At 37.1% G+C, this 144,179-nt stretch overlaps 4 protein-coding genes across 8 annotated transcripts in view; 2 read left to right on the forward strand and 2 right to left on the reverse strand.

Moving 5' to 3' along the window:
• Nucleotides 1–7,101: 7,101 nt before the first annotated feature.
• On the reverse strand, nucleotides 7,102–115,305 carry adgrv1 (adhesion G protein-coupled receptor V1). The gene is given in 90 exon segments (XM_046841787.1): nucleotides 7,102–7,552; nucleotides 10,240–10,414; nucleotides 12,514–12,702; nucleotides 17,145–17,266; nucleotides 26,437–26,594; nucleotides 31,550–31,728; nucleotides 34,123–34,239; nucleotides 53,577–53,677; nucleotides 53,839–53,999; nucleotides 54,326–54,465; nucleotides 55,432–55,681; nucleotides 56,869–57,053; nucleotides 58,985–59,392; nucleotides 60,085–60,327; nucleotides 60,686–60,857; nucleotides 60,958–61,075; nucleotides 61,545–62,392; nucleotides 62,543–62,678; nucleotides 62,862–63,033; nucleotides 63,417–63,560; nucleotides 64,647–65,123; nucleotides 65,455–65,604; nucleotides 66,259–66,498; nucleotides 67,535–67,754; nucleotides 67,926–68,124; nucleotides 68,795–68,943; nucleotides 69,144–69,379; nucleotides 69,838–70,023; nucleotides 70,535–70,673; nucleotides 70,812–70,935; nucleotides 71,139–71,259; nucleotides 71,354–71,518; nucleotides 71,618–71,797; nucleotides 72,199–72,381; nucleotides 72,502–72,678; nucleotides 74,119–74,321; nucleotides 74,626–74,881; nucleotides 75,130–75,276; nucleotides 76,768–76,972; nucleotides 77,246–77,468; nucleotides 77,589–77,711; nucleotides 78,183–78,447; nucleotides 78,982–79,062; nucleotides 79,202–79,348; nucleotides 79,576–79,733; nucleotides 79,896–80,023; nucleotides 80,141–80,316; nucleotides 80,839–81,104; nucleotides 81,191–81,332; nucleotides 81,438–81,576; nucleotides 81,692–81,770; nucleotides 82,147–82,234; nucleotides 83,362–83,525; nucleotides 84,507–84,686; nucleotides 84,845–84,944; nucleotides 85,048–85,178; nucleotides 86,411–86,620; nucleotides 87,103–87,210; nucleotides 87,213–87,910; nucleotides 87,994–88,175; nucleotides 88,258–88,502; nucleotides 88,592–88,807; nucleotides 89,219–89,434; nucleotides 89,524–90,133; nucleotides 90,245–90,384; nucleotides 91,299–91,382; nucleotides 91,698–91,827; nucleotides 91,943–92,136; nucleotides 92,212–92,392; nucleotides 93,036–93,212; nucleotides 94,163–94,536; nucleotides 95,333–96,073; nucleotides 96,397–96,614; nucleotides 96,773–96,899; nucleotides 97,559–97,819; nucleotides 97,927–98,050; nucleotides 98,394–98,557; nucleotides 98,647–98,827; nucleotides 98,989–99,174; nucleotides 99,276–99,402; nucleotides 100,549–100,772; nucleotides 102,879–103,055; nucleotides 103,637–103,966; nucleotides 105,259–105,529; nucleotides 105,684–106,249; nucleotides 106,463–106,576; nucleotides 107,245–107,349; nucleotides 108,946–109,041; nucleotides 113,450–113,599; nucleotides 115,118–115,305. Coding segments are annotated over 90 exon segments (18,597 nt in total). The 5' UTR covers nucleotides 115,304–115,305; the 3' UTR covers nucleotides 7,102–7,433.
• Nucleotides 115,306–135,465: 20,160 nt separating this feature from the next.
• lysmd3 (LysM, putative peptidoglycan-binding, domain containing 3) lies at nucleotides 135,466–139,325 on the forward strand. Of its 4 annotated transcripts, XM_046841620.1 has the most exons (4): nucleotides 135,486–135,600; nucleotides 136,691–136,721; nucleotides 137,033–137,303; nucleotides 137,703–139,325. In XM_046841620.1, exons 3-4 carry the CDS (start codon nucleotides 137,040–137,042, stop codon nucleotides 138,366–138,368), a joined length of 930 nt encoding a protein of 309 aa, XP_046697576.1. In that variant the 5' UTR covers nucleotides 135,486–135,600; nucleotides 136,691–136,721; nucleotides 137,033–137,039; the 3' UTR covers nucleotides 138,369–139,325. The 4 variants fall into 4 exon arrangements, with proteins under 4 accessions (XP_046697575.1, XP_046697577.1, XP_046697576.1 ...); XM_046841619.1 differs by lacking the exon at nucleotides 136,691–136,721 and having other exon boundaries at nucleotides 135,466–135,600; XM_046841621.1 differs by lacking the exon at nucleotides 136,691–136,721 and having other exon boundaries at nucleotides 135,484–135,962.
• On the reverse strand, nucleotides 139,326–143,658 carry polr3g (polymerase (RNA) III (DNA directed) polypeptide G). 2 transcript variants are annotated; one of them, XM_046841626.1, is made up of 8 exons: nucleotides 143,535–143,658; nucleotides 143,156–143,275; nucleotides 141,378–141,507; nucleotides 141,065–141,133; nucleotides 140,931–140,990; nucleotides 140,798–140,859; nucleotides 140,424–140,531; nucleotides 139,326–139,518 (listed from the first exon to the last, which is right to left on the reverse strand). In XM_046841626.1, the coding sequence occupies exons 2-8, from the start codon at nucleotides 143,264–143,266 to the stop codon at nucleotides 139,432–139,434; spliced, it is 627 nt and encodes a 208-aa protein (XP_046697582.1). In that variant the 5' UTR covers nucleotides 143,267–143,275; nucleotides 143,535–143,658; the 3' UTR covers nucleotides 139,326–139,431. The 2 variants fall into 2 exon arrangements, with proteins under 2 accessions (XP_046697582.1, XP_046697581.1); XM_046841625.1 differs by lacking the exon at nucleotides 143,535–143,658 and having other exon boundaries at nucleotides 143,156–143,406.
• The window catches only part of mblac2 (metallo-beta-lactamase domain containing 2), a 7,087-nt gene continuing 6,541 nt past the window's right edge, over nucleotides 143,634–144,179 (forward strand). Inside the window, exon 1 of the mRNA XM_046841623.1 lies at nucleotides 143,634–144,083. Within this exon, the coding sequence (XP_046697579.1) occupies nucleotides 143,642–144,083 (442 nt within the window). The 5' untranslated portion in view covers nucleotides 143,634–143,641. The remainder of the gene's footprint in view (nucleotides 144,084–144,179) is intronic.

Consider the following 144,179-nt stretch of genomic DNA (forward strand, 5'->3'; position numbering starts at 1 on the left):
TCTGATCAAATCATATCTATTATTAAATGAAATATGAACACATTATATACATAGGAATTATCATAGTTAATATCACAAATATGCTTTAATTTAAATACTGGCTTAAATATTGTGCAATTGTAAAAATATCTTAAATAGATATTGCATAGTCTAGATGTCCGGATTTCTTTGTTACATTGACATATGCTAGAAATAAAAAAAGAAAAAAGATTTTTAGAGTGAAAACATTTATATTTTGGAAAAAAAACCTTTGTTGCAAATTTTTTTTAAAGTATCAAGGAAACTTTATAGAAAAATAAGAACCTCAGTCCAGGTCCTGTCCTTCTGAGTGGGACAGATGAACTACATGTGAAAGTTTTATTTCAAGACTTGGTATTTCAGTATCTACATGTTCCAGCATTTTTTGAAAGGGATGCCCTATTCCTTGTGCTTGGTGACAAAAAATTAATTGACAACCATTGCATATCTTACTTGAACATGGAAAAAAAAAAACATGAAGATGTACTCTAAATGTAATGTGAGCACTATCTGTATATTACAGAAAAGTACAGAAACAGTCAGTCAGTGACGTATTATCTGTGCTCTTGTGTCTTTTTTGTTGTTGTTTAATACATCCACAGTGGTGGTATGATCTACAGGGACAGTGCAACAGGTGCTGTCAGGTTTGTGGCCTGACCTAGTTGGTATGCAGTGTAAATAGACAGACGAGGTGTTCTTGGGACAAGGTTTCATGGGAGATTCTCTTTTAATAACTGTGTCAACTATTTTCTTTTAATGACATGCAACACTTTTAAAAGCATACTGCTTTAACAACAATATAAACTAATGATATAATAAGTACACTGTGTCATTCATAGTTTGTTTCCTATCTTTTTTTTTTTTTAAGCTTTTAAATGAGAATTTTGACCAGAATTTTGACTGAGCTGTTCAATGAAATTCAATGTAGTTTTATTTGTATAATGGTTTTAACACGGAACATTGTCAGAGTTTATTTTTGATATACAATTTTTATTCAAATTTACTCATAATGAGCGAACCAGAGGCAACAGTGACAAGAAAAAACTCCCCGAGGTGACAAGAACTAGAATTGTGAGTACTTAATGATAAGCAATACCTTATCATGTTCAAGAGAAGCTCTTGGGCTTTCTATCAGGAAAAGATATACATATTGTTCAATCTTTTGTTTGTTGCAGACAGTAGCTGTCTGGGGTAAACAGGAGCGCTCTGTTTCTCAGCTGCATAGTTTTGGTCAATGTTCTATGGTAAAAGCATCCAACTGGAGTCCTCTCAGAGATGCTTCTGTTATTCAATCGGTCTAGATTTACATTTGAGACTAAAGACTTTGTCATAGTTGTTCTTAATACATACATATTAAGAGCTTCTTTTCTCAGACAGCTACTTCCTCTCACCTTTTAATTTCTAGTTCAGCAGACTTGACTCTTATATAGAAACACAACACACTCTATTAAACTCTTGAGGCTCACATGAAGTTGGACTAATACTTCATGGGTATTAACTGTTTTCCCTGGTGAGCATGTGAGCAACACATGAGTCACACAAGTGCTGCAAAGCTGGAAAACACTAAATAGAACTGGTTTAGACTGGCTGGCTGTTTCAGAGGGAGAGGAGAAGGTTGAAGATAGAGAGTGCATACATACAGACATTGCGTGTGTAATGGAGAGATAGAGGCCACTCTGTTTCCACTGCACATGGCCTGCTGGCTTGGTGCCATGCTGTTGGGAATGTCTTATCACAGCCAATGCGTGTCTTCTGCCATGTCTGCATTGCTACCTCACACAGTGCTACATAAAGGCAAATGCACTGAGATTAGAAGAGCATGGCTTTTTTTTTCTGGGCACCTTCAATCAACAAATGATATAATGCAGCATCCCTTAGATTATTGTACGCTTGAAGGTTTCAGATCTCAAGGACGTGTGTGTCTACCAACTGGTTATTCATACCAAAGTGTATATATATATATATATATATATATATATATATATATATATATATATATATATATATATATATATATATATATACTGTATATATAAAACTATACTTGTAGATGCATAAAATGGTTGAAATCACACCCCCTGGCTTGTTTTTTTTTTTCTAGATGCAACTGTTCCCTGTTTTTTAACCAACATTTAATAATCTCATGTGGTCCATGACTAATACATTGTGCTAGTTTATGTGAACAGTGATAAGAATATAGAAGATTTGCAGATATATAACCCTTCCTTAACTTGAGACAGTGCTGAACTACTGTGTCCAGACCTTTTTTCAATTCCACCAAATATTTAGTTGTATTGTAGTTTAAATTAATTCTTAATTTTTTTGCATACATTTTGCTTTAGTAGCCGTACCACATTAAAAAGTTGTAGGCAGTAAAACAGAGGATGTTATGTGCATGCATGTGTGTCTAACCAGTATGCTGTCCCAGCTGTAGTAGCAGCAGCAGCCGCCTTGGCTCAAAATTCTTCACAGAGCTGTTTGCTTGCTGCCTGCTGATGTGTGCATTAGCATCTGGAACTGCTCTGGGCTTGTGAGTATGTGTAGCTTTAGAGGTCATGAACCTCTGACCATAATGCAGTCTGTTTGGTCAGCTTCGTGCCGCAGCTGAGAATCAGGGTGCATCAAGAAGAGGAAGCAAGAGGGACACACAATTACTCTATAGACAGGGACAGTAGCAACAAGAGAATATCAGTCTTGTCCAGTATCCAGCAGGCACATGACACAGAGCATGAACAGTCATCCAGCATTCAGTCTAGACACTTGTTTTGAGTGCTTTTATTTGTCCAACTGTGTTTGATGCAGCAGGTGTGTTTTCCTTTAACATTGTAACAGGGTTTGTAGCACATACAACACACCTAATAATCCAATATTTTCCCAGCCCTTGAGCCAGCCTTCTCAAAAACTCCACAGCAGGCATTGCAAAAGAGATACATATATTTGGTGTTTATTTAGCCTTTGTCTGGGAAACAAGGTCACCATAGCTTATAGTTTGCCTTTCTTTTTAATACATTTACTTCTGGTTATTTTTAAACTATCTGCATTAAAGGTAAAAACCTTGATGGCAACTCCTCCTCCTCCACTGAAAATATTCATAATGAAAGTAACGGGGCTGCATGATTCCTGCCCAAATGGGCCTATAAAGGCATAAAGGCAACCATGACAGTTGGTCAAAAAAAAAAGTTTAGTATTTTAACAAATTTCAACAATGTGCATCAATTGTTTTTCCTCACATGTACCAAAGAGATAAAATTCTCTCTTAACTGAGATTAGACAGGCTTTTACTGTTTTTAAAACTGCTCTTAAAACTTTTCAGGATAGCTTTTAGGTGATGATGTTTATTTTGTGATGTATTCTGTGATGTTTATTTACTTATTTCCTTTTACTTATTATTTTGAATATTAATTGTATTATTATTACTTCTTTCTTTCAGCTTCTCCCGTTAGGGGTCGCCACAGCGGATCCTCCGCATGTTTGATTTGGCATGTTTTTACGCTGGATGCCCTTCCTAACGCAACCCTCCCCATTTATCCGGGCTTGGGACCGGCATTTAAAGTGGCTGGGGTTGGTTCCATGACCGGGGATCGAACCCGGGCCGCAGCGTTGAGAGCGCAGCATCCTAACCACCAGGGACGCAATTGTATTATTATTACTATTATTTATAATTATTATTTTTTAAATCTCTATTTTTATCTTTCAGTATTTTCTTCTATGCTTGGTAAGCATTTTGAAATGTCACTTTTAAAGGCGCTATATATAATAAAGGCTATTATTTATTTATTTATTTATTTATTTTAATTTGTATTTTTATTCAGGTGTAATTTTGCTCATCTCATGATTCATTTATTAGCACGTCTATTTAGATTTATTTTTAGAGGCAATACCTTAAAAGACACTTTACAGCCACATGATCACATAGTACTTACACTGATCACATGTGAATATTATGTGATTTTTCCATAAAACTTTTCGAATTTAATTGCAGTTCAAACACTGCACTATTCTACAAGGCGTGAAATACAGACGATGTCTAAAAGACAGATCATGGTCATTATACCCTCACTGGCTGGTTGTAATGTGAATAAAATTGTGGTATAACTCAGAAATGATGGTAGACATGAACACCATGTTTTAAAAATACAAGTATAACACCATGCAGATGTCTTACATTATGGTGGTGTAGCTGAATGATAAAGAATGATAAACTGCAATGTTCAATGACAGGACAGACATCAAAAACTTGAGGATTAATGAAGTCCTACAGGACAAGTTATATAACACAGTTGTTGAATGTTGAACTAACAGGTTCAACAAGATCATCAAGAGCTAAACTCAGGTCAGGTCATTTCTTTGAATAATCAAAGGGTGGATACCAAAATAGAGAGGTTTGACTAGCACACGCCTCCAATTTAACATTGTTATTTAACTTGGGCTGGACCCAGATGTATGGCATAAGCAGGTTTCAAAAACAAATAGATTACACCATGACTATGGGTAACTGCCTGAATAAATACATGGTGCAAAAAAGAGACAGAGACAGAGACAGACAGAGACAGACAGGGACAGAGAGTAAGAGAGATGGCCAAACCAAATTCATTAATTTTATACTCAGGGCTCTCTGTATGTATGACAAAGCAAAAGGTAAGGGTCCAGTGAATGTCAAACGTTTAGAAGCACCTAGGCTTTTATCGTATATAAGACACATACATGTTCCTTTTGTTTATATGCAACAAACTAGGTAAAAGGTCAAAACATACAAGAATTGGACAGTGACTGACTGGAACAAGGTTCTGTGGACAGATGAGTCCAAATGTGAAAATTTTGGCTCCAATAAAATAACTTGTGTAAAGTGAAGAACAAGATAAAACACACACACACACACACACACACACACACACACACACACACACACACACACACACACACACATGCACACACACACACATATACAGTATATATATATATATATATATATATATATATATATATATATATATATATATATATATATATTTCAAATTGTCTTAGTTATATAGCAAATAACAGTCCAAATTAATGCCATTCTTTTGAATAAATTGAAAATACTTTATACCTTTTTATATATTTAAACTTTTACATATTTGAACCTATTTTAAACCTTATATAAACATTTTTAGTTTTGAAGAAAGTATGTATGACAGGTACAAATTTTATATGGCAAATATTCATATTTTATTCACTTTAACTTCAAACATTAAATTCAATAAATAATGATGCAAACTTTATGGAAATGTCTCTATATGGACAATACAAAATGCTATTTTATAACACAAGGTTTCCAGTGATATACTCTGAAGGCGATATAGGAGCACTTACAACTTTTTGCCTGTGTAGCTTCTCTTAGTGCTTGCAGTGATTACTCTTGCTGATCATCCTTTAGCATCACATGGTAGCTGACACATATTTTCCTTACTAAAATGAGAAAATGCTGCATCAGTTTCCTTTTTTGCTTTAAATAGTAATTTGGGAATTTGTTAGCCCAAGATGTGCAACCAAAAGTGTTTTTTTTTTTTTTTAAAGAAATTCAGAGGCTATTTTGCATCATTGTTTCCACCACAGCTAAGAATGGCTGCACAGCATGAAAGCAGCACAAAAGGCACATTTTGAGAATGAATAAGATATGCAGTAGATCTGCACCGTGATGAAAACACATTGCCTGTATATTAAATCCTGCATCAGTATTAATCATTCGCTAGTTTAGTTCTTAGTGATATTCAGGGGTTCTTGGCTTTATTCTGGCTTGGGGAAGGGGTGTGTGCTTAATGTGTTATTGTTAGTGTGTGTGTGAGACAGAGAGAGAGAGAGAGAGAGAGAGAGAGAGAGAGAGAATATTGTTTTTCATCCACTTGTGGGCTGCCAAAAAGCAAACACAGACACCTGATCCTTCACTGAATCATGGCCAAGAAGTTGCTCTGGCCTCTAAACATGAGGAGGGCTTACATTTAGAAGTTGTTGACTCTGAAATCTAAAGTCAATTTAAGGTCAGAGGCTTTTCTCCAGTCAAAAACACACACAGTCTGTTGCTTTAAATGTATATATATATATATATATATATATATATATATATATATATATATATATATATATATATATATATAAGAATGTTTGTAATGGCTATATAAGGTATTTAATGTTAAAAAAGTTTGTAGTGATCAATGTCTTGTAATGTCAGCCTGCTTACACATGTATTAAACAGTATGTATTTGTCAAATATTCCACCTCACATTTCTCCTGAACAGAGCCACTGTATATTTAGAGGGCGGCAGCTTTGTGATTAAGACATTGGACTTTGTATCTGAAGGTCATGAGTTTAAATCCCAGCACCAAGCTACCATTCCTGGGTCCCTGAGCAAGGCCCTTAACCCCATAGCTGTTCAGTTGTATGAATAAGATGTATGAATATCTCTGGAAAAGGGCTCTGCCAAAATCCATAAATGTCAAATGTAAATTTATTAGTAAACACAGAATATTTGTTACCAGGCATAAACAGTTTGTTAAGACATGCCATGGCAGTAGTTTTTGTTGATTAGTGCTAGAATCAACTTGTGTGTGCTTCAGTTGTTTGCCCATAGATAATGCATTTAATGGGTTTTCTCCACTAGCTGAACCAGTTTGCCAACCTTAAGATAGTAGCCCATATGACAATGTATAATCTATTCATCAGCTTTGTCAGGGACATTTCAGGGCAACAGTGCAAGCCATACAGGTACATGCAACATGGTGCAATGCACAGGATAAAGAAAAGCATAAACAGCAGTAGTCTGTTTCACATGCTAAGCTTTTTTGTGAGGATGAAAAAAAAAACTAATGTAATTGCGTCAGATGCAAAGAGTAAAATGAATCTCTTTCATGATGTTTTCATAGAAAACCTGAATAAGCATGCAATTGCGTGCATGCAAAGCAATACCTGGCATTCCTGCTGACAAACTGTTTTGAGAAGTTTTGTGCTGGGTGTTTTTGGAAATCAAACACGACAATCTTACAGAAAAAAATACAACAAATTTAAATTATAGCTCAAAGCAACAACAAACAGATGACACCATCAACTTGAGTAAAACTCCAATGGTTTTTTTTATTATCTGTTACACAAAACAAGCAGCTGAACTCTGAGGCTCGTTTGCCCCATGTGCTCCCCGACCTACAATACATGATATGTACATGATATCTGTTATAAACTTCACAATATTACTGTAGTGACAATTCACATATACATATAATATATTTATAAAAAAAAGATCAGAAGTATTGACAAAATTCCAGGTATAAAAAACAGCTCAAAATCTACGAGAAATTAAAACTGGTCAATTTAGTGCAAAGGTGGTAACAGTACATAAATACTGCTGGCTGGTTTATATGGATTTAGTATAAAAGCAGCAAGGTTACAGGTGTGTGTCTGCGATGGGAATGCGCCGGAGCTCAACGATCTGGGAGTTGGCCACGCTCGCGCCATCGTGACTGCCATGGATCGACTCGCTGTCACTCAAGTTAAGACCGGAACCTGTGAGGATTGTCATATGAATACTGTTAATCATACAAAAATTCATATTACATTTATGCCATTTGACAGACCCCCTTATCCATAGCGACTTACATCCAAACAACACTCATTAGCAATTTTAACGGCAGCTACATACAGTTAAGCTGTCCATTATTGGCAAAAAGCAATACTACTACACATATAATTATTGTAAATCATTATGTATATGTGCATTTATATGTACATGTATATGTCGGTGCTTTGTTTATTCTGGTTCCTTTGTTTAAAAAAAAAAACAATTTTTAGGCAATAAGTAATAATAGTAAGTAACCTTTCTTACATGTTCTCATCCCAACATCCCTTGCTGATTATTATTATTATTATTATTATTATTATTATTACTTTTACTGTTACCGTTTCTGTTGCTACCATTGTCACTGCGGTAGTTGCTATTATCTAATATTCCAACAGCTTGTCCCATTACCATTTTTTCTTAGAAACAAAATGAATTAGCTATTTAAAATACAATATTATTATTATTTGTTTAATTTTTTCACTTTTATTCCTGCATAGTTTTAATCAATAACTTTGTAATGATAAGATAATAAATCGTACTAAATGGATGGAGTTTATATGTGCAACCGCATTTATGGTAACCAGGATCAGCAGTCGCAATAGTAAGACTTAAAATTCAGTAAATTAAAATGCAAACTGAGACAAAATAGGCACGTATCATTTGAGAAACACTGAGAATAACATCAAATCCTATTTAGGTTAGAAAGATTTATGATCCGATTTTTGCCAGCTATTTTCGCAAATACGCTGTACCTTAGAAGGTACAAAAAAATGACCATTGCAGGTATAAATTATTAACATATATGATTACATTATTAAATGACATGTATGTAGGCAAGTTAATGCATGTTGAATATCTCTATTGAAAGTAGCACAAATGTCAGTTACATTGATCATTAATTACATTATAATGCATGTTAATTAGTTTCATAAAGATGTTGAATTGTACATGTATCTTAAACTTGGCATGAATCACACACAAAATGTATTGTAACAAATCACATTCTTGGGGTAAATTATAGCTGCTTTTCTCAGGGTCAGACATCCTCAAGGTCAATTTCCACACTGTGAGAACATGGTCTTTGTTATAGATCATAGAAATGTTTGAGCAGGACAGTCTTCTTTTTTTTTTTATAAAATCAGGAAACAAACACGATGAGGTGTGAGGTCATCGAAAATAATCAACGCAAGAATGGTGTGAGCCGGCCTCACACAAAGTGGTTTATACCAAAGCATATCTCCAACATTAACAATATTTTCTTTATTGAAGAACAACAAATAGATACTTGTTAACAATTTCCAGTGTCATTAAATATCGTGGAATGTCTGCAATGATTTGTGTTACAAAGAAATCGCAAATTCCTTTGTTGCAAAATGTTTGAGAATGTTACAACGCAAAGACTGTCATATTGAACAGGTTAAAGGGAAAACTCAGAGGGATACATTTATGAACCTTGCATTTATTTTCTTAGTTTTTATTTCAAAAAGCTGCCTTGTGACCATGTCTATTGTTAAAATTTATATAAAAATAATGTTTAATTTAATACACTGTTGATATAGTGATACAGATGAATAGAGTTTAAATAAAAGTCTATTATCCTAAATGTCAGTAGCTACTTATCCTGAACCTATCTGTTTTAATATTTCCTTGCCTTTGCCGGTAATTCATTGAAACCACTGACATGTCTACTGGAGCAGAGTGTATATAATACTGATCCTAGAATGGTCTAAAATCTTCAAAGAAGACTGAGCTTTCAACACCAGTTAAATGAGCTTATTAGTTAAGCTTGTCTCCGCATGGTGGTTCATGCAGAGTCTGAATTAGACTTTAGCATGCAACGTTATTTGAATATTCATCTGAAAGATGTGCGATTTTAGTAGCTTTATGATATATGACCTGTGTATCTAAAATGATTAAATACAAGTCTAAACACGGCCCTGCTTTCAACACATATCTATTTCGCAGACTTGGAGAATGAATCAAAATAGGCTTGCTGGATTAAGCACTGAAAAGCCTATTTTCCTCCAGGTCTCTCAAACAAATGTCTTCCTGATTTTCAGAAAATAGGTATTTTTAACTGTGGCTAAGATCAACTGGTGAAAGGCCAAGCTTCTGGCTGCATTAGGAGACATTTAGCTGTTGTAATTTATGATCAAATTTGCACATTTAATGTTGAAATGATATATTCCGTTATAGCAGACAGAAAGCATACATTGTACATTTTGAGCTAAAAGTACATGTACACATACTCAGTTAAAAAGACTTGTTATCTTACTGAGCAAGTGTATGGCTTGTTATCCTGTTGTGGAAATGTAATTACTCGATTATCGGTAAATATTATGTTTAAATATAATAAATATTTAAATATTATTAAATATTATTATGGGTAGTGAAGGTGAATCATAATATATTACAGTGATGTACAGTGTCCCTTTTTTTCTGATAAATGATGGCAGACCCCTACTGATACTGACAGAAGAGGCTTCCATACTGGCTAAACTGAATATCAACTTATTTAAAATGATATGTCAGCAACATTGCAGAGGCAAAGCGAGTATAACAGAGATGTCAGATGTTGGTTACAATGTAAAGTACAACAATATAGAAGTGAAGCTTTGGGAGAAAATCATACCGGTCTTTAAGGCAAATATAAGGTCATCAAACTCCTGGGACTCCTCATCTTGGATGAGATTTGCATTAACAAAGCCACTTTCGGGAGGGTAGGTGTCACTCTGAGGGGTTTCTTTAAACACACTGCTGGGTTCAATGCTCGGCTGTAAAGAAGTTCTCTCCCAGTCTGCTGAGATCTGAAGCAGAAGAAAAAATCATTTTATTAATTTATTTAGCCTGCTGTTCTATTTGTTATATTTTAGAGTTTTGGAAACTGTAATGAAGGAGAAAATCTGAGAACTTAGTCTGCAGTGCTGTGTGGTGTCTGTTTTATGTAATATAGCCAGGCCCATGCTGAATAGTCTTGTAAGTATGGGAATAGAGGAAATAGTGGGGGTGGATGCAAAAACTGTATTACATATAGAGAATGGAGATCTATCTATCTATCTATCTATCTATCTATCTATCTATCTATCTATCTATCTATCTATCTATCTATCTATCTGTCTGTCTGTCTGTCTGTCTGTCTGTCTGTTTGTCTGTCTGTCATTTAATCAACAGACAGATAGATAGATAGATAGATAGATAGATAGATAGATAGATAGATAGATAGATAGATAGATAGATAGATAGATAGATAGATTTCCTGGGGGTCCCAGTTCACAGAATGTCTACATTCAGCCAGATGTGTCAAAACTTTATCTAAATTATCCATGCCTGATTAACACTCAATTTCATAAACGGTGAGTCAGTAGTTGAAATAGAAACACAATAACAAGTTTATTGCTACCTATCAGCACAGCACTACTGGCTGAACATGTTGCCTCTGCCAGTTATCTGAACGATCAATAATGTGAAATGGATATATAATTAGTTCTCCATGTCCCTCGTTGACTTCACTTCTTCTTTTCAAAATAAGGAAGTGGCAGTAAAGGAGGCCCAGATATCAGATTTCCCAGGCATGTGCTAGGCATCTGAATTCATTAGAAAGGTCCGTTCATGAAGAACGTAATCCGATTGTCCAAAGCAAATTGAATTAGGAGCTGCCACATTTATTATATTCTTTAATTATAGTTAAACAGAAAGCCAGTAATCCACTCCTACACCCACCACTTCTCCACCTCTTTTCAAGCTGTATACTGGATGTTAGAGTTTGTGCTCTTATGAATGGAACAGAATAAGTCAGGCTTTCAAGGTCCCTGATGTAGTCTTTCTAATATTTTAGAACTATAAAACTATTTAAACCAAGTCTGGATAATTGTTTAATGAGACTGTAAGATCAATAAAAAAATCATTTACATAGCACTTTAATGCCCATGAAAAAATTTCAGCCTACATATAATAATACATATATAATAATGACATATAATAATATACAGTATATGTGGTGTGGGTTCAAAATTCATAATTCAGTGAGTGAAAATTTGATAATTCAGCGGAAGGTTGGTTTACTCTTATAATGAGTAATCATATGTGTGGTGGTTTTGATCATCTGTGGACTGCCTCCCATTCCTTCTTCACTAAGCCACTGAGCTCTCCACAGTATGATTTACCCACTAAGCTCTCCACAGTATGATTTAAGCAGCCTAAATTGACATATGATACACAGTGTGTGTGTGTGTGTGTGTGTTCATGTTGTATAATAATGCACTGCAAATATTATGAATATTTAGAATAAACTGAAAGTAAAAGCTGCAGGAAATCCCCAAGTGCTCTGTCATCTCTGGGAAAGTTACAAAGAATAATCAGTCTTATTTAATCTTGGTGAAAACAAAGGGTTAAAACTTTGACACAGAATTAAAAAATTATCTAATCAGGATTTTTTTTCTTTCTGTAGTGACTGAATAGATGCCAGGAGATCTCACCCACTGATTAGGACATCAAGACCTGGATATGAGACATCAAGAAAAATTACGCTGGAATCAACAAATCACTTAGCAATCATAGCTTTCAGGGTGACTAAGATATGTTACTGACTATATGGGCTTGAGTTACACATTTAAAATAAACCCATTTGCAGTGAGATAAATGTATGAGAACATTGGAACGTTGGTGTGAAAGAGGCAGATGTAGAGGACAGTAGTGTGGAGATGGATGATCTGCTGTGGCGACCCCTAATGGGAGCAGCCAAAAGAAGAAGATGAAAAAGTGGTGGTAAAATTAAAATTCAGTAAAATCAGTGGCCAGTCAAGGCCAATGCGGGTAAGCTGTACTGATTTGTTTAATTTCTATTAAACTTATATAAATATAAAGATATTATTTTTATATCGCGTAAATTGAAAGTGAAATCTCACACCTCCTCCATGGCACTGATGAGGTTTTGCGTAGACTTGCTGATTTCTCCTCCCCCCACTGTGGCTGCTCCAGTGCTCTGAAACACTCCGTCAGCACCATCATGTCCGTTCATCTCCACTGTATAAGTCGCCTTGGCAGGCCAGCACAGCTGGTTATGCATGAGGAAGTAGACAGCAAACACGTACAGACCCTGCAGGCACAAACCAACAGATTGAAATGTGTAAAGCAGTAAAATTTTCTGAACTTTAGTAAAAGGCTTTTTTAAGAACACTGTAAGATCCTGCACACTTATCCACAATAATCATTTTATATGAATATACAAAAATATGAGCGCTGACACAAAATTAACTAATTAAACTTCACCTTGTGGTCCAATTTTTTTTTCACAAAGCAACTGTACATACAGTAGTCCTCCAATTCATGATCTATGGAACAGTCCATGTTTGCCTAGCAGCAGAACATTACAAAACACACAGTGAGGAAATTCCTCACACGGGATTTTGCAACAGCATGACGTCATTCTCGTCAGCATGACACAATAATTAGCTGGTAAGGTAATAGGTTGCACATCATTTATGACAGTAGCACTGAGCTGATAATCAGGCAGATCATGCAGATGCAAAATTCCTCACGACCACCAAACCTCTCAACAAAAACTCAGGGAAAACGATGTTATGAAGTGGGCTTTGGACTAAAATGTATTGTATATGATAAATATAAAACATGTTACATGGCTCATGAAGCTGTTACAAAGGATGTTTCTAATAGCAAATGAATTTACTTATTTCAAATTCACTTTTACAAACTTAATTTAATTAATAAAGTTAATTAATAATTAATTCTGTTTAATAGTTATTTTTTGGTAATTTACCACATAAAAGGTAAATGAAAGAAAGTTTAGTTTTTTTTTTTTTTTTTTTTGTTATAAAAATGTACAATATGGCTTATACTCTTAAGGTTCTCTGGATAGTTGAGGGTTTTTAAGATCCTTAAGAAAAGTTCTACAGGAATCATTTCTCCTAGTAAAAGCTCTCTGCCTAAGGATTCTACTTATAGTGCATATACAAATTTTTCCAGAAAGTCAAAATTAATCAATTGATGAGGTTCTAAATTTAACCTACAAGATCCTACCTGGAACCCTCTCTGATAGAGAAATGAAAGATTTCTAAGAGGGACAAATCCATTAATACAATAGCTAACTTTTTGCTGCTGATTTTTAACTGATGTATTTCTCCCCAAGATTTAGCAACCAGATGTTTCTCAATAATACCCAATAGATACTTACGTGTTCTTTGCAGTCCAGAAAAAACAAACACGTGTGCATGTCCTTTCGAATGAGCACTTAGGTAATACATAGTGAATACACATGTAGCCCTGCATTATCCTGTTTTATTGGTCCATAAATTGCTGCTAAGTTCTGCTGAATGGTGTATAATGAGCATAATCAAAGCTCCCTTCCAAACAAATGAGCACACAAATGACTAGGGGCTATCACGCTTGAGTACCCTTATGTGTCATCTAACCAAGTCTACAGGTCCAACTGATGGGTCAGTGAGTACAGAAGAAATGGAACACTTATAGGAAGGGTAACAGGGAGCAGTTGAGATAGAGGAGACTTATACAATAAGGCAAATTAATGAATAAACAAAAAAAATAAAGATAAATGTGTACTGCATGCATAATAAACATCCTGTCTTTGGTCCCAACATATCCTTCTGATACAATGTTCATATCAGTAATAACAGGATGAGTAGCTCAATGAAGATGGATCTATTTATAGATTTGGAGCCCAAGAATAGGAATGAAATCTAATTGTGGCCACATGCTCCATCATTTAAAAGCATGTTTTATGCTGATAATGAAACAGTGCTGCAGCATTTACGGTCAAAGCCAAGACAGAGCCTGGCAACACAAACATCGCCATGTCAATTCAATTATCATTATATTTATCGCGTGACATTTTCCATCCTGGCTCTGGCATTAAGTGTTGAAACAGAGATGGAAGGGATAAGTAGAAGAACTGTAACCTGCATCTATGCTCTTTACGACCACTTGGATTAATTGAAAGCTCAGGAATGCAGTATATTATTTTAATGGTGTGAATGACTGGTTCCTATTTTAATATAAACACAATCTTATTTCATTGTTGCTAACACAGACATCTCATGCAGATATATTTATTGGAAAAAGCACATACAACACATACTTTCAAGCATGTGACTGACCAAGAAAGATTTGTAAATCTGCTTCTGCACACACAAATGCATCTTATAGCTTATTATGAGATACACTTGGCACAAAGTCATAGATGCTGTTTCTTACTGGCCTAAACACTAACAGACAGAACAGCACCATTAAACAACCAGCTACAGTTAACACAACAGGGATACAACAAAGACCAACAAGATCAACATGGAAAATCAGCATCATGGAAAAAGAAAAAGCTTCAGAAAGGAGAAGTGAAGTGAAGATTATTAAAAGCAGACTTAAACTGCTGAAAAGGAACTGAAAAATACAAATGTGGCAAAGCTGCTGAAGGTCAAAATACCTTCAACAAGGCTACACTGCAGAAAAGTGTTTTTAATACATTTATCACAGAATTTTACTCCAGTTTGTTTTGCTGTTTTGACTGATTTTAACTTTCAGTAAATCCAGTACATGTGACCATTTAGTCATCAGTGCAGACATTTTTCATGTGAATGATTAAGGAAACCAGACAAGAAGAAATAAATCTGCTGTTATAGTTCTGCATTTAGGTTAATTGGTGTATCCACACTGGTCTGTTGTTTTTTTATTTGGTAAAGCTTTATGACAAGCTGTCTCTATAGGAAAATCTGGAATAGAACGTGGTGTGATGTAAAATAAAATGTATAGTTATATTCAATTTTGTTTAAATAAACTTTATCCAAAAGTTAGACGAATTTTTGTTGAATGTGATGAATGTAGAATAGGTTTGCAGTTGCTAATGTTCTTCATAAACTGCTATACCCATTGTCCCTATAGTAATATTAAAGTACAGGCTGCATTTATAGATGTGGAAAAAACAGGATGATTTTTAAATGCTTTTTTTATTAACCAATAATTTATTCACAACATAATAAATTATAACCATGTGTATAATGTGGCATCATATAAATATAATGTAATATGCTAAATGGCCCATCCTTAATATGAAATATTAAACATGATCAAGTATCTGGTTTCTTGTTATTAGTAAATTCATCAGAAATTATTTTCATGAGTTTACCCAGGTCTTATTTATTAATAGCAGCAAGCGAGAGACCTGGAACAACATCTCATAATACTACAACACTGATTGGTTCACTGTGTGATGAAGATGCAGTGCATTCACATCTGCTCGTTTAGTTGTGTGCTTTTAATTTATTTTATAACTTCATAAAATGATCAGCTGGTAAACATTATTAAGCTGTAAAATAAAAATGTATGCCAAACTCACTGCCTCACATGTACCCATCTGATGATAAATAAATACTCAACAATTAGATCTTAGCAAACAATTATTAATGATAAACAACTTTTTTAATTTTAAAAACTTAAAGTGTAATCATAAAGTGTTAACAAATAATAAACATACAATGATACATGACATGAAAAAGTAACAAACTGAACTGCAGAAAAATCAGGATACTGTTTCTGGCCTAATCTGTATATTTACCCATTTTTTCTGCATCTTTGCTGTAGCCTTGCATGTGCTTGCATGACAAAATCTTTACAATCATAAAACAATCTGACATAACTGTAAATGTAAATTGCATGATGAGACTGGTTTACTGATTACAGGGCTGTAAAGATACACTTTGATACAAGCACATGCCATTTCAGCATAGTCCTTAATCATTCTTCTCTTTCTGAAACTCACCTGCAGATACTGCCGACAATTCTTATGCTTAATACAACTTTCTCCATACATGGATTATTGTAAAACTCACTCCCACTATGTAGTAGCATAAAGAATCTATATTATGCAACAGTCTTCAGTGAACTAAAAGGAAATCAATAAGCTAAAAATGCAAGAAGGTATTTTGTCTATCTAGCTCAGCTTAGACTTTTACACGTTTACAAAATGATCCAGCATGACATGTAGTCTCAGTGGCACAGTGCACAGTGTTTTATCGAAGCATGCAAATGACTTACAGTTCAATTGGGTGCTTTCAAACACTATTCCCTATCAGTCTACCAATAGTAATGTTAGGCAATAATTCTTCTCATGTATAAATATATTTTTTTGTAGAATACTTTTAATAATCAGTGCTTGATAATGCACCAAAATGAATACTGTGGGAACACACAGATAAAGTAATAAAACTGGTTAGATTAAATGTTCTTTACAAACATAAAGATCTTGTTATTGTGAGTACGACTCAGAAACAAAATAACTTTCTAGCTCAACAAGAAAACCTGAAAAAGAAAGTGATTAAGCAGGATTTTCATGTTTTTGAGTTGAACATGTACCCTGTGCTACCTGTGAGGTGAAAATCAGAGATCATTGGAGGATTAACTTGACTTAACACCATTACAGGTGAGTGAATAGAAAACTGCCAATGCTAAAGGGCAATAGATGACTAAGAACAGCATGTTCCTTGCTAATGATGGATTACTGATAATACTTACCAACAAGATGTTGAAGATGACGAGAAGAATAAGCATCCAGAGATACCTGTACGCCATGTGCAGGCCAGCCCACAAACACACCAGTGAGACCAAAGCATACAAGTACAGCACCATGGGAACCTCTGTAGAACAAAAGCCGAGACACACTTGTAAACAAACACAAAGAAACACCTCACAAGTTAGTATGCCTATGACAATCTATTTGACATTTCGTTTGACATCTGTTCAAGAAGTCAGGATGCACAACAGGAAGACGGCTAAACAGGCAAATAGGTTCACTTCTTTGTGGAGCAAACTGGCCTGAGATACCCTGGCATGTCAATTTTTCCATAGTTCTCCAACATTCTCTGCTTTGGCAAAATAGATGAGTGGGAATGTTTATAGTCCTGGGACTGCTGCCCAAGATGACTGGCAAGGCAAATTACGAGAGTCATAATTAGAAGCCTTTACTCAGTAGCTGTAAGGCTTGGCCCAATGTGGACAATCAATCAAATGCATTTTGAGAAGGTTATCAAGAAAAGTAATAAATACTTTGATTGGTCTTAGTATAGGAAAGCTCAAATGGTGTTGTAAATGAAGAAGAAAGAAAGAAAGAAAGAAAGAAAGAAAGAAAGAAAGAAAGAAAGAAAGAAAGAAAGATGCTTTAAACTTGTCACATTCTTTACAACACAGTCAAATTATTTCTTTACATATCCCAGCCATGTTAGGGGTTGGGGTCAGAGCACAGGGTCAGCCATGTTACAGCACCCTGGTGCACTAAGGGTTAAGGGCCTTGCTCAGGGGCCCAAAGAGTGGCAGCTTGGTGATACAGGGGGCTTGAAACCAAACCTTCTGATTAGTAACCCAGAATTATGCCATGCTTGTTAAAGATTGTAATTAGAAACATTTGTATAAAAGAAAAACATTATTACATCACATGACATCACACAACACAACATAGCATACAACATAACATCAGCATTTCATGTCTCACAAAACTGTGCACATTTGCATCTTAGAGATGTAACTAGAGGTCAGGACATCAGTGGGTTTGACCCTTGCCTGACGTTACACGTGTTATCTTAGGCCTCTTTAATAAGCAGCTCCACGGCCGTTAACAACCTGATGAGGTGGATAAGGAGTGACAGACTACGTGTAAAAGCACACTTTAGCTGATCAATCATTTCAGTAGTCTAAGACTATTGATCTCAATGCTGCACGTCCACCACTGCCTATCACTCCCCTTACCTATAGCAAACGCTGACTGTAGAAATATATATACTAGGGGTGTAACGGAACACAAAAGTACATACAGTTTTAGTCACGGTTCAGTTAAATGTCGGTATGGTTAGAGGAAAAAATATAACAAATATATAAACATAAATTTACTTGTTTATTAACGCAGTTTATTATTACTCACATTTGTGATCAACATTTTAAAGTTTTTTTTTTTTTTTACACAATTTTTTATTAAAATGCCTACTTGGTTAAATAATAAATAAAATACTATTTTAAAATATTTTATACAAATAAAATTGAATAAATCAAATTATTGCAATACACATCTTCAAATTGGCAAAAATTTTACTGATTAAATAAAATTAAATAAATCAGACTATAAATCAGATTCCTAAAGCTGAACATAAAATGCTAAAGAATCTTCCTGGTTAGCAGTTAACACTAGTGCTATAGATTATTTAGTGTTTTAATACGTGCAGAATCTAAATCTTATTTCTGGTACGGAGTGAGTAGCCACAGCGACACTGCGCTAGCTCTAGTTCCTTTTTTATACCCCTGGCATTGTTGTGAATGATTTCAAGTTAGATTATAACAATAATTCCGCCACTTAATACGTTCTCCTCCATACCCCCCCTGTCCTCTACATCTGCCTTTTTCAAACCAACTACCTGCATTTCTTCCCTCACCACATCCATGAACCTCCTCTTTGGCCTTCCTCTTTCCTTCCTTTCTGGTGGCTCCATCCTCAGCATTCTCCTACCAATGTACCCCATGTCCACTCCTCTGTCTAAACCATCTCATGCGCTGTCCCTCTAATAAACTAATTTCTAATCCTGTCCATCCTCGTCAGTCCCAAGGAAAACCTTAACATCTTCAGCTCTGCCACCTCCAACTCCACCTCCTGTCTTTTACTCAATGCCACTGTCTCTAAACCATACAACATCGCAGGTCTCACCACAGTCCTATAAACTTTCCCTCCCACTCTTGCAGATACTCTTCTATCACATATGTCTTTTTTAAACTTGTGAATCAGCATGAAGTCTATTGGCATTCCCATCACCAACACACATACATGCACCCAAAAGCAACAGCTGCCATTATAAACTTTCATCTGGACCAAATGAATCTCTGAGAGGACCCTGACATTTCCAATATCATTAGGGATCACTTATGCTTTTTTTTCAGAACATAGTGTAGCAGTGCCCTATGCTTTGATAAAAGACTTGTTTCTGTGCTAATTTGCCAGCATTAAGATCTGCTGGGTTAAAAAGCTTTGATCACAATAAAGCCTGAGGTACATGTTGACTCTAATGCTAGACTGACTCATAAACTGCTTTCTAGTTGTAAGGTTTTTAGGTAGTCAGAATTTTGGACAGAATTTCTGTGCTCATGACATAAACTCTTTCTCTATAGAAAGGCAGCTATTTACTGATGTGCCTATTCTGTTAAAGGGACTAATCGTTTTTCCATTTTGGTGCATGTAACCTCCTTATTCTGTTTACCAGAGTTCTCTGAAAGGTTTGGTGGATCAACATGTTGCCTGCATAGAGGTGTTTGTTGAACACACGTAAGTAGTTTGCTTGTTTAAAAGATATCTAATTTGGCATTTGTGAATCTGGTAGAAAAAATCTATAAAGCAAATATTGTTACAGGCAGAACTATAACAATCGAGATTTGTAAGATTTGTGCGGTTTAAAAAAAGACCTGGCTAATGATGGTGCGGCTTTTCTGTTTACCAGTCAAAAGATGCAGAAATATTATAGACTGGAAATAGAGCAAGTCTCTGACTTATGGACAAGTTCTATCCAGGAGCATGTTCATAAGTCTGTTTTGCTTGGAAGTCCAACAATTTGAGGTTTATACACCTTCGACACAAATATACAATGTAATGCTTAAAAAAAAACAACACAAAAATAGAGTAAATAAAATATTTTTACTCTTGATATTATCGCTAACTAAACATTCCTGTTGACCTCATTGGCAGAGCAAAAATTACAACTACCTACGATCTTCCTTATTCTTTAGAATCTTTGCATGTTAAATGAACAAAGTCTACCATATTTTTGCCTCAGTGCAATCTCTCAAATAGTTTTACTTTTGCTTCCATGGTTATTCTGTTGCCCTTCTTAGCAGTCCCCTACGCAGCACTGTGGCTTTTTTGCTTGTTTACAGACATCCTGTGTTTTGACTGAGTACTGTACTACTGTATAACCGCTTGCAGCGGAGCGTGCAAACGTGACAATGTCCTGCAGACACGTTACCTACTTCTGTGTTTTGTTCACACCTATGAAATTTACTAATTTTAAAACTCTTCCATTCATGATAAGCCACCACTGCTTTTGATTGCTATCTTACTGTTTGCTTTATTAGCCTACAGCAGTCTTGGGTGTTACATTAAGTGCTAAAAGTGACTTGTGTAATGACTAAAATGTGACCAGAAAGCAGTAACTACCAAGATTCCTTTCAGGTTAAAATGTTATCCACTGAGGCTAATACCATTTGAAGGACATGGCTACTAATGCAGCTGACTTCAGATTTAAAAAAAACCACTATGTTTCTGAGGTTTGTGCAGTTTGACTGGGTAATACTGGCTGGACCTAGATGTGAAAATTTGGTCACACATTCCTCACCTGACAGAGAACACAGGACGCAAAAGTCTGTGTTTACTCACTGGGCTAATACTGAAGTGTTACTTCCACTGCTCTGACGCTTCTCTCTCTCTCTACTTACGTCAATCATCCTTTAAACCATTTTCTACCAGTAAAATCTGACCCACCTCTTTCTATCACCCTCTTCAGTTTTTTACCACCATCAACCCTTTTCTTCCCTTTCTCACCTTTATTTTTTCATCTGCTTCAGACAAAATATCCCTTCTTCCCTCCCTTGTCACCTACCCTTGCTTTCCACCTCTATAAGCACATTCCTTTCTTCTGGTCAGGAATTGGCCTCTACAGAAGCAGCATGTTCCCAAAACCCTGAGGAGTAATCTCTCTGCACAGACGGAACAGACCTGAGTGTCGCCTCTTAAAAAGGAAAACATGTTTACCCATGAGAATCCATGCTCACATGATCCGCTCTATAAGTTATCTATAAATCTCCTTTCAAGAGCAGCATTAGAGATCCTGTTTTTACTAAGAAAAGAAACTTCTGCAGCAGGGAGCTGAGGAAGATATGTGTGATTGAGTCCAGTAAAAAGGCTTTCCTAGTGTTCAAAAATGTGATTGTGAAAAGAATGGAAAGCCACTTAATCTGAGATTTTAGAGTTTGAGATATATAAAGAAAGGCATTAGAGAAAAAACAGCATCTGTGGAAGACGTAATGTACAGACGCTACTGCAAAATGTTTTCAGATTTCAGATTTAGCTCAGCATTAAAGAAGTCTTGGCTATATAATCTCCCATGATATAAAATGCTGATGTGTTATTACCAAAACTAGAAAGAGGAAGATGTGTTGAAAAAATAGTTCACATAAAGTAAGAGATTATCAAGTATAGGACAACACCCAAAATAGGGATTAGAGTGATTCTGTTCCTGCATTTATCTTTCAGTTTAGATATGTGAGCTGAATGGATGTGGCATTTAGACATCTAATTTCTCTTCCCGGGCGGGGTATATAGAGAGTGTTTCTGTGCAGATGTTTTAGACACTATGTTCCCTAATTCCTGCTGCCTTTATGGGGAAAACTGCTGAAGCGTTACGCAAAGCATGAAAAGCAGGTTCACGAAAATGTCGAGTCCTCCGTGTTTAACAATGCGTCATGTCCCTGCAATGAACTTGAACGATTGTGTTTACTGTGTAGGCCTCAAGGTTTGCATTCCAGAAAATGTGGTACAAAGGTAGAAGAACATCCAAAAAAGATGCAATCAAGAACAACTCGTCTTGACAACTAAACAGATAACATTGTGCTTTTTCCATTTTTGCTTCAGATGCTGTGTAACAGTACACAGTAACTAAAGCAAAAATGGAAAAAGCATATCCCCATCCAGTCTGAGCTCTTATTGCTCCTGTTCTGTTTATTGCTTATGTTGTAAAGGCTAATGACTGAACAAGGTAAAGATGCAGTACATTACATGAATGTTCTCTACAGAGAATGCTCACTACAAAGCAGATTTCTCGGTTGGCTTTCCCTTTATTTCATTCTGCTGCTACCATAGAAGGAAATCCGTAACTGCAGAACTAAACTGCTTTATTATATAGTGCACATAGTGTGTAATAGAAACAATTAAATGGCTCATAAATGCACCATGGTTGAGTAATTTTAAACAGATGGTCTTCTAAACCCTGGAAGACAAACAGAGTATATAGAATATATAACACATATATACTTGAATTGGTTTTGACTTGATTAGGTCTCAAATAATCAAAAATAAAAATGTCTGACCTGAGGGTAAAATGTCTATATTTCTAGCTAGTTCAATGTAGAGGTTTAATGCTGATGTCAAAACAATGTACAAGATGGGATAATGAATGAATCTAAAACTATAGGAGTATATATATATATATATATATATATATATATATATATATATATATATATATATATATATATATATATACCAAAGCGCTTAAATTCTTTTCCTACCTCACATACCTGCAAATGTTCGCAGTTAAATCTAGATAAGAGCAATTTCAGTTCAAAGTACAATTACAGTCATAACAATGTTCTTTTCTCTATCAAAAAGCCCTTTATTCAGTTATAGATATCTAGCCATAAACACTGTCTACTGTAGGTTGCCCTGTTCCTCTTACATAGCTGTGCTAATAGCATTACTAAAGTTTTTTTTTTCAGAAACACAGCAGGTATGCAGGGTAACTCTGGCTTAGAGGGCCTCCAGGCTTGTTAGCACCTGAAACTACATCCAGCAATCTGATCTGATCTGACGTCAGAACGTAGGTCAGTCCACAGATTATTTGCATCTAAAGCAGGTACAGCTGAAAAGGGACTTTCAGAGATACTCTGAAGACTCTATAGATAAGTACAGCAGTAAAACCTCAGGTATGCTTATATCTTGTGCCAAAGTGTGGGATGGGGAGAAGAAACAAGAAACTGGTGCGCATTCAAAACATGTCAGCTAATCTGACAGAGTTACAGAAGTATAATAGATAATCTTTTCAGATTCAGTCATCAGGGGGAACGCATAATGGCTGGGACACCAGTCTATCACAGACCACCATGCACCCGCAAACATTTATTCAAAAAGAGGGGATAATTTTTAAAAGTCATTCAGCCTTCCAGTGTGGTTTTTTTTTTTTTTTAGAGATTGGAGGTATTCCACTGGGACACAGGGACATTTCCAAACACAACAAGCTGTTCTGTGTTTGAACCAGGCACACTGGAGATATGATATAGCAATATTAACAACTACACCACCCTACTGCTCCAGATCCAGCCAACTATTAAAATTCATCACCTAGCAACAAAACAAAATACTGAAAACTATAATGAAATTGTGTCCTCAACCCATTGGGTATGCATCTCACTATCTGAAAATATAAATAAATAAATAAATAAATAAATAAATAAATAAATAAATAAATAAATAAATAAATATAAGGAACTACAGCTCCAAAAGCCTTGTTTTACATGCTTGGAAGGAAGATACATGTATTTAATTTTTACTGTAAGTGTTTTTCAGGTATTCATTAATTCCTGATTTCCATATAAGTTTGTAGTACAGATTGTTTATTTACTCACAATTGCATTATTCTAAATCTGTTAATGTTAATTTCTTATACCCCCACAGATGATGCTACTGATCGAGTTCCCATCTACTTTTCTGATTTTTATGGTACTATATTTTGAAAACAACCAACACCCTGGAGAAAAGGCCAAAAAAGTTTTTCCTTGCCACAGTCGCCACCGGCTTGCTCATCAGGGACAAACTTACACTTATAAAGAACATATAATTTTTTTAGCACCACATTATCTATCTAAAGCCGCTTTAAGACAATGTTCATTTTTAAAAGCGCTATACAAATAAAAATTAATTCAATTGACTTGAAAATATCATAACAAAAAATGTATCGTATGGTGATCAAGCCTTATTTTTATTCTGCAAACTACAGCTAATAGCACAACCCCTTTTTATCTTCAATCAAAGGGTCACTTGTTGTCCATTTTGTGCTAATAATCCAAGGACGCCCTTACGCCATTCTGAGCTAAAGAAATTGTGACTGTGACCTTAATGCCCTAGAAAAATCAATACTTGCAGTAGACATCAACAAAGGTTTCTAGTTTATTGTGCCTTTCTTCATGCAATCAAACCTTTCTTTGTCTCTGTTTGCTTTTAGAGCAAACTGACAGGGTGATAACAGTTAGGCTACAGATCATTACAGAAGACTAGACATAAACAAACATCTCAGAGATAGGGGGAATATTTGCTGCTAGTCCAGGAAGCTTCCAAAGAACATCTATATTTTGTAAGCTCTCCATTACTCTCACGCTTCTAAACAGCAAATTAAGTCTTTAAATAGAGCTGTCATATAGTAATTACTTCCACAGAGAGCTCCCAATAAACATCCCTTCCCAAAGGCTAGATCACTGCTCAGTTAGGAAGAATGTTTTTTAAACTAAAATTTGGATTATCACCAAATCTCAAGGGTAAAGCTGCTCTTTCTACAGTTTTCAATTGAACAGGGTACATCGAGCAAGCCTTGGCTCAAGCTCTCTGCAGGTTATAGAGACTAATGATTAAAAAGAAAAGAGAAGCACACAGGTTGCCCTGAACATAAGCTTGCTACTTCTGCAAGTGAGAGGTCTGTATGTTGTAGAGTGCTGAATCAGCAGCGCTATGTCTGACGGGGAGCTGAGTCAACTACTGACCTCGTCAATTCAGACAGAAGGGCGTCTGGAAGCATCTGTGTATTAGCGTCTGACAATAATTTATCCCTTTTGCTCTGCTGAAGCTGATTTTTATGTGAAACAATGCCCAGAATAGTTATTTTCAACACAAAGCTTTTCGATTTTCAGTCACAGTGGAAAATGAGATGTACGTGAGCATGTGAAATCTGGCATATTATGTTTTTATTTTATTTCAGTAAATATTATCTATATTGCTAATAACTATGAAGATAGGATGAATTATTAGTGTTTTTGGTCTCAAAATGTGCTCAATATAGATAGCCTAGGTCAATGTTGAACAGAAGATTTAACAATTTACCAGAAATTAATTCTGATGTCCATGACAAAGTCATATCTACATAAATAAATCTGTTCTCGTTTAAAGAATAATCAAACACAACTGTTTAAATGCAGGCTAAGATGTTTTTTGTTCTTGCCAGCTGTTTATAGTCTTTGAGGTCTTGGTTCATAAGTCAAAGCGAATACGTGCGTGTGCGTGCGTGCGTGCGTGCGTGCGTGTGTGTATGTGCGTGCATGTGCAAGGAGCAGAATGGTATGTGCAAAGCAGTCACAGTGACAAGTCTGTAGTCCACTGTTAAAATAGCTGTGTGTTTATGGTTTAGCATTATTCCTGAGAAAGCTAGAGTTTAGCAGCTTTAATGAATAATAAGAACATGGATCAATACTTCCTAAAGGGCAACAATTGGTTTAGAGGCTAATTTCTTAAGGAAAATTCTTGCACTATAGAATAAGACTGGTCAATTCAAGTAAAATGTAATACAGGAAAAATAAAAAGCTACAACAATGGCATGAACAGGGATGATTATAGTTTTAAGTGACGAGGTATTTAATGTACTTAGTTATCTAAATACTTCAATATACTAAATAATATCAATATAAATAATAGTTTTTACACATAACACATAAAGTGCATATTTATATATAAATGATTTTATAATACTTGCCATTTAGTGAGCAAAGTTTTAACTGTCTAGTGAGCCTGTGACTACTGTAGACGCAGATTCATGTTCAAGTTTTTGTATTGTATGTATATATATCGAGCAAATGCTTCCTCATTCTGATGGTCAGTTTCAACATGAAACAAAGATCTGCATGATTTTATGCATGATTTGCCACATTTTACGCCGGCTCATTCCAACAGCGTAAAAGTGTTCCTATTAAAGTGCCTGATGAGTGTATAAATCATTAAAGATGATGTAATGTGCACACACACCTGAGCTGTTGGTTCGGCCCCTGTAGACATCATCATAGGCTTTCCATTGCTGTGTAACATGATAAGCATGGATGAAGACCACCAACACTCCCACTACACAGCTAACAGGAATAAAAGCAGCTGTACAGAGAGCTGTGTACACATTTGGGATGAAACACCTGCATAAAGACAGAGAAACAAACTGTCATATTTAAAATGGCCTTCATTATTGAACATATATCTGTGTGTTATATGCAATAACTGTGTGTCTGTGTCTTCTTAAGGTCAAGGCTGTTAATTGGGGTTTGAGAACAAGACTCAATGTTCAAAGTTTTTAGCTTGAATTTCACTTTCTGAGTAGCTACACTTTAAGTACACTACACTTCTCGCAAAAACTTTCCCATCCTCCGATTTTATCTCAGGAATTTCTTTCAATCTGCACTTGTTTTTCGCCACTGTGCAATTAACACGCCTCAAACTGGCCTTTGCTATGGGAAAGCTTGGGGAGTGCAATGGGTGCTGATGTTGTTTTGACTTGATGGATGTCCAAATAGAAAGGAACAGACCTTCGTTCACAGGGATGAACCAGCTTACCAAATAAACCCAGAGTCCTTTTTATAGGGGACGGATGAATATCACAATTTATCTCTAATAGAATTCAAAGAATGCTAACAGTTATATGGAAGGCTGAAAAACCTTTCTCTAGTTAATATCTCCTATTAATACTATTTAATAAGACCTCCTGACTAGGAAAATTCGGATACTGCTGCTCTATTATACATTGTATGGACAAATGTATTGGGACACTTGCCTTTTTTCAGCTATATGTGGTTCTTCCTTGAAATGTTACCACAAAGGTGGGGGTACACAATCATGTACCTACTACATCTAAAGACGCATTATGCTAGCATTACATTTTCCTTTCATTTAAAGTAGGAGATCCAAAACTCTTCCAGCATGACAACGCCCCTGTGCACAAAGCGAGCTCTATGAACACATGGTTTACATGGGTTGAAGTGGAAGATCTTGAGTATAATCCTTAAACAGATTTCAGATTCACAAATATGCCTAAAGCAAAATAAGAACTGGGTTGGTATTTGTCTTTAATAATTTACTCTCCAAGTTGCAAAAATAAACAAGTTACTGCTTTATTCTCTGACAATTAAATATGGTACAGTCTCAATGCTGATGCTGAGGTAGTGCAGTAACTAATCAAGGCCTGCTGCCTAACAATAAAGGGTGGAGAGAAGGACAGAGTGAGGACAGATTAAAAAAACAGAGAGGTCACAGAAAGCTAGCTGACGTACACTGCCCGATAAACCAGCACAGGGAGTGGTGAAAGGAGGAAAACAAGCTCTTAATCACTGTATGGGTAAACAAAATACTTTCCACTCAAATGTGTGTTTACATACTGCATGACAAATGTACAGGCATTATCGCATTGAAAAGCACCTGTGATTTGAAAAGCTTTTCTGGGATTTAGTTTACACACGATTGTGTTGACTCCTACAATAAATCACAATGCCATAAATATTAGTGTAGGGAATGAAGGGCTCTGTAATAAAACTCGAATGAATGACTAATGATTGGCTTTTAATAAAACCTGACCTCCTACATTCAAACTGTAACTAAATAGAAAAATCAAGGCAAAATTATACACCTGAGAAGGTCTTGACATCCTTTCATAGTGTATCATTAGCTGAGGTGAAAAGCAATCAACTACATGGGCTTTTGTTACAGTACTTGAGTACATGATTTACTGAAACAGCCATTTAAATTTTAGTAGTTTCACAGAAAAAATATTTAGTGTAGGCTCAGGCAAATGTGGAAATGTGTAAATTTTAAACAATTCAGTTTCAATACCTAATCGAAATAAAGTAGCTTTCATGCCAATACAAAGACAATAAATACTTAGCAATTCCTGAGACAGTAGAGACAGATCAGCATCCCTGGTACAAATGATCAAGTATCTTCATCTTTAATTGCAAAATATCACAATCATGATTTGAAAAATATTAAAACCAAGCAATTGGCAATTAAGATCCAACCTGTGGAAACGTGCAGGTAAGCTATTAGCTGAGTAAGCTAGACTAGTCACATGATTTTGATTATGATTTATTTCATAACTGCTGTGTATCACACCTACCAATGTAAGACTGACGTTCGACTGGCTGTTGTCTCAAATACAGTATACAGTATTCATGGATTCACATGAGCTACCTAGCTAGCTAACACACCTTTTAAGGTAATAAAACTCTAACAGCAAGCTAGTTATCCAGCTAACATTACCTTTCTGCATATATTTTTGATAATAGAGGTGATGTTCAATTCAGCATAATTCACTCAATAAACAAAAGTAATTACTCAAGTAGTTGTTCACCAGAAAATGGTGAAGGTAATCTTAGCTGTGTAACTTTCCAGATCAGGTGAATTAATACTACAGTAAAATACCTTTACTCAAGTCTGTAGGTTTTGTACTGTTTTCTCTCACATTATGTATTTATGCTATCAAATTTAAGCATCCACTGAGCAGCAAACAAATTTTCTTTGCCTAAACCAAACATATTTGGCTAGAAAAATTATTCAAGACTTCAATTCAAGTATTAGCAAAGAGCTTTTGGCAGTGGGATGTTTAATCAGATAAGTACAGAGAAACTATACAGTCAGAAAACTTGTTCTTTTCCAGACCGGAAAGGTGTAAAAAATGATTGACACAGCAAAAAATATGTTTTTTCTCTGCATAGCTAGAAATAAAAAGTAATACACAGACTGGTGATAAATTAAGAAAAAACAGAGACTTTATGTTTTGTAATTTTGCTGGCCTAGAATAGGTCCGTTTGCCATCCTAGAAGGAACCATCATAGCAAACTGATTCAAATTCATTTTGACTCTACCTTCATTCTATGATGAAAAAAATCTGTCTCAATTAACACTCCCATTTAAAGAGATTGAGGATTTACTGAATGTTTTTGATGAGTTCACAGTTACAATGATGTAGAAAGCAATCTCCTCCAATATCATTAAGATGCCATTTGAGGGGAATTATGTCCATTGTTGTAGGACAATTACAAAGACTTTGTACTATGGTGTTTTAAAACCATTCTGGTGGCTTGTAAGCTTTATGCATGCATATATACTTTATAATTTAGCTTTTAGAGCAACAATTCTAAATATTTAGAAAATGACTAAATATCTCCCGTACTAGTTCGCATGCACCTTCTCCTTCAGTGGTTTTCCTTTATTTTGTTTTAGTATTTTCAACATTGTACATTTATGCTGAAGACATCAAAACTATAAATGAACACATGTGCAGCAAACAAAGAGTGTTAAACAACCCAGAAAGTATTTTAATGTTGGTGGGATTTGAACGCACAACTTTCTGTTTAAAAGTCCAATATCTTAACCACTGAGCTACCCCTCTAATGAGGACCATCCCAGGATGGGAATGACCAAAAGCTACCTTTGTTGCAGAGAATAAGTTAAATAGTATTACCAGCCTCAGAAATTGCTGATTTAAATAAATGCTTCTCAGCGTTCAAGTGACAGAGATATTTTACCATCCACTGTTCAAAGTTTCAGGCCTTCATTGATGAGTAATGGGAAAGAAACCATTATTTTGGAACAACAAGCTGAAGAGACTTGCTTTGGCCAAGAAACACAAGGAATGGACATTTTAGATTTTTCACCGCTGTGTCTTTGTTAGACTTACAGAGAGTGATCGGGCACAATCAACAACTCTGGGAACTCCTTAAGATTGTTGAAAAACAATTCCAGGTGACTACGTTATGAGACTGACTAAGAGAATGCCAAGAGTGTGCAAAAAATGGTCTCAAAAGGTGTCAAAACAAAAAAGTGGTTACTCTGAAAAATCAAAAACATATTCTGGGTTATTTACCATGTTTTTGTTTACTGCATTTATTCATACATGTTCTTTCATAGTTTGGCTGTTATAGAATTAATGTATAATATAAAAAAAATAGAAGAAAAAAGAAAACTGAAGGAGAAGTTGTCTCCAAACTTTTGACTGGTTCTGTAAAGTACCTTAGTACATTTTAATCATAGCTGTTCTATCAACATGCCTGTTTTTCTTTTTAACAAGAAAGCATGAACCCCTTTTTTTGTATTGTATTAAGCTTCTTTGAGACATGGTACATACTTTGGCTGCTTGTCTGAAAACACATTCTTTAAACTTGCTTCTCTGTGAAGAGGTGGGAACTGAAATGCCATGTGAGATCAGGCGAGATGACATCACTTGTTTGTCTCTCAGAGAGAGGGTTATTTACCTTTCCGGCAAAGGCAGGGAATGTAGCCACGCGGGAGACTGCACAAATGTTGTTCAGAAAGAGGGAGGAGGAACTAAAGCTCTCAACTATTACCTAAGCCTGGGAGGGGATGAAACTGAATGTATACATAGTCATGGCTGTCGACCTCATAACCACAGTGCAACTAAAAATAGCCCCACTACCCCTACTTACAAACAGTAGTACCCACCTCCATTCATTATGGGGAGAGCATTTCTTGCACAAACAAAAGAATACATTATTCTGCCTTTCAGTATACATGGAATTAATGATTTAAGGTTGGAAAAAAAAACTATTGTATGTCTACAGTTTGCTTTTGTGTGTGTGCGTGTGTGTGTGTGTGCCAGGTGTGAATCAGTAATCTGGTGTGAGACACGTGTTTATATAGTCCACTCCCATGAACTTGTTTTATTTCAACACTTCTCAAAAATTTGATTCAACTGAAACTGATTAAAAAATTTGAGGAAATTAAAGGAATTTATTAATGCTTAAGGAATCATTAAAATAATTTATATTTGAATTTAAAGGTTTAATAATCCTCTCTATACACTATCTACTTTGCCTCGAAAATGATTTGTCAGATGCCTTGTGCAGTATTTCATGCAATTGTTAATTCATTTACAGTGTCTTTAAGAATTTAAGGCTTAGTAATGATCTCTGTAAATAATTTACCATCACTACAACTTTGGGCACAAAGATCCTGTGTAATCCCAAGTTAAAACATAGTCTGTACAACACGGTTTCATGTATTGTGATTTGAACGAGTTGCTTTGTAATAAGTGATGAAATAAAAACAAGACTTGGATTTGGACTTCTGGACTCAGTTTACTCACAGCTCTCCCTGTACCAGTCCGTAGACATCATGAATGCTCCAACTATAACCGCCGAGCAGCACCGTGACCAGAATAATGATGACCAGAGCAGGAAGTCCCCAGCTCAGCAGGAAGTAAAGCAGATAGCGTCTCTCTGTGTGTTCGTCATTCATCACCAGGGTCTGCCAGAAGTTAACAGCCTGCAGAAAAGGACATACAGTATGAATAAAATCAGTAAATGTGACCAAAGTACCCTTCTTGTTACATCTCCAAATATTTCATGGGAAGTGAAAAAAAAAAGTACTTCTTACTTGTAAGTTACTTGCAGTCTGAAAACCAAAAATATGTGTGTGTATGTGTATGTGTATACGTCTAACATTAGAGTCTTTACACATAAACTTATATTAAAGTTATAAGTCTTGTGACAAAAATACAAATAGGAAATATAGCCATAATAATATATAGTACCTTGGATACTTAAATACATTTAAAGGCAAATACATGTACAAATATATACTTTTCTACCTTTACTCAAGTGAATGTTTAAATTGAACACTTTTACTTTTAATGAAGTAATATTTTACCTAGTGTATCTTTACTTATGTATATTTTTTTGTACTTCGTCCACCTCTGATTGTTGCTTGTATCACAGTTTTACATTCAACAATACAGCTTTTCATAAGATTTGCACACAAAGATTTTTTTTATCCTAAGATGGAAACAGTAAAATATAATATTTCTTGTGCCATTTAGGAATTATAACCTTATCAGTACATGACTATATTTTAGCCTGTAGTGTCAGTTAATGAAAGTTCAAACTGTGCCTTTGTGTATCATGTCTGGTATAACATGAGCATAAAAGGCCACACTGATTATTGACATTTACATTTACACATTTGGCAGACACCCTTATCCAGAGCAACTTACAATTATCTATTTTACAGCTCAGCAGTTGAGGGTTAAGAACCTTGCTCAAGGGCCAACAGTGGCTGGGAATTAATTTAACCTTTCAATCAAAAGTGAAGTTTTTCAACCACTAAGCTACTGCTATGTTTTGTATTTGAAATTGTAGTCCATAGCAAAAGAAAGCACACTACAAAGAATTTAAAGATACTTTTATAGTAAATGTTGGAGAAATAATTCACACACACACACACACACACACACACACACACACACACACACACACACACACACACACACACACACACACACAATGTAAGACTATGTAAAACGTATTCAGGTATTAATTCAGGCTATTTAAACACAAATGAAAAACTTCAACATGTATCACAGATGAAGCCAAATCCAGAAATTTTACAACCAATAAATGATTACATAACCTGACACTTTAAAAACTTTTTTTGCTGGGCTGGACAAGAGTCACTGAAAGGAGAAAATCAATAGTGTTGTGTTATTCAACAGTGCAAAACTCAATGAAAGCTAGACGATGCTTACACAGCCCTTATGCATTTACATCATATGGCTGTTACCATGCCATGAAGATTCTCTGCAAACCAGCTATGATTTATTGGAAGCAACTTCAGCCAGTCATTGGCTAGACACTAATATTTGTTCATAAATAAGGCAGGGACCTCTCAAATCAATGGGCTTCATTGATTGCATTTTAAAAGTAGAGATGGAAATGTAGTGCTGGCAAACAGAAAGATAAGGAGAAAAAAAGGTTCACAAAAAGTAAACAGAAAGCAAGGGACAGAGAGATGGAAAAAATATAATTGAGCAAGGGGAGAAAAAGAGGGCAAAAAATGTGAATGACAACACTACAAATGTGTATATTTCAACACTAGGAAATATACAGAGTGCAGAGTAATGTGACCTAATAAGACACAAAGTGAATTAGACAGAGGACTATAGTTTGGGTTTGCTTAAAAATCTAGCCTATAAGGTGCCATCAATTCTAAAATTAGTTAATGGAAGAGAAGAGTAGAAGAACAGAAGGTGCTCCAGGAGTTGGCAGAGGATTTGTGAGCGGTGGCTGCAAGCACGTCTGAACAACTCCCTCAGAAATGCTATGCAAGCAGAAATACACGTAGCTGAACTTGTGCAAGAGACTGTGTAAAAACACGCATTTGAGAAGTAGGACAGGGAGTGAATGGGCCCTTTTCCTGTTCAAACTTTGATGTATCAGAGTTAAGCCAGGCCAAGAATAACATATAGACTACTAGAAGTTTGGAGGTCGCTAAACATTTGTTCTTTGATGCCTTTGATATTTAACTGCCAGAGGTTCATTGAAATTCTGAGAAGTGTAATTTCCTACTAATATGTCCAGAGGGGTGAAAGAAAAAAAGTCAAAGATAAACAAAGGCACATAACCGACATGTGATAAACATTTGAAAATGAGCCTTAGGAAAAAAAAATCAGCTTTTCATTTCTCTTTCCTTTTGTAGACACCCAAATTAAGGTTACAAATTACAAATAAAAATGTATAAGGTTATAAATTACAGTTTCTCTCTACTAAAAAAGATTAACTCGTTAGTTAGTTTTGTAATGCAGTGTTGCTTAATGCAAAGACAATCTGTTATGGATTTCCTGTGGTCATGTTTTGAATGAGAATCACAGCTTTTGGCTCTCACCTGAATTAGCATCCAGCTGAACTGAGTGAGGTGGAAGTAGTGGAAGAAGAGGCCTAGGGTTGCACAGCTGTCATCTGAGAACATTCGCCCTCTGAATGCTGATACGAGGAAGCAAATCTGAGACAAAAAAAGAGAGGGAGACACTTTGATGCATAAAAAAGTGGAATTTGTGTAAATATTGTTTATAGTTGAGATTTCAGCATAAATTCTTTCACACAAAGGAGACCATGAGGCCAAAGACATATTTTGTCCAGCATTCTACAGGGCATTATACTGTCTAATGCAGAGCTGAAACATTTATGGCATTTGGCGGATGCCCTTATCCAAAGTGACTTAAATTTTTCTTATTCAGACAACTGAGCAGCTATGGGGTTAAGGGCCTTGCTCAGGGGCCCAGGAGTCTGGTGTGGCTGGGATTTGAACTCATTACCTGGACACATAACAGTGAACAATATATAAACATATATCACATATATATTAAACTGAACAAGGGCCTATATTCATTTATGTAGGAAATAAAAATGTCTTTATGAAATGAAGTTCTGGCTAAACATCCAATTGCAAATAAATAAATAAAAAACTAAACAATGTGACACCAATGGCTTTGATCATAACCAGTTTGCTGGCTAATCAGATTTTCTTAATACTAAAAATTTCATTCTGGCCACATCAGGGTGAATGGCACAGTGTACTGTTAATATGGTGATATATTTGGTGTGTTTGTATTGATCTGATGGCTTTGGTATCTGAAGTTTAACCTTCATGATGTTAAGTGGTCAGATTTGTAACAAAAAAGACTTCATTCATCAGCGTGAATTTGAGTCACTGCATGAAGCATGTAACCATGTATTCCTTCTTAGTACTACCTGGTCAAGACAAAGGGCTTTTAAATGTATCTACTGATGTTTTATGAAATAAAAAAAAAAATTAATCAATAGAAAAATGTTTCAGGTAGGAACAAAACAAAAATATTAATTGCACAAGCTGGATTAAAATAACAGTTCAGTGCACATCTGTGACACTTGGCTGTTCTGATTTCCTGGAACATGCTGGCACTCCTGACATTCCTACAGTTGGGGTTTTCCTATAATGTTTTCCAGTGTTTCCAGGTGTATGGTTCATATTATTATATATATAAAAAATAAACCCTTTCTGGTTTAGTTCATGCCTACTTAAGTTATACACCCAGATACCTATAGAGTTAATGGCACTGCTTTACACCTCTCTGCAGTGTAAAGAATAAGAACATAACAGACCTGTAAATGGGTCCAGAATATAAATAGTAAAATGCCATTATAATAAGCTACACTAATAGTTGTAGTGTTATGACACATAAGCACCCTGTCACCACATTATATTAACAATACTTCACACTATGAGAAGTGTATTTCTTTCTGAATTACAAAGTACCACACACTATTATAAAAAAAAATACAGATTTGTGTGGGGGACCTTAAAAACAAAGAAAATTACTCAAAATCAAAGCAAGACTGGATGACGTTAATATTAACGTCAAGTAGCTGGTGGGGAGAAAAAGAACACAGCTGTAGTCTGGAAGGGATCTCGGTTTATAATAAAACAATGTACCCAGATCAGTAGATTACAGCAATAAGCTGCCAAACATTTAAAGGGTTTCAGAGAACTGCTGCATAAACTGGAAATGCTGAGTTATTTCAAAAAGGTTTGCCAACTTCCTGTTCATATTACTAACAGCGGTGAGTAACTCGATTGCATGTGGGAGGCTCTGATCCAGGAAGACAAAGGCAGAAAGTCCCAAGGACCAAATACCGACTGGATCACAGTCTGGAGTGTGTAATTTTGTGTAGGTGACTCAAGCTGGGATAAATAACAATGAGGCACAAAGGGTCACTCTAATTTAGTACAGCATTACTGGACATACCAGCAAAGTCCAGAGTGCTAAGTGTCCCCAGGGAACAGTGTAAGTCTTCACACATTCTGTTCCACACTGTGGTTTTGCAGCCTACATTCTAATTCCCAAATGGTATAGAGGTAGGAGAGGGAAGAATCGATCTCAACATATATACAGTTCTAATCAATGCGTCCATGAGTCTTTCTTTTGATTTTCCCTCACAACAATTTTAGAGACAACATCCCATATTTGTACAAGGTTACTCTGCAATTGACTTTTTTATTTTTATTTAATGCTACTTTGTACATCAGGCAGCTTGATTAAAAATCCCTAACAAATAGAACCAGCAACAGCAGGGAGTAAGGGGTTCATACTTGTGTTAAGTCAAAAAAATTATTATGGTAGCAAATGGTTAAGTTCAAGTTAATTTCTATAGCGCGTTTCACAATGGACATTGTCTCAAAGTAGCTTTACAGGACTTAAGAATGAAAGTAAATTATGTGTATTTATCACTGATGAGCAGCCTGGGGCGACCGTGGCAAGGAAAAACTCCCCTAGATAAATGAGAAAGAAAACATCATTATCTTGAAACACAGTTTTAAAATGTTGTAAACTCTGAAAAAAATGTGTAAATTATTTGTGCCATTTGGCCCCAATAACTTAAGAAAAGTATTTTCAGGTTCTCTTGCTACTGTGCTTGTACATGTACTCGAGAAAAGTGCCTGAACATGTCTCAGTAATAATAATAATATATCTACCAATAAAGAGACTAGTTCTTTATACTCAGGGGTTATACTTCTAAATTAAAACCATGTTGAGTGTTACACACTACCTATTAGTTTTTAGCACTTGCTCTTTTTAAGCACTCCTCTGTCACTAATACCATCTCTGTTTTTAAATCAATGGATATAAAAAATAAATTCTGGACTTGCTTTCATTTTGGTAAGAACAATGCTATTTCAAAATTTTTGGTTTAAAATAAAAAATGTGTTATGATTTCATTCTGGATGCCATCTTTCATTACGAACAAAAATTCTGGGCTTAAGATAAATACAAATTATTTAAGGAAATTTAAATGACAAATAATGTTGCTGTAATGAATATTGTAGTACTTATAGTAAAGCAGATGAAAAAGCATTGTGTCCTGTGTTATTTAAACAGCCTTTGAAGACAAGTTCCATGGCACAGGCTAAAGTGCAAAACATGTTTGTGCCAACCCAGTGCTCCCCAGAGAGCTGCTGCAGTGAATGAAAACTCTGACTAACCTTCTGCTTTATATTTCTCAGATTCACTGAATTGATTACAGCAGTAACATTAGCTTCTGTTTGGTGGGAAGCAGCTCCTTATTCACCTAATGACCTTTCTGGCTCGCTCTCTGGCTAAGGATTGATCCAAACACTCTATGTAATGAACGGGACAACAGGGAAAACTCAGTGGCAAGACAGTAGAGATCAAAGTATGAGGTAGCCTGGATTAATCCACATGCAATATCCTTTGTATGCATGTATCATGTATACCAAAGTATACATGATACTTGAAATATACATGACATGAATGATTAATTAGGCAAAAATTATTAATTTTTCCTATCCTGTGGCATTTCCGATCCCCTGTAACTCTTCCCTTCTCACAGTCTTCATGTTACCTACTGGTTTTGTCTCTATCAAGAGACCGTTAGTAAACCGTTAGTAAATGGTTTTGCAGGAAAAGAAACAGATAAAACCCATACCAGCTTTGATCTGACAGAAGGTGGCATAGTGTAATTTATTATTTTACATGATTACAAGCTTTCTAATTTTATCCGTCAATAACACAGTGGTATAAATATTAATGCACTTGCTATGGAGAACAATAACATTATGTTAACTATAATGTTAGCTGCATACAAGTTTTTACATCTGTGTTATCACATTTTAGTTTATTGTAGAACTGCAGGTTCTGTACCCTTTCATTTGTACACTGTACTTGGACTTTGAGTGACATGAAATAATACAAAATTAAATAAGAAAGCCACCAAGCCACACAACAGATATGATTTCTGGAACTGAATGAGAAATGGTGTATCCAGATGCTGGAATGCTCCATTATACAATGTCACATACCTTTAATTTCCAAAACCTAGAACAGTCGATCCCTGAGGCCTAATGGCAGACCATAGATAAGAGATTAGATGACCCAGGCCTGGATTTCATTACATGGACAGCATGATAACACAGATAGAGTGTGAAGATACTTTTTAATGCTTTATTCACAATATTCTATAAGCAGTCTATAAAATTCACAAAATTGTATGAGCCAGCATATATCAATATGAATCACCATTCATTATAGAATAAATTTTACATGTAACTTAGCCACTTTATTAGATCTTAATAAAAACCTTCTAAACTAGACTGAACAATGTTGGGCTCTTATTTGTGTCTAAGTCTTCTCAGATAAAGTTCAACGAATTCTGAAGGTGGGTTTTAGTCTTGTGATGTTTCCTCACTGTAAATGTGATGGTGATTCTTAAAGGAAGGCACTGAAAGATGACTCATCATTTACAGTCCTTCTCAGATCACTATTATCAGCCTCAAAAAGACAAACCAGGCTCTCTGCTAGAAGGACATAGTGACACAGGAAACTTAGTGACAGAAAACATTCATTAGTAAAAGCTGAGGGATGCAATCAAGATCATTACTAATTCTTTAGAGCCATGGCTTTTTCACATTTGTCTTACAATTACTTCAAGTTCAAGTACTTCAGGTAACTTTTTTTTAATGAAGGTAAAACTTAAGGCAACTTCTCCTTTTAATGTTTTAAAAGGAACAGCAAGTTTCAAGGCATTCTCATTCCCATTAATCTGATCTATGATGAGCTGAGAAGCAGTCTCCAAAGATACAAGCTGAGTGAAAAGGACAGAAGCCATGCAGGCTTAAAATAGCCAAGTTCATTCATTACAGACCCTTAGCTGTGACTGACGTATAGATGACAGGGACTAGACAGGATGACTACACGGCTAAAAGCCAGATACTGCAGGTTCAAGCCAGATTGTGGTGGAGGCGCGGTTGTTTATCCTGCAACATTGAAACATTAGATAAATGAGGCAGCCTTTATCACCATCACGAACCCAAATTCTTTGGAACTCTGGCACATTTATCTTGTGAGTTTTAATTTCCATTTTGTCACATGATCCGTGAATCTGTCGATGAATCCTGTATAACCTTTTAAATGGATAAATTAGCGTAACTAGCTATATGAATCATAAAGCACTTCAGGCAGGGGTTGCTAAATTTAGAACACGTTCACTCCTTTTGTTTTTCCTCTGGTCATGATTGTTGTGGTTGTCACAGGAGCACCTCCCCCCCACTTACAGCTGTGAAAAGAGTCGGGCGTCTGTACCCTCAGGCGAGTTTCCACCCTGATCTCTTAGACAGGTAGATTGTGAGGTGAATGAGGAAGACATTTTACTATACACACAAACATTATAATAAAGTTTATAGTATTGCAAAGATGATTTGTGATCATTTATTTCTGCACCAGTAAAACCAGTCTGAGAAAAGAGTTACTGACAGGGTTGTCAGGCCATAAATTCCTCCTAATAGCCATTCCAGACTTGCTTAATAGAAAGAAAAAAGCCCAATTAAAGAACTTTAAACCTGATCCTGTATGTAACTCCCAAATCAAGTCTGCAAAAGGTGCTAAAGAACGTATAATTTATACACACGTTTGCATATATAGCCCACATACCCACATTACATATACCAAAATAAATGCTTATTCATTCAGAATGATGTAATTAATGATAATAATTTACAGATGCACAAGGCTCAAACACTAATTCTCACACCAAAACACACACCACCAAATGACACCCAATTCTGCCTAAAGAAAAACACAGCCTTGGGAACCCTGGTAGAAACCAATAGTCAATTAACATTTCTGTTCTAAACAAAACTAACAATCAGAACCGTCACCCACCTGGTGAATGTACAGAAATATTTTCTCATTATTCACATTTTCTCTTCATTCATAAGCAAATATGGACATGTGTATTTAAATTTGTTTCTTGCAATCATAGAAGCTTAAGTAGGCAAAATATGAGGTATTGTGGCTGTAAAAACATCCAACCTTAGGGTTGCACAAAATAAGAAGAGAATAAACAAGACAGTGCTTAATTTTATGACAGTGTCTCGCATGGAATATGCTTGATGAGCAGCTAACAAACTAACGTTTTTGTAAGATGGTGGTAGCCATGGAAGTGAGATCCCAAGATAAAATCACAGTCAGTTGTAGTTGACTACACTACAGTTCAGTACATTTTAATCACACAGAACACATATTTAATAATTGTTTTTTTTCCATTAGTGAGATGCATAAGAATAATGAAAAACAGCTATCCTTTAGTGTTAGAGAGCTGCAAAGCCTTTCTTACATTTTTTACTGAAAAGTGAAATGCCATCCTCTGCACCCACACCCACTGTGATAATAATATCACAGCAGTCATACTTATGTCTGTTTTCTTCCCTCAGGAAGAAGAGATGTCCTGGTGGTTTCCTGTGTAGAAGACAGGAAAGCATGTGTGTTTGTCATTAAGCACCCAAGGCCATTGCGTTTGATTCAAGTGTCGCCATTTTTCTTCACAGAGCAATTTTCACTTCTCTCTTTTTCTTTTCTCAGGTTAAATTAGGCTCAAAAAAGACTCAAGAAATAAACACAAACCGTGTTATAGTATATGTTTCATCAGCCAGAGACTAGTTGTACTTAGTCTAGGTAGAAAACATGATTTAAAAAACAACATTGATTTTAATGAGGAAACAAGACTCCAATATACACCATAATATTAGACAGTCTAGCACAATACAACAGCTATTTACCACAGCTATTAACTAACCACATCAGACATGTACTATTGCAGTAATTCCGCAGTATCAGTTCACTGCATAATCATAACAAGACGACTGGTCCACTGCTGATGCAGCTTTAATGCTAGACTATTAATAGTATCGGCCTGTAAGATGACATCAGTGAGAGTATAGCACCCTGCCAGACTTTCTCTCTCTCTCTCTCTCTCTCTCTCTCTCTCTCTCTCTCTCTCTCTCACTCACACTACCCCCTTTCCTCCTCCTCCCCTAACAGATACCGGTCTGAACTAGCTGGTTCCAGCCTCGGCAGCATCGTGGGTGTTTCCTCGGCCGCTTTTGTTCTGTGAGAGAAGCTGAGTGTGCCGCACGTAGCTCACTGACCTATGCCTAAAGGATTTTGCATTCATCAATATTCTGTCACCTACATATGCACATCAATTAATTTAATTTCTTCATGTCCCTCTACTCAGTCTCTCACCAAGTCTTAACCCATCCTACATTACTTCACATGCTATTACCAACTGACTTATAACTATATTTCAGGTCTAATGGGAGAACTAAGGCTTCTAATTTCCAGTAGTTGTGGGATAAGGCAGCTCTCATACACACTTGTGTTTAGATTTGTGTACGTGTGGGCACAGGTAGTGGAAATGAATTCCCAAGAAATTGGTCTCTTGATTGTGATGACTGAGTTAATAAGAGTGGGTGTATGAAACATGATTCGGAGGTTCTCCGCCAAAAAGAAACATTATAATTATAGTTGTTCAGGTGGTTTCAGGTTAGCGTGAGCATTGTAAAAAGGATGATGATGAAAATTTCATACTTTGAATAATATGGCCCTCACACGTCCCTGAATTAAACACCTAATGGAGGTTTTGGAGCAACAGATAGATAGATAGATAGATAGATAGATAGATAGATAGATAGATAGATAGATAGATGGATAGATGGATAGATAGATAGATAGATAGATAGATAGATAGATAGATAGATAGATAGATAGATAGTACCTTACTAACAGCTTCATGTTGTTTTTGCCTTCAAATTTGAATATTTCAATCACATGTGCTATAATACAAGAACTTTGTTTAATGATGCAAAATATTACAAACTGTTGACTGCACCTTTAAATCCAGCATTTCACACCAAAACAAATGTGCTAAATGATTCCAAAAGACTTTCTCTAGGTATTATGCAATTTTAGCGACTTGGTATGGCAAAAAAAAAAAAAAATGGATTGGTTCCAGAAATTCTTGGAGAATCAACTGGCAAATGTCAGCAAATGTCCACTGTACTGTTACCAGTGTAAACAGCACTCAGAGGAGGTACTGCAAGTTTATTCTCCTGAATGACACCTACAGCAACTGTTCGTTATATGGCTGGTAGAATTATTTTTCTATAGCAGCAAATCCTGAAGTGTTTTATTCCTCTTATACCATAGCAACTGTTTTCTTATCATCAAGTAACATTGTAACTACTGTAATTGTGTGCCCACCAGTCCCTATTTTACTTTTCCATGGCATTAACAAGCTTCTTGTCACTTTACTTAAACACCCTGAACTGTCCCCAAACCTTACTTGTATCATAAATTTAAAAGATTCAATTTATTTTTTTTCTTATAATAGCTCTAACAGTTCCCAGTGCTAACACTGGAGACTCCTTCCATGAATGATAAATAAATGTCTCATTAGCAAACGCTTCACTGCATCAACTATTTAAGCAAGTTACATATTAGCCTGAACAGTACATGTTTAGCTCCCAAGTCATTTTCTCCCTGTGTGTTTTTAACTTGAAGGAAATGCAAAACAAAGTAAGTATTAACGTTAACAGATGGTTAAACCCATCAGAAAATATTGACTCACCAACTATAATCAAATAGGCAGTTAGCTGCCCTGATAACCTCGAAGCAATGCTAGGTACTATATACCCAATGTAGTTTGCTGCCATTACATGCTTTTATCACTAACACCAATTAAGTGGCATTCACAGAAAACTTAGTGAACAGCAATTAAAATCGAAAAGAGGCGTCCATGGGAATGCATGCATTCACTGCATACACTGTAGACCTGCTTATGCTGTCCATGTGGCAATAAAACATACAAACTCTTTACACAAAAAAGCCTTTAAACTTCAAAATCACCATAAAAATGAAACCCCCATCAGAACCTTGACTGTTTTGCATCACATTTGATTATGTGACACATCTACATAATTACACAAAGTATTAGTTTACCTTATTGACCACTTATTTAGACTGAATGCATGGTAGCTAAAATTGTCAGGCTAAAATACAAAACATGGTAGAACAATAATTACTGGCAAAACATATTCTGCTCTAATTTAAAGATAAAACCGTAAAAAAAAGCGTTCAAAACAGCGTTCGTTCTCAACCATTTGGCTCAGTTCAATCAGTCTAAGTTATAACACACACAGCTGTTACAGACCCAAAGCTATTAAGCTTGGTATTCTCAGAAAAGCTATGTAATAACCCCTTACAACCTTTTGCATGCCATCTCTATAGAATCATCTGAAACCCGCCATGTGACCCTCGATCAGTTTGATCACTGCTTGTTACTATGATTCTGCATTAAAAGTTCATTAATGGTTAGATGACATACAAGATTGGAGGATTATTTGACTCCAAGTAATGAATTCCAAACAGTGGAGTTTGTTTTGGGACAGATCAGCAAAAACACCTTTGGTTGAACCCAATGTGCTTTGGTGATGAGTGTGGCTAAAGAGCGACCCCTACAGATGCTCTCATATAACTTGAGAAAAAATATACCGAAAAGCTCAACATTGAAAATCTAGACTACTTGCTAGCAACATGACAAACAACTATCAGAGCATTGGCTGCCCATAGAAACTAAATAAAGTACCAAGTGGTCATGAAAAAAAGTGAAAAGTATCCCAAAATAGCCACAGAGTTTAATGAAATGAATTAATTATGCTTTCACTCGCCATGTCTTTAAGCGCACCTTGCATACAATTGTGCACTTCCTGCACACTCTGGCCTAAGATTCATTTTTAAAATTTCTTTTCTAATTTGCTATAATTCGAGTCAGACGGTTGAATAAGCACGCAGTTCACATTCTCCAAATCTGTGGACTTTAAACAGCCACTAGGCTAAATTTTATTCCAGTCAGTAAGTTTGGATAACCTAATGCATTTATACAGATGATTTTCTACTGTGATGGTTAATCAGATCTAGGTAAATGTGTTACAGTTTCAGAACAGACGATGTGTGGTATGCGCTCCTGCATAAATAAGTCACATTCACTCAGCTGAGTTTAATTGGCATAAGGCCACGTGCAATCAACTGACATGGGCTGCCCTTTGAGGTGAAGCTGGACTTTTGTTCCTTTTTACCATCCAAAGTTCAGTCTAGGAATTTCCAAAAATAATTCAGCCAATGCATTCTATACAGACGTCTGATAAACGAGTGATGAGCTATACTAACAAGTGAAAAGAAAAGACAAAGAGAAAGCTGTATGGTCAGCCTGCATAATATAGACCAGAAATATTTGCGATGGTGTGTGGAAAAAAAAAAAAAGCACTGATGTATATGACTAAGAAATGATCTCTAATTTATATCTGCAGGAGATCAGGGGAATTTCCACAAAACTGGCTTGCAGAGGTGTGACAAACTTTATATACACAATACAGGGATTGGATTGAAAGATCCATAGTGTAAATTAAACATTTGCTACCTTAAAGCTATTATTAGGGAGGATAAAACAGCAAAAAAATAGCATTTGTCAGAAAAAAGAAATGAAAACTCAAATTCATAACACTAGAACCTGAGCTAAACCTTGTTAATATGCAATTGGAGCAAAGAGAATTGTGTTAAAGGTCAGATCATTTCTTTTTTTGCTCTTATTTGCAAAACTCTTTACATGAGTTCAAGGTTCTTCGTGGTCCATTTTTGAGTTTGTTGCTTGTTGGCCAAATGCATTGAAGGCAGAGTTGGTCTGAAACTTCAGAGCTCTAGAATTCATACACATGGACTACAGTTCATAAATTGCATGTCAATGTTTGCTGTCAAACATACCCTCATTTCTCTATTGAAAAACACAGAAAGTAGGTCTGAAGAGTAAAGGTTAGCATATTAAATAACACAGATAGTAGGTTTGAACAGCAAAACTGCAAAAGAGACTGATATACATTGTGTTATAAAAAATCTTTTTATATTGTTACAAATGAATCAGTGAGCTCATGATATTAGTGAACTTTCCTATTTGCATTCTAGCGTAGTATTTCCTGTTTCCAAGTTTGATTTACATGAGTGAAAAGCAGGTCAGTCAATTCAGTTTACAGCATTTTTTTGTATTATTTGTTGAAATGTGGAAACACTATGTAAATCAGCAACATGCAGCCAATCAGAAAAAGGAAGTTTATCCATTGATTTGTCATTTCAACTTCACCTGGTTGGAAGGGGCTGTATATGACTGGCAGCTAGCTTGAAGGAAGGTTTCATCCTTAAACAAAATAAACATGTTTATATTGGAATATCTGCACTGTGCTTGGAGATTCTGGTGCTGATTTGTTAGTAGATTTTGCATTTCTGATATAACAGACGTAATTTTTTGAATACCACTCTGACACCACTTGTGCAGATTTCTAATAATGTCAGCTTGGAATTTTATTTCAAAATATATTTTGGATATTTATAATGATAAATATTATTATTTCATTAAGTCATTCAGAGTGGATTTTTCCTTTAAGCTGTCTTTCAAAAATCACTAACCGGAATGTTGTGAAACAAATGTCCGATATGGAAACTAATAGTCTTCTACCATGATCTTTAGGCGGTACCTAAAGGTCTAAAATAGAGTATAAATAAATTAAAGAATCAAACTAAATGCATGTTGAGATGCTAGATCTAACCCTGAACAGAATTTAAATGTCATCTGCATTTTTTTAAAAGGATCTGGTATTGTGACTTTGAAATCTCTGAAGAACCAGAGCTATAGCAAAGCACCATAAAATATATGAACATTTATATTACACTATAGAAGCAACAGCAAAACACTTGCTAAGTTACAATGCTCCGTGAAGGTTTCTAAATGACTGATGTATATAAGAACAATGCGGACACTACACTGTATAAGAGGATAAAGATTTCTTCAGCGTCATGTTTTATTGGAGGTTGCTAAATGTGTTGTTGTGTCATGCACACATTCACTGTTATGCAACAACCAGTTTGATCATCATAGGAAAACCTTAAAAGCTCAAGTTTACAGTATGACTCTTCTGTGTGTTTTGATAGTCGGTGTAAAAAGGCAGTTAGATAAGATCCTCTATTTCTATTTCCTGTGTTCTTTCTCGGTTACTTTGTGCAAGATGATATCAGAAAGCACTCTGCCCAGCTGATGTCAGGCACTGAACTGGGCCGAGCAACGCAAGGGGTAACGTTACCCATCCTTTAATGGCCCCTCAACCCTGGGGGAAGATCATGTTGGTGCCGAACTGGGGTTACCAATTAGCTCGAGGTTTGCCATGATCTGGAGCAGCAAGGCCTTGACCTGAACTGTGTGCATCAAATTTTTACTAACAGAAAGGAATAAAAGGTTTGAAATTTTGACTAGTTTAAAGGAGACTGAATAAATCTATATATAAAGAGCAATCAAATGGTTTCCATCAAATGAACAAGCATTAGTTTAGGAGAAAATTATTATGTTTGATTTGGCATCCCAGCTCGGTCTTTGTTGCCTAATCTGATTGAGTCGTGGGACCAACGAGCTGTTTGGATTCACTTGCCGAATGTTTGTGTGAGTGTGGGAGTGTATGTGACACACATACCCACACTCACACACATCTCAGTAAAAGCAAAGGAAGAGAGGCCGGGATGTGGACGTACAAACTTGGACTGCTTTTCCTTGTCTTGGCATTCTCACACATCCTCCCTCCCTCTCAATCTCTCTCTCTGTTACCACCCTTGACGTCATTAAGGGCTGGATAGTACGGTAAATGTGCAGTCAGGATAGACTCGCTCACTTGTGTCAGCAGATTTCAAACTTTTATGTTTACCTCTTATTGATGAACAGCACGTTTACATGCTATAAACAAAACAGTTTCTTCCATGACAATAATACTTTCACTTCCTGTAAGACATGAGCATATAGTGTACTTTTAAAAAAGCCTAGTGTTTATTCTGGTCACTCCTTAAAGCTGTTTCCTGTTTCCAATAATAAGGCCAGGAAGGAATCTCTCAGAAAAGTTTTGTTACTGTTAATAAAACAGGTATATGGTTTGGTCTTTTTATCATCTTGCTTTATGCTATTCCAGCATATTAAATAAGTATCTACATTTAAAACCTACATCTGCTGCTGGCAAATAAGATTTATATTATGTAGCGCTCTCTCTTCTGTTCTCTTCTCTCTTATATACACATATGAACATATACAGTACATATACATGTTCATACACATATGTTTATATATATATATATATATATATATATATATATATATATATATATATATATATATATATATATATATATATATATATATATATATATTGGTATACAATAAAGCGTTAATATCGTAGATTAAGCGTTAATAAAGCCGTAGATTGATTTTATATATATATATATATATATATATATATATATATATATATATATATATACTTATATCAATACTATATATAATACTATATATATATATATATATATATATATATATATTATATATATATATATATATATATATATATATATATATATATATATATATATATATATATATATATATATATATATATATATATATATATCAATCTAATGCTTTATTAATGCTTAATCTACGCATATTAACACTATTGTTTACCACATAATTCCATACTTGTTTCTACACACACACACACACACACACACACACACACACACACACACACACATAGTGCATTCAGAAAGTATTCAGACGCCTTCAGCTGTCCCCAGATTTGTGCCTTGCAACAATCCTTTCCAAGAGAATTAGGAGGCAGCTGAGCTAATTTTCCAGTGTTGTTGCAAAGGGTCTGAATATGTATGCATATGTGTTGTTTCAGGTCTTTTAATTTTGTACTGTATTGGGCGGTCAGGGCCAACAAAGCCTCCTCTGCTGGCCTAAACACTATCAGAAGCACTGACCTACATTTACAAACTAAATTCTAATCTTTTAGCTTTGCATTGCTTATACAGAACTGTCACTGCAAATCAATGTTAAGTGATCACCTTTAGTCTACAATGAATAGATGGTGGTGTTGACCTTCAGTATGGCAACATTCTTATTTAAAGAACACAATCACTGAAATCTTTACAAGATTTAAAATAATAATATGCTACAACCTTCACAGTCACCAAATCTCAGCCCCACTGAACTTCTACCACATAGAGATATTAGTGTAGCTATAAACATATTAACACTTTATTGTTTACCACATAATTCCATATACTTTTTATTTCAGATATTTCGTTTATTATATTACACACACACATGCCATACAAGAAGTCTATCTGTTAAGACTTGCATTATGTGGCATCTGATTACATCTAATTTATATATTTGTTTAAACACAAATTAACAGAAGTTTAGCTTAAAGTTTATCAGCTTATTAAAGTAATAAAGTCTTTGGTAATGTTTATATGTTAGTTTCCTTAATGCATTGATTGTACTGGTGTCTATTCCACCCTGTATAAAAGTGAAAAAACTATGTACAGCACATATTGGCTATACAGAATCATCATGTAAATATTTGCCTTTGTGCACTCGCAGGTAGCTGCTATGTTTATAAAACTCTGGAAAACTCTATACAAATTTCTGTCATGTAGGAGTTAAGAAGTTTATGTTGTTAACATAAAATAACCCTGGACCTCAAATAATCTCCAAGGTGCTGAGAAGCAACGTGTTTTTTAGTTTCAAAAAGAAGAAAGGCTTAAATTTCTTTTTGAATAAACACACACACACACACGCGCACACGCGCACACGTACTGCACCTGTTTATGTTACTACATTTTACATGTTTATGTCACTGTGTGTTCGTGTAGCTCTATACCTTGCACTGTCACTGAGTGCAGCCTGCATACATTTGAAGCTAAAGGCCTTTTTATTGCCCAGGCCCTGCTAGCTAATTGCCCTAGTTAAATGTATTATTGCCGCTCATGTGAAGAGCCCTAGCCATGATGACACACAAAGCCAGGTGAGCTTCACTGGGTAAATTTCCACTCACTACAATCTTTAGTTGTGAGAGGAAGGACAGAAGGAAAAACAGGTGGCTTGACCCTTCCAGCTGATATAGTTTTTTTTTAGGTAACCCACTTTTGCCCCCTGTTTATCACCTGTGTACCTAATGTAGATCAATGCTTGGCCAGCAGCCAAATTGCACAGCTATGATAATGTGTCCATGCTACTATCTGCCATAGCACGGATTTCAAAGAAATCATCGCAATCAGATAACAGTTGACAGAAAGCGATGCATGAATCGTGTAGGTTGAATCTAAGGTCAGGTGATAACAGGAACAGATAAATGTGAAAGCTAATAAACTTTCTCCTCACACAGAGCGCCAGTAGTGAGTAATCAAAAGCACGGGAAAAGATAAGCTCTAAGCTAAGTGGCAGGGTTGATGTCGTTGCAGCATCAGATGATACAGCAGTCTGGAAACAATGTGCAGTACTTTCCAATTGCTCATTATTGCAGGAAAAACTCAGCAAGCACCGAACCGGCTACCCATAAAGAGTGGGAATGCTTAATACTTTGTGCTGCAGTTAGTTTTTTTCTCGGCTGCTAACATTCTCTTTCTAAAAGGTTCATCATTCAAAAGCAGAAAATAATTATAAAGTAAGGGAGAATTTAATCTCGCATGTAGCAGCAACCAGTGACTATTAGTTTTGATGATGAAGAGCAAAATTAGTAATGAATAAAGTCAGGAGGCTATCACTATAACTTATGCTCCAGGCATTAGTCTTTAGTTTTAAAGTACCTCCATTATACGGAGTTGAGAGTTGAAAAACATCTTTTAGGCAATATCATTAACTATGTTTAAGGTAATATCATTAGCCAGCAGTTACTGGTTTCAACAAAATGTTCAGCAAAGAAAACGCAACCCAAAACAGAAAACCTCAAATCAAAACCAAAAGGCAGGCAACAAAAAAAACAATATTTCACATGCATTTTTGATGTGTAGACAGAAGGGCTGCAGCTATCGATTATTTTAGTAATCCAGTATTCTACTGATTTTCTACCGATTAATCGAGTAAATGTATAAGAAGCAATACAAAATAAGACGGGTCTCTTAAAAAAAACAAGTAATTTCTTTCCATTTTAGAATGATTTACTTTTATTTTTGCTGAATTTGCAGTCTGTGAAACTAAACCCATTCAGTGCATTTAATTGCCATATTACATAAAAATGCAAATACAAATATATAAATCAACAAAAATTGCTAAAAATCTATTTCAAATTACTTCACAAAATGAAAAAAACGCACCGTATGGGCATATTTTCTTTCTGTTTTAGTTTGAAATGCTTTGGAAACTTTCTGCTGTGTTCTTTTTAGCCTTAATCTTCTCCTCGTCGACACAGATAACGCGCACAACCTTTGCGTGAAAAGTGCCGTACGCACGTTTCCAGCCCCATTTTGTGCCCCATTTTGTGCATATTCCACATTTATAGTAGGGCTGAATAGTTTCAGCCCTAATAGACATTATACACCCTGTGATCTCTCTTTTTGTCTACTAGTCTCAGCAATAAAAATAGTTTTGTACACCTGTTGCCATCTTGTCAAAAATGTATTCAATTTAGTATATAATTAATAAGAATAATTACTAATTCAGATATTTGTTATAAAACAAGGTCTTGGTGGCCATTGAGTATGTTTCATGTAAAACAATTCCCCATTCCTTTCATTCATTGTCCTGTCCACCCCTACAACTCAAACAAAGTAAGCAAAGAAAGTCCCCCAATGGATCTCTGTTTGCAATGGTTTTACTTCTCAATAATAAATCTATAGTTTCTAGAGGTAATGCATGTGGAGATGTATTCGGTGAAGTTAAGGAGATTAAACTCTCTATAAACTGATCATTAACCTTAAGCATTAAAAGGTTACTGCTGTTGCTATTCACTGTGTTAGTTTCTTACCTAAACCTCTGTGAGGAATTGTAAAGTATTTACCTGAATAATAAACATTTTTGTTTTGTTTCCATCCTGAATTTTTTCTGTAAGAAAAATGCATTTATACATTTTCCTGCACATTTAACAAATACGATTTGGATCATGAACAGTCCCCAGCAACCTTTTGGTTCATGACCAGTTGCTTTTCTCTACACATCTTTCTCATTCTAACACTCTAGAATGGGCTATATGGCATTATGTAACCTAGTCTTTTTGGATTTTAGCTTTACTAGTCTCTATGTTTACAGTATACTGCGCTAATCTTCTTTGCATAACTTTTGACATCTGGAATTTTTCCTGCCTAAAAGTATTTCCCTCATCAGTAGTGAAGTACCAAAGTTTTTTTTTTTTTTATTTCCATATTTTTTCTGCTTTACTGGTGCTTTTACTTCTCTGGTCTCATGCTGAAAAGTTACAAATCTAGATTCAAATCTAAAAATCCAGTTAGCTTGGGCATACAAAAACCAATTATTCAATGACAGAGCTGGCCAAGAAAACAACTGAGCAGCCAAATGCCACATTATTGTTGATTTACAGATAAACCAATAAAATTCTGTACTATAAATAGCCAAATCTTTGCAGATAAGTACAAAGTGCAAATCCAAAATAAAAAAAGGAAATGGTAAACAGAATTTCACTTTTAAATAATGTTTTTAAACATTTTTGTGTGAATAATAAATAATTAAAAATGTGCTTAGAAGTTTTTGTAACTTGTAAACATTTTTATACCCTCTAATAATGTCTTATAAAGCTCTAATAATATGCTAATAAGTGCTTTCATGATAACTGTAACAGTGGCACTATTCATACGAGATTCATAACTTTTGAATAATTATAAATGTATAAATATAACTGTAATATGCATTAAAAATGATAAAAACCTAAAACTCATTATTAAATTCTTCAAGTGGCATGAGCCATTATAAGTTTATAAAATGTTTATGAGGAATAATTTTCAACTTACAAAGAAATATAGCCACAGTTATAATGATTTACAAATCTGCGCATCACAGAAAGTGTAACCTTTTTTTCCTCGTTCGAACTACATTAAAAAAGCATTAAAACTGACAGGACAAACAGGAAAGACAGTCAAGTTTCAGCCTGTCACTGTAAGCCACTCGAAACAGCCCGGCATGGAATTTTCCATTCAAAGCAGTCGTGACAAGAGAGAAAAAGCAAAAACACTTAATGAATGACAGAATGCATACAGGTTTTTGGAGACCTGCTTAGGCCGTGAGCATCTTCATGTTATTCGGCTTCACAATACTAATTCAAGGCCAGTGGAAAATTCCCACTCTGTTGAAGGTCACCTGTTCGCAAGCATCAGTCCACTAGCCACTTGCCCCTCCTCATTTTCCTCTGGTTTTATGGGGAAGGGAGACTGGAGATAGCTGGGTTGTCACCCTGGTAGCCCATACGGTCTTATTTAGATGTGTTCATCCAAGCTGTTATCATGTAATTCCAAGAAACATCTTTCTATGAACGGACATTAGAAGCGTGGAGAAAAGAGGCATGCAAGGATCACTTGGGCTGCATGGCTTTAGAAAATGTAGACTACATGGTTCTACACCACATTCTTATAGCTTTCTACATAACCTTATCTTATTTTAATTATTCTGCAATCAATTAACCTGCAGAACTAAAGAGAAAATTAGTCCACTGGGCTTGAATGCCATCTCATATTACAGCCATGTGAGGCACAAATATGTAGAATGTTAGAAACTAAGAATATATGCAGTCATTTGGCCCAATATAGAAAAAAGGAGCAAATGTTTGCTAAAAAAAAACCCACTATACCTATGGCTCATCACTCTTTATAAGGCAGAAACAAGGTAACTCATAAAAATCTAATTTACAGATAAGGAACAGTGTTTTTTCCCCTCTAAATTCTGCTGTCCTCGTATGGACAAAAGTTTGTGGACACGTGTATGCTCTTTATGAACACCCCATTCCATATTTATTCCCTATTTGCTATTATTCATCCCTTTTAATTCATCTCAAAAGCATTTAATTGGGATAAGGTCAGAGCTCAATATCAGGCCACTCAATATCTTGAACTCCAACCCATATAAACCACATCTTAATGAAGATTACTTTGTACACAAGGGCATTATTATACAGGAACAGGTTTGGATCTCAGTTCAAGTGAAGGGAGAATTTAATGCAACCACATTCAAAGACATCATTGTGCAACACAAGAACCACATATGACTAGAAAAGACAGCTGTTCCAAAACAATATATAATACATATACAAAATTCAGTGCTGAAAATGGACCTTCTGTTTGTGTTAAAAAGATGCCCTAAAAGAGTAAAGTTCTGCAATTTTGACCAGAAGTGGATTTTTAAAATATCGGCGTCAGCAAATTTCTAATGAGACGCCACCACCCACAACGGTATAGATGAGTTCATTCACGACCATGAGACTAGCAGCTGGGCAAAAGCAGGAAAATACAGTCTAAGTTATGTTTTTCACCTGCAAAAATAGACCCTTTTACAGATAGAAGAAAGAGCCTGTCACAAAAGTGCAGACTTTACTAAAGGGACTTTTTAAAAAGAGTTTGTTGATTTAAAAATTTGCCCTACCTGTGTCCCTAAGCAGGCCACCATCATGTGTGTGAGCAGTTTGGCAGCAAACATAGGGAATCTGGAGCACAGCACATGAGATATGATGGCCAAGGCAAAGCCTGTAAACACAACCCAGGGAGACACAACATATTTCAAACAGAGCACATTTGCAATTTTTATAATGAAAAAAGAGGCCAATTAAACAATTTATTGTGAAGAAGGCAAGTCTTAGCTCCCCAGGCCTGTTTTATTGAGATTAAAGAAAGAATTGGGCTTGAACCTGAAATGCAGATGAAGCCTGCAGCGTAAAAAGCCTCATTGTATAAAGACAGAGAGTCGATCTCGGCTGACGCTGTGTAGATAGACAGATGTGAACAGGCACACTCCACGAAGTCCCCGCTGTCGTCTCTCACTCGACAGAACTGACTATCAGACAGCCAGCTGAACAGCAGAAACCAATCAAAATAAATGGTAAGTAGATTTAAGCTGAATATGCACAATTTGATTTTATGTGGAACAAATGTCCTCACAAGGATATAAATGCATTTAGCTGCTACCCACAAACAACAAAATTGCAGGGATACAAAAACTATAATTATATAAAATAATAAAGAAATAATGTCATTCAATCATTTTGGTTACTGCGATTAAGGTTAAAGATAGATTTAGGTGTGGCAGAGCATTAATTTACTGCATTAATATTTATTCATTTAACAGTTCTCACAATGACAGTATGACAAATTTGTGCGTGTGTTTCAGTAAACAACCTCTCAGCTGCCTGGTTCCACAGAAGGCACAGAGATTGCCGGGGTTTCACCCAGGGGTTTGGTGTGTGAATGCGGTACACAACTTCTTTGCCGTCTCCTAAGGGTCTGGAACCCCGGCCCTGTAAACTAACAGAGAATACCTTCACACACACACACACACACACACACACACACACACACACACACATATATATATACACACACACGCAAACACAAATAAACACAAAGCAGAAAGAAAAACATTCATAAATAACAAACTGGATAAGTTTATTGCTATGACAGAACACTGGGAATACACAAACATCGTTTTCCGGGAACATGCAGTGTTGACAAACTGGAATTCTCCTGTAATTTATAACATGTGGAAACTACATCTGCAGCATGCAGAGTGAAGAGAAGTGCTGTAACTCGATAAACGTGTAAAAGACTGACTTAACAATACTGCCATCATCTGGACAGTTGCTAAAGCAAGTCAAATGGATTTTTCAATGTTTCATTGGTCAAGTTTCTTATATAAAATATTATATATATATATATATATATATATATATATATATATATATATATATATATATATATATATATATATATATATATATATGTGTGTGTGTGTGTGTGTGTGTGTGTGTGTGTGTGTGTGTGTGTGTGTGTATAAGTAATATATACTAACTTAATAACTTAATATATAGTTTCCATTCAAGTGACTTTGTTTATTAAGAACGAGATATATTTTTGTTCTAGTTTGAACACTGTGTTTGTCATTTTTTTGGCATTGAGTTTTAATTTGAGTATATTAGGTGTGTATGCTATTATATTATAAAACTAAAGATTGCAACTCTTTACTTTAACACACACTAATACCTACAACTTATTTGTTTATTTGTTAGTCCCATATAAAGAAACCCCCACCCCTGAAAAATGAACAGAAAATGATGAAACCTTCCTTACATACACATAAAATAGGACTTTCTACAGGAAGCATACATAAGAGGTAAAAAATAATTGAATTATTGAATTCGAATTCATGCCGAATATCTAGTCTCTGGAACTGAATTCGCACAATTTGCCTGCTGAATTGAAAATAAAACACATTTGCCTCTGCTCACCTTGTCGTTGAGAGCGCTGGCTTTTGTGTTAGTAAGGAACCAGTGCTCAGTGTGGTACTCAATGAAGTGTATCTTCTGGCAGGCCAAGGGAGACATGCCACCCGCAGGCAGCACTGGTACTTCCAGCAGGGCATCGGGCAGGGTTAAGGTGTCGCCGTTTGTCCCTGTAAAGGTGTGTGCGTTGATGTCTGTGGGATACCAGTGGTATGCTGTGATAGTAAAGTAAGGACAAGTATCCAGGATCTTTCCTCTGTAGGAATAGAATAGAAGTTTTAAACTTTTGAGAGCTGATTTCAAAGGTGCAAAAATAAAATTGTATAAGGTGGTGTGAGTGTGTGATGAAGAAACTTGATTAAATCTGACCCCTTGTTTTTACATCATATACTATTATAGTTTTGTTTGTTCTGTTTGGTGCCATTTTAACACACATTTCATGGTGTACAATAAGGGAAATAATAGTATAATATAATCCATATATGTGCATGTATATATATATATATATATATATATATATATATATATATATATATATATATATATATATATATGCAAGTAGTATAATACAAATATGATGATACACACACACACACACACACACACACACACACACACACACACACACACACACAAGTGATGAAATGTGGTCTCCCACAGTCGGAACAATTTTCATCACATTTAGTCTCCCCCTGATCCTTTATATAAAACAATTATTACTTATCAATGAAAAATTTTGCAACATATAAGTTTTGAGAAACTTTAATGCAGGGGTCTCCAATCTTTTCCAGAAAGGGCCGTTGTGGGTGCAGGTTTTCATTCCAACCAATCAATGGTCACACCTGATAGTCATTGAAAATGAAGATCATTAGATTTGAACAGGTAGGATTTGGTGTGGACTTGCTTGGTTGGAATAAAAACCTGCACTCACACTGGCCCTTTCTGGGAAAGATTGGATACCCCTGCTTTAATGGAAATCTCAGTATTACACACTGAAAGATACTTTATATTAAAAGATTCCATTATATTAATCTTGTCAAATGGAGTCAGATCATTCCATTCAAAAACTAAATATTTGCTTAATAAAATGAATACAAATACATTTAACCTTCACCTGAACCTATTCCCTCTGTGGTTTTACTATTAATGGGGAAAACGTAGTTTGCATAACACAGTGGAGATTTTTGCCCTGCAGATGCTTGGCTCAATTTCAGTAATGACCCTAAATCATTAAGGGGTTACCAAGTACGTGGATGGTTTAACATATTTCCACGAATTCTATTTATTATTGGTAATAACTAAAAGTAATGTACAATACTTCAAAGAACAGAACCTACAAAACAATACAGGTGGATCCATGGAAAATGAACAGAAATATAAGTTTGAAATGTATTTTAACTTTTTGTTTTATCAGAGAGGCAATAGCAGATTTGAAACACTTACCTCTGGCCATCAGTGCTGCATGGTGTGTCAGCAACAAGTGAGAAGGCAAAACGCTCAGCTACTGTGGCCAAAAAACTCAGACCTCGTGTGTCTGCGCGGCTTGGTTTGGCAAGAGAGCAAAGGAGGTCACGGGTCAAAGCACGGCTGCTGTCTTTCAAAGGTGTCTGCTCGGCTTCACTCAAGATCTAGAATTATCAGTAGATATCATGTTCATCCAGAGGACTCAATCCGTATAATGAGAACATTGTATATATATATTCAAGGGACAATTCTATAAAAATGAAATGTGGATATATTTTAGAATTGTCAATGTGCAGCTTGTATGCAGTGCAGATTTACTGTCCTCTGAAAAAAAAAACTCGACATACAGCTATTATTGCCTAAAAACTGGCAACAAAATTTAGTAAACCCTAAGTGAACATTTCTAAGCAGTTTCCAAAAAGTCAATATTTTGTGTGAGCACCATTGTTATATAGCACTGCCTCCTGGGAATGGAATTCACCAGAGCTGCACAGTTTGTTGATAGGATCCTGCTGCTGAATGTTACACATATGGCGCTTCTCCACCTTTCGCTTGAAGATGCCCCACAGGTGCTCAATAGGGTTTAGGTCTGGAGACATACTTGACCAGCTCTCCAGAACCAGCAGCACTCATGCAGCCCCAGACCATGATGCTACCACCACCATGCTTGACTGTAGGCAAGACACAATTTCCTTGATACTCGTCACCAGGATTTTGCCGCACATGCTGGACACCATCTGAGCCAGTTTATCTTAGTCTCATTAGATCACATGGCATAGTTACAGTAATTTATGCTCTTGGACAGGTTGTCTTCAGCAAACTGTTTGCAGGTTTTCTTGTGAGCTAACTTCAGAGGATGCTTCCTTCTGGGGAGGATGCCCATGCAGACCGACTTGTTGCAGTGTGCGGCGTATGGTCTGGGCACTGACAAGCGGACCTTCCACTTCTGCAACCTTTAAAGCCATGCTGGCAGCACTCATGCGTCTGTTTTTTGAATTCAGCTTCTGCACCTGACACACAGCACGAGGACTCAACTTCTTTGATCGACCTTACGAGCCCTGTGCTGAGTGAAACCTGACCTGGAAAACCTCTGTATGACCCTGGCCACTGTACTGTAACTCAGTTTTAGGGTGTTACTGATCTTCTTATAGCCTCTGCTATCTTTTGGAGCACAACAATTCTACTTTTCAAATCCTCAGAGAGTTCTTTGCCATTAGGTGCCATGTTGAACATCCAGTGGTCAGTATGAGAGAATTGTACTCAAAGAACCAAATTTTAAGTGCTCTAATACAAGATTTGTATGGTCCTGTCAAGCAGATAACAACTGTCATCACTTAGAGTGTACTCACTTTTGTTGCCAGATATTTTGACAATAATAGCTGTATGTTATTTTGTAATTTTTCGTAAGTTATTTTCAAAGAACAGTAAATATGTACTGCTATACAAGCTGCACATGAACTACTCTATAATATATCCAAGTTTAAATTCTATAGTATTGTTCATTGAGAAGATATAGTAAAGTGGTTGGTGAAATGAGTACCTGATTTTGTGGGAAACTGTATGACTCCAACTCTGATAATCTACAGATAACCACTAATTCCATAATCTATATAAAATCAATGGCCAAGACCTCATCTTATTGCACCTGGCACTGGACAATACACTGGGGATTTCAGAAAGTGATTTATTTCTTCAAAAGAGATTTAGAACCTTGTGGATAAACAAGCCAATCTTCCACCAGTAAGACTTTATCAATGTGAGGATGTACAGACAGAATGAATGTGACAGTGATGTAGCACCTGAGTCCTCGACTTGGAGTCAATTTTATGAATACAGAAATCTTGACCTAGGTTTATAAAACTCCTACTGTGAACCGTTTAAGTGAAATAAATATTGCTAATGTACATTTTTGTTTCTTCTTATTGGTGGCAACATTCTCTGTTACTGACCCAAAAGCATTTAAAACTCAAGATGTACGAGACTTGACTAATAACTTGGGGAATTCAGGTCCAAGTAATTTGAATATGAGACTGGATAAAAAAAAAAACCTTCCATAACCCTTGTGACTTATACAAACCCACATACTCATCCTCACCTTCCCTGCTGCATCCAGCACAGCGGTCATCTGTTCATGTGTCAAGTCTATGCTGACTTTATTAATAATCCCCTGCAGTACACGGTTAATCAGCGTTTCATCCAGGGGTTGATGGAGCTGTTCCAGCAATGCCCACACTGCCTGGGTTTCAGAGTCTGAAACCAGAGTCACATTTGCCATCCCATACACCGGGTGGACTCGGGCACCTCCAGTGACATCGGAAAGAATTACACGAAAGCGCTTGGGTGTGGGGTTTGACGAGCCGATGTTGGGTGTGAGGGTGATGTCCAGACCAGCACTGTGTTGGCCAATGTCAAATGTCAGCTCACCGCTTGCCATGATGAAATCTAAATCAGCCACGGCAGGCCAGATCAGATTGGGACCAACGGACTCAGCCTTCAACAGCTCCTGTGGAGAAAATAACAGAATGAAGTATGCAAAATGTGTTTTTAAGAATAACCAAAAAGCTTAAAAAGACAGAAGATATTTTTGGTATTTGTTCAGTGTAAATGTATTGAACTAAAAAATACAAAAAATGTGTTTTAAAAAATTTCTGGCAAAATACTTGTAATGTCTTTTACATGAATAGTATTATTTTATGAAAAATAAATAAAACACATCAACAGAGAATTTTCAGACATTGAACAGCAGGTGGGCTGAGAAGCTGTTTATCATACAGACAGCAAAATGTCTGACAAAGAACAGGCAAATTGGAGCCTTCCTTTGATTAATTCTTAAACCTTATCTGAAAAGAAATCGTGATGAATTGGTTTGAGGATAAAAACAGTGCATCTGAGTCCTATGAAAATGAAAAGTAGTCCCTTTGGCTGACACCATCATCTCCAGTTCTTTCTCAAATTTAGTGTTCTAGCTAAACTCTTCCCTATCCAATCTGACTATAAAGGCAAGGTTTAAGCTTACTTAATTACTTAAGATGTTAATTTCAGTCTATGAGAAACTGTGTTTGTCTGTCTAATAACCTATGAGCAGCAATGTAGGTTATTACTTCCTTTAATTTACAATAAGAATTATGAGTATAATATCTCAATGACCATGTGTTTATGTGTGAGTATATGTGCACTAAATGTGAAACTGCATACCTGCAACTGGTATTTCACAGATATAGCTGAGGCCACACTGCCCTCCCTATAGACCTGCAGAGTGACACTGTTTGCTCTGAGCATGGCCACAGGTAGCCGGGAGCCCACAGCAAAATACACCAGCCCCCTTGGGTCATCACTTTCCAGCATGGTGATGTTAGCAATGCGGGCACTCTGATTAATAGCAGCACCATCTCCTACTTCATAGATCTCCACCAGGAACCACGCCTGGAACTCCGGCTCCTGCAAACAACAAAAACAGAGAAGTTTGCTTATACCATTGCTTATATCAATTTGATTTGTCAATGTTGTATCCTCTCATTTTGATCCTTTAAAAAATGTGTGGGTTTAAAAAAAGTGCATTAGCATGATTGATTTAATTATTAATCTTTTAAATTATTTGGTAGACCTACTGTGAATTTAAAGTATAGCACTAGACAAGACATCAGTAGAGTTTAGGTCTCCAAAAAACAAACACTGATAATCTGACAATTGTCTAGACATAGTTAAAACCCTACTATGACAGTGTAAAACTCTAGCATTTTTTCTAAAAGGCTTTATTAGCATTAGTTTCTCAGAAATCCTTCTTCCACCATTGTACCTGATCTGGTCGGATCTCCAGATGAAGTAGACAGAGGACCTGTCCTCTCCTGCACAGCACCCTGCCTGAAGTCTGCTGCAGCTCTTGTGTCAGATTAACCCCCTGACTGAGCAATGCTGGAGCTGTAAGATTAAACGTGGCCCGCCAAGACACGAAAACATCCTCAAATGCTCTGCCAAACACACAACCCCAGTGTTAACTGTGAACCCTGACCAATTAACACTAGGTATCCTTTTACAAAATGCAACACAGACTAAGTGGAAGATGTTTACCTGTTTTCTTGCCTCTGGATAAAAAGTATGGTTGTCCTGTTGTCCGAGTCTTCGTCCAGAACCTGGCCTGTCTGAGAACTCAGAGTAAAGCCCACAATGCCGTTATGAAGATCACTCCCTGAGAGAAATGTGTAATAGAATGCAGTCATTATACAATACTAATAAAACATTCGCTTAGACAAGTACAGCTATTAGGAGCAGTTATCCATGTTATGACCTGAAGGTGGAGCTAGAACTCTTGGAATGAAAAAGTAAACGTAATTTCTTCATTTTTTTTATTTGAATTATTATTATTTTTGGTATGTATGTGGCTATTATCGATATAGAACTTTTTTTCCATTCTATTTTTCCAGAGCTTTGTTCCTTTGTATAAGATGGTAATTGCACAAAATATATATTAAAAAAGTTAAAGCCTTTGTATCTTTGTTTATCTCTTGATTCTTTAACCTTGATATCAATTGGTATTCCCTCAGGTCTAAAATCAATCAGTGTTAAATATAGAAAAAACTTAAATGCGGATTATGATGTTATCATGGTCATCAGTTCGTGGTCAAACAAAGAAATCAGATGGCAATCAGTACATTTACCTAGAATAATAATTTTTGCAAAAAAAGTGATGCCACTCTCATCTGGCGAGCTGACAATCTGTGCTCCTCCCTCTGGTTCGCTGAGGTAGATGTAAAAGACCTCCTGTCCTTCGGGCTCTTGGTCATCTAGAATAAAGAGGCTGACCTCCGCCTCTGTTTGCCCCTCCAACAGCGTGACCGTCTGTGACTCAAGTCTAAAATCGTTCCCTTCCCTCGCCCATGTCCCGTTGTGTTCCAGAAGGAATGGAGCACCATGCAGCTCCGGTGAAACATGACCACCGTCATAAACCCGAACCCGGGCACTTACCACTCCTGTTTGCCCTGCTGTCCTGCGTACTCTTAGAACAACTTTCTGAGGTTGTGTCCCCTCTTGTGTGTCTTCATAAGTGCGACTCATTGCTGGGCCAATACTTAACAATCCAAATCCAATGATGACGTCATTGCCGAGTATGGTAACAGCAGAAATACTGTTTTCAGCTACAATAAGTGGACAGGCACTAACAGAAGTATAGTGTGCGCTGATAATTCTAATGTCGGTCAAGTTAACATAAAACGTCTCATCAGGTTCCATCAGCGAGTCATCTAGAATGGAGATGTTGATGGCGGCAGATGTTTGCCGGCCTTCAAAGAGTAGCTGCCCATCATGCACTGGAGTAAAATCTTCCCCAGGATGGGCACTACCAGGCCAGGTCTTGTAGTAGACCTGGGTGCGGTTGGTGCGAAAGCCATAGAGGCGTTGGACATAGATAGTGACAATGTGCGCATCCTCTGTAATAGCCAGCTTCTGAAAGTCAGGATGGAACTGATAGAGTCCCAGTGACTCCACCTCTGCCACAGTGTATCCAGGTCTAAACAATCACAGCAACACAATAATGAAACAATGAAACACTGTCATTATACAGTATATCATGGCATGCACCTGCTAATGATATGTAATATTTATGCAATTATCTTATATCTTATATATGAAATAAAATGCATTTAACAGCAGATATTACCTGAATCTGGCTCCTCCTGGTGACACAGATTCTATAGTAGTCAGGTGAACTGCATGTGCAACAGGCAAAGACATATTATTCTCAGCTATAAAAGATATGATTTTGCTTTTCTGGCCATGAAGCAGGGTCACAGTGCCTAGAGACAAAATGCAAAACACACCAATAAGCAAATCTGAGGAAGTGAAATCTGCTAGTATCTATACATTATATTCACAATATATAAACAATGTATATATTTAAAAGTTTAAGAACAGTTTCTTTATTTTAGATTGTAACCACAGTGTCTATAACTCAATACCTTTGTCAGATGATAACTAACCTGAGCTGGGAGTGATTGTTCCAGGCTGGTAGCCTGATGGAGTCTGTCCAGGAGGGAATCCAGCTCTCCACTGCACAGTCACGTCTCCATAGAGACCTGTCCTGCTGACTAACGCATCACAACGGCCGCTCCTGATATCAGACACCTGCAGGTCCAAGGAGGCAAAGCCCACCTGGAAAGAGGGTGACAATTTACTGGAAAGAATTGTAGTTTGAAAAATACAAATATTACAGTAATCCCCCACTTTACTGTGGTTCAAATCTCACGCCCCGGTTTATCACAGAATTGCATTTGCCACATAACAATTTTTTTGTTGAAATAATTATATGTATTAATAAAAATATAATTTCAATTATAAAATGAAGTAAAATGTTAATACAGTACAGTACTGTGTACATAAAATAGCATTTTTGGGGTGGCGTCCATTTGTCGGGACGGTTTTGGAACATAACCATCGCGATAAATGGGGGATTACAGCATTTTAATTATAGTGCCCTCTGGTGGCCATTTGGTTGCATTTAAGATTAATAATAAATATGGGATATAGAAACTGACTTCAGCATTAGCAGCCTCTTCAGGTACAGACAAGATGGCAATTCTCGCCTCCAGCTGCACGCGAGGAGGAGAACTGAGCAAAGGTCCTATCAGGCTCACATTCATTAACTGCATTGTTATGTTAAAACCTGTTACAAAAAAAACCTGCACAGAAAAACAGGATGTTAACAGAAAATGTACATATGTCTCGTGTACATTTGGAATTCATTTACATAAAGTATATTTAAATTAATATATTATAAAAAATATATATATAATCCAGGTGCTGTGGCGATGCAACAATACAACAGGTTCATAAAATCATCTACTACTTCCATTATCCCTTCTGAAAAATGTAGCATTTACTTCCTAAATTCAATCACTTCATGAGGAACACCTGTAAAGCTCACATCCAACATCAGAATGTGGAGAAACTGATTTTAACCATGGCATGGTTTATTGGTGGAGATGCTGAGATTTTGTATTGGGAGTGACGAGAATAGACAGGATTAGAAATTAGTTTATTAGAAAGACAGTGCATGTAGGACGTTTTGGAGACAAGGTGAGAGAGGCACGATTGAGATGGTTTGGACATGTGCAGAGGAGGGACATGGGGTATATCGGTAGGAGAATGCTGAGAATGGAGCCACCAGGAAGGAGGAAAAGAGGAAGGCCAAAGAGGAGGTTTATGGGTGTGGTGATTGAAGACGCAGGTAGTTGGTTTGAAAGAGGCAGATGAAGAGGACAGGGGGTATAGAGACGGATACTTATTGAAGAGAAGATGGCTTATTGGTGGAATAGATTATGTTTGAATATTTCTGAAACTAAATTTGGTACATCTTTGGGATGATTTTAGTAGCAGAAAGAGAGAGGCCAGAAGACAATGACAGGTTCAAGCTAACAGGACTACTGTTATTTAATTGCTCTTTACAACCACGTTCAGCAGAAAAGAATTTCAGACTGCACAACATGATGAACCTCGAGGTGCACTGGCTACAAGAGCAGAAGACCACATCGTGGTTCACTACTGGCAGCCAAGAATAGAAAACGGAGGCTAATGTGGGTAAAAACCTACTCAAATTGGACAGCTGAAGATTGAAAAACTATTTTCAATCACATCTTGGAAAGCTCTCTTTAAATTCTTTTTTAGTGTATCATTAGATTAAGATTTTCACTTTAAAAATTGGTATAGAAATGGAATGAAAATCATGTACATTGAAATAATACCATGCAAGATTGTGCAAGACAAACCTGTGTGCTAATTGGCACAGTGATACTTGCAGACTTCTCCCCATCCTTTACCACAAAGCTCCCAACAGATCTGTCCTCGGTGAAGTTCTGGCCCAGAGTGGGATAGCTGATCTGGTATCCGACACTGACATTGCCAAATGTTCCAGCCAGCCTGCTAATGTTTAGCACCAGATACCTGCTGTGGTCAGTGGAATTCACAAGTAGTTTTTGGTGCTCACTGAAAAGGGCAAACACTCCATGTGGCTCATCGTTGGCACGGACCCGGAGGCGAACACTGCTGCGGTTGGCGTCGATTTCAGCGCCACCCTCCACTGAACTCAAGTGAACTGTGTAGACCTCCTCGAGCTCAGGCACAGGGTCAGGCAGCAGGGTAAGGATGATCTCTGCTAGCCGCTGACCTGCCAGAATGGTAACTGAACCACGGAGAGTGAGAAAGTCACCTGTTGTGTCTGCGTCACTGAGGATCTCCCAGAATACCTGAGGAAAAGTGATAGGGCTGGGTGTAATAAAGCAGTAACTGCTGCATTGTCCATTACCTTCAATAAAATGTTATGCATGTTATACTAAATCTGTGCCTATCTATTAATGACATTTCTTTTTACAGACACAATTAGTCAAAGTGACTGGACTTATATCATTATATACTCTTTTGCATGGGTCACTACTAACACACTGACTTGCTACTAACGAAGTCCTACATGAAAGGTCTTCTGTAACCCATAAAAGTTTTCTTGGCATGACGAGAGACAAAGAGGGTGAGATTGAATATTCCAAAAGATTTGTGTAAGTGAGTGAGTGTTGTCCTTACAGTGATATTTCCCATCACTCCTTCTCTTCGTGTAATAAGGAGAGAGATGTTAAGCGGAGCTTCATAGTCTGCAGGTTCACTATAAACACGCTCTCTCAGATCCTGCTCAGTGAACTGAACAATGCCATTTGGATCACCAAACTTTGCAATCTGTCAAACACACAAACAGCCAAAAGAACAAGAATTCATTTTGTATTAATGATTTCTCTGAATAAACATTATATAAATTATTGCATTAATAAATTAGCTAAATGCAGTCCATCAAAAAACAGATACGTTTCTACAGACTCTCATATTTCCTTTTTACATTTAATTTACCCTGGAATAAATTAGTTTAGTGACACCATGGCATGATCAAAATAAAATAATGTTATCAATTAATGTTTAAGGACAACTGGACTGAGAAGTTTGCATTTATTTTCTAGGTCAACACATGAAATTAACTTTTCATAAAAGAAGTAGAACAGATTCCACATATACATTACAGCACAGTAATAGATTTCCTTGTAAATCCCAGTAATTTTGGAAGCTAGGATCAGAATGCAAGGTCTGTGACATGTGACCTAATAAAATAATAATAATAAAAAGATATCCTTTAAAGATAATTGTTGTTTTTCCATTCAGTCAAACATGTTAGTTGACTTTCTGGGCCGTAAGCAAAAAATTATAACTGAACATTTACCAATTTGGCTTTACAGGACAACAATTTTAGGATTTATTTTGTCAAAAATGTCAAGTGGCAAAAGAGATTAAATATTGGTATTTTACACCAACAATAACATCATGAACGAATATGTAATGTACCCGCAGTGTGACAGCGCCTGCTCTTGGGTCAACATCCATGTCTCCAAACACGTGGCTGAGTTTAATAATGAATGTTTCCTCCACTTCCACCTCACCATGAGGCAGAATCTGTAGCTCGAAGCTACGTGTTCCCCCTTGCCCATCTCTGAAGTGGAACGATCCATTTACAGGTTCACCAAAATCTGTGTTTACAGACGGCAATACTTCGTTTGTGTTGGGTCCTAAAATGTTCCACGTTATCTAAGAGAGAACAATAATTTCACAATCATCATGACGGTCTAAAGACGCTAAACAAGTAACAACTGGGAAACTGTAATGTATTCAACACATTGTAACTGACTTTCAGGTTTCAGAATCAGATATAATTCAAGTCACAGAGAAATTTGTCATCACTTGATGACTAAGTAAATAAATAAATTAATTACTATTTTGTATTACTAATAATAAGACAAATTATTTGACTGTTTCTACTGTTAAAATGTGTCAAAGTTTATTTTTAGGAAAACCATCATAAGCACTGAACTTTCTGCATATTCTGCATATTATGCATTACAGTGGAGGAATTATCGATATTTAAACACATCTTTCAGTTCAATACCATAAACTGTTTACATGCTGTTTGTGCACATCTTTTCTGAATGGCTGCTATTGCTTTTTTGCACAACATTTTGTTTACATTTTTGTTGCTGTTCACTTTTTGTCTCTTCACAACAGGTTTACTGGCGGAGCTATTTTGTATTTTGTGTATTTGTCTTGTGTTGTCTTTGCACTGTTTGCACCAGGTTGCACACCATGCACTCTATGTGGCGAGGACACTTACAAGTCTTTAGCCCTGTGTTTTCTGCTTTCTGTGATTGTTGTTGTGTGTATCATCAGGGTTCAGGAGGAACGTTGTTTCATTTCACTGTGTAATGCATCAGCTATATATGGTTGCTATAAATGACAATAAAAGCTTCTTGACTTGACATCTATGGTTACACTGCAAAAAAATAAAGCCTAGTCCAGCAAGCTGAATAATTAGAGTTTTAAATCAGCCAGTACATTCCCTTCATAAACACTGTGGTATCCAACACTCAGCTTTCCCTCTAAGCCTTCCCTCTCATTAACAGCTCATCTATCTCGGTCAGCTGTCCAATTCCTGAGGCAGTCTCTCACACTGCTGATGTATAAAGTCATGGAAAAATGAAATGAAAGGTTTAAAAAAAACATTTTCCCACATGTAGAATAGATGCGAAGTGTGTTCTAACATTAGAGATTATATCTTTTTGTGGCTCACCATAGCATCACCCACCACCCCTCCAAAACGCTCCAGAACGAGGATGAGCTTAAGAGTGCGGTCAGGGTTTGAGATAGAGATCATGGTTTGATTGACGAATCGGACCATTCCGCTGGGTGAGTCGCTTTTAGCAATGGTGATCTGAGCAATAAGTCGTGTGCCCAGAATTGCTCCTCCTGAAGCTGCGACGAGCTGGATTTCAAACACCTCATTAGATTCCCTGTGAAAAATGTTGGGGATAGATTTATTTCATTTGGTTTTATTTGAGTTATCACTTTTACCCGAGTTATTAAATAAAATATAATGAATCACAGCCATGTTAAATGAACAGGTTGTTCAGATTTTACATAGACAAATCGACGGGCACAAGAAGAGTCCAAACCTCACTCACCTGTCCAGATCATCCACTATAGAGACGTTAATACTGCTGGCATTTTGGCCATGCCTGAAGGTTATAGTCCCATTAAATAGGATGTAATCTGAGCCAGACAGTGCAGTCAAGCTTCTGGTTATGTAGTCGATGCTGACCTGCCCGTATGTACCCACTCTTCTCAGTACAGGGACAGAGAAAGTGCCAACGTCCTCCTCAACTAAAACCAATCAACATCATATCATGTTATATCATATCATACCATATCAGATCAGATCATTGTAATTAAAAGCTAGATCGTTAAAAGCTAGATTTTTTTTTAAACCAGCATTGTGTGCATTTTCCGTTGCTGTTTTTCTTCAACTGAAAGTTTAAGAAAAACCTGTCAAGCTCAAATGTGCGAACTGAACAAATTGATGTGTGGTGGTCTGGATAAAAAGTCTGATTTGAATTCTAACAAACAGCTTGGAAAGTGTGATTTACTCAAACAATACATGTCAGGCTTTGATCAACTTGTTGCTTAAGATAGACTTAAGCAAGTCCAATTAATTCAATTTTTAATTAGGCACCATTTGTCTGTAATGCAATTTCCTTTCTTTTAACTTCCTGCTATCCAGATTTGCTTTGCTTATTAAATACTTGTGATAGAGATAAATAGAGAAAGTGGATTTCAGGATTTACTTCAAATCTGTTTTTAGAGCTATATACAGTAAATGCCAAATTCTCACCACTTTTCCCAGCCACCACATATAGTATGTACACACACAAACAACTGAATTTCTGAATATTTGCTGAGTAATCTTTTTTTAATTATGCATTGGATTGAATGCTCTGACTCTGAACGCAACTTTGCATTGAAATTAAAGCAAGTGAGTAAAGTATGTGCACACCAGTGATGTTAATGTAAGAAGGGTCAAACTCCAAGATGCCTTCAACATTGTCATTCTTCTGGATGATGATTCTGATGAAGGAAATATTGCCTATGGCTGGAGGCTGGTCTATTTGGAATCCGTTTTCTCTTATGGTAAAGTTGAGTGCACTAAGGACGAGAAACAGAATTGCACATAACAGACAATAGATAGTAGACTTGAGTATTTACAGTAAAGATAAATAGCATTGTGTTTTTGTTTTCATCACATTTATTCTAGATAACATGGATTTTTAATGTGCTGTCATTTTATAACTCTCTCACACATGCTATGCTGTACTGCAGTGACTCCATGCATTTCGTTACTCTACCTGTCATTGAGAAGATGGACCTCGCTGATGCTTAGGTAGAAGTCCTCAGGTCCCTCTGCTAGTAAATCATCCACGATCTTTAGCATAATGACTCTGGAGCTTTGGCCTGGGCCGAACAGTATTCTGCCTGATGCCTGCTCAAAGTCCAACCCACTCACTGCAGATTGGCCCTCTGTGTAGTAATTCACCAACACGTTACCCAGCAGCCCCATGGAGCGTACCACTGTGATGTTCACCTGGAGGAGCAAATCACAAAAGTCATTCGAAACATGTATTTAATAGGAACACTATGCCAAAAATAAGGCATATTTTTGCAGTAGACACTATATTTTTTTACAGTATCTGTAAAAGAAACAGTATGTTAAAAAGGGAGTTGAGTTATAATAAAAATAATGAAAAATATAGATTTTTAAAATCTGTTGGTATTTGACCAATTCTGATAGACAAGCCATTTTCACTTTTTTAAACTCTCCTAATGCTGTAATAAATATCAAAGGTAGGAGGGTGTTTTTTTCCCAAGTATAATTGAATAACTTTGCTGTTATTCAGCTTTGTTACTTAGACCAAAATAACAAACACTTTGTCACAGTGTCTTAGGATGTAAATCTTCTGTCATCTTCTGTGTATTCCCGTTCGCTGCTATGTAGAGTGATGGTACTATAAACTGTCACTGGACTAAAAAAAAGTAACTCACTGATCTCTCATCTTCCATTACACTTAGTGAGGACTGGGTGAAGGAGAAGAGGCCATAAGGAAGGTCACTGGCTGCCATAGTGATGTTTGCACGCTGTCGATTCAAGTTAATGTCTGCACCAGGAGTTAGTGAAGTGAGACTCAGCTCATACACACGCTTTTCCTCTGGAATATCATCATCCACAGCCTGGAGGAGAAAAGAAGACAAAACAAGAAATGCATACACATAAACTAAATAGAGTCAAAATATACAGACTTTTCTGTCTATCTAACTTATTGAACACCTCTGGGATTAAATGGAATGCTGACTGCACCCCATCCTGTATCAGACTCTGAGTTTGCTAGCATCCTTGTGACAAATTGAGCACAATTCTCCTTAAGTACACTTCAAAATCTATTGCAACATCTACCCAGAATAGTGGAGGGTATTATAACAGTAAATGGAAACTACATGGAGAATAAGATGTTTAAAATCCCATAAAATTCTTATGGTCAGTTGTTCATAATATTTTGTGCATATAGTGCATGTAGCATCTACCTGAAAATTTCTCTATGTGTTTTTATAAATAATTTGTAAAGAAAAGTCAATATTGTCTTAGTATATTGTAAATATACTAGAATGGGAATTCATTTTAAATATTAGAATTTAAATCCTATTTACAAATCCAGACCTTTAACTTGCATGAAAACCTTTTTACCATCAGCTGAATGGTTGCTGCAGACTGGCGATCTCTCATTATCACTTTTCCTGAGTTCTCCACAAACTCATTGGCAGTAGCTGGCGTGATGTTCCAGTATATCTCTATCTCTCCAAAAATGCCTGGCCCTCTTTCAAGACTGTAACACACACACACACACACACACACACACACACACACACACACACACACACATCCCACATCATGGTATTAACATTATTTATTTATAAAGCAGCTACTTAAGATGTAGTTGTACTTGAGCAACAACATTGTGTACCTGATGAAAGCAGTGCCATTGTACATGCCCTGAGGTTCTCCAATAAGTACATTACGAGAAGAATCCGCAATGCCAATGATACCCAGAGCTTCACGGTCAGCCCTAATCACAATTGTCGCCAGGTCTAACAGAACAAACATGAATGGTAGCAAGCACAAAAATAATTTTCATGATCCGTAAGTCTGCAACACCTCTGTAGCTGTACCATAAAAACACTTCAACAATCATCCATAGGGCTTCATCAGCTTGAAGAATAGAATATTGCCGAAACGCATATGTGCTGAATTATTTCTACTGGACATGGCAGAGAATAGTCTTAACACTTACTTCTGGTGGGGTCAATAACAGCCTCATTTCTAGCAGAAAGAAGCTGGACTGTGAACCTCTCTTCACCCTCCAGCACGGCATCAGCCAAAGCCTGGAACAACACAGATTTTCTCGACTCACTCTGGACAGAAGAATAAGAAATCAAAATTATTATTATTATTATTATTGTTGTTGTTGTTGTTGAATGTTAGATTTCCCCTAGCACCAAAACACACCCCATTAAACACAAGAGATCCATTATGAGGTTGCAGATCATCTCTCCCCTGCTGCTCCAGAAGCCAGATGAGATAAACCGTTCCCTCTCCACCTGAACTTCTCACCACTGTCAGATTAACCATGGATACAGGGTCACCAGGAAACTGGGGCTCCGAGACAGTTGTCTAGAAAATAAGAACATCATTTTAATGGATATAAGGCACAAGGCAAGAGCATAGAGGAATGTTTTTTTTTAGAGAGTAGTATCATTATTTCATAGGTACTGTCAGTTCCTGAAATCCAAAGCGACCCAGAGGTGAATCATTGGCGGGGATGTTGACCAAAACAGACGCGTCCGTTCCCAGTCTGGCTCCTCCTACCACCTGTGTGAGTTTGACCAGAAATGTTTCCATAGGCTCCACAAGAGTGTCGTCAATAATGGTGATCTCGATTATACCGCTTCCCTACAAAGACAATACACACAAATCAAAATTTCATTAATTTTTATTTGTATAGCGCTTTAACCATTGAACATTGTCTCAAAGCAGCTTTGCGCAGATAATGCGGTAATAAGGAATAAATATGATTGTTCTTTATAAGTGTAGGTTTGTCACTAATGAGCGAGCCAGTAAAGACTTGCGCAAGGAAAAACATCCTGAGATGGCATAAGAAAGAAACCTTGAGAGGACCCAGACTCAAGAGGGAACCAGTCCTCACCTGGGTGGAACATTGGACAATTTCTTTTCAAACACTCATGGGCAAATTGCTAGAAGCTTAAAGATTGTCAGCTGCTTAAATAATTTATAACGCGCATGCAATATTTTACCTGGGGTCATTTTTTTAAATTGTAGATTCGAATAAATACCTGTCCATCTTGAAATGTGAGGTTGCCTGAAGATGGGGTGAAGTCGTCAACGGTGGCAATGACTGTTTGAACTTCCCAGAATAGAACTAGCCGTCCAGTTCGACCAGCAAGCCTGACCACTGGCAGATAAAGGATATTACCAGGTGGAGGAACCTCATGGGCAAACACTAATCCAGTAGCATCCTAAAAATACAAAAGTTTCACATGATTAATTAAAAAAGCCCCCAATTACCTAACCTAACTTGTATCAATCATCAATTCTGTTTATGTAAAAAGAAGATGGTTGAAGTATAAATATTAAACCTTAGACACATTAAACTGAAGGACTCCCCTGGGGTCATCATTTTCTTGAATTGTGATCTCAGCAATCTCCATTCCAGGCCTCCTGATTCTGGGCTGGCCTGCCCCACTCTGATTCCCCATTAACTCCACACCAGTAATGTTCACCAAAAATGTCTCAGCCAATTCTGGAATATCATCCTGCGATAAAACACAAGCATGCATATAATTACGCAAGAAAAAAACATCTTACCTCAAAATCATGACTTTAGCAAAGCACGTGATTCTTTGCCAGTAGACACAATCGAGTCCTCTCAGTCCAAATAAAACTCATGAAGCTTGCGAATGACAATAAAATACTCAACAATCACTGCAACTTGCAAATGGGAGAGATATTTTTCTAGGAATTTTATAAAAGACGTGGTTTCAGTGGTTTCAATGATTCAGTGGTTTTTGACTTCAAAGAGTAGAGAAAAATATTACTCAAGGAATATACACCAATCAGCAATAACATTAGAACATTTGGCACCTGATATATTAAGCTGCAAGTAAACAGTCAGTTCATGAAATGTATGTGTTGGTAGATGGAAAATGGACAAGCGTAAGAACCAAAACAACTTCAACAAAGGCCAATTGTTAGAGCTGTTTTGCAGCATTAAAGGGACCTAAAATATATTAGACAGGTGGGTTTATTGTTATAGCTGTTCTGTGAATAACTTGTGTATAAAATATCACCAATGCTATCAATGAATGAAAGTAACTAATACTGGTTTTATCTGAAAATGGCTTTTCTTATTTGATTATCGGATGGAAGATTTTGATGAACTACTTATAAAACCTGACAGTGTTTCTTATGTTTCTTTACGTTAATAGACCTTTTGTTGTTTGTTTTTACTCTGTAGTAATTACTTTTACACGCCCATAAAAACTTGATTAAAAAAAGAAAAAAGTGGTTAAAAACAAACCAAATCAAAAACCACTTTCGTTTTTGTGTAAAAAAAAAAAAAAAAAAAGACTTTGGGAATGAGTCTCCAGTATCAGGGCTTATGCAACATAGCCTTTCCTATTCTCAGAAATGTAAGCTACAATTATTTTGTACAGTATATGAATATCAATAAAAGGAATATAAAGGAAATAAAAGGAGGGGAAACTGTGCTGCTCTAACTTATGTGATCACCTGTTTAGTTGATGCGCCAAAACATTAAAATGGATAAAATAAAAAAAAACCCTTTCAGTATAAAACAAAGAAAATATTAAGCACGTGGACAGACTGCTAAGGTACAAGAGTAATAGAATATTCTCTCAAATACTGTTAATATATAAATAGTCAAATATAAGTTGGCAATAAAAAAGGCCAGGTCCATATCACCCCATAGTGTTTTTTTTTTTTTAAATAATATATACAAATATTAATAAATACTGTATAATACAACAATAAATAATAAATAGCAATAAACAAAAATTCAAAATACAATATATTACCCTAATGTAATGTAATTAAAGAATACAATAATCTGTGTGATTAGCAGATTATTATAGAATGTATAAACCTTATAAACCCCAAAATTGAGTGTTCAAAATTGAGAAAGTCATTATAATAATAGATTAAATATAGACTTTTAAAAAAGATGAACTAATTACCGGTAAAATGGTGATGGTTACGAGGGCAACAGTTGCATTCTCCATCATGATAACTCTAGCCTGTTTGGCATCGTAGTCCTGACCCTCACTGGCTTGATTGACAGGTGGCAATGAGAGCGCAGGTCTGGTTGTGTAGTGGACCACCACATTCCCAGATGCTCCCTGATCTCTCACAATACTCAATGTGATATTGCTTGGGCTTTCTAAAAGAGGAGAAATAAAATAAAAATCTGTATGTCTAAAGTGTGAAAATGATCATAGAGTAATAAATGATGAGGTTGTAAATGGATTTATAGTTATAATTATTTTCCTTCATTTAAATGCCATAAATGCAAGCTGTGCAAGCTATTTACATATTTCTTAGCAATCATTTCATAGTAATGAGTGAAAATGAGAGACTTGACTCTTTGTGGTACACCGCAGTAATGTGAGTTCAGGCTATTATATGTGTCAGTGCACTTTTAGTTATATTACTTTGCCAAAAAAACATGCTTAGAGATTATTTACTTAGAGGCTCGCTTGTGATAAAATTCTGGGAGTCTAGGTGCCACCCGATCACTCCGTATGGAGAGCCGTTAGCCTTGATAGTGACCTCGGCTCTGGCACGTTGTGGGTCAATGACGGCTCTCTTGGATAAATCCACAACTCCAACTGTTGTGACATCTGTTAGTATAATAGCCACCTTCTCTTCTAGTTCTGGAATACCATCAGCTAATACAGTTAGCGAGATGGTGGCTACGGTCTGACTCTCTGAAAATGTTACCTAGGGAAAAAACAGTATAAAGAATTAAATTCCATTGTTATTAGCCTGTGAAAGAAATAATAAAGTTAAAATCTGTGGCCTGTTACTGGGATGAATGAGAATGTGGCATCAATGCAATGCCTTGTGTTGATTGATGATTCACACATATCATATTAGGATATATTGCTCTTGATGCTGGCTCGCTGATTATTTTCATACCAGAATGACAGTTATCATTTGTTTTTAGCTCCTGCTTTATAAAATCTCACCACTCCGAACGTTGGGGAAATATCCTGCAGGCTTCCATTGGCCGCCCAGCGCACAGTGAGCCTCCCAAAAGTGCCTCTTCTCCTCTCCAATCTAAGAGAGAACAGGTTATCCATATCCAGCTCCTCCACCTCCACAGACAGAGAGCTCTGGACACATTCACAAATCAGGATAAATGTTTAACAGAGATTAAACAACGTAAACTCTTTTCAGATGTCCATAAATGGGGTAAATATTTGCCCATACATAGCATATATTACTGTTTTAAGGAGCTCTATGGACAAAAGTTTGTATGTGCTTTTTGAACACCCTATTCCACATTTAGTCCCCATTTGATGTTATCATCGCCTCCACTATTCAAGGAAGTGGTTCCACCATATTTTGGAGTGTGCTTGTAAAGATTTGTGCCTATTCAGCCAATTTCCAAGTTCCAATTCATCCCAAAGGTGTACAATAGAGTTGTGATCAGTGCTCTATAGCAGGCCACTCGAAATCTTCCACTCCAACCCATGTAAAGAATATCGTTATGGAGCTGGCTTTGTGCACAGGGGTATTGTCAAACTTTAATGCTTTCATTCAAAGACATCCTATACAATTGTGTACCTCCAACTTTGTGGTAATGGTTTGGTGAAGAACCACATGTAGCCGAAAAAGTCAGGTTTCCCAGTGCTTTTGCCCATATAGTACATGAATGCATATAGTACAATACACATGTAGTAGACACTAATCATGTGGATTTCAGTGAATGCAAATTATGCCCATTACAAATTTAAAAAACACCACCCCACATATTTTACACAATTATTGATTCTTGTTTTCTTGGTTCTATTTTGTTTGGTTACATAAATATTGGTTGTATTTAAGGCATTTTAAGGTGAAACACTGTTTACTCTGGTGTTTTTTACAATACATAGTAGAGGTCGACCGGTTTCATCTAATCTGCACCGATAGGTGAGTGCTTTTTCGGCTTGAATCCACTGCTGGAGCAGCCGAGATGGTCCGCAGTCACTATGAAAGTGGCCTTTAAAGGTGAATCACTGATGCTACGTCCAATTTTTACACGCAAGACTGTGCACTAAAAGGAGAGCGCTACATTATATTTCTTATTTATAATTACTATTTAATAATTATATTTTGATTTATTACATGATATATATTTATATTTCTTTTATTAAGCAAATTTTTATGATTCAGTACTGTTTTTTATTTTTTTTTATAAATTTTTTTTTTTAATCCAGTATCTATTTAAAAAAAACGGTTGATTAATCGGTTGATTCATCGGTTATTGGCAAGTGGACCTAACTATCAGTACTAGTAAAATCGGTGGACTTTTAATACATAGTTCTGAAAATTATCTGACTGGCTTGCTGTCACAGATTTATGGTTTTCCCCAAATGATCAAACCAAAGGGTAAGTTACAGTTCAACATTGAAATATTATTGCATAGTTTGGACAATATGTACTGTACAACATTTACAACACATTTGTATGACTTTGTGATCTTCAAATATTATTTAATAGTCTTAACTTTTTAGTACATAAACATTTACTAAAACAAGCTAATATATAAACTATGTACATTTGCTAAAATGGCTTCATAAATGAGCCATCCAAAATAAAGAGAATGTAATATGCAATACCTGGGTAAAGCCAATAACTCCATAGGCATCATCATTAGCTGAAATGATCAGAGTGACTTGGCTATGAAAGCCAATCTCAGCACCTCCTTTAGGGTTCTTGAGGCTCACACGGAAACCTTCTTCCACTTCTGGAGTATCGTCATCAACTATGTTTACGGCTATCTCTAATTCGCTTACTCCGGGCTGGAAGAAGAGCTCAGCAGAACTATATAAGAACAAAAAAAACCAAATTTTCAAAGTGACAAATAAACTGAAACAAATATAGTTAACAATTTATATAAGTTAAGAATGAATAGTTGGATAGATTGGACAACTTGTTGACTGGTCAGCATTGAAAAATCATAATTTAGCTGCATTAGTGAAAAAGCAGAAAAAAAATCCTGAATCAATATATAGAAAATTATATATCTCATTATCAATTTATGCATAATGCTGCTCTTATAATACTACAGCAATTGTAAATGTAAATGTGCTTTACCGGGGGATAAAGTCAGACTGGTTGGACACGGCGATCAACTCATATATGGCAGACGCTGATCCTTGTGTAGCTATGATCAGGCTCTTTGTCACATTAAAGGAAGGGACGGACAAATAGAGGAACTGCTGAGCGGATGAGGATTTTAGCACTTTAGTGAACTGGATCAGTTCAGGCTTCCACATGTACAGTGCCGAGTCGTTTTTCCCAGCGAGTAAGAGATGCACTGAGAAATACAAACAATTTGAAATGCATACAAAAACTGAAAAAATATCTGCTAATTTCAATTTTTACACAACATGAAAAAAATGTAAGTTAAAAATGATAAAAAACATATGTAACATACATATGCCAGATGGAGGAGTAAAAGCATGGACTGAAGAAAGGCCTGGGAAAGGAATGGACTGTGCAAACTGAAAGAAGATTTGCTGAGAACTCCATAACAACACCTCGCATGTGGGGTTTGGACCTTTGGCAAAAGAAAAAAAAAAAGGCAGAGATGCTCAGGCTAAAAGTAAAAGTAGAGCTTTATTACAAGTGTAACACATATACACACCCATGTGTCTCGAGTGTAGCTGTGGTTCAGACTGGGGCTGCACTGACACTGCTACCCCAAGTAAAATTATAAACCTCTTGATTGGCTGCGGTCTTAGAAACAAGCTTGGCTAAGAATCAGCCATTTACTATGCTAAGGATCTGTTCTGGTGCCTAGCTATAGTTTGGTGTAACCCAATTCTAAATATGCATTGGAGCCTACATGTCTGGTGTTTCCTGAGAACACAGTACATGTTTGGTTTGTACACCATCGCTCAAACTTCAAACGGAGAGAGTTCAGCTGGTAAACAATGCATAGCCTACACTTAACCATGTTAGTTCGGAGTTCAATTGTCCATTAAATTACACGGCAGATTCTTCTCCTAACATTTCAAAACAAAATTACCTTCTGTAGCGACTAGCAGGAACGTCTCCCCTCCCGTGTGTATGGACTCCACTTGTTTGACGTTGGCGCCGATTGCCAGCGGCTGGGGGTTTTGAAAGCTGCTGTTAATCCACTGGTAGACGAGGCAGCTGGATGAATTTCTTCCCCTGCATGCCACTAAATGCTGGATGTTCCTGTTTGCTCGAGTGAAGGGAGCGAGTGTGGTGATGTCCTGAATTTCCAGGGTGTGATGAAGGGATAGAGAGTTTCCAGTCCACACAAATACCTAACAGAAAAAGATTAGTAGTTTGTCATTTCTAAATAAATATATATAGATTTTTTATTTTAGTAAGCTAAGCAGTTTTTTTCTAGACAGCAAAATACACTGCTGTGCGTTCTTCAGGATCACGTGCATGGAATAATAAGTGACTAAAATTCTTTTTACACCCCAGTCATTGTACTAACACACCTAATTCACCACTACGCTCAGTTTCAATTTTGTAAATGCTAATTAAAGAAATAAACCATGGTACTTGTGGGTAAAAATAAAAATCTTAACTAGGTGGCATAAAACAGAACATTGGCAATATTAATGGAACTTTTTATACACTATGCATATAATTTAATGTACCCCAAATTGATAGTGGTGCCCTTTCACAATACAAAAAAAAACAATAAAAGTGACATTTGTGCTCATTTTCATAATGACACCAGGGTGTATCATTTATTTGACAAAATAATATGTCCCCAAAATTATGCACATGCCCTTCTGGTGCATCTGGCACTAATGTAATATCACATAGGCAGAACGTTCCCTAACCTGATTCAGTGCAATAAAATATTCTCTAGCCTGGACAGAGAAATGTTTAACATCACGATTTCCCACAGCTCTGGTATGTGCCTGAAAAAGAACAAAAACCAGAAACAATAGTAAGAAACACACACATACAGAAACATCTAAATGTGTTAGAATAATGAAAAAACTATAGTTGGTACATGATGACAAGCAAACACACAAACGGCCATAGCAGCAGACTTACTAGAGTAAGATTGAGGTCTGGCTGGAGGAGAAATATGCTGACATTGGCAGCGGGAGACTTCGCGGTGTCTTCGTGGGCCACTGCCACATACGTGGTGCCATTTACTGTAAAACCCACACAAGAGCCCGGCCTCTGCATGCTCACATTCTGCAACAGTGAAACAGACACTGGCACTGGCTTTTCTCATGTCTCTTACAAACATTTTTCCTGGCTCATGTTCCAGTGATTCCCATACTTTAATACAGTCAAATGAAAGATTCTCAGTAGTGTTAATACATATATCATCAAAAAATATATTAGAAATCTCCAGGCTTTTCAAACTGCCAGTTTCTTTCTTTCTTGTTTTCCACTTTGCTGGAAAACAAGTCACACACCTGAATCGACACAAATACTCCTTGCCACCTGTAGAGGGTGACCTGGTCCTGCATGAGCATCAAGAGCAGAGAGGAGTTTCCATTAAACACAGAACACCATCCTAAAGGCCCGGTTTCTCGGAAGCGCTGGTACACTGCTAACTGTGAGTAATCTCCCCCTGTCAAATCAAAATAAAGTTTATATCAATGCAAACCTTCTGTGTTCATTTTTCTTAGATATCAAAAAGTATTCATTAAACTTTTTTCTGTGGGCAGGATTTAAACTGTATTGTCAGTATGAACTAAAAAAAAACAAGCGTATGTTGAAATAATGATCGTACTCATGCCAAAGGCTGCATCTGAGTTTGTCTCAAATTCCACACTGACTGCAGAATCCAGACCATTACTGCGAGCCACTGTCAAATACACAGTCCCGACAGTCTCTTCAACTATTAACGAGTTTAGAGTCCTAAAAACTCACATACACACAAAAATACACAATGGCACAAGATTTAAAAAAAATGTAAAGCAGTGCAAATAATCATCAAACTGAGTGTGTGCACGTGTGTGGGTGGGTATACAGTACCTGTTGCTAGAAAGAAATATTCTAAAAAGCCCCAGTGGAGCTTGGTTCTGTAACACAGTGATAAAGGTCTCTAAAGGTTCTCCTAGTCGTGCTCCACCAGTAGGATTAAACAGAGATACTCGGAAAGTTTCATTCATTTCTGGTTCTGCATCAAGAACGGCCCAGATCTCCAGAGTCTAAAACCAACAGAATTCACTTTAAAATGCTAGCTAAGGAATAAAATGTACGAAAAACACTAAAAATCGCATTATGTGTCGAAAGAAATATATGGTTTGGGCCAAAAATATATATATAATTCTTACTATTAGCATAACCTCACATTTCCGCTTTATAGAAATTATAAAAAATATTTAAGTAATTTAGTCAAATAAATTATTATTATTATTATTATTATTATTATTATTATTATTATTAATAATAATAAAAATAAAAAATGCTGTATAAAAAGACAAGAAAAACATTTAATAATGTATGTGCTGTGTGAAACCAAACAGATGATCAATTTCTGATTCATTGCCAATAAAAATAAATATATACAGAGAGAGAGGGAGAGAGAGAGAGAGAGAGAGAGAGAGTGAGAGAGTGAGAGAGTGATGTGTGTGAAAGTCTCAGATCAGCAGTTTTTCAAATACTCTCAAATGTAACAAGATCCTATTTTTGTAACAGATTTAAAAAAAAATTTTTTCCCAAACATTTACCTTAAACCGAACCCCATCTTCCAACACCACAAATCCTTCAGAAGGTGTGAGGTCTTCAGTGTTCAAAGTTCCATTAGCATCACTAATAGAGAACTGCACCGTAACTGTCCCAAATATCCCCTGTGGAGGATTTCTTACAACACTCAGCATAGCCACACTGTGTCCCAGACCTGACATTGAGGTGGGCTCCTGCAGCAGGTAGTGCTCACTGTTGTTAAAGGAAATGATTCCATGGCCATCGTCATTGGCTAATATGGTCACTGTTGCTATTAAACATGAACAGAAAGAAAATGTTATGAGTCTTAGTTGCCCAAATACAACTGTTCTACATTCTTCATCGTATTGTGCTAACCAGTAACGTTCTTTCCAAGCTCGAGCCCCGGTGATGGGTTTGTTAAAATAAGCTGAAACTCCTCATCTCCTTCTGGAATAGGATCATCCAAGATCAACACCTCTACAAACTTGTACCTCTCTCCATTTGCAAAATGAAGCACCTGTAAAGAAATCATTGATCTGCTATTCTGAGCACATCATGACAATGTGACTAAAGTTTTTAATAAACAAACAGTAAAAAAATGTATTTAATATCAATGATTTACTGAAGCTGTAGAACTGAAGTCCAGACCCAGCTGAGCCTCTAGATTTTGAGCATAGAAAAAGACAGAGACGTTCCCGTATGTCCCTGCATCCCGATAAGCCACTAAAGACAATGCTCCGATTGTCTCGTTCACTTTATAGCTGTGAAAAAAAAAATCACACATGCATTAATTGTGACCAATCAACATGCTTTGTCTAAATATGACATGATATAAGTGACGTCTTGTGAATGATTGTTTCAAAGTGATGTGCTTACTTTGTGCTTTGCCAACTGATGATACCCTGAATTCCATCATTAGCATTAATGCTAATTTCAGCCACCAGACCTTGAGTATCTGTTTACATATTCAGGCCCAAAAAGTTAGACTTCCTTTTGAAAATAAAATAAATATCTAATTACATTTACTTTGGGAATGTGGGCAATATTCACTATAGATTCTATTCAGTGCAACCATAAAGAGGGGAAAAAAGGGAAGGTGTGAACTGTGCTTTTTTTCAAAATGAAAAAAGTACAGCAGACATTTAGCATTACCTGTTAATCTATAATGCACCTCTAGTGAAAGGTGGAGACATGATATGAAAGAAGAAATGAAAGAAGAAACGGCTGAGGTGAAAGCAGACAAGTAACTGATGTAGAATTACTGCATAATACACTGAAGTATAAAAGATTATGTGGCTATGGGATTTCTAGATATAGCATTGTGAGGGTACCTAGCGAAGGCGCAGTTGGAACTGAAGTTATCAGAACAGCTGATGTTATGTTGAGCAGGAAAAATTCCTTCAACTCAGGGATGTCATCCTGTTAGAAAAAAAAAAGATACGATATATATAGTTATATATAGTAGGAAGGAGAAATAGCGCAGTACATGCTAACACAAAAAATACATACATGTTCATTTATAAATGTAGAACTGACCATAGGGCAAATAACAGGATTACATTAATGTGCTCATTCTAATATGTTGTCACTTCTAAACCATGCCTGACAGATGCTTCATCTAATCTAAAATTAATAAATGTAAAGTGTTCAGAGTGGATACAAATACAATAAAGCATTTATATTTAAAGAAGCACACAGACAAATCCTAAATGGCCAGACACAAAACAGACTCAGGACAGGAGATCAAACAATAGAATAAATATGCAAAAAATCAGGAAACAAGCTGGGACTAAAAACCACCACCACCACCAACAACAACAACAACAATAACAAAAGATCTGCAAAGGTGGGAAAACACTGAACCAAATGCTCTTATATAACAAAGAAAAATGTAAAACAGTTATTGTGAAGCATTGTGTAAGGAGACACTTATTTACATGGCCGAACCTAGAAAAAAAAGAGAGAGTAACTGTTCATATTTTCTATAACACAAGTAATTACAGAAACTATCAGATGATATTAGATGTAACTATAAGTGAACAAAAAGTCATGTCTTGTAGTGATTTTTTAAAAACTGATGTGATATAAGATTAAGAAAACATTTCTGGTATGTGTTGTTATTGCCAAATGTTCTCAGATTTTTTTTTTTTTTTCAGGACTACATTGTTTTATATGTTTTATTCCTAACGTAACAAGTTTGCATTTTTTACTTGGGGAAAAATGGGCGGAATACACATTTATTTTTTTCTTCTACAAAAAAGTACAATTTAAGATCAATAAGTCTGAAAAACAACAATCTAACAAGTATGAAAATGAATGACATCTGAATTAGAATACAACAGGCCGGATGAGCAGAGTAAGAACATACACATAATATACTCTGTGGCTTTTATTAAAGATGGAACACTGTTAAACCTAAAAAACTAAATGGTGTGCAAATGTTTTACTGTATATTCTAAAATAATGTGCCAGATCTAATTTTCATTAGTCATTTTACTAAAACTCAAACACAGCACAAAATCCCTGCTACTCCAAATAACACTTACATCTATTATAGTTATTGGGATGGACACTGAGGTCTGACCATCCTGCATGACCACAAAGCTGGAGACATGTTGAAAATCCTGACCGGGTTCTGCCAGAGCTCCATCAACCAGCCTCAAGTCCTGCAGGGAACCTTTAACTGTCTCATAGCTGATGTTCACTGATCCTGTGGAGTTGGGAAAACTTTTGATCAGTTCGAATTCATAAAACATTTGTACGATAATGCTAACATTTATAAAATCCCAACATTGTCAACACTAATGGGATTCAAAAAAATTTGGTCGTTGCTTTATGAAGACTATAGGCTAAACAAAGACATCGATGCAAAGAAATCAATATGAAAAGAGCAGAATTTATAAAAGTGGATTAATAGTTGAATAAATATTAGTACTGCATTTATAATATTTAAGTGTCTGCAAGAGTAAAAGGGAAAGTTTATAGGACTGTGGTGAGACCTGCGATGTTGTCTGGATTAGAGACAGTGGCATTGAGTAAAAGACAGGAGGTGGAGCTGGAGGTAGCAGAGATGAAGATGTTGAGGTTTTCGCTGGGAGTGACGACGATGGACAGGATTAGAAATGAGTTTTTTAGAGAGACAGCGCATGTAGGATGTTTGGAGACAAGGTGAGGGAGGCGAGATTGAGAAGTTTGGACATGTGCAGAGGAGGGACATGGGGTATATCGGTAGGAGAATGTTGAGGATGGAGCCACCAGGTAGGAGAAAAAAAGGAAGGCCAAGGAGGAGGTTTATGGATGTGTTGAACGAAGACATGAAGATAGTTGGTTTAAAAGAGACAGATGTAGAGGACAGGGGGGGTATGGAGACGGATGGTCCGCTGTGGCGACCCCTAATGGGAGCAGCCGAAAGAAGAAGAAGATGATGTAATAAGCAGAATTATGTGGCAAACAACCCAATCACACAAGAAGATCTTGAATATATTTAAATGTATCTAGTATTATCAATTATAAAATTGAAATAAAGTAAATATAAGATTATTTATCTTGTAAAGAAATATAAGAACTAATTTCAAGCTTAAAACAGTCTTAGTCTGTTGGCAGATCAAATTGAAATTTTGTCCATTATGATAAGTTTGTATGACATTTAGTTTGTATGACTTATAGACTACATTTCTTTATAAGGATGCACCTGAAGCTCCAAACTCTCTGTTAATGTAAATCCTGAGCGTGATGTCTTTTTCATCAGTGGAGATGTTGAGAGAGGATGGAGCAATCCTCAGCAGGCCAAATGGCTCATCACTGGCTGCTACGCTCACCACTGCCTCATGACCCTCAGCGTCCACAGCTGCCTCACCTGTAACTGTTACACCTAGAAAAAAGAAAAAAGAAAGTTAATAAGCTATGCTGAGCATATATAGCTTCTCTATAAAAAATACTTGAAAGAAATAGTAGAAATGACATTAAAATGACTAAAATTGCTTATTGCTTGCGCATTGAATCTGCTGTTTGGTGATCTTAGCATCTTACCCTTAGTCTGAATTTTAGAGAGTATAACTCTGTACTCCTCTTTTTCCTCAGAAATGCCATCATCTAGTAGCTGCAGTACTATCGTGTCATTTAACACATGCTAACGTAGAGTGGAGATAAGGGGAAAAAAAACAACAGCGCTTATTAATGTTCTAAAAATAATTCACTATTCCTATATAGTGTGTTTTATGTGTTTTTCTTACCTCCGGGAAGAACAGAATACCAGAGGTTTCCACAAACGTAAGTAAGGCTTGGGGACCTTCGATCCTCCACTCCACAGTGACATTACCTATAGCAGGAGCTGTCCTTTGCACATGTAATGGCACCCTCTCCCCTGTTAGGAAATGAAAAGTAAAACTAAGGACAGGATTCCTGACAATGTTTATTATGCGATGTCTTAAAATCTCTGAGCACATTTTTTATTTCGATTATTTTTTGTATCACCTACAGTAAATATAAAGATTCAGTCCACCTTACAGGTCTCTCTTTTATACTCTCATGAAATTAATAAATTTAATACATACAAATATATTTTTTTAAAAGCATCTTTATCTAGTATGCACAGTATCGGAAGTGGATGCAAGTGCACAATAGGAGTGTTTTTTATAATAAATAGGCAAAAGAGTAGTCAAAAACCGGTAGATTTCCAGCACTATTACTATCACACTAACATGTGGGTTAAACAGGTTTTTAAAACGCAGCAACAAGAAAATGGGCATGATCCACAAGGCTTTGTAGGCAAAAGGACCAAGTCATAAAGAGCGATACTTGATAATATATGTGTGTGTATATGTGTGATGTGTGGGTGCAGTTGAGCACACGCATGTTTAATTAGTAACCTGGAGAGTTGGAGAAGTAGAGTGTGTATGACGGGACAGTTTATAGCTGGCCTACAAGGAAGTCATGATGCTGGGAACTAAAGTTTCCAAGTGACAGAGATGCTACTAAGCCATGCTAGCCATGCTACTAAGACACCGCAACATGAAAAGATGTCTATATTGAAAACTTTTCCATGGTGGAACTATGGACACTCCAAAAATGTTTACAATATCAAAACTTCATGTCAATAATTATACATTGCCTATATACATTTATGTTATGTGGAATCTAATATTGTATAGCAGTTTCAGTGGACAGGTTGTTATCTAACCATAGACTATTACAACTGCATTAACATAGATAGAGCTGCTGAAAACAAACAAAATAAACACCATCTGCCCAATCAAAATCAAGAGTACTGCAATACAATGGTATAAGCAACAACTCTGAGATCCATTAAGGACTGTATTCCTGTTCTGTCATGCATCTTTAACAGCTCATCTCTTACTTCCAATGCACCAGCTGTTACAAGACTCTCTCTTCTCCTTTCACTATGGCAGTCAATGATCACTATGAAGTGCTTGACTGATACCTGATCATGCACATTTGGGTTTCAAATACCTATACACAATCCTACAGGATAGACTAAATGAATAATTAATCGATACCAAATTAATAGTATGTGTCACTTGAGATCAAGAGTTAGACGTTCTAAAATTGAAACCAGTCAAAATGAATGGTTCTCACCCTCTTTAACGATGACTGATCGAGACGCTGGGTGGAAGCCCACCAGGCCAGCTGCATGGTCATTGGCAAGAATGAGGATGGTGACGGTATCAGAGCTGGGCAGGATACGACTGCCACCTTCAGTCCCTACTAAACCAATCTGCATGGTTTCATTGTCTTCTGGCTCTGTGTCATCTGTGATGATGAACTCGATTGTTTTCCTCACATCACCTTTGAGAAGAAGTCACACAGAAAGGCAAATGTCTCTACACACTTTAGAATAGTGGCACAGCAACAATCTGTCACAGCTGAATTGTCTTGCTTGAGCAAAGATCCTCTCAGAACTGTTGGGAAATTGGGGGTGAGCTCGGTAAGATCAATTTCTACTTGATTTCGAGTTTGCTTTGCTTATATGTATTTGATAAAATAAACTAAAACATTTTAAAAGAAGCAAAATAATATATTGTTTCTTTTTTCCTATTTTTCTTCAAAATTTTTGTCTGGCATTTTCAACCCTCTATCATATAACATCTTTCAACAAAGAAAGGGTATAGTGCATAGTACAGGTACACAGCAATGAAATAAAGTACTTCATGTAATATGCAGTAATGCAGTATTTAATGTAAACATCACTGAATTAAACATTTGAGCTGATGAATGCTAAAACTATACTAAAGATTTGAAAAGATAAGGAACAAGTTGATTAGACCTACCTTCCGCAAAGATGAGGGTCTCCCCAGTGCCATTAAAATCAGCATTTGGCCTTGCAGTGCCACCAACATTCATCCACTCCACTGTAACACGGCCTAGACTGCCTCCGTCCTTTCAATGACCAGCAGCACTCTTGTTCCAGGCTCCTCTCTTACCTCCAGATACAATCCATTCTGAGTAGCACTGGGGTTTACACTGTATAGTTTAAACACCCCAAAAGCATCACCGTTCATCCCTATGGTCACAGTAGCTGTGTCCGGTTGTCTAACCGTGGGCAAGTGTTTCTCAGCAACAGTCATATTAACAAGGCCAACCTTCAAAATTTGTATCATGAAACTCTCATCCATCTCTGGCAAAGAATCGGAAAGAATTGGCACAGTGAGGTTGGCAATACTGAAACCATCCAACATGGTTGCTGTTTGTCCTATCATGGTTACATAGTCACTCCCGGCAGTTGCCTGTGAGCTAAAGAGAGAAGCAGCTGCAGTGGTATTTTTTATATAAGTGAGGGTTTGGGCAGCAGCGGAAAGCTGGTTTGCGGATGTGGTTACCCAGAAGCATGTTGCAGTTGAGGCGTTAATAAAAGAAAAAGCTTGGCAGGCACGTGTCCGAAGGCAGAAGGCTGCACAGAAGTTCAGAGGGTCACTGGTTGTGGTAATGTTGATAGGCCTTTGTATGGCACTAGAGGGTGCCCCGGCCAAGGGGGAATTGTAGTAGATGCGGAAGTTATAGCCATTTTTCTGGGCATAAGTGACCACATCAATCTCAAAGGTGCTATAAAAAATCTCTAGACGGCCAAAATTACCTCCACTGAAACAGGAAAACAAATTATTAGACAGTTGGTATAATTTTTTGTCATATGATTGACAAATTAATGTAAGATCACTACACACCTTCTTTGAACAGATATGTTGGCAAGGTACATGCCTTCCAAAGGCTCTTGCACTCGATATATCGCTTGCAGAAACTGCACTGTGCCATAGGGATTGTCATTGGCAGGCACAATAATGTTCACCATGTTTTCAAGTCCGATGCTTCCACCATTTGTGGCTCCAATAAGCTCTAGCTTGATGATCTAAAACAGATGTATACACTCATTAAAACAGGTAAGGCAAATACGTAACAATTACTAGGACAGCAGAAAAAATACCAGTTACCTCTTCAATTTCTGGCACATCATCCGCCAAAATCTCTATTATTAGTGTCTGCATAGTTTCATCTGGAGCAAAACTGACTTCTCCAGACAGAGGTTGAATATCACCTGTTGCAGGTCTGCCATTTATCGTCGCCTGCCATTTAACACTAACATAACCAATAGTCCCAGCATTCCTCACAATAGGCAAAGATACTTCTATAGCATTCACCATTGGCTCCTCTACTGTAACTGGTGCAGCCTGAAAAACTGAGTAACATGAAGAAGATCAGGTAATCAAACCTAGGAAGAAATCTAATCAAATGCCATTCACTGTGAATTTGAAAATTCCAACAAACCAAAGGACCCATATGGATCATCAGAAGGCAGGATAGTGATGATTGCCTGAGTGAGCTCGCCCAAGAAAGCTCCACCAGTAGTCTGGTTAAGAAGCTCAATGCGAAAGGTTTCCTCCAATTCAGGTACCATGTCATTGATAATAAGGATTGGGACTGGTTTACTGCTCTCGCCTTCCAGAAGGACTACATCAGAGGAGGCCACACTATAATCTTCACCTACATGCAAATTCAGAAATCATAATCCAAATAGAAATATTACTCAAAATATCTGCAATAATGTGTCAATAAAAAATAATTTTAAATAAGCACAATAGAATTCTAGAATCCAAGAACATTTTTATAAAACTACATTTGAGCAGTTGAAAGTACAGTAGAACTTGTTGGTACATACACTGTTATTTCACATAAACCTATAGATTGCTAGCATAAGCAGGACCAACTTCAAATGCTACAAAATGAAATATTTATTTCCTTATACTGTATCTTGGCAAACAAAAAACACTTTGGTCTTACTATACTGAAGTTGTAGTCCTACAGAAGCAAAAGTTGCCTTGGCATTTACAATACTGTATGTTATGCTGTTCTCTCTTTTTATTATTATTATTATAATTTTTTTTTTCTACTTACCAACACGTGCAGTCATGGGTATGGCCCGGAACTTCACTGACACATCAGCAAAAATCCCCCCGGTGCGTGTTACATTTATTATGGGTCCTACATAGTACTCAGGCACACTTACAGATGTAGAAGAGAGCTGAAGCACACCAAAGGCATCATCACTGGCCTCTATAATGACCTGAGCCACTGAGACATTTCTCAGTCCAAGCTGAGGTGACAGAGCAACTGCAGAAACCAAAAATCATGCAATTATTAATTCAGCCCAAAATCTTGGCAAATTAGCAACGTTTTTGCAAAAGACAACTACTACTCACCTGGTCGTGTCTGTGCACCTTCCACCAATGTAACACTGCTAAGTTCAACAAACACAGACTCTGCCCTCTCAGGTTCCTTGTCATCCAGAATCCTGACAGTTACATTTGCTTCACTCTGATTGATGGAGAATGTTACTGACTCCAAAATTGGGATGTAATCATTCCTGGCACTTGCCCTGCCCAGGCCAGGTGTTGGATAGGGCCCTGGATCTGTATCCCTCAGTGTCCTGTAAGTCACTTGCACTCTTCCCATCAGTCCTTTCATCCGTTGTATTGTCAAAACAACCAGAGTGTCTGCTTCTGCTACTCTGATTGGCCTGCTACCTTCTGAGAACAAGAACAGCCCATATGGGTCATCACTAGCCAGCACAGTGAGTGTGGAAACAGTCTGGCTTCCAAGCCGTCCATGAGAAACATTTAATAGACGGATTTTAAAATTCTTATCCAGTTCAGGAGTATCATCTTGGGAAATATGAAGAAAAATGTTTCCAATGGTCTGTCCTACAGTAAAGGTCAAGATGCCAGATCTGTTGATAAGTTCTCCTTCTGAGTCTGAATCTGCTTGCCAGTATACAGTGACATTGGAAAGAGTGCCAAAAGTCCGAATAACCTGGGATTGACAAAAAACAAGTCTTAGATCAGCATTGTAAGCTGCTAAACTCTGGTGGCTAAACATTTAGCTAAAGTACTGAATGATTATTTTAGCATTAAGAGGCCTGACCTGAAGCATTACATTACTCCGACCTTCTTCTGGCTCAGTTCCATTCACAGAGACAGAGTTGTTACTGAACTGGAAGACACCATGAGCCTCATCAGAAGCAGAAATGGTCACAGTGATGTGTGATGCAAGTCCCAAGTTGGCTTTAGAAAACAAATAATAAATTATTATCAGCATCCAAGGTAACTATTTTAAACTAGAAACTGATTTATCAAACTAGAATTTAGCACAATGTAACCAATAAAAGTCATAACCTGAAAGTATCTTGCCCAGTGCTGGCCAGTGACACTAATTCAAACAGAGCACATTATACATGTTTTGAAATTAAGCCTATGGGAAAAATGAACCTCCTTCCATTTTCAATAAACCACTCACCACTGCTCCTATACTCTCAATATAATGGATATTTGCTTTTCCCACATTTTTACTCTGAGTGTTCACTGGCCTTAGTACAATGTAAATAGTGGAGCAGACACTAGTCTTGGAGTTGCATGAGGCCGCTAAACCCCAAAGTCCAAAAAAGATTGCTTCACTTGGGCATCGATGTAGACAAGGTCTCCAAACATTTACAGCTTCTAATCTGGAATTTACAAACTACAAGCTTGGAATGCTGTCTGACACTTTCCAAAGAAATCAACAAAGGGTGCATTAAACAATGAATTAGCATAAACTCTAACTGGGCAGCTGCATAGCTTAGTTTTAGTCAAAGCTGACTTAAAGAATGAACTGCAGAATTTTGGAAAACATGGCTGTAACAATGTTGATTTTGAGGAAATATCATGTAACCAACCTGAGAACAACCTGAGTAAACAAACACTCAAAGGAAATGTTTTCATCATATTCAACTTTGGGTTTACTTCCTAGCGACTGGACAATCCTGATAAATTTGTTACAGTGTATTTGCTAGTATTAAGTTCATCTGGTTAAGTCAAATGTGTCTTTTATACGCCTGAGTTTTACACTTGTACCATGCTGAATATAAAAGAGCCGTACATAGGAATGAGGGTTTAAGTTCAGTGTCTAGTCTGAAAACATTAAACAGATACAGGGACCTTACCAGAATGATAGTGAAAGGGTGGAAGGAAGAAATCAATGTCACTCTCTCCACTTCCACTGTCCCCACTCCCATAGAACATGTCCACTTAATCATCACACAGCAAGCAGAAGCACACAGGATTCACACAGAAGGTAAACGGAATCACACAAAAAACAGAGGTTTAATTTTCCATGATCATGTTTAGACCACATGAATGGAATATACATGCAAATCACTGCAAAGTTTATGAAAAAACAGCCAGGGCATGAGGTATTTCTGAAAATGGAACACTGACAAAAAATTCAAGCAAAGGAGTATATAAAGGGGCTTATTAATTACAGTAAAAGACTTCCATCTATTTAGCTCTATTATGTTGGTGATGGATGACAGAATGAAAGCTTGGATTTTGGGGTTTCTTACCTCCTCCCTGTGGGTTGTACAGTTCCACTCTAAAGACTTTGTCCAGCTCTGGCACTGAGTTATCAATTATGGTCAAATTGATATATTTGAGCCTCTCACCTGGCAAAAAATCCAGCAACCCCTCTGCGTTCTGCCACCCAAGAAAAAAAAATGTGGCAAATTTAAGAAACACAGATTAATTTAGTGCACTTATTTTAAAAGAAAAAAGATAAATTATCTTGCTTTACATGCAGATAGCAAGTTACCTCATAGTCCTCTGAGCCAATGGCAGTGACTGGTGTTGTACGATAAGCCACTAACACTCTACCCAGCAGGCCCTGTGCTCTGGCCACCGGAAGTTTGACAATGCCAGCCTCTTCGTTTACAGTTATATGGGCCTCCTGAATAGCTGGTCTGATCATCTCCTGAGTGACAGGAGCAGTCTGAAACTGCAGCAAACCTGTGACATCATGTGTTTGTAAGTACAGTATAAAAAATTGTCTTAAATAACAGATGTAAATATGGACATGCTTACCATAAGGATGATCACTGGCTTTGATGGTAACATTATTGATGGCATTGTCAAAATCAATGCTGGCTCCACTGGTTGGGGTAGAACCTGGTTTCCCATCTCCTGATTGGGCTGACACTAGCTTGACTTGGAAATACTCATCAAACTCAGGAAGATCATCATCTAATACCTGCAGGTTCAATACCTGTGATATCCAGAAAAAAATAACGTAAGACCCTGGAGTTTCATATGCATTCCTAATACATTACATTTCTCTGCTGCATGTGTTAGTAATATAAATACATTATTTTGATTGTACTGTAAAGTCAGTGAGGTTTTGACAATTTTAATTTTATATTCTTTTAAGCTGTGTTGTGTAATACAAAACACTATGACACCTTTTTCCAGTCACATGTCTTTACATGATATGAATCTTCAAAATGAGAAACCTTATTGCACTAAACATTGTCATGGTCACAGTGGCTTGACATTTTTGCCAAGTGTTTTCCAGGGCTTTCATGAGCTTCTACTTTGAGCCATTCCCTCAGATAATAGAACTTTGTTAAACCTCAAAGGTCTACATGTCCTGCAGGTTTTTCACTACAAATTAACCCATAAAAAGAGCAAAGTTCCACAGTACAATCACCCACTAGATGGAGCTAAATGCTTACATCCTGCCTGAAATACATTAATGACAAAACAGAACAGAACATTAAATAATATGCTACTACATTGACAACTTCGTAAGACCTCATTGACCCCTTCAACGGACATGCATCGGTGCAATGCTTCCCCAACAGGAGATCCCCTACTCATTAATTATGAACAACTGACATCAGTCATGTTACCTTAGACGGTTGACCTGGGAGGAAGAAGACAGAGCCTGTGGGTTTGGCAAAGTCCGAGACGTTGGGTGACCTAGCAGGAGAACCGAGCTGTGTCACAGTGTAGTTTACATAGACTGAGTCCAGAGCACCACGTGTGCGCTCTACTATGCAGGAAACAGTGGAGCCCTCCTCCAATATCTGATGATAAGATAAGACAGATACAGTAGAAAGTTCTGAGTATTCAAATGTATTTGAAATATGATTTTGATTTCGGTTATTTGTAAGACATTGAAATAATAGACATAGTCATGAAGCAGGTGCAGAAATTTGGATGCAGACTGAGATTGATAATGAGCAGGCTTGTGGTGACAAGGTCAATATTAAGGTAATATGTCATTGGATGACAAAAACTCTATGAGATAAAATGGTTAGACTGCTAAACCTGTCTTTCTCAGTATGCTATACTACCATCCTATTTCACACAAAAAAGATTCTCAGTGAATTTCTGGACTTCGCTGTTTATGCAACAAAAGAGTTGATCACTTTCTGGCACCAATGACAACCTAATACACTTAAATTTAACACTAAATTTGATTTTGAAGCAATATGCTTAGTAGAAGAGGATGTAGTCCAAGCACCAAAAAAAATGTTCCTGCAGTACTGTGAAAATGACTGTGTGTCTGCGTTAACGAAAGCATCATTGGGCCACATGCCATAGTGTCGCTTTTGTTAGTAAGTGAGAAGTCCTTGTAAAGGAATGCTCTGTCCAGGGTTGCCATCTGTCCTGTTAATCGAATACGCCATCGGAGATGCCACGAGTCCAATCTAAAGCGACCAACGTGAACTCCTTCCATCCAGGCGTGAAGACAAATCAAATATGCATGAGGACATGCGCTCACGACCAGGGAGGGGGTTGCGTTACATGCTTTCTAGGGAGCCAAACCAAACACTGATAAACCGGCAAAGACTACTTAATAAACTAATTCTCTAGAATGCTAAGCAAGGATAATGTAGACAAGGACTATGTTTTTCTTAGACATTTCTGAATATTGGGAAAAATTTCCATCTGCTTAAAATGACATTAAAAATATCCATTGTAGGCATTAGGAAGTTGATGGTTTGAGTACACTAAAACATTGCATGCTTACATCAGGAATGCACGGTCCAGTAAAACCAAACAGCCCGTTGGCATTGTCGCTTTTCATAATCCTTATCCTGGCAGTAGGGCGAGGCATGGGCAGCCGGGCTCCACCGTGAACAGCCACCAACTGCAGGTAAAAGACCTCCTCTCCCTCTTCTTCCCGGTCATCACGTGTTTCCACGATAAAAGATTTGAGCTTCTCTCCCTGCCAATATGCCAAGTATCCAGCCACATTACGGAAGTCAGTTTTTGCAGGCTGACCGTGGAGCTCATGGATTTGTGATTGGTTGAGACGTATGGAATAGAGACGGACATCCTGCAGTACACCTGTGAAAAGCTGATGTCCATCAAGGTCAGAGCCGATGTTTACAGGAGCTGCATCTGGAGTGAGTTGGAGAAAGACACATATGTAATTCTATTAGTCACGTGGGCTTTAGTTTATTAGCATATGATATAAAATGCAATCAAGAGCACACGTCGCAGATGCAGAAACACCTAAACTGTAAGTTAACTCTTTAGCCTGGTCAAGATAAGCTCACCCACAACGACTGAACAAATTAAGGAAATATGGTTGAGTGAGCACTTGCAAAACACATACAAAACCTGCTACCATTCATTAAACTAGGAACCCCAATACATGTCAAATATGCTAACGTCTTACGTGTCTAAAAACATATAAAAGAAATGTCAAGTCTCCCCAGGAAGCTTCCATATATTACAAAAGCCACATTGTTTTCCATGACTTGAGAGGACAACCACTAGCTGCTTTCATCTGTGCTTAACAATGTCCAGTAGCACTCGCGTACACATTCAAGCATAAGAGTACTGTGAAATTTTAGACAATAGCACCAGATTTGCACAACAGACTCTTTGCCAGATGTGGACCACAGGCACTGGGAGAAGCTAAACAACACTTGTTATGACTGACTACTAGACATGTCTTGCAATAATAAAGAATAAAGTGGTTAGGAGAAAAATAATCCTGATTGGTGGTGTTATATTCCAAGGGCACATTTGGAAATAATACAGTATGTTGAAAGTTAAATGTGTGTAAAATTCTCTGTGGCTAGGAGCCAATTTTGAATACAAATGAAGCAATACAAAAGCCGTAATTAGCATCGGATAAAACATTGTTTAGTACTAGATCCTAACCTTAAAACAGACCCAGTTTACACACCATTCATAATGGCTTCTCCTTTGAGACTCTTAATTCCTCCAGACATTGGGTTGCCATCCAAATAAAACTCAATAATTCCGTCTTCCAGTGCAACAATGACATGAACCCATACATTATCTTCCACAAATTTCATTGCTATGGCTTTTGCCACTTGGGTGTTGTTAGAGCCTACGGTTGTGTAATGTAGCATCACACTAACATGAGACTCGTTCGTCTGCACTTTTATTCCGTAATACATAGTTCCATTGCCATTTCCCTTTGAAACAATAAACCCATCAGTGTTGGGTTTTGGCATTAGCCAGGCGGAGAATGTAAAGTTAGCTAGTTTGCTAGGGATATCATCAGTTTTTGGAGTAATGGTTCCATAACTTCCAGAGAGGCCAGAAAAGAAAAATGCATCTGTTCCAGAATGGTGCCTTCTTGCATGGGGCTGGAACTTGACAGCTTCGGGGAATGTGGCCATCAAGATAAAGTCCTGCATCGGTGGTAGACCTTGTGGAAAGGCTTCAGATAGGATCTCCCATGACACGCGAACATCTCCGAAAGTTCCTTGCTGGCGGAGTATAGTGAAGGATGTAACTGAAGGTGTGTCATCCACAGATAGAATGTCCTCTGCTACCTCTTGGTCCAGGTTGGCTTTGTCTATAGCAAACACCCCAAAAGGATCATCGTTGAAAGGGATGAGGACAGAAGCACTGAGATCTTTTGTAGCCAGTTTGCCACCTTCACCAGGATAACCACCTATTAAACAACAACAAAAAAAAGATGGTATACACACAGTAAACAGTACGACAAATAAAGCAATAACAGCAATTTTATTTCAACATTTCATTTCAAAAAATTCTTTTGAAAACTAAGCACATGCCAAGAATGTTTTTTCCTTCAATGACACAGTGGTCCAGTAAATAATGTTGAAATATGTATATAAACACAATTTTCTATTTATATTTCATTTATTTATATATATATATATATATATATATATATATATATATATATATATATATATATATATATATATATATATAGCCAGAAAACACATATAATTGCTGACTAGTGCTGACCTGATATGTTCATTAAACGCAGCTCAAAAAACTCATTGAACTCTGGGAGCTTGTCAGAGATGGCCTCCAGGACTATCGACTTGGATTTCTCTCCTGTGGTGAAGACTATAAATCCAGATGTGTTGACAAACTCCTGACTGGGCTCAAGTGGAGTATAATTGGCAAACAGCTGCCAGAAGACTGTAACATTGCCAAAGTGCCCTCTATTCCTAATAACACTGGAGAAAATAATAACAGTGAGAGCTGACAGGATGGGGAAGGTTGGATTTAATGCAGCAGAATTATGTCATTTCCCACATTGTGTGCATGTTATTAACTCCAGTGTGTGTATGTGTATGAGTTTATGGAAAATCCCCCCCAAAAAATAGTTTCTCACTAGAAGTTGTTGGACTTCCCTTCCTCCACAGGCTTCTCAGTAGCATCCAGAGAGAATATCCCATTGGCATCATCGTTGGCTTCAATCACTACCGTGGCAATATCCTTTCCATAAACCACAGCATCTCCTGCATGCAAAAACACTTCAGGTCACTTTCAGGCCTCCAGTTCATAGTGTAGATGTTTTTGCAAAGGCAAACTGATGAGCTATGATGTTACACATGTCATTTAGCCAATAATTTATACTTATATCTAATATTTGATATATTATGATAATTTAACATCATAAATGATTAATCCTTTTCAAATTATTCTTAGGCAAGGTAATTTTGACAGTGCCACAGCAGCAGGTTATAAGAGTAAAACCATAGAGAGAGAAATTTTATACAGTGTTTAGATTTGTGATGTATGCTGAGAGAGGAAAAGAATTCAGTGCGTTTAATTAACATCCTGCAACATTCCACCCTGCTATTGTGTGTGTGTGTGTGTGTGTGTTACACAATACATGGATTAGGGAAGGCTTTCAAGGTCAAGCCAGTCAGACCTAATCAACAGATCTCAGTGTGTATTGAAATAAATGTCACATGCACTAGATTAATTAGCTGTACAGGAAAAATGGTAATAAAGCATATTATTTCCATTTTTAAAATGCTAATTTAAAACAATCAATTCACATCTTAGACAGGAACAGTAAACACTATAAAAGGTTTATTTCAGTAACTAAACTAGATATGGTTTGCAAAAGAGTGTATATATCATGGTCAATAATGCAGGGTATGTAACACACCTGTAGCATTGAATAGCACAATATAAAAAGGTTCATCTGTCTCTGGAATGTCATCATCCCATACAGTGACTGATATGTTCTTCATCCATTCCCCATAGTCAAACACAAGCAGTGAGTCATTACTTAAAGCGATAAAATCTCCCGGTGATGAGTCTCCAAGCTCAAACCGGTACATGACTGTGGCTACGAAATTGGCCAGTCCAGCTCTCAGAATAGTGAAATTTGCAACACCACTCTCTCTGACCCTCTGCATGACTGGTTCTAGGTTAAAACAGAAGGCACAACATTATATGATCGATATGACACAAAGTTTGTGAAATAGTGACTGAAAAGGAATTAAATTCTTCCACGTAGCTTTAAAATATTACCTGCAAAGTAAATGGGATCATCATTCTTATTAATCTGTAAGGATGCATTTAGAATATTTCCCAGTCTAGCACCTCCAGTCGCATTGATGAGTGTGATGGTAAAGTTCTCTATATCTTCAGGCACCTGACAGAAAATAATACAATTATTCATTAAGTTTTATTTGGACAGATGCATCAGGATTAGAATCCCCAGAAGACCTGCTCAGCTGAACAATTAATTCATGAGAACAGACTTTCATACAGGCAAGAGGAAGTGATCAGATACTGTATGAAGCATTAACTCTGGACTGGACTGCTGTATGTTGCTCATGGATCAATTGCACATGCTTTATTCTGATCAAGGTTAGTGTGGATTAAAATTAATAATTTGTTTATATTAGGATCAGAATTCCATTGGATGTGAATGTAAGTTTAAAACCCTGTAGTAAAAGAGTAAAAATCAAATAATTAATTTTGAGTAATTTTACCTCATCAGGCTTGGAGAAAATAGTGATGTTTTTCAAATACTCTCCAGCAGTAAAGACCACTTCCCCTTGGACTGGGGTGACATCTCCTGAGAAGGTGGGCTCAAGATTCCAGAGGACTGACACATTCCCAAATCGGCCCCTCCCCCTCACAATAGGGTAGGATGCTGTAATAGAAAATTAGCATACATCTCTCCAAATATAAAGGCATAAGAACATTATAAAAACAAATAAGAATAAGAATATTGGTAGATACCTGAATGAATGTCCATTTCTTTACTTTCATTGATGGAGAACATTAGTTGTGGTTGTATAAACTGGAGTATGCCGAAAGGATCATCACTTTTACGCACAGTGATGTTGACCTGCCTGTTGTTACCCAGGCGACTAGCTGGAGTGCTGTGACTGCTGAGAACTACTGCAAACATCTCATCCAGCTGATAAGAAAAAAAAGAGGAAGCTCTACTGAAAACAGGATTCTATTTGGTTTACTACCCCCTACAAGGTCACAAGGTCATTCTTAGATGAGAAACTCCAAAATACTTCCAAAATTCTTCATACACAACATACACTAGACAAGTCTGGCAACAATTCCTACCTCTGGAAGCCCATCAGGTATGGCTACTAAAGCCACCACCACCTCTCTTTCTCCAGGCTGGAACTCTAGGATTCCTATGGCCCCATAAAAATCCTCATTTCCGGAAGGGGTCACTGTGTATCTCACCAGCTGGTTCAGCAGCTGGCCTTGCTGTCTGATAACTCTTAGCTCTACTGTTTCTCCCTCCTATTGAGAGTAGAGAAAGAGGAGAAATGTGTTTGCCCTTTGAATAAGTACAGCTGATAGAGCAAGATGAGACTGGTACACCTTGAGTGCCTTATACTTACGTTGATGAACCAGGGGCCTCTAGATACTGATGAAAACTCAAAGACTCCACCAGGGTCATCATTCTCTAGTATGACAATCTCCTGGCTGGTAAAACCAGACTTTAGAATTTGGTTCTCCGTATTTGTCCTTCATGATAGAAGAAGGAATATAGGGATACAAAACGCAAGTGTGAAAGTTAGTATTAGACTAGTCTGTGTTTGTAGACAGCCATCCTTGAGATGTGTTTGTAGGGACTGCTTTGACTAGCCATGTTTTAGAGCAGCCCACTAGCATAGATCCACCCAGCAGGGGGGCCAGTGTGTTAACTGAGCTTGGCTTAGGCTGCGCCAACGCTTAAAGCTCCAGATAATTAGTAAAATGGCAGACAAAGACTAGACAGGGAGCAGCATTCCAAACAAAGGCATTCACAGGATGCACCGCATGCATACAAACACTGATGGCTTCACAGCACAGTATAAAGAAAGTGGGTAAATTAGGTGCTAAATGAGAAAAGAGAGCAATGGTCTGGACCTGACTGATTCACACAATTTGCATGCACGCACACAGGCACACACCCATTCTCTTTATTTTGCACACCCTGATGAAAGAGACTTTCACCCATCGAAATGTTAAGGCATAGTCCAAAGAGGTCCATGCACAAAGTGCTGATTCACAGCACACAAAAGGGCAAAATCTCTTCAGTGTACACTTACCCGAAGTACACTACAAAGCGTGCAGTTTCTACCCTGCAAAGGAAGAGTGGGAGGCAAGGGGAAGGAGTGTTCCCGTCAAAACTCATTAATACGAGAGGGGACTTCACTTTAACAAAATTAAGGAATGGGGTGCTTAAGTCACAACACTCATGTACTTCTGCTAAGACCTTTTGTGGGAACCTTCTTCCCTCAAATTTCAGAGAACTATATATGTTACTGAGGTAACTGAAATGAAAACCCCAGTACATAGACAAAACACATAGACTATCATAAATGAAACACTTTAAACAGACAAACAACTGAAATTAGCCAAAACAGCAACATTATATTCGACACATTCTGATGCCTAAAGGTAACATTTATTGAACATTTATTGAAAGGCTTACTGTGTCAGCTCTTCCTAACACTCAGTAACTCTTATGCTGCATTGTGCTGGTGATTGTTTAAAGCTGATGAGATGATAAAGATTGTTTAAATTAAAGTTAGGACCCAGCAAATTGTAATTGCTGGTAAATTATTGTACAAAACAAATACTTGAGGACATGCTGCTATAAATATCAAAGTAAGAAGTGCACAGCACCTGTCTAATGTAAGTAGGACCGTTTCGTTAATCTCTGGAACATTATCAGCCATGATAGTGATGGAGATGTTTGCTTCACTTTGTCCAGTTAAAAATGTGATAGAACCACTGAAAGGTGAAAGGTCAGTTCTGGTAACATCAGCTCTGTTCTCTCCAACAGCTAGTATACTCCAGAAGACCACAGCCTGCCCATCTGTCCCATCTCGTCTTAAGGAAAGAATGATCTAGAAATAGACAGAATATGCTCAGGAGGAGAAGTACAAGTATGTCTTTTGATTGATCTAACATATTATAAGGAAAACTGCTAATAGTCTGTCAAATATAACTTTCCTATGCACTGGATTTAAGAATGGTGTGGTTTGAAATTTAAAGGTCTCGGTTCCATTAAAGGGGTCAATTTTATTTTATTGTCAAGCTTTTTAATCCAGTCTCAACAACTATATGTGTTCAAATATACACATTCATATACTGTATTACTGCATATATCACTACCGTGCCAAAATAGTCACCACCTGGATTTAACTAAACAAATAAGTAAGGGCCTTCAATTGGATAATTACTGCAGTGATTAATATGGCTATGATAGCAGCAGGATATTTAGACCTAACTAATGCAGTAAATATGTTCTTATTTCTTAAACCGCCATGTCGGAAGCCATATTCTGTAAACACGAAAAAGATTTTACTCTGTTTCAAATTATTAGAAGGGTCAAATTATTGGCCTGCAACAAGCAAAGAAAACAACAAAAGAGATGAAAACTGGGTTAAGAGCTGTCTAATGCATTATAAAAACCCGAAAGGCAAGTGCTAAACCATGATCTTCAAGTATGATATGTGGTCAGATAAAAATCTTAAATAATCACAAATGTTTAGTGAATTCAAAAAATATTGTATATCAAATAATATGAGGCTTATTGGGAAAAAAAGGCTTTACTTTGCTAGGGAGCACAAAGATTGGACTCTGAAGCAATGGAAAAAATGTAGTAATGTGGCCTGATGAGTCAAGATTTATCCTTTTCCAGAGTGATGGGTGCCTCAGGGAAAGAAAAAAGGCAGATGAACTGATGTATTTTATGAGACCCTCATGCCCACTGCCTACTATACAAGCCATTGGGGGCTGTTTTATGATTTGGAGTTGATTCAGTTGGTCAGGTCTAGCTTCGGCATTATGTGACCAAAAAAATGAGGTGAGGACTACCTAAATATACTGAATGACCAGATTTTTCCATCAATGGATTTTTCCCCCTGATGGCATAGCCATATACTAAAATGACAATGTCAGGATTTATTGAGCTTAAAAAGTGGTTCAGGGAGCAGGAGACCAGAGTCAGTTCAGAGCTTAACCTAATTGAGGCAAAAAATATGCAAAAAGAATTATGCAACTCTGGATGGGAATAAATGCTACTAATTGTGACATTTTGTAAACTTATTGAAACAATGTCACAGCAAATGCATGCAGTAATCAAAGCAAAATGGGATTCAATTAAATACTGCAGTGTGTGACTTGTTTTTTTGATCACGCAATATATATTCCATGTTTCTTTTTAAGGACAAACTGAGCTGAAGTTCTTTTTTCTATTTTTGCCACTTCCATGTTATGTGTGTATGGGTATATTTAAAAATCTATAATTATTACATAACAATAATAAAAAAATGCACATTTAATATCATTGTGTTAACTGAGATGAAATTAGTGATTACCCTTACAAGAGTGAAAAAATAAAAAAGATTTATATACACTATATGGACAAAGTTATTGGGACACCTGACCAAACTGTTACCACAAAGCTGGAGGCACACAATTGTAGAGGATGTCTTTGGATGCAATATAATAAAATTTAAAACTCAAACCCGTTCCAGCATGGGAATGCCCTTGTGCACAAAGCGAGCTCCATGAACATATGGTTTACATGGTTTGGAAAGGAAGATCTTGAGTGGCCTGCTATAACCCTACTGAACATGTTTGGGATGAACTGGAACACTGACTGCACCCCCAGACCTCCTCACCCTACATTACAAAGACTTTACTAATATTCTTGTGGATAATGGACACAAATATGCATAAGCACACTCAAAAATCTAGTAGTACCGCTTCCCATAAAAGTGTATAGAATTATTAGAGCTAATTAAAACTAAATGTAAAATGTGATGCTCAAAAAGCACATACCATACTTACGACCAGGTGTCCGGAAACTTTTGGCAATATAGAGTATATTTAGACTGAAACATTTGCAATGATTCACTGATTTTGGGAAAATTCACTGATCTTGTGATTTTTTTTTATTAACTACACAAATTCTACTAATATAACTCTAATCTGTTTTAATATACCATGCTGGTGTTAGAATCCTCAGGTTCTGTTGCCACGACTGTCTGGTTACTGGTGAACCCGATCTCTCCATTAGCAATGTCAGGTGTGATAAGCAGGGAGATGTTGATAGCTCCTCCAAAGCGAGGGCTCACTGAGGGTATAGGAGTTGTGATGTTCACCAGCTGCAAACTGTCCAGCTGGAAAAAAAAAAACCCAGACACTGTTGAGAATACTCGATTATAATTGTTGTCTTGAACAAGTTTTACCAATCTTGTCCTTTATTCCTCACATGAGGTAACAAAATATTACATTACACAGAGAGATTTTTCTTGTAGCTGCTTAGTGTCATTCAGTCTTCCTGAACCCAGTCTTCCTGGGTATATGTGTATGAGTATGTGGATACGTCCTTGAAGGAGCTTTTGATTAGTTCCTATGTGCCTGTTTTTTTGTTGTGTTGTGTTTATTTCTCAGCATTGCTTAAAGCAGGGGTTGTTTGTTTGGGCACCAACACAAATCCTATGGCCATAAGCCAAAACACTTAAATAACCATGGCTTGAGATTGCTAATTACCAGAAAAGCTCATCGAGAGACTCTTGTACTAGAGGACAATAAATTGTTGAAACACTTGAGCTTGTCCTAAATCTTACGTTTTGGAAGACCCAGAAAAGACAGGACAAACAAACAGGGGGCCATAAATATAAACATTAAAAGCCAGTGCCATGCAGAACATGAAGGTACTCAGCCAAGTTTTCACACTTGCAGATTGTTGAGAAAGTACCTGTATGAGAAAACGGGCTCCGTTCTGCAAGAAGGCATCATTACGTATGGGCAGGATGAGCTGAACCCTTGACTGACCAGAACTGAAAAGCAGATTGTTGGCACTGGTGCCGTTCAGCACGCCATCCCGAGCCCTTGCAGGATCCAGGGTCCCGGCAGGAATGTAGAAAGCTGTAAAGGCCAAGCGCACTTCCCCTAGGGTGCCTGCTTCCCGAAAGAAGCTAAGAGATAGGAATCGCCCCTCAGGCTGGCTCTGAATACTCTGCCTTTCACGTGGATGGAAGCCAAATCGTCCATAAATGTCATCACTGTCCTGAATGTAGAATATCATCTGGGGATGACAGAAAACAAGATAAAGACTTTTCTTTAACATAAAGCAGCAATTAAGTATTATTGGGAAAAGAAAACCATAATATTTACATTTATGGCATTTGACAGACACCCTTGTTCAGAGGGACTTACAATTAAGAGCCTTGCTGACGGGCCCAGCAGTGGCAGCTTAGTGATATTAATAATACAATCTGTGTAGCAATCTGAGTTTTTTGTACTTTTCGAAGCTGTGTGTATGCTAATGTGCTAATTTTAGGAAGCCTTTCTCATTCATTTAACCCCACAGCCAAAATAGTATTCACAATCCACATAATTCCCCCTTTAGTCATTTATCCAGACATCTTTAGAAGTAGGCGAGAGACATTTCACAATATTCAGCTTTTGCAAAAAAAAAAGTGATTTTCACAGTAAATTTAGGAGTGCTTGAAATATACAAGCTATAATCTGCCACTTTACATTCAGCCCTCACATGTTGCTGAGTCAATTCATGCCAGCCATGTGTACAGCAGAGCAGAGCTATATCAGTGGGTGTAGGCTACCACATTTATGCACTAGTGCAATTTAATGGCTTAAAAGTAAACAAGGGCTTGATCTACCCACTGCTTTCGCACATAATCAGGGTACAACAGTTATAAAGTTAGGGACAGAACACACACAGTTGCCTTCTGTACTTGTCTGGCAGGTTTATTTTCCATTTGGACCACATGAAGGAAACAGACAGGTGACAATTAATGCACCCAACATGCCATTGATGTCATTGTGCCAGACAGATGCATATGGTTATTTGACCACAACCCTCTGCAGACAGTAAGTGTGATCCAGATGATTAGAAGTTTTCCACTGATTTGAAAACATTTTTCCACCACTCAAGTTCTCATCTGATGCATTAACTTGTTGGGGAAAAGGATCCTGGGTCTACTCTTTAAAAACCTCAGCAAAAGGGCTCAAGAAAGAGCCATGTGCCTGATATGACTTCCTGTGGTAAATTGATTTGTGGTGACTTCCCAGGTGGTATAACCCAGAATTAAGAAATTTTACTTCCCTGGAAAGGGAACCACATAGCCAAACCCATGGAAAACACCTTATGTGAAGTCATTTAAGTTATTTTGAAAGTGCTTGGCCTCGTTCATGCAGTTTGATTTCACACTACAGTTGGTCTAACAACAACAAAACATCTATTTTTATATCACTTTCAATGGTCCATCCTTCACAGTCTATCAGCATAAAATAGACTCCTGCTTAATTACCTGCACCAACGTTTGGACATTTCATAAAACATTTAAGTCAACCTACCTCCATAGGTTCATCTACTTCAGCCCCGCCCTGCACAGATTGAGGAATCAGTCTGAGCAGGAAAGGCTCTGCTTCTTCAGGGAGGTCATCCTGAGTGATGTTTAATGGCAGGATGGCACTCATTTGCCCTTCTTGAAAAAACAATGTTCCAGATACTGGGGACAGGTCACTAGAGACAGGGGTCCTATCTGTGAAGTTCCGCGTTATAGTCCAGTTCACAGAGACAAGGCCATGGGTTCCTCCATTTCTCACTATGGTAATGCCTTCAAATCTTTAGGGACACAAAGCAAAACAAAGATTTCTATTCCCATTTTTTTACTGATTCTTTTCCTTTATCCAATCTTTGAAAAACAGAAAAATGACACCATATACACATGGCAATGGTACAAGGACGGGTAAAATACACTATACATAAATCTACTTACCTCATAGTTGTGTCTTCATTAATAATGACAGGTTGTGCTGGAGGAGGACTGCTGATTGACAGCACACCATAAGGTTTGTCATTAGGCTCGATAGTCACCTGCACACAGCTAGGAGGCACCAGTACTGCATCACCCAACAGTGTCTCCTCCAGAAGAACCACCTGAAAGGACTCAGCAATTTCTGGAATTTTGTCATCAATTATGTTAAAATGCAGAACTGCTTCATAAATCCTTGGGGGGAAAACCACCACCCTTCTGGGCTGTAGGTCCACAAAGTCCTCCAACAAGGTGGCACTGGCTGCTCCATTTCCGGTGACTATAGTGTACATGACAGACACTTCTCGATCATCAGAGCCAATAAGAAAGCCATCATCAGTTCTTCCACGGGTAACAGTGAGATTTACAATACCGGCACTTTCAGATACAGCAAAAGAGGGTTGCAAGAAGCGCACAGGGGCGTCGTTACGAGAGATTTTGATTTGCACACTTGTGCCATTGGTGTTCAGTAAGGCACCTCCTGCTACTCCAGTTAACTGCACAGTGAAGATCTCATCATCTTCTGGAACCTTGTTTGAAAAAAGAAGCAACATCAGCAAAGGTAGTGGCTAAACCCAAGAGAGGTCTGTTACAGCTGTTACAGCTGACATGTACTTATAAATGTTGCAGCACCATTTTTTCTCTGTGTCAAAGTTAATTTTTCTTTGCATGTGTAGCTTTAGATCAGCGTTTAAATGTTACTGTTAAAATGTACAATAAAAAGGTTATGACAGCAACACTACCTTATCATCATGTATCAGGATACTGAAGATCACTACTGCCTGGCCAGGGGGAATAGTGAGGTTTCCTTTGTCTGGACTCAAATCCTCACTAGCTGGGTTTGGGCCTCCAAGGATCTGTCATTGTGAATCAATCTCATCATGAATAGACATTAACAGAGCATATAAACAAGAACATCTCATGGTAAGTTGTAAGTGTACACTGCCCTTCCAAAAAAAAAAAAGTCACACACACTAATATTTTGTTGGACTGACTTTAGCTTTGATTACGGCATGCATTCGCCGTGGCATCATTTCGATAGGATTCTGCAATGTCAGCATTTATTCCCATCCAGAGTTGCCGTAATTGTTCACCAAGATCTTGTATTGATGATGGTCTAGTCGGACCGCTGTGCAAAGTGTTTGAGACCCCTTGAGTTCTTAACCCAATTTTAGTAGTTTCAGCAATCTCCATAGGTGTTTTCTTTGCTTGATGCATGGCAATATTTTGACCCTTCTGAAACAGATTAACTTTCCCACGACCAAAGGATGTGTCTTTCGACATAGTTGTTCAAGAAATGAGAAGCTACACACTGCATCAGTTAAATAAGTTGGTGCCAGCTGAAACATTATCATCCATGAATTAATTATCCAATGAAGGGCTCTTACCTATTTGCATAGTTAAATCCAGGTGGTGACTTAATTTTTTGGACAAGCAGTGTAATTATATATAATGTTACTGTCTGCAAATTAAATTAGATAGAAATATAAAAGTAAAAGTATAGGACAGTCTTATTGAGGCTTACCTCAAAATTTACAGTTACTGATCCATAAGTACCCTTTTCTCTGATAAGAGTAAGAGGCACATACAAATGTCTGCCTTTTGGCTCCTCCACAGTGATCGGGCTGGTCTGGAGAATGACAAAAAATTGCTTAAATATTTGTAATATCTATGACAGTGAATATTAACTGATCATGTTCTGTTTTATATCATACACTGATATTTTTTCTTTCTTCTGCTCACCTTATATACATTGAACAGGAATAACATTATGACATTATAAGATTATGACTGGTGAAGTGAATAACATTAACTATCTCTTCATCATGGCACCTGTTAGTGGGTGGGATATATTAAGCACCAAGTGAACATCTTGCAGCTTGGTGTGGCTGGGATTTGAACTCACAACCTTCCACATCCAAAGTCAAATGCATATATATATATATATATATATATATATATATATATATATATATATATATATATATATATATATATATATATATTAACATTATAACTGGTGAATTGAATAACTCAGATTAGATCACCTGTTAGTCTGTGGGATATAATAGGCAGCAAGTAAACAGGAAAAAGCAGGACCAACACAATATAAGCAGGTGCTCATAATGTTATGTTTGATCAGTGTACATGAAAACACACATACACATTAGAGAGCTTTTTGCTTAGCAGTTTACAGCCATTCCTGAAATTACAGCTATTCTGTCCTCCATTGCCGGGAACAGCCCTTCTTCCTATCTTGGTAAAAGTACTCTATGTTTAGGCATTTTATACAATCTTAAACATCTTGAGGTAGAACTGTTAGCATGTATTACATTTGTAAAACGTTATTGTCAACTTACTATGCACAGTTCAGTAGTAAAATCTATTCTGCTAAATTATGAACACAGCCACAGCAGATTCCACTAGACTTTTTGGAGATGCATGCTATGATGACCATGTCTACTAAAATAGTAAATCACCATGTTACCTTTGTTTAATATAGATTTTATATTCAATGTATAGCCTTTGTGCCATATTATACCACATTTCTTACCACATTATCTGTGTAAAGCTGCTTTGAGACAATGTCTATTGTTAAAAGCGGTATTCAAATAAAAATCTATTGAATTTAATTGAATTAAATCCCAAATACAGTATACTGTATACAGTTTACAAATACTCAAGCCGGTTGTTTGAATGTATCACTTTACTTAATCATACCTAATTTGCCTAGACTTCTAAATACAAATGTTTCTTGTCACTTTGTCTTTGTGTCATTTACTGACAATCAAATCAAGAAGGTTACTAAAAAAAAATTGAGGCCCCTTAAAGGGGAGAGCAGCACAACTCAGTTTCAAGACAATAAAAACCTCCATTGACAAGTTAATCCAGTCAGTTAACTGCGCGTGTGTGTATTTTTACTCACCCTAGCAACCCAACTGACTCCCACCTGAGCGACACTTCTGCAAAGGCATTCCACCCCACCAATCCCTCCATCTCTCCCAACTACCCCAAGTCTCATTTCCTCATCACCCTTCACCCCTTAGATTTTATTTGCCCTTCAATAAATATAAGAAAAGAATGCAGGAGGAGTTGCTGTGGTAACTTCCGCTTGAATCTGGAAGTTATATACGTTGGTGACTTTCTGATATATGTAAAGGCATAAAAATACATATTAAATACAATATTATAACTGTTACAATGTTATAGAGTTATAAAATCTTACTGTGTTGAAAGATATAATTCCAAATGCATTGTCGTTGGACAAGATGGTGATCCTGGCTGTGTTTGGAGTTCCAACTGTCACACCATTTGATGAACTCTGAAATGATATGAAGGATGCATGAAAATTATAATATTGTACAGATAGTGTTCATAGTAAATTATAATTAAGTATTGGGTCAAGTTTATTGTTGACCTGCAGTGGTCTGAGAAAAGTGATTCAGCAAACGAAATTTTTTGATAGGGTCTAGAAATTAGTTTTGGTTTGGTTAGTGTATTTATATGTGTGTGCATGCGTGTGTGTGTGCATGCGTGTGTGTGTGCGTGTGTGTGTGTGTATGTGTGTGGGTGTGTGTGGGATGTCCATGCAAGGACAAAAATATCTGGCATCTTAACCTTGTGGGATTTATTTTTCATTTTTTTGTAAAAATGCAGCTTTTATATAAAACATTTTGGTCGGTTTACTGAGGTTAAGGTTAAGTTTAGGTTTGTCATGTGAACGGAAGGTCATCACAAAACAAACATGCATATGTGTGTTTTTCTTTCTCTGTTTGGGCTAAATTTCTCCACAGTGACATGAAAATATGAAACCACTGTCATACTGTGGTGTACATGAAAATGTTCAAAAATTAAAAGACCTGTATGATTTTTTTCTTTTTTCATTTCTGTGGTTACGGATAGAGACAGGATTTCTAGAAGTCTGGACGTGTTAAGCTACTAAAACAGAAAATAACAAGAAATATATTCAGTTTGAGTGATTGTGTACAAAAGAAATAAGAGGTAGCACGAGAGACCTTAAAGAAGAGCGGATATAAAAGAAGAGAAGAAAAAATGCTCTGCGATTAACCCTGGTCCAAACCTCTGCATTCTGTTGTGTATTCAGTAAGGCTGTTCCCAGCTGTAACAAAGCTTTCTTTCACGCACAGAGCTCTTGTTGCAGCAGTCACACAGACACTGAACACATACACTCCAACAATCCCTTCTGCCGGCCATGACTTCAATTACAGCACCACCACAAGCTCGCCCCCTTTCCTCATAACCATTCCGGGCTACATATCCGCAAATATAATAGCCTAATCCAGCATGAGTGTCTCTAACTATTCAGCTTATTAGAATGCTTTTAGATAATGAAATGTGACATACTATGTTCTAATAACATTTTTTTAAATCAAATAATTTATTGTAAAAATTGTATATCATTGTAGATTCTAAAAATCTTTTGGTGGTGCATTCTTTCTTGTGCATGTGTGTGTGGGTGGATGTGTGTGTAAGTGGGCGGGTGGTTAAAAAGCACTTGATGGCATTCTAGCTCAGATATCTGTACATTTATACATTTTTACTTGTCATTTATTGTGTTTATAGTGGACTGTTGTTTTTTTTATTTACTTTACTAATAATGTTGCACTTGAAATAACGATGTGAAGTCAAACGGTATGCATAGAATTCACCAACATCATTCCATGAGACTATGATCACTGGATTAATGTAATTGCTGTGAATAACCAAGTTGAGGCTCATGGTACCAGTGGACCCGTGCCTTCTTTAAATCACTTCTGTCTTCTCCATGCCAGTCTGAGACTCATTTGTCAACAGTGTACATAAAGACCAAAAACCTTATAAATAACATCATTAATCAAAGCCTGACAACTACTAGTGGAAGCATGCTGAACCAGGGCTCAGTCGAGACACATATAGAGTCCAATGTGCAAATATTCTAATACTTGTTTTCATGAACATCTTTGGCAAGTTTTACAATAGACATGGCAAAGGATTTCATGTTTGGAGAAATGAATTGTCTGGATGCTGAGAGCGTGCAAAGGGAGAATTTTTCAAAAAATAAAGTGGAACATCTGGACATTTATACACTTACACTACTGATTTTGTTGCACAGAAAAGATAGGAACATGCATGTGTCTCTCAAAATCCATAAGACTTTGAAAGGCTCTGTACTATTATTTAATGATATAAAAGTAAAACTTGTATTATTATAAAACTATAATAAAACTGACCTGTTGAAGTTTTTATCTTTCTACAGAAATAAACCCCCAAAACAGGACCTTAATATCCATCACACTGTTTGCTCATAACATTACATTAGTTCAGATAAGATTAAACTTTACTGTACATCTACTTAGTCAATGAAATGCATAGAAGTGCATAAGTGTTCCATTTACAATAAATAGCAATGTGGTAATTGAAGGTGTGGGTCCATATTGTATGTACAGGGGTGATTAATGTACAGAAGGTGCAGTAGGTAATAGGTAGTAGGGAAACCTGGTACTATACTTTCTACAGTATATACACACTATATACATAATATTTTGGTGCTTTTTAATTTATTTGAATGCTTAATATATAGGATTTCCAAGAACAAATAGCTAAATAGTTTAGCTGTAATCATTATTAAAAAACTTCAAACCTTTACTTATTAATAAAAAAAAATAAAAGCTTTCTTCACATTGAATCTAGCAAATGACAGTACAGTTGAATGGGCTCATTTTATTTTAGTCCAGCATACAGTCAAATCCATTAATGTAGAAAAACTTTCAAGAATCCTGCTGCTGCCTATGTTCATGTAAATATGGATGAGCCCCAATAAGCAGTGTGGAAGCTGAGGACGTGATCCTGAACTGGTTATTATTAGGTTAGATATGTTAGATTAATTTATTAGCAATCTATAAATATCAATAGCAGTGGTTGACAAAGTACGAATCCCCTGCTATAAATGAGTCCAGTAAAAGTATTCTTTTAACATTTGTACTTGAATTAAAGTACAAAGCTACTTGCTTTTAAATGTACAGATATCAAAACTAAATGTACTGATCTATAAGTGCAAATTTTTTAAATAATTAATGCCATTTAATGGTCCATTCTCCTGCATATAATTTCTTTTTCTAAGGAGAGAGATTTCAATTGCTACAGGCACACATTTAGAGTCCCTTACTCCACGCAAACCCTCAGGAGAACCATGTGGTTACGCTTGAGTTCTCATGACAGCTGTGATGCAGTTAAAGTACAGTACATACTTCAAAGTAGTGAGGAACAGCATATTTTTTCTGAAATGTTTTTAATTAGAAAATTACACATAGTCAGAACCAGAAATCTACAAAGACTGAATGATGGTTTTGGGGGGAAAAACATAGGTGCTCTAGAATGAAAATACAAGTTTTAATTTTATAACAGTTAAAAAAAAACTTGAGTGCATTTAAAATAAGCAAACATCTACATTTTAAACTAAGCAAAAATTAATAATTTGAAAAATGATCTATACTTTCACTTCAATATTAATTTTCTAAAGATATTTTTCCACCACTTTGATCAGCAGTTATATTTTTCATCTTAAGTCGTTGTGTGTCGACGGAAGCTTAATTCCAGGCCTTTTCTCAGACAGAATTTTTGTTCATTATTTACCATTAATCTTATAGTCAGAGGAATCATGCCTGTCACTATGGGTTTCCTGTCACAACGAGAAGATGCTTAAGGCAGTCATGCTGCTGAAGTGGCATGACTCAAACCTGAAAAGGGAGCTACCAGAAGAGACATCAAAGGCCATGCTAGGGATTATGGGTCCTTTGACCAGAGTTGAAAAAATGAGAAACACTCAGTTAGGCCGCGTCTAGAATTGCTTTGAGATTCTTTGGTTTTGAACATGACTACAAGAGAGATCTGTAGTGGTCTCGCTCAGTGTTAAGAGGGAAGTCCGAAAAACAGGGCACAAGCAGATGGTCACAGATGCATACAAAACTGAAGAAAGAAATCATTCATAACATGGACCTCCCAAAGAGAGGAATGACAACCAAAGCTACAGTCTACTACAGTCTCAGCTACAGAATTATTGGCACCTTTCATGAAAATAAGTAAAGAATTCACTCACAACAACTACAAAAATGTATGTATCTTTGTAATATAAGAACTAAAAAGAAATCAATAAATAGTGTTCCTTTTAAAGTTAGTCAAAGAATTCTGAGTGGGATTTGTAATAATTTTTTTAAAATTAAAAGTAATTCCTATTGCATTAAAAATTGTGTAGTGTTAATCAGATGACAGCCACCATAAGCATGTTTTGCAAAAAAAAAAAAAAAAAAAAGACCTGCATAAAAAAAAACCCCTGTAAAATATGATAGTTGGTCATTGATGCCTTGATGGCATTTTGTGGGTTGTGTATCAGGCACTCTTGACAAAATTAATGGTTACTAGTACCAGGATATGACATCCTAAACCCCAGTTTCCTCTGCCAGAAGGTAATGACTTGGCCATAGAATCCTTTAAATATGTCTCCAACCTTGTTAGACATTACTGTAACAGACTCAGCACTCTTATGTTGTGTTGAATGCATTCCCATATATAAAATCTATAAAGATTACTGATTCAGTGTTAATTTCATAAAATGTATTTCTGCTCAATCAATCAAAAGCTTCTAATTACTCTAAAATAGTATCTATAATTAATGAATATATTCTAGACTTCTAAAATAAGACAAAAAGTGCACATCTAAAAAAAAATGTTACCTGAAGTCGGAGGTTAAACACAAAGGTTTCATCGGCTTCAGGTAGATCATCGTCCTTCACAGCAATAAAAATGGTTCTGCTCGACTCGGAAGACAGCAGGAAAGCCGCTGCAGTGGTGGCCTCAAAGTCTCCGGTGTCTTCACCTTGCAGCTGTGTCACCACAAACCATATTTTTACTGCTATCACATCCAATTCCATCAAAGATGTAGTCTACTATCAATTTGATACAGAATTTGCTGTATCCTAAATATGGATCCTGTATCCTGATGAATCCTGTTCATGGATCATTTTCATTTATTGTGAATAGCTTCAGTTAAGAGGAAGAGGGAAGTTCTCTGATTTTGGGAGATTTTTCTCCATTTCCATCAGGATGAAAATTAGCATTTACAATAATGCCACCCACTGAAACCACAGTTGCAAAATGTCATCTTTCCTGCTTGTTACGCTATGAATAATTTGATTGAACAGATACACTAGGATGCTTAGCGTGACATTTAGCACACTTTGTTGAACAGTAGGCAAATTTGCGTCGTTACCCTAATTATACCCAGATGTGCACAGCAGTAAGCTAGCAAGTTTAGCAGCAAGCAGATGGTTGGGTGTGGAAATTCACCCTGCTGTTGAGGCACATCTGCTGTGCACAGTTCTGTAACACTTTGCTCACATTTGGTCAAAGAAATGGGTGCTTTCAAGTGTAAAAAACTACTAGTGACAGGTGAGCTTTGAAAGTTTTGAGATTGTTTCCTCTGTGAATAAGGGGTGTGTAGCCCAATTATTACTTTGTATTATCCTGAGCCTGCTTTGATATCATCAGTAAGTTGCATTACCTACCACATTACATTGCTTGTTTTATTTCAAGCTTTATTTGGTATACGTTTATTAGTATTCGTATTGATCAATGTTTCTTTGTGACACTTTTTATTTGTTGTTGAGTCTTGCTTTATCCTTGATCAATATACGTTTTTTCCTTTTTTATCCACCACTCTGGCTGTTTCCATTTCCACTTGGCAAAAATACAATTTCTTTTACAATTTTTCTAAAGTAATATTGCATTTCAAGAGGTTAAAATTGTGAAAGGTGGGTGCATCTGTGACTAGACAACAATCTAAAGCAATGTCAAACATTTGTCTACTATAATGAAGAAACTTTAGTGGAAACTAGCTTCCAATTAGGGCGTTTTGACAATATACAGACACTCAGAGGAAAGTACTGCCCTCTTACATGCATATATGAGCATATATGATCCATGATTGGTTATTGTCACTCTGATAGGCAGAGGAGAGGGTCACAACACAGTCAGTGATGCTCTCCAGCTGTGCCATCATGGAGCGATCACAAAGACAAAGTGACTACAAATTGTGACTACACAAAGAGTGTAGTCACAATTTTGCTCTCCATCTATAATGTGATTTCTAGATCAGATCTTCCTGGTTACTACAGAACATAATGTAACTTCCTATATCCTTTGGTTTCCCTCAAAAATATCCAAATGTGATAAAATCTTAGATAACTATTACTTATTTAGTGTGGAGACCAGTATTGATGCCATACCTTCACACCTATACTTGTAAAGTCTCACATCTACCAGACAACACCAACTCCTTGAACTACTACTACTACAGCTAGAATTACTTCGCGTAAAACCTGATCTGATTCGGAAGAGCTTACCAGGACTAGAGCGGTGACATTGATGGGGTCTCCGACCCTTTCCACCACGAGGCGTACTATAGCTCTGCTACTCTCATTCACCACAAATTCCGTATGGCCCTGGAACCTCAGCTCTGCAGACTCTGACCTGGCACCGGAGATGAGGAGCACCAGGAATAAGCCAGTTAGAGCCAGCACCCCTGGCATTCCTGCACAATGGAGAGACATAAATATGTTTAAATAGATGTAGTATGTATAGTCAAATATTTATCATGCAAACCTGAATACCTGCAAACCAAACCAAAAAAATGAAGCACAAAATGATCAAGTTCTTTTTTATCAAATTGTAAACTTTTTTGTACTGAGCACTGGTATAGTTACAATTGGACTGAAATATATGAATCCTTTGGCCTTTTTATAATGCATGGTTCAAGTCACACATAGGATCTCCTATTTGTACTGTATCTTTATAATAAGGTCATTGAATGCAGCATGTTCATTATTTTTGGTTTAGTTTTTTTATGTTCTCTTCAAAACAAGATAATAATTACCTTTCATTTCTCAGTGGGATTGTTTTACTTATCTGGATTTGTGAAAAAGATTATCGGGTTTCTCTTTTACTCTTTTACTTTTAAATCTGGATTTCTGGCAGTTGTCATGGCTAGCCAAAAAAACTGTTTAAAAAGTGTGTGTGTTCACGGTGTGATTTGTGGTCATTCATGAGCTTTCATGGGTATGAATTAGTGCATGTATCTTATTTATTTCTGCAGCAGGCAGATTGCTTAGGAAAGTTGGACTTTGGAAATATCCACTTCTTCATATGTTCCATTCCTGGTGGATCATTTGGGGCTAATTTAGGCCATGAGGGTATTCAGAGCTGAGGGGCTTTGATTAAGGTGCCATGCTAGATTATTCTACTTAGTGTGCATTATATAGATTTAATTAACTTTTAGGCCTACTTGTTGAGGTACTTTACCAGCGAGAGGAATAAATGATTGCAACCATATTTTCATATTTAGTTTATCATGTATTCAGTTTTGTGTGATTATGGTCAGCAAATATTGAAAAGAATTAGAGGGAAAAGCCTCCTGTAAAGTATTAGTACTCTCTTCTAGAGCTGGCAGATACAACAGTGGACTTCACTTCATATCTACACTGAGAAAACTTGACTACTGTGTTTACCTAATGCTTGTAATTTACATTTAATGCCTTATAATTATATTATTTACATCCATTTTGAGACAGATATGCAAACTGTAATTATATTGGTTTGATTGGAGTTCTCAAAATGTAATATTCTAATCTCAAATCCTTTTTTGCCAAAACCGTATCAGCACCCCCACCACCCCACCAGACTAAACACCTCAATACTTCACACACTGTAACAAACAAACAGACTTCCTCATCCAAACTCTCCCTCTGCTGCACATCACACATTTTAACATTGCTCATTTCAACAATCACGTTTGTAATGGGGTACGATCTTTCAGTGGTTTATAAAACTGTTATACATTTATGGAATTTGGAAGACACCCTCATTCAAAGCAATTTACAATGATCTTATTTATACAACTTAGCATTTGTGGCTAGAGGCCCTGCTCGGGGCCGAACAGTAGCAGTGTAGAGGCACTGGGATTTGAACTCACAACTGATTTGAAGCCCAGTGTCTTAACCACTGAGCTACTCCATTATGTGTACTTCCTAGGGTATTTAAATAATTGCCATGTACATCCTACCCAATGCACTACATTTGATATCCAGCCACATGAGCTGTGGGAAAACAGTGGTTGAATGCAACACAACAAAATTCTCTACATTTATACTGTAGTTACTTTTTTTAGGAACACACCACTGTTGAAAAAAGTATAATCTGCATTCGAACACTTTTACACAAACTATTCTGACTGAAATGGTCACCTTATTTCCGTAGTAAAAAAGAAAAGATAGTGTTCAATATGCCACACCGAACATTTCTTTTTGTATTTAAAAATTGTTTTGGAGAATAGGTTTGAGCTCTGAGAATCTCACTTGCATCCATTCCAAGTGCCACTACCTCACTACCTGCATACTGTAATATTTAGCATATTAAGATTCTTGCTAGTGGGTTGATTAAATAATAATTAGCTTAATGTTATATGTGAAATAGGCTACTCATAACACATTATATGTAAGCATAAAGGTTTAAATAATGTTGCTGATTACAAGATGGCTAATTCTTTAAAGACATACTTGTTAGCTATGTAACATTAGTGCATTGCAGTGTTTAGGTAGCTAAGGTATCTTAGCTAACGTTGCTATATGAAAATGCGCAAATCTTGCTCTACAGTTCATTTGTTTTTGGTTTTTTGCACTTTTCATTTCATTTAGATTAGCAGATATACCATATAGACAAAGCTGTATTTAGATTAGATTAGATTAGATTAGATTAGATTCAACTTTATTGTCATTACACATGTACAAATACAAGGCAACGAAATGCAGTTTAGGTCTAACCAGAAGTGCAAGTGCAGGATATACAGTGTTTACATAAGTTACATAAATTAAATAAAATGGTATTATAGGAGTAATTTACAGATGAGTATGTACTATGAACATAATATACAGATGGCTATTACTATAAACGGAAATTTACAGAAGGATATGTGCTATAAACAAAATATGGCTATTACTATCAACAGAAATTTACAGAAGGATATGTACTATGAACATAGTATATGGCTATTGCTATAAACAGAAATCAGGTGGATATATACAATGAAGAGTTTTAGTGCAAGATGCATACAGTATGTAAACAGTTGGTAGCGCATATGAGCATAAGTTGTACGTGTAAACAGTCCATTAGTGCAATAACGAAGTGTGAGGTGTAAAAAAAGCAAGTGTGCAAATAAACATAGTTTTGTGTAAACAGTCCATTAGTGTAATAACAAAGTGTGAGGTGTGAAAATAGCAAGTGTACAAATGAGCATAAGTTTGTGTAAACAAAACAAATTTATGTTTTGTCTGAACAATGGTGTATAAATTCTAGAGTAAAGCGAACCTTTAAAAATAATTATTTAAAAAACAAAACTATTGAACAAAGTGAAACAATCAGTTCATCTTTAAATGGTTTCCATACATAAAGGTCTTTGAGTGCCTTAGTGTCACATATTTATATCATGCCAAGATCCAAGACATTTCAGTTTTTCACTTTTGTAATGGTTCACTGGAGGTAACCAAGCCATCCTTCATCAAAAAGGTCACCATGGGAGCTTCATGAAAGCTTCTTGACACTGATAAATAAAGGCTCTGTGAGCATCTCCTCATCGTCTGCCAGCCCACCACAGGACAAACTGGCCAGAGTCACATCAGACACTTTATCAGTGACCAGGAGGCCCAAGACCAGCCAAGAGCCTGGCAGTCTGGCTCTTTGACTGACCTCAGGACCAGTTATTATGCAGATGTCTTAGTGTGGATGAGAAAATTCTTGAGATGCCTCGACCAACAATATAAGATCAGCATGGTCCACGCAAGCAAGTACTTCAGGTGGCATGATCTGTTTACAATACAACTATTTCCCAATCTTAGACCTGGAGTACAACTGCACTGAACATAATAGTATTCCCCCTACTATAACACACCCAATAACTTCTAGAAAGGCTTGTTAAACAGCTGAAGAGCTGAGTCAGTTGTGGCATGTGTAGAAAAAAATACTACAGTGTTCAGGGTAGGTCTACCTCAAGACTGGGGAAACACATAGAAAAACACTGTACAATTTATTTAAGGCTGTGTGCTACTACAGGTTCCCAGACAGTTAAAAAAAAATACAATGTCAGCGATTAAGAACAAGGCAAACTATAGAGGAGATTCAGAATCTTTTTATCTTTTTCTCTGTTTTTTCCTTTCTTCCTTGCCAGTTAAGGGACCACCATTCATGCACAGCTGCACAAATTACTCTAGTTTCCTCTACGTCCTTCAGTTTCCATGGTTGAATGCATCTAAAGATTTATATCTTTTCTTTTTTTTTTTCTTGAAACAGTGCTCTGGAATTATCACCCACTTGCAATAATGCCTGTTTGCTCATGCCAGGAAACTTGGTTACAACAGCCTCAGCACTTTTTTGTTAATACAGATTAAGCAACTTTATTCAGAAGATTAGCAGATCAAAGGTTGTAAAGAAAACACCTCACTGGGTATCTGTAGGGGGTTGATTTTATTATAGCTGTAAACTGCTAAGCAAATAGCTCTGCAATGTGTTTGTGTGTTTTCATATACACTGATCAAGCATAACATTATGACGACCTGCTTATATTGTGTTGGTCCTGCTTTTTCCTGTTTACTAGCTGCCTAATATATTCCACAGACTAACAGGTATATATATATAATACACACATACACACATACACAGTATATGAATGTATATATTACTGCCACTCTACATTATAAACAGAAAAAAACCTTTACCCTAAGGCCCTCAAGGGTGACTTGAGGTTAGGTTCAAATGGCAACCATGGCCGTAATGTAACTGAGACTTAAACAATTACACTAGCTGAAGATGTGATGAAGTGTATGGTTACGACCTTGATCTGTAGCCCTGCGCCTGCCTCTTGGGTTACCCCTAGGATCTGTAATCTTAGCATCAATTATTCAATCACTAAGCCTTCACAGCCAGTGCTGAGCTACCTGTGTGTAAGTATGTTCCAAGATGCTGCATATGGATTAAACTCATTTGTCATTTCTTGAGACTTTTATGTGATACTCAGCAAAGGAAAGGAAGTTTGTCGCCCACATTTCTTTCCCAAAACAAACAAATACCAATACAGGTATTTGGTCATTGCTTCAATATCTTCAATGGAAGATTAGTCTAGCGCAATGTGCCAGTTGACCTCTGGAAATTAATGCTCACCGAAGGTCTTCTAAGGGTATACTGGCCAAAGCTGATCCTTGGTGACTCAGCAATTAGAGGGTGCTTGACTAATCCTGAACATTGTAGCTCTATAATAAATAGTTAAGAAGACTCAATGCTCTATAAGAAACTAAGACTAGCTAGTTGGGGCTGTGTAAGACATTGGCATGTTGATCCACCACTTTTGCAGTGCAGTTTAGTACAAAGTACCATTTAGTAAATTCACGTGCGATTAAAGTTTGACCCCATCTGTGCAATGTGCCATCAATCCCTGAGAGTACAAGTAGTTTACTTCTTCCTGGGAAAGTTAAGGCAGTATACAACCAAATGTTGGTTCAATTTTTAGCAAATTCCAGAAAGATGTGCAAACGACAATATGAGTCATTGTACTTCAGAGATGCTACTGCTGTTATTCATGAAAGTTTTCACTTTTTTTTCAAATCTTTTTTTTTTAAACCGCAAAATCTCCAGCGTATGTTGGTGAAGATATGTGCCAAGCAAAAAGCAGCAAGGCAGAAATCTGGTGTGACTGCTATCTAATAATAAGCAGCTTCTCTTACTGCCCATCTTTGTTTTTTACCAGCTTAGAAGAAAGGGCCCAAAGTTTACCTAGACCAAGTCTGTGCAAGTTAAAAATAAACCCTAATAATGGCATCTCCCTTTAAAGATTTTCCCTTTTCAGCCACAATTATACAATTATACCATTATACCTTTCTTTCCAATAAACCACATCAATTTCCTAAAACCATGCAATATCGTTCTCTTACAGTATTTTTGTCCAGGGATTATCATGCCCTTGCTTGAAATTTGCATAATGGAAACTACACCGCTTAAACATTTGTGCACTAACTGTTGGATATGTAACAAAAATCAGACGCTCTCATTTCTCATGACACGCTCTGTTGCCTCAGTAACCAGTCTCTTTTGGGGGGCTCTGGCAAACCTCAAAGCTGATCTATATAGAGGGCTCAGAAGCCAATAATTGCCACTCATGCTTCCCCTAAAGTATTTTTAGGTAAGCTGCTGTCCTGGGCATCGTGCAGTTTTGGGGAATTAAGAAATTTAATAAAGGACTAAGGCTAAAACATACATCATTTAACCAGTGAAGGTTTTTTTTTTAAACCCCTTAGTTTTCATCGCTCAGACACTAATTTGGCAAAACCCTGCCCAAAACATTCTTATTTTTGGACCATATAGAGGAACCTAGAATTAAAGTGCAAGTAAAAAAATAAAGTGTGAGTTCATTTGTGCGTGTTTGTGTACGTTTGAATACGGGGAGTGCTGAGAGGTTTGAGTGGGAGCAGATGTTCTGTTTGAAGTGCAAAAAGAGGGAGAAAAAAAAGAAAACAAAAATCGTTTCTAGAAATGCATGAACAACTTTGTCATCTAACATCATCTGGTACTTTTTATCCAAGTGTTTTACCCCCTTTTGTAAAGACTAAATGCCAATCAAATTTTGCAATGACCAAAGAGTGAGGGAGAATTGGAGAAATACAGGCTATGTTCTTGAAGGAATTGTGTCTGGTTTGCTCTCTGCCCAATTCGGCTTGTTCCAAAAGCATCTTCTATTCTTGTTCCCCAAAACACAATGACCTTTCTTTGCTCACAATTTGTGAACTGCGAAACACAAGAAAGGATCCCATTGAATTTCGCATTACGAATGCTCCTGGACCCGCCGAGCTCCATGACTGATTAGCTATTGTGACAAACAATGTCTGGAAGGGAAGAGAAAACTACTTTTATAGGATTAAACGAGGGCCAGCCTCACAAATAGCAGTCTGCATGAGGGGGAAAAAAAATATTATAAAGCTTATTACTTCATCAGACAGACATAGTCAGTTGAGCCTGGCTGAAATGCTAATTGCCTTTCTTTGTAGCTGCACACACAGAAGCAATGGGTGTGGAGTGCGTGTGTGTGTATATGTGTGTGTGTGTGTGTGTGAGCGTCTGGTGAGAGAGACAGAGAATCAGCAGAGTAAAAGAAAACGCTCGATTCACTGACCACCACACAAAAACATGCAAACGTTTTTTTCCCTTCTTTTTTAAACCATGAATCTCACTGTTGTGTTCTTTATTTTCTTGCAACATTGTTTTTCTTTTTTTTTCTTCTTTTTTTTCCACTCCAACGCCCCTTTTTTCCACACGAGAACTCCTCCTAGCTTGAATCAAACCCCATTCAGACAGTTAGGTCTCTTTCTCTCACTCCATCTCCCCTCCAAGACCCCTTCAGCAGAGGAGAGGTGTGGGAAATTCCCGCCGTGGTCTCTTCAATCTGGCAAGTTTGCCAGTGCATGGACAGATGGCTGAATTGAGGATGGGTTAAAAATGCCTGAGCAAGCCGGTGACCTGTGAGCTGATTTAAAATCACTTACGATAACTTCTCGATGACTAAGGAAATAAATCAGCACTCCTTTATTGCCTCGAAATGCCATCACCTGTTTTGTCATTCAGTCTAACTCACCAGTATGTGTACCTTTCTTTAAACCTGCTCATGCACTGTATTCAATAGCACTGAATTCAGCACTCACTGGTCAGCGCAGGTCTTTGCATGATCCCGGATTCAGTTCAAATCCTTCCACTTCAGAAATTCTTTCACCATGACGAAACACAATGGGGAGGAACTTTTCTGGCACTGGGAAGAAGAAAGAGCCATAGTGAAAGGATGGAGAAAGAGTGGCCATGGCAAAAAATGAGGACAAAGCCAAGGAAAGAATGAAGCCAACCTCTTCTCTGAGCTTACAGTGTATCTCTGGATTCATAACAGTTTCAGTTAGTGGTTCGCTAATCCATGAGCCCTCCATCCACATTCGCAAGTCCTCGAAATCACTGCCGATTGTACCTCTTCAGCACAGACCGTACCTCTTGCGGCATAATGCCTTTTGTGGCATAAAAGACACAATGCCCTTTTCACTGGGATGGGAAAGTAAACGATAAAGCAAAAATGAAGGTGGTGGTTAGAACATGTTTGATTCCATAGATCTGTAACATTCTCTTCACTTCTGTGCATCAGGACACTAAACCTGTTATGTTATATTTGGGAGCACTCCCTACAACATCATTTCATCTATGAGTTTGTTTTGCATTAGAACGTGGTGAAGAAAGGTGAAGAAAACCAAGTACATATGTATGAGAAGAATCCATTTATGCATCCATTACTCATTCATCTTTAGCTTTATCCTTCAGGGTCATGAAGGATTTGGAGGCCATCCTAGAAACAGGATGCACAGCAGGAATACAGTGGATGCATCATGCACACATACACACATACCTTCACATAAACCTATGTATTTACTGCAACCAATCAACCAACTGGAATATACAGTGCAACCTTGATAATCGTGGGGGTTACGTTGTATGACTCCCGTGAGTAACAAAAATCGCGAGGTTTTGACTCTCCTCTTCCTTTTTCAAGAGGAATTGTACATGCACTTTTCTGTAAACGCAAAAAAATTGTGAATTCCTTGTCAAAAACATTTATTCACTACTTTAAATAATTAATACAATAATGTAATTTATTAGTACAATCTCTGTTTTGAAATGTTACTCCGAACTTTCAAGCCTCTCGCAGCTTCTCGCCAACTATCAGATTTTTCGTGAGTTACTCTTAGTCCGGTTCCAAATGAAAAGTCCGCAACGATCGAGGTCTAGTTCGAGGTATCGAGGTTCCACTGTATACATAGTAGTTTGCGAAGTATTGGTTTGGTTCTGAAGTATTAGAAGAAAATAAATTAAATAAATAAAGCGATGAATATTGAACTTAATTATTATTCCTCATACGACAAATAGATTAATGTTATATCAGAATGTCATTCCATTGTGATGTCCAGTCAAATTCTTTTTGAGCTCACAGTAACAGGCTGCCAGGTATAAAAGCTCTTTTTAATTTGCTGCAAGGGTAAGCGTAGAAGTTACTACTTAGGTAATCAAACAAGTTACTGCAAAAGTAAGTGAAGAAGTGACTAGAAAGACAATCAAACGAGTTTCAGTTAGTATAACCAGATAAGTGAATTAATTACCAGTTTCTTTTTAGTCAAGACAACGAAATATCAGTAGCCAGTCAGGACACATCCTACATCAGCGAGGTTAATAAATTGAAATAAAGTGGCTTCTATCTGATTTATGTGGACAAAATGAAAATGAATGAAGGCTTTCTCACTGAAGACACATCATGCATTGTCAAGCCTCAAAATGCTGAGCGATGAGGCAAGCATATATTCAGCATTATCCACGCTGGTGGAACACTTTTTTTGGGGGTTTCTTGGATCTACAAGTTGCACATTCAATTGAGTGCCTTTATAGCAACACCAAATAAGAGCACATTTTCAGAGTTGTGTGCTGAGGTAGATGACCACTATGGAAAGTTTGCCAGAAGACTTAGAGGAAAGTCAGAACGAGAAGACGAGAAATACTCTTTCTATACTACATCTCCAGTGTAGTTTCTACTGATGATCTGTTGTCCAAAAGTTTCTAAATCCTTCACCCATGAAATGCTGCAATCTAAATCTAAATCCTCTCAACACTGCTTGGTCCACTGCTAAGTGGGTTATACTTAAGAACAGAGAAAAAGGAATTAACCTACAAACAGGACTCATATGAAGTGATGTTAGTAAAGGCAGCACTGTTTAAGACCCAACATAAATAGATGGACGCGTTAAAAAATAAAAACGAATAAGAAATAAATATACAACTTTAACTGACAGTAAGAACCAAGGCACTTGAGAACAATTTTAGCATATGCAATTTAATCCGTCTTCCTCCTTTAGAATCATATAAGTATCACCTGCAGGTGACTGATTACAGTAAAATAATCTGATATTTTCAAATGACTAATTCCGGACTAATAACAACAATTAAAAAGTTGAAACATGACGCATCTCATAATGACAAAATACAAGGAACTCCCTTACAGTATATTAAATTACTAGTAATATCTTTATACAGAGTTTGTTCAGAATCTATCAAAAGATGCACCTTTATTAGTTTTTTTTAATGAAAATTAGCTTGACTAGCATGTTACCTTAAGCATAGTTTGTTTAAGTGACACTCTAGTGTGGTGTTTTTCGTTATTATTTTCAGTTATATGCTAAGTATTACATGTGCTTTGTAGATTGGTGGAGAATAGCAGGGTTCTTAGAAACCGTTTTGATATATTTCAAATGAATGAAATAAAAGCAGAGAGGTAACAATGAAAAAACACATTGTCCTGCTCTTATACAATCTATCTGAACTTTTCTCCTATGAGGTAACATTTCTATCCTGATGGGCTTTGTGCCTTCCAGGATGACTCTGCCCCATTCAGTGCTCACTAAATGTAAAGATTAGAAATAAATGATGTTTTACCAGTTCTTTCATTACGAGACAGTCATTGGGATATAAGGCTTTCAGACAGTGCATATTGAGAAAAAGAACGCTGCTTTCTTTCTTTCTTTCTTTCTTTCTTTCTTTCTTTCTTTCTTTCTTTCTTTCTTTCTTTCTTTCTTTCTTTCTTTCTTTCTTTCTTTCTTTCTGTTTGTTTGCTTGTTTGTTTGTTTGTTTGTTTCTTTCCTTCTTGCTACAGGAAAAAGAAAAGTCTGAGAGCCTTTTGTGCTGATCTGGAAAAGATGAAGTGGATAAAGTGAAAGACACGCTAAAACCAGATCGATGCTCTCAGCCTAGCCTGCTGTTAAGATCGGATTTAAGATCCTTAAATATAGATGTATCTCCGGTGATGAGAAATCTTTAGCTTGTCTTCATTGTGGTTTACTATTATTAATTATGTACCAATACACATTTGCTCCATTTATTTACTAAAAGTAAAGACTTGTAGGTAAAGTGTAACCAAAAACATGTTTTTATTTCAAATCATGTCAGGTAACAATTTTGTGCTTCAGGTAGTTGGATTCTTTCTTTCTTTCTTTCTTTCTTTCTTTCTTTCTTTCTTTCTTTCTTTCTTTCTTTCCTTCCTTCCATCCATCCATCCATCCATCCATCCATCCATCCATCCATCCATCCATCCATCCATCTATCTATCTATCTATCTATCTATCTATCTATCTATCTATCTATCTATCTATCTATCAATTAATTTTAGTACAATTTTGTTGATACCATGTATATTATTTTTAACCGTACATTATTTTATATATTTTAGTTTAAAATGTAATTAACATGCTCCATTATAGTGTAAATAAATGTATTTAATTAGTATTTGATAGTATTTAATTAGAAAGTATCATGAAATGTTATCTAATTAGATTTTAATAATTGAAGCAGAAAGAAATTGCCCTGAAATTGCAGTTTGCAAAAATTAAAATGATTTGCAATAGTAAATTTCAAAATTTTACTAATTTATTAGCTTGAAACATTGTTATTAACTTTACGAAATAAATGCAGTGATCATGCTGTATCAGTTAAGACGTGTAAAAAGTGAAGCTAAACAAATAATTAGGGTTTCTGTGATTTTGTACGTGGAAACTAATTTGTATTTAATACTTTGCTGTACCCTTACGAAACCCTCAAATATTTCAAAGCAATTCTTCAGGTTACAACACGGACTCAGGAACGACCGCTTAAAATGAATTTAGTAATAAGGGATTGGGGAAAAAAATCTCTTCACTCAATGTTCCAAATGTTTTCAATCCAGATGCTTTTTTTAAGACGTACCCTTCCTGGGACAATGATTTTGGGTCATAAGTTTTATACCTCTTTGGAATTTGTATGTATATCTTTTTTTTTTATGACAAATTATTAGCTGTGGATAATAATTTCTCATTTTATATATCTTCTCTCTTAGGAAGAAACATTTCCTTATATATTTGAACTCTTTTTAAACTGTTTTCAATGTTGTTTCTTAAAGAAAGTTCATTGTTGTGGTATGGTTTGTATTAGCTGGCATGGCACAGGTTTTCTATGAAAGGTACAAAAATTACTATGACTAATCTTCAGGAGTCAAGCCCTTAACATTCATCATATAGATTTTACACAGAAAATCCTTCTTGTGCATTCAATAAAAAGATGCAGAGTAAAGCCCAATGGCATATTCCCACTGCGTCGCCATTCTGCTCCGGGTGCGCGGTCTTTGTGGAGGGTTTTCACCAGCTGAATTGAGCCTCTCCCCAGAGCTCAGTGCCTTGCGTGGCCACTTTGTTTTAGCGGAGGCCCCAATCTGGTGGGAAAGGAGCATCCAGATTGGAACCCTGCTATGTCGGATCAGAAGGTGTGGAAATCTCAACCAGACTGGAAATAATTCCAACTTGCAAATGCGTCCAGTTTCAGAATTGTTTCTTTTGAGCCCATGAGAGGTTTTCTGTTATTTTTTCAGTAAACACATACTCATTGTAGGTATCATCTTTTGTTGATTCATTTGGTTTTAATACTATGATGCTACTATGACTATGATATTAAATAGGCTTATGTCTTTATATGTATAAATTAATGTTCGAAGGCTTAAAAAAAAAATTAATGTGTAGATATTATTTTCTCCATATCTCTAAGAAAATTGTTTTCTTATTTTGCTGATAATATAGAAAAACCTCAGCAGTAAAAAAACATTACTTCATATTGTCCTCAAGCGACTTTAACATATGAATCAGCCAAATTAGCTTTAAGAAAAAAAAAACGAAAAAAAATATATATATATATATAATATAATATACAAAAGCATAATGAAATCTGGGGAGGAAACCAAACATCAGTTGGTAAATATAAAAGCCATTTTACTTACATTTCTATCATAAAAATAACCAATTCCTACATAAATTTGTCCTCCTCAGTACTGAGTCTTACACTAGCCCAAGCGAAATATGGGCCAAACTGTCTGCTTTACGCCGAGTGCAGAGGTGCCGTTAGCTTAGCCCGTGCTGCTGTGCTGTGTGGACGGCTTTTTCCCTTTGTTTCAGTACACCTGCTGCTCTTCCATCATCCCTTGTGTGGTCTGTTTATGTCCCACAAACATCAATCACAGTCTTAGCACCTCATCAATGGGACTGCTGTTTATGGTGTGTCACACTCTGGCTACAGCACAAAAGTTTAACTCAGTGACCCAAAACAAACCCAGAGAAATTGCGTGCAGTTATTTAGTACAGTAATAAAAAATATATACATATCAAAGCACATGATCACAAGGAATGACAACAGTAGGTAACAAGCAGGCACAAGCAAGTTATTTCTAATAAATATCATTTCACTACTATTGAGGTGTTTGTTTTAACTTGGATGTATGGTGGTGTTGTGTTTGATGCTAACCACCTGTTAAAATCTAAAATCAAGCTTCTCATTAATTTTGAGAACAGCTGGAAAAATTAAGCTGACTATAATTGGCTACAAGTGACTTACAACTGAGACAAGATACAGTTGTGCAGCAGAGAGTGACAGGCTTTGCTTTGGACTCATGCTTTTCTTAAAACCTACAGCCTTAAAAACTGAGGGTTTGTAAAACATTAAACTGACAACTTAGGCATTCTTTATTCTCCGAACCCATGCTGCATGTTATTACAACCATCAATTCCAAATCTAAATAAACTAAATAAATCTACAGACTTTAGTTGAATTGAGTTAAATTGTTTTTAGCTATTTCTTACTAAAACACTTATGAACATGTTTTCGATTTTCTTCACGTAGCATTGAGGTTTAATATCTATTGGTATCTGAACAGAATTTTTTGGCCACCACTTACTAAACCATACTACCGACGGACTTAATACAATGATAAATAACCATCATATTGTGCAAATAAGTGACTTAGATGCAAAGAAATCGACTCGAATCAGTTGATTTAATGCACTTTTCTTTTTTTGCTTGGTCACAAAGTAGCTTCACATGAATCTGGATGCAGATGTAAATCCCTAAAATAAGCAAACCAGAAGCAACAGTAGCTTTTAGATAAAGATAGGACCAAAACAATACACTCAGCAGGATTAATCTTCTAGGTTGCATTGAATAATAGGATTTTAAGTTAATTGTCAAGCAACAAAAGGATATTAGAAGTATGAGCGCATTGTAAATTGAACTCCGGGAATGAGAACAGGACAGTATTTACAATAAAGATTCCTCTTCTGGGTGGCATCGAATAATAGTATTCTAAATCATAATTTAAAAAAATAATAAAATGTCAAACAAGTGAGTGGAAAAGATGTTCAGTGTGGGCATATTGTAAATAGGAGTCCTGGAATTAGCACAGGGACAGTGTTTACGATGAAGATTCGTCTTCTGGGTGACATAGAATAATAGGATTCTGAATTATTACTCTTCTTTCTTTTTCTTTCTTTTCTTTTCTTCTTTCTTTCTTTCTTTCTTTCTTTCTTTCTTTCTTTCTTTCTTTCTTATTATTTTTTTACAAAAAATGTCAAGCATCCGGGCCAAAACCTCACGCCACAAAAACAATTACTTTCCATCAGCAACTGACATCGTCAACAATACCAAGGACACACCATCCGCGTTTATCTGCCTCCATAAACACTTACATTACATTAATCTAAACCTCATGTTGTTATTTCAGATGCGCTACCGAACATTAACGCAAACAACAAAGCCTACAATATTGCACCACTGCACTTTTGGACTGATTTTAAAAAATATATATACCAATTGCACTGCTTCACTTTTACATACCCTGCACAAATTGTACATTTAATCTCTTTATTTTTATTGATTATTTTTGCATTTTATTTTGCTAGTTTTTATACTTTTTATATTTTCATAGCACCAGCAAACCATGACAAATTCCTTGTAAATGCAACCCATGATACTTGGCAATAAAGATGATTCTGATTCTTATCTTGTTGATATAAGATTGTGTTTAAAGGCAGACATGTCATTTATACGTAATGGAGGTTTTTGGGGGGAATCAATAAGGTGATCGGTGCCAACTTTTTTCTTTTAAAAAGAAAAAGGAAATGCACATGTGGTGTATATATATATATTAAAAAAAAAGAGCAAACACACCCAGACATTTCCGGAGAAAAAAAGAAAGAAAAAAACCCTGTCACTGGCCTCAAAGTACTAACAAAAAAAGTGATAAGGGACCACTGTGACCCATGACCTCGAGTCCTGCCCCCGCAGCAGCTACAATAATTACATTACCGCACACTAAAATGGGGGAAACGGGACAAAGAGAAGGCGCATCAGACCCGGGGTGCAAAACAGGTGCGTGCTCACAGTGAGTCGCTCAGGAGATTGGATAAAACTCCTCCATGAGCTCGTATATGCAGAACGCATCGAGATCGCACAAACGGGTTCTGAGGATTTGACAATTGAGCGTGTTTTTTTATAAGGAGGTTCCCCGTTGTTTGGGTTGAATGGGAGCGCACGAGGGGGGGGACACGCACAAAGCGCCCCGCATCCTCGCAAAGGCGCCGCCGTGTAACCATGGCAACGCCAATCAGACGGCCTTCCATCAGCCCAATATCCAGGATTTGTCCCGGGTTCACGCGCCACGCCACGCCGGCACCGCGGGTTTGTGCTCTGCAAAGTTGCACTGATAACAAAATGATTTGACCTTCAATAGATTATACCTGGTTTGGAGGGCATTTCATTTTGCTCTTTACAAGAAAGAAAAAAAGAAAGAAAGAGCGATGCGCATGCAACAGTCACGCGCATCTACTATTGTTTATAAGCGCATTAATCATGGCGTTTGAGCGCTTTAGATTAGACCAGCAAGTACAACGCAGCATTTAATAACAACAACAACAACAACAACAACAACAATAATAATAATTATAATAATAATAATAGGATGCAGATGGTTGCAAAACACGAGCTCTCTTCACTACTGTACGTGTTGCACATGGAAAGTCAAATGCGCAACACTGCAATGCTTCCGAGGTGCAAACACCTGTTCACATCACCAGCTTTTTTCATCATGTAAACCCAGTACTCACCTAATACCTTGCACTAACAATCCGAGGAAAAGACCAGAGTTTCTGGAGGACTTCAGCGTGCATGAGATGGTCTTCAGACCTGAAAGAGCGCGTGTCCGTCACCAGATCATCCACGCATGATTCTCACTGCGCTTCAGCCAAACGCCTGTGTCCAGGTACAAAGGAGGCAAGTTTCATACAGTCCAAATAAACCAGAGAGTAGTAAGTATGGAGACTTAAGAGTCTGTTAGTTGATATTTGGAGGAAGGCTGAGCGGTAGTGTGCGCGGAGTGAGTCGTGCTGCCATTCCGCTTCTCCAGGACTGAAGTCGTGTTGGAGCGCACTTCAGCATCGCCGTGTGCTCAGACTCGGAGACGTGCTAATCGCATTAGCTCCAAACAGATCCACCAGATCCAACAGCTCCATCCAGCGACACAAACTGGGGTGCACTAGTCGACGGGCATTTATTTTTTTTAGATCAAAAACCATTCAATGTGTACAGTGTGTGTATACATCCAGTGTTGATCTGTTTCTTTGCTTGTATTAGAATAATAATTTGTATTTAATGATAACTATTTACAGTGGTGAAAAAGTGTCATGATTTCTTATTTTTTTGCATGTTTGTCGCACTTTAATGTTTCAGATCATCTCAGATGATCAAACTAATTTAAATATTAGTAAAAAATAACACAAGTGAACACAACATGCAGTTTTTAAATGAAGGTTTTTATTATTGAGGGAAAACAAAATGCAAAACTGCATGGCTCTGTGTGAAAAAGTGTTTACCCCCCTGTTAAAACTGTGGTTTATCACACCTGAGTTAAATTTCTCTGAGCCACACCCAGGCCTGATTACTACCACACCTGTTCACCATCAAGAAATCTCTTAAATAGGACAAAGTAAAGTAGACCAAAAGATCCTCAAAAGTAAGACACCATGCTGAGATCCAAAGAAATTCAGAAACAAATGAGAAAGAAAGTAATGGAGATCTATCAGTCTGGAAAAGGTTATAAAGCCATTTCTAAAGCTTTGGGACTTCAGTGAACCACAGTGAGAGCCATTATTCTAAAATGGCAAAAACATGGAACAATGAAGAACCTTCTCAGGAGTGGCTGGACGACCATAATTACCCCAAGAGCACAGTGACCCCACAAAAGACCCCACAACAACATCTAAAGAACTGCAGGCTTCACTTGCCTCAGTTAAGGTCAGTGTTCATGACTCCACCATAAGAAAGACACTGGGCAAAAAATGGTCTGCATGGCAGAGTTCCATGATGAAAACCGCTGCTGAGCAAAAAGATCTTAAAGGCTCGTCTCAAGTTTTGCCAGGAAACATTTTGATGATCCCAAGACTTTTGGGAAAATACTCTGTAGACTGACGAGACAAAAGTTTAACTTTTTGGAAGGTGTTTTTGTCCCATTACATCTGGCATAATGACAAATTGACAAGAGACAGAGCTGGAGGTGGCAGAGTTGAAGATGCTGTGATTTTCATCGGAAGTGATTAGGATGAACAGGATTAGAACTGAGGTTATTGGAGGGACTGCGCAGGTGAGAGAGGTACGATTAAGATCGTTTGGTCATATGTGTTAAATAGGTAGAAGAATGCTGAGAACTGAGCAACCAGGCAGGAGAAAAAGAGAAATGCCAAAGAGAAGCTTAATTGATGTGGCAGTGGAAGAAATGCAGGTCTTCTTCTTCTTCTTTCAGCTGCTCCCATTAGGGGTCGTCACAGCGGATCAACTGTCTCCATACTGCTCTGTCCTCTACACCTGCCTCTACTCCCTGCATGTCTTCCCTACCTGTGGCAGTCATTGGTAAACGTCCGATCTGGTATGGAATTTAAGTTTGTTTGCATCTACATAAGGCAATGCAAGACCAAAGCAGTGCAAATCTCAGAAGAAAAAAAAACCCTCACAACCAAACGATTATTATTCTAATGGCTTTGGTCAGGAAAGCACCTCTGAAATCACATGGCCAGGACTAAGAGGCTAAGGCAGAGCTTCTTCTCCCAGACTGTCATCTGTATACTCTATTTTGTTATTATCACTTTGGAGATGATGCCTTTTATATTGTGGCATCTTTGTATACCTACTTTGAATGATATGAAAGAAATCGTTAAAGTTCTCTTGGTCTTCCAGATCACGCCATGACATTTTAGACAGTGAACACTATGAGCTGAAGTGTGAATAGCTTTGTATGTCCTTCCTCTGCTCTGCAGGATTCAATCAGCTTCATGTCCAGAGCCCAAGGTGCCTATAGTTGTTTAAGACACAAGGACAGGTCCTCATACATGTCCTGCACCACCCTCACATACTTCTCTGCCACACCTGACTTCCTCATTCAATACCACAACTCCTCTGTTGGCACAATGTCATATGCTTTCTCTAGATTCAGTTTAAAACTTTTTTTTATACATTGCGTGAATAAAACATACTTAATGTACCAATTGTCTGGAACAAATTAGCATTAGACATATGCTAGGACAAAGTATTAAAATATACAGTATATTGCCAAAATTATTCACTCACCTATCCAAATCATTGAATTCAGGTCTTCCAATTTCTTTCATGGTTACAGGTGTATAAAATCAAGCACCTGGGCATGCAGACCGCTTCCACCTGTAAAATAAGTCCAGTCCCCACAGTTTATTCTCTTCATTTCGTAGCGTTTCTCTTGGCTGCACTGCTTCCAGTACTTGTATGTGGATGTTAGATTTTTTTGTCCAATCAGATTTCAGCATATATGTGCTGCCATGTCAATCTAATCTGCCCAGGGCCTTCAAAGCCTGTACTGCTGGCCTTTTTACCATAGTCTCCTTAAGAAATCAGTCAGAGGGAAACGGTTACAACCAAGTTATGAGTATGAATCTCTGGTTAATAGGTTGTATTTTATTTACATTTTTAATGTTTTTGTTTTGTTATTAGACAAATATTGATTCTGAACTGCTCCAGATGATGTAGCTCAAGAACAGTACGTAGAGAGCTTCATGGAATGGGTTTCCATAGTTCAGCAGCTACATCCAAGCCTTACATCACCAAGTGCAATGCGAAGCATTGGATGCAGTGGTGTAAAGCTCGCCGCCACTGGACTTGAAGAGTCCTGACCTCAACCTGATAGAACACCTTTGGGATGAATTAAAGCAGAGACTGCGATCCAGACCTTCTCGTTCAACTTCAGTGTCTGACCTCACAAATGCGCTTCTAGTAGAATGGCAACAAATTCCCATTAACACACTCCCAAAACTTGTGGAAAGCCTTCCTGGAAGAGTTGAAGCTGTTATAGCTGCAAAAAGTGGGCCAACATCATACTAAATTTTAAGGATTAAGAATCGGATGTTACACAAGTTTGCATGTAAAGGCAGACAATCGAATACTTTTGGCAATAGAGAATATATATATATATATATATATATATATATATATATATATATATATATATATATATATATCACACTGCATGGCTATATAATGCATGTTCAATTTATCTTTGATTGTATTCACCTCAATATTAATTGCACATTACTATTATATTATAAGAAATATTTTTCATTTTCTTTTTGCTTCCACTGTCCTCATGTACTGCCCAATTTTATTTGGTATTCTATTTTTGACATTTAATTTCTGTTATTTAGTACACATTGTAAAGTATTGAATTGTTTTAAATGTATAAAAAAGGAATTATATTAAGAGTGAATTATTTTACTTGACTTGATTTTCTTGATTGCACATTTGTACATGCTGCTGAAAGCAAGTGATGCTAGTGAGACTTGTTTATTCAAAGAAATATAAACAAAGTGAGATTGAAACGTGTCTGCACTGACCTCTGGTGATCACATTTTGTCAGCAGCAGATGTGAGCAACGACAATTCACCTGCCTGTTTTATTTTTTTTAAGTGGTTGGAAACCCCACCATAGTATTCTTCATGGCAACATTATAGTAGAGTAGTCCAAACTCAGAATTGAACCAGGGGCACTGAAGCTTTGTGGTGGCCAACTTATACAAGGAACCTGCACAAACTACAGGTCAAATAATAAAGGAATGTTAAAGGAAACCAACAGGCCAGTGTTTTGGCCTACTGCATGATTTCAACAAACCAAAAGATGTTTACAACTTAAAATTTTTTTTTTTTAGTTTTTATAACCTGCGATGCTGTACGGTTTAGAGACAGTGGCAATAAATAAAAGACAGGAGGTGGAGCTGGAGGTGGCAGAGCTGAAGATGTTGAGGTTTTCGTTAAGAGTGACGAGGATGGACAGGATTAGAAATTAATTTATTAGAGGGACAGCACATATAGGACGTTTTGGAGACAAGGAAAGGGAGGCGAGATTGAGATGGTTTGGACATGAGCAGAGGAGGGACGTGGGGTATACAGGTAAAAGAATGCTGAGGATGAAGCCACCAGGAGGGAGGAAAAGAGGAAGGCCAAAGAGGAGGTTTATGGATGTGGCAAGTGAAAACATGCATGTAGTTGGGGTGAAAGAGGCAGATGTACAGGACAGGGGGGTATGGAGACAGATGTCTCCTGTGTTACAATATATCTCTCTTACGAGAAGTGTTTGGAAACCGCACTCGTCTCTCCATCACCACTCCAACTATCGCCACGCACACACCGGAGCGCCATCACCTACACGGCCCCGCCCACCGTTGGCTACGTCATGACGCAGGGACTGTGTTGACGTGGCGTAGATGGCTAGTGAGCTAAACAAACACACATTCGGCTCTTTGAATTAGCGAGGAGTATGGCTTAGCGGAAAAAACGGTGAATTCATCAGACTGTATCAGGTATCCGGGGGTTTTCACTACTTTATTTTACAACACTTATTTATATTGTACTTCATATTGTCGAAGTAAATCTGACCGACCCTGCTGCGAACAAAATAAGCGAAACCATCGAACGCTAACAATGCTAGCTAGCTAGCTGTGGGTAGTGAAAGCAGGTTTGGAGAAGGGAATAAACACGTTTTGTTTGATCCAAAGGTTTTGGGAATGCATATTTCTTTTAACGGGTGATCGGTGTGGAAATAGAATGACTTTAACAGGGTCGCTGATAACTTGGTTAGCCAGGTTTCGAGGGCCTGTAGCGCTGTATCACCTAAAGGGACCTGCCTTGCCTAGATTTCGTCAACAGCCTATTGAACTGAAAGGTAATTTTATTAGTTTATCACTTTTAATAACGACGCCAACTGGAACTCATCAGCCTGAACTTTGAACAGGGACATTGAAATGGTGCAGTACATCTCCTATTAATTCCAAGTGTATTTTCCTTTTGACCTGTAGAAAATGATATCGGCGAGAAACAAGATGTAAGAGATACTCTTAATTGTGGCCAAACATCTGGCAGACAGATATCAGGAAAGATTGAGGTGTTCAATGTTTACGTGGTGTTTTAGGATGTGATCATTTAATCATTTTCATAGGTCATATCTAAATACCTTATAATGAATTATCTTTAAACCTGTTGATAATACACTCAATCATGTTATTTACTGTGTAATCCCTGTGTTATTTCTATATTATGAATAGCACGTTGACATGATTATCAGTTTCTTCTATAGATTATATTGCCCTTACACTTGAATGCATCATAGAAAAATGAGTAATAGCTAATCATAAACCAATATTGCATATCGCTGGAATATTTATTCAAGATTCAACTAATAACCCGAGTTAGGCTGAGTATATTTCCCATCGTGTTCTTTTCCGACGTTTTTTTTAGAGCCCAAAATGAATGAATCTGCTCTTGCAAAACGCTTGAAGGTTATGTTTTACACTTTTGGATAAACATGTGGGTGTATCCTATATCAGCATAACCAATACATATGGCACCGTGAACTGAGAACCGGTCTGAAAAGATTTCTTTTTTTGCATGAAGTGCTCCGTCTCCTGGTTTGAAGAAGGCAGAGGTGACTAAGAATAATTTTTTTTCTTTTTAATTTCTTATTTCATTGCTCACAATTTAAGAGTACATTTTTTAATCCTCAATGCCCGGTGCAACAAATGCAACAAAAAAGCACTAGTAAAGAACAATAATGAGCACAATAATCTAAACTTATGATTGGGATTACTGCGGACACAGCGTCAGAGCAGCCTTAAAAAATAAATCAATACCTCCTGACTAAAACAGAATTCAGCAGCACTGTGTGCTCATATACATAATTTGACCGTTGTCTATTGCTTGCTCTTGATTCATTGTATGCTTTTGCAAAAAAAACAGGAAGAAAATGACTGGAAGAAACCATTATAATGGCTTCCAGTCAGCTACGACGATGCAGCCTGCGACCGGGGGTCACACCTATATCTTCAGCAACAATTCTGAGACTGAATGCTCTGAGGAGGACAGCGAGAGCAATGAGCTCCGTCCCAGAGGAAGAGAAAGGCTTCGGCGCAGTACATCCAGAGAGCGGAAGGACGACATTGTCTACGTGATGAGGGACATTAAGGAAGGAGACACGTTGATTAGCATTTCGCTTCAGTATTTCTGCTCTGTAAGTCAGCACTACGGTGTATGTTTTGATGTTGTTTTTTGTAGATAAAGTACATGCAGATACAGATGGTGGAATTAGTTGGATGTAATGTGAACTGTATAAAAAAAATATAAAGATGAAATGACTTAATATCAATACAAAAAATGTATAACACCCACCATTTGAACAGTATGTTAAAAAGAGTGTTTGAGAGCATGCAGGAGATTAATTAATTCATTCATAACGAGCTGAAGAATGTCCCATGATGTCCCAATGAGTAAAAACTACGTAGGTTACTGATTGCTACGAACCAATAACCAAGTATTGAAGGTTATTAAATGTTTACTGTGTCTGGAATAAATGATATTGCTGCATCCCTTGTGATGACTGTAAGTAATTTGATTTGTTTCATTGTCTCAGGTCACTGATCTAAAGAGAGCCAACAATCTCCTGACAGAACAGGACTTCTTTGCCTTGAGATCCATCAAAATCCCTGTGAAGAAGTTTAGCTTGTTCACAGAAACACACAACACGGCTCCTCTCAAATCGAGCTCGCCCAGTGGTGTACGCAGGCTCCTGGAGATCCCGCCGAGCACGGTTTCAGCAGATTCCTGTCCCTCCTCTTCCTCCTCTACAGACAGCGTGGAGTGCTTCCTGCAGGAGAAGGACAAGGATATTGAGCTTCTGGTGAAATACTCAAGCCCACCCAGAAGCAGTCTGAGCGAGGTGGTGTCCTCACTGAACTCCCAGCAGCCTGCTCAGGGAGAGGCAGAGCGCAGATCGACAGTGAGGAAGGACCCGTACTATGGCGCGGACTGGGGTATGAGATGGTGGACTGCGGTAGCCATTATGCTTGTGGTGGGAATAGTCACACCGGTGTTCTATCTGCTCTACTATGAGGTGCTGATGAAAGCGGACGTGAGCCACCACACTACAACAGAGGCCATCAGGCCAGAGTCTACACACTCATACTTTGTTGGTGCAAAAGTTCTACCACAAACTAAGGCTCCTCCTCCCCAAGATGCCGTCGGATATCGAGCTGTTAAACATCTAGAATCTGTTCCGAGACAGGAACAGAAAACATAAAGAGGGAGGACATGGACTGCAGTGATAGCTTGTGGATTTTTTTCAAAGGACTTCTTAACAAAACCACTTTTGTAGTAAGAAATTTTGCCCTTAAATGGACATGTTCAATATTTTTGAACCACTTCACTATGGGTGAAATAGCGATTTTCTGATCAAGTGCTACTTGCAGATAACGGCTAAAATTAACTACTTGCAAAAGCTTCTGAAGAAGACAAAGTGTATCCTCAGTGAAATATACGGATACACTGTAATGCTGTATTGGGACAAGCATATTATTTTTTAAAATTACAATAAGTTTCATGTTAATCAGTTGGAATGCAGCTAACTGGTTTAATTTATCTAGATCTTATCACCATCATCTCTTAAATGTAATGCGATTTAAAAATTAAATGGGTGTTTGGTTAAATCCTATTGAATTCATCCTTCGAATATGAAATGAATATGCATTTTGTAGTCTCAAGCTGCCATGCCATAACCGCACAAGTGGGCATTAATAGTGCTGTTGGAAGTGCTCTGGCTCAGAGTGTGAAATAGCTCTTTCTGACTCGGTCCTTTAAGCAATTTCTGTCATGCTTTTTGCACAGATTTTACTCCATATGTGACAAAACCTTATTAAACCTAACAATTGTCTCAGTTGTGAGTGAACACACACACACACACACACACACACACACTAATTTATTCTTGAAAATGGTCCGAATTGAAAACAGTATTGACACTGATGTTGCCTACTTTCTATTAAATGTTGCTTGAAAGGTCTGTTTGCCAGCTACAATGCTGAAACTCTTTTTGACTCTTGAGAAAGTGATGTGAACTTGTTTAATACTTGTGGAAATCTAAGTTGTAATCTCTTTAACCATGACCATTTGTGTAAAATGATGAATTTGAGCAGTATGTGCCTTCGGCCTGAAGAATGTAGTTACAGGTTGAAAAATAAAATAATTATATTTTACTATATCTTTTTGCACTTTTAATGTGTTTAATTAATGAAGCTCACATATATAGGATGTTTTTCACCAATCATATTTACACTTCTGAATGCCAAAATCCTCTGTAAGCCAAATTAATACGTGGCTTCATCCATATTGTCATCGCTGCCTGCTCCATAATCGTCACCATCTTCAAAGTGGTTCTCTATGTAGTCATTCTCCTGATAAAAGAATGTCAAGTTTAGTTTCTCAGAGACATTACACAAGTGATCAGTTTGCTTCATTACACAGTCTGGTAAATCCGTTTATACTGAATCGCAGTTCCGCTTTATGAGCATAACTGGTACAGCAGTTACAGTTTTACCAAAACAAAATCACATACATGCAAAAACAAATATATAGGTTATAAAATAAGAATTTATATGTTCGTGCCAATACGTCTAGCGGCTAGAAGTTTAACCATTATAAGTTTATTCCTAATGAGCAAGTGAGTGAGGACAGTGGTAAATCAGATTTTTCAAGAATACATTTGAGGATGAACGATCACAGACTTTTCAAAGTAGATTTACTGTAATGGTTTGGATTTTTTTACTCCCTTTTTTTGGAAGGTTTGTACTGGCCAACAGTGGCTATTGCATTCTAATCAACTAAAAATGTATTAGCACATTTCCAAAAAATGGAAAAACTTGAAGCAATATCATTAATATACTTTTTATCTACAAAAATACATCGATTTTTAATTGCACTCAGAGGCCATTGACTTTCTAATATCCCTTTTTGCTTAAAAAAAAAAAGAGGTTATATATTATAACCTCTCATACTCCAGATATGTGCAAAAATCTGAATATATATATTGAGAAAAATTTCATCTTATTTTAAAGCTCAAATTATTATTGTAATTATTAATGGATTTATATATATATATATATATATATATATATATATATATATATATATATATATATATATATATATAAATATATGTAAATATGATGTATATATATATATATATATATATATATATATATATATATATATATATATATATATATATATATAATTTTTGCTCATATTTGGAGTTATTACAGCCAATAATTCTTCATTTTAAGATTAACCACTGTTTTACCTCTTCAAGCTCTTCATCATATTCTTCCCCTTCAACTTCTTCCTCATCATCTTCACCTTTTTTCCCTTCCTTTTCATCATCCGATTTATCACCCTTCTTCTCAAGCTCCTTGAAGAAGAAAAAAGTGTAGAAAACAAATTCATTACATTTTAGTTTGAGTTTAAAGACTTGCGATTTGAAAATATATTAAATATTATGTAAATTAATTCAGGCTTTTGCTACTTAAAGCATTAATAATAATATAGAACTGTACAGCTCGTCTGTATGGGAAATAAATGAAAAGCTTTTCCTGACCAAAAAGGAACCATTTGGAACCTGTATAATAATCTAAAATGTATTAATCCTTTTTTTGAATCCTAAGATTTTTCACTTACATCTAGTTTAGACAGCAAAGCCTCCTGATCTTTGTTCGAACGCTTGCTGGGTTTTTTAGGATCTGAAAAATGATTTTGTTTTATTTAGAAATGACATGCAATCATTGTAATAAGTATTTGTCCATCAGCTTACCAGTTTTCTTTCTTATTTTCTTCTTCTGGGGCATTAACTCATTCGGAAGACGGTTCCAGTCTGCAAAAAAGATTTAGACTAAACGTGTAATTACAAATTCTGTTATAAACTCTACTTATAATAAGAGATGCTACCTGGTGTCCATTCTTCATCCTCAATTTTCTGGCATTCCTTTACATATTTTTCTTTATACCGTTCCACATCTGGAAAAAAATAAAAATAAAGCCAAGCAGCATGACTTTTCTCCCTCATTTCTTTCAAAATTATTTTTTAGAGCTCTTCACTTGTCAAAAATGAAAATGGAAAATAATATCCTAATGGGTGTACACACCAATCAAAAACAAATGTGCTCTGCAGGTGGACCAGTGAGCAATCTGAAGTGCTCCTAATGAAAGCCTATGGCGCATTGTGTTAATGTGATTTAATAGAAAAGAATGCACAACTCACCACTCCTGCCTGCGCAGGGCTTTATATTGAAAGGTAGACCTTTCATTCTGCCCCTAATCTCTTGTTTCAAAGCTAACATGTAGTCTTCATCCTCACCAGCCTTTAGAGGCACAGGTTTAAACTCCATCTGCTGTTGAACAATAAAATACAGTTCAGTAGTGCAGAATGATAGATAGGACATAGCACATAATAGCAACCACTTTATTACATGTTCTCAAGGGACAATACTAAATTACTGTCCTCTACAGTAATACAACAATTATTGTCTAAATAACTGGCAACAAAAGTGAGTACAAGTGAACATGTCAAAACTGTCCAAATTGTCAATATTTAGTGTGAGCACCATTGTTATCTAGCACTGCCTTAATCCTCCTGGGCATTGAATTCACCAGAGCTGCACAGATTGTTGCTGGGATCCTCTTCCACTCATCCATAATGACATCATGGAACTACTGGTGGTTAGACACATGGCACCCCTCCAGCTTCCGCTTGAAGATGCCCCACAGGTGTTCAATCGGGTTCAGGTCTGGAGTCATACTTGGCCACTCCAGCACCTTCACCTTCAGCAATTCAGTTGTCATCTTGACGGTGTGTTTGCGGTCATTTTCCTGTTGAAAGACTGCCATTTGGCCCAGTTTCTAAAGAAGGGCATCATGTTCTTCAGAATGTCACAGTACATGTTGGAATCAATGTTTCCCTCAATGAACCACAGCTCCACAGTACCAGCAGAACTCATGCAGCCCCAGACCATGATGCTACCACCACCATGCATGACTGTAGGCAAGACACAATTGTATTGGTACTACTAATCAGGGCATCACCACACATGCTGGACACCATCTGAGCCAAACAAGTTTATCTTAGTCTCATCTGACAACAGGACATGGTTCCAGTAATTCATGCTCTTGGACAGGTTGTCTTCATACTTCACTGCTTGCAACTTCAGAAGATGCTTCCTTCTGGGACGACGGCCATGCAAACCGACTTGTTGCAGCGTGTTGTGTATGTTCTGATCACTGACAAGCGGACCTTCTGCTTCTGCAACCTCTAAACTCATGCGTCTGTTTTTTAATGTCAGCGTCTGCACCTGATGCACAGCACGAGGACTTAACTTCTTGGATCAACACTTTTGAGGTCTGTTCCGAGTGGAAAACCTGGAAAACCTCTGTATGACTCTGGGCATGTGCACTGTAACTCAGTTTCAGGGTGTTACTGATCATCTTGTAGCCTCTGCCATCTTTGTGGAGCGCAACAATTCTAATTCTTAAATCCTCAGAGAGTTCTTTGCCATGAGGTGCCATGTTAAACATCCAGTGGTCAGTATGAGAGAATTGTAGTCAAAGCACCAGATTTGAACTGCTCTAATACAAGATACACAAAATACACAAATTTGTATGGTCTTCTCAAGCAGACAAAAACATGATGAATAGGACATGCCTTTGCATGATTACACAACCTTAAGCTTTTATCACTTAGGGTGTATTCACTTTTGTTGCCAGCTTATTTGGACAACAATGGCTGTATGTTGAGCTATTTTCAGAGGAGAGTAACTGTGTACTGCTGTACAAGCTGCACATTGACTACTCCAAAATATATTCTAGTTTCATTTATATTATTAATTTCTAGTCTCGTCCTTTGAGAAGATTATAGTATAATGGTGCTGAAATGTGAGGGGTGTACTCACTGTTGTGAGATACTGTTTTTCCTAATTCTGGAATATTAAAGTGCAGTTCATTTATAATACCCAGAGGAAATCCGGGTTTTTTTTAACAACTCACAGGAAACAAAGGTTGTGGACCACGCTGAGTCTCAGGCATGGATCCTCTGGTGATACCCAATGCCTCTAAGTTGAATGTAAAAGCTGCTACACCTCTGCCTTTACCTGCCATACTTCGCTTCTGAACAACAAAACCTTTTGTTAGAGCAGCTGATACTAAATAATAGCACGTTTTAAAATAAACAAAAAAAACTGGTTACTTCTATACAGCACTAAACCCACACAAATGCAACGAGTCTGCGTGCCAAACATAATAGTGCCTGGTGGGTATTTATATTGCAGTGCTCGGTGTGGGTGGGGCCTGTTGTCATTTTCAACCAATCAGCATTTCACTACCGGTTGACGTCACACTAAGACAGCTTCCACCAAGCGCCACTAACCGAGGTGGTATAAGGGTTTGGCTTCGAAGATCTGCAGGGTTTCTGGTTCAAAATCTCGCGTTTATTTCGGTTTGGTTCGTAGCGTCATCCACGTTACATGCACTGTGATGTCCGCGACCGACTGGTACGCGCACAAGTCGCTCGAAAACGGCTTGTTTTGGATCCAGGAGCGTTTCTACGAATCGGGAAACAGGGCGAACATCTGGCTAATCCGCGGATCTCACCAGGACGTGCTAATCGACGCTGGCCTCGGCCTGCGCAGCCTGCCTGACTACATCAACGCGAAGGGCCTGCTGGGAGACGACGCCAAGCGTAAAAATCCGCTCCTGGCGATCGGGACGCATGTGCACTTCGACCACGCCGGCGGCCTGCACCAGTTCCAACAGGTGGGCGTGCACGAAGCCGAGGTCGATGCCCTGGCGAACGGCGACAACTTCGAGGCGGTGACATGGCTCTCGGACAGGGAGATCGTGGAGACTCCGTCCCCGGGCTGGACGGCCAGGCAGTACCGAGTGAAAGCCGTGCAGCCCACTCACATACTACAGGAAGGTGTGTAGTGTAGTGTAGTGCATGGCTGTGCAGCGCGTTATATTCACTCAGCTGTGTTTCCTCCGGTGCTGATGCAGTGAGAAGAAAACCAATAGC

Source organism: Silurus meridionalis, chromosome 27, assembly GCF_014805685.1.
Source record: "Silurus meridionalis isolate SWU-2019-XX chromosome 27, ASM1480568v1, whole genome shotgun sequence".
NCBI lineage: Eukaryota > Metazoa > Chordata > Actinopteri > Siluriformes > Siluridae > Silurus > Silurus meridionalis.

Coding starts and splice junctions, on each gene's coding strand:
- lysmd3 (XM_046841619.1), top strand. CDS start 137,040: ATGACTGGAAGAAACCATTATAATGGCTTCCAGTCAGCTACGACGATG. Junction 137,304..137,702: donor CGCTTCAGTATTTCTGCTCT/GTAAGTCAGCAC, acceptor TCATTGTCTCAG/GTCACTGATCTAAAGAGAGC.
- polr3g (XM_046841626.1), bottom strand. CDS start 143,266: ATGGCAGGTAAAGGCAGAGGTGTAGCAGCTTTTACATTCAACTTAGAG. Junction 141,134..141,377: donor GCCCTGCGCAGGCAGGAGTG/GTGAGTTGTGCA, acceptor ATTTTTTTCCAG/ATGTGGAACGGTATAAAGAA. Junction 140,991..141,064: donor GGATGAAGAATGGACACCAG/GTAGCATCTCTT, acceptor TCTTTTTTGCAG/ACTGGAACCGTCTTCCGAAT.